Source organism: Triticum aestivum, chromosome 7B, assembly GCF_018294505.1.
Source record: "Triticum aestivum cultivar Chinese Spring chromosome 7B, IWGSC CS RefSeq v2.1, whole genome shotgun sequence".
NCBI lineage: Eukaryota > Viridiplantae > Streptophyta > Magnoliopsida > Poales > Poaceae > Triticum > Triticum aestivum.
The window spans coordinates 120,149,788-120,293,966 of NC_057813.1; positions in this window are offsets into that span (position 1 = coordinate 120,149,788).

Below are 144,179 nucleotides of genomic sequence, written 5' to 3' on the forward strand. Positions count from 1 at the left end.
TGGTGCCCCCTGAACCGCCTCTTCGCCCTATAAATTCCCAAATATTCCAAAACCCTTCGAGGTAGCCCTAGATCAGAACTTCCGCCGCCGCAAGGCCTCTGTATCCACGACATCCAATCTAGACCCTGTTCTGGCACCCTACCGGAGGGGGGAATCATCACCGGTGGCCATCTTCATCATCCCGATAGCCACCACGATGAGGAGGGAGTAGTCCACCCTCGGGGCTGAGGGTTTGTACCAGTAGCTATGTGTTTAATCTCTCTCTCTTGTGTTCTTGATATGTCATGATCTTGATGTATCACGGGCTTTGTTAATATAGTCGGATCATATGGTGTTTCCCCCTCTCTATCTTGTTGTGATGAATTGAATTTTTCCCTTTGAGATTTAGTTGTTATTGGATTGAATACTTTTATGGATTTGAGAACACTTGATATATGTCTTGCAGTTGAATACTCGTTGAGGGAGTCCTGAACTAGGGTGTGTCCGGATAGCCGAACTACCATCATCGGCCGGACTCCAAGACTATGAAGATACAAGATTGAAGACTTCGTCCCGTGTCCGGATGGGACTTTCCTTGGCGTGGAAGGAAAGCTTGGCGATGCGGATATGTAGATCTCCTACCATTGTAACCGACTCTGTGTAACCCTAGCCCTCTCCGGTGTCCATATAAACTGGGTGGCTTTAGTCCGTAGGACGAACAACAATCATACCATAGGCTAGCTTCTAGGGTTTAGCCTCCTTGATCTCGTGGTAGATCTACTCTTGTAACACACATCATAAATAGTAATCAAGCTGGACGTAGGGTTTTACCTCCATCAAGAGGGCCCGAACCTGGGTAAAACATCGTGTCCCTTGTCTCCTGTTACCATCTGCCTAGACGCACAGTTCGGGACCCCCTACCCGAGATCCGCCGGTTTTGACACCGACATTGGTGCTTTCATTGAGAGTTCCTCTGTGTCGTCACCGATAGGCTCGATGGCTTCTTCGATCATCATCAACGATGCAGTCCAGGGTGAGACCTTCCTCCCCGGACAGATCTTCGTATTCAGCGGCTTTGCACTGCTGGCCAATTCGCTTGGCCATCTGGAGCAGATCAAAAGCTACGCCCCTGGCCGTCAGGTCAGATTTGGAAGTTTGAACTTCACGGCTGACATCCGCAGGGACTTGATCTTCGATGGATTCGAGCCACAGCCAAGCGCGCCGCACTGTCACGACGGGCATGATTTAGCTATGCAGCCGGACAGTACCCTAGAGGCCGCACTCGAGCCCGCTCCGATTTTCAATTCGGAGCCGGCTGCGCAGATCGAGGATGGATGGCTAGACACCGCCTCGGGGGCTGCCACCTCCACGGTGATAGAGCCGAACACTGACCTTGTCCCTCATGAAGCTCGTGACTCCGAGGTGCCAGACTCCTTGCCGGACTCCGAACCTCCCGCGCCCCCTCCAATCGAATCCGATTGGGCGCCGGTCATGGAGTTCACCGCAGCGGACATCTTACAACACACACCTTTCGGCGACATCTTGAGTTTGCTAAAGTGTCTCTCGTTATCAGGAGAGCCCTGGCCGGACTGACGGTTGGGATGCGGATGACGAAGAAATTCAACGCCCACCCACCACCCACTTAGTAGCCACTATTGACGATCTAACCGACATGCTAGACTACGACTCCGAAGACATCGACGGTATGGACGACGATGCCGGAGACGACCAAGAACCAGCGCCTATCGGGCACTGGAAAGCCACCTCATCATATGACATATACATGGTGGATATCCCAAAGGATGGGAATGGCGAAGGAACAACGGAGGATGACCCCTCCAAGAAACAGCCCAAGCGCCGGCGTCAGCGGCGCCGCTCTAAATCCCGCCACAGCAAGAATGAAGACTCCGGCACCGGAGACAATAACACACCGAACAGTGCCGAAGACAACCCACTCCAGCAAGATTTAGCGCAGGAGGACGGAGACGCCAGCCCTCATGAGAGAGCGGCAGAAGAAGAGGTAGAGGATTATATGCCTCCCTCCGGAGATGAGGCAAGCCTCGACGATGACGAATTCGTCGTGCCTGAGGATCCCGTCGAACAAGAGCGTTTTAAATGCAGGCTTATGGCCATGGCAAACAGCCTCAAGAAAAAGTAGCAACAACTTAGAGCTGATCAAGATCTGCTAGCCGACAGATGGACTGAAGTCCTCGCGGCCGAAGAGCATGAGCTCGAACGCCCCTCCAAAAGCTACCCGAAACGCAAGCTGCTCCCCCGATTAGAGGAGGAGGCGTATGAACCTGCATCACCAGCAGACAATACGGCTGACCGACCACCCCGTGGTCGCGACAGAGAGGCCCCTAGGCCCTTCACTAGAGCCGTACCCCGGCATCGCTCGAAAAGCACAAGGCCACAGGGGAATGCTCCGGACTTGCGAGATATATTGGAGGATAAGGCAAGACAATCAAGATCGATCTATGGATCGCGTGGGCGCCCCATGATACGTGACGACAACCGTCGCGCCAGACACAGTAAGTCCGGCCGGGCCGAACAAAAGAGACAAAGCTCTTTTGAGCTCCATCGTGATATCGCCTAGTATAGAGGCGCCGCACACCCACTATGCTTCACAGATGAAGTAATGGATCATCAAATCCCCGAAGGGTTTAAACCCATGAATATTGAATCTTACGATGGCACAACAGACCCCGCGGTTTGGATCGAAGACTATCTCCTCCACATCTACATGGCCCGCGGTGACGATCTTCACGCCATCAAATATCTCCCACTCAAACTTAAAGGACCAGCCCGGCATTGGCTTAACAGCTTGCCAACAGAGTCAATCGGGAGTTGGGAAGACCTGGAAGCTGCATTCCTCGATAACTTCCAAGGCACATATGTGCGACCACCAGACGCCGATGACCTAAGCCACATAATTCAGCAGCCAGACGAATCGGCCAGACAATTCTGGACACGGTTCTTAACCAAGAAAAACCAAATCGTTGACTATCCGGATGCGGAGGCCCTCGCGGCCTTCAAGCATAACATCCGCGACGAGTGGCTTGCCCGGCACCTGGGACAGGAAAAGCCGAAATCCATGGCAGCCCTCACATCACTCATGACCCGCTTCTGCGCGGGTGAGGACAGCTGGCTAGCACGCAGCAACAACCTCAGCAAAAATTCTGGCAGTCCGGATATCAAGGACCGTAATGGCAGGTCGCGTCGCAACAAAAACAAACGCCGCATTAACGGAGATAATAGTGAAGATACGACAGTCAATGCTGGATTCAGAGGCTCTAAACCCGGTCAACGGAAAAAGCCATTCAAAAGAACTACTCCGGGTCCGTCCAATTTGGACCGAATACTTGACCGCTCATGCCAGATACACGGCACCCCCGAAAAGCCAGCCAACCACACCAACAGGGACTGTTGGGTATTCAAGCAGGAAGGCAAGTTAATTGCCGAAAACAATGACAAGGGGCTGCATAGCGATGACGAGGAAGAGACCCGACCATCGAACAATAGATGACAGAAGGGTTTCCCCCCACAAGTGCGGACGGTGAACATGATATACGCAACGCACATACCCAAAAGGGAGCGGAAGCGTGCACTCAGGGATGTATACGCGATGGAGCCAGTTGCCCCGAAGTTCAATCCATGGTCCTCCTGCCCGATCACTTTTGACCGAAGGGACCACCCCACCAGCATCCGCCACGGCGGATTCACCACATTGGTTTTAGACCCAATCGTCGATGGATTTCACCTCACCAGAGTCCTGATGGACGGTGGCAACAACCTGAATCTGCTTTATCAGGATACAGTGTACAAAATGGGCATAGACCCCTCAAGGATTAAACCTACCAAGACGACCTTTAAAGGCGTCATACCAGGTGTAGAAGCCAATTGTACAGGCTCAGTTACACTGGAAGTGGTCTTCGGATCCCCGGATAACTTCCGAAGCGAGGAGTTAATCTTCGACATAGTTCCGTTCCGCAGCGGCTATCATGCTTTGCTCGGACGTACCATGTTCGCAAAGTTCAACGCGGTGCCGCACTACGCATACCTCAAGATCAAGATGCCAGGCCCTCGAGGAGTCATCATGATCAACGGAAACACTGAATGCTCCCTCCGAACGGAGGAACATAAAGCGGCTCTCGCGGCAGAAGTACAGTGCAGCCTCTTAAGGCAACTCTCGAGTCCGGCCGTTAAGCGACCGGACATGGCTAAACGCGCCCGGAGTAACATACAACAAGACCACCTGGCACGTTCCGAGCATGCATAGCAGTGCGGCCCCAACCCCAGCCCCTGCAAAACGTCAAGACAGGTCCTTCGCGTACACCATTACGCTCTGAAGATACCATGGGCATGGGGAGAGGGGCACGACCACGATAGGCCCAGAATACGGCTCAACCACACCAGGGGCTCTCAAGTGTGTCGTTCTTTTTTTCTTTTTTCTTTTTGTTTTTACCCATAGGACTCCGTTCGTCAGAGGCCCTGTCCGGCAGCAGACCTGCCGAACTCACGATGCAACAGCCAGGGAAGGAGAAAGGCTACAATGAATATCCAGGTGGTCTCCATTACGAGCATTAAAAATGTTTTATACACCATTCTGCAGCCCACCCCCTGGAGGGGGACATGTTTAATAGTCCCACCCCTTGCTTATCGCACCATTTGTATCGTTCTACCTTTATAGCAGTTTTTCTTGAATAAGTAATGCAGCAACCTTTTGCTCCCAATTGCATTTCTTTCTTATACATATGTTCATTCATGACATGTTGCATCTGTACATTTTGGTATGGATAAATACACCAGGGGCTTATGTTTCCCGCATCATGGTGTGATAAGTCCGAACACTTTCACAAGTGCGGCACCCCGAACTTATAGCATTATATGCATCGGCTCCAAATCATGTCTTGGGTCAATAGTTGGGTTTGCCCGGCTCCCTTGTTTTGGTACCTTATGTTCCGTTGTATCGGCTAAGGTAGCACTGGGAGAACCACTGCGATTGCGCCCCAGTTGAGCTGGGCGAGCGCCTCAGTGGAGAAAGCTAAAACTGACCGTCATGATGAGGCGAGAGCTGGTCGCTGTTTGAGAGGTTTTTTGCGAGTCCCTAAAGACTTATGCCGCTTAGAGCGAGGAGCCGGCTTTTGTCCGGCCCAGGCGTGGATAGCGCCCCAAATTCGGCCTTCCGAAGACTAGGGGCTTCGCCGAAATTTAAAATTATAGAATTCTATGGCTAAGTGAGAGTGTTCAAGCATTATAAGTCCGGTTGCCTTGTTCGTTGTGTTGAGCGCCTCCCTAGATGGACCCAAAAATGGGAACAAGAGTGCTCAAGTTTATCCCGAACACCCCAGCACTCGTGGCATGGGGGCTGAAGCCGACGACTTGCCATCTCTCAGATTTGATAAACAGCCGCACAGAAGGTAATATTTTAAATTAACAAGCGTTGCTTAGCGCATATGAACTAAGTTTTCAGCGCACAGGATAACAAAATGCGAGTCTACTCAAATATTACATCTTTGGAGCACTCACCCGCAATAGTGCGGGCACCCTTCAGGACACTCTTATAATACATCTCGGGCGTGCGGTGCTCCTTGCCTTGCGGTGGCGGGTTCGTCACAAGCTTCTGGGCATCCATCTTGCCCTAGTGCACCTTTGCGCGGGCAAGGGCCCGACGGGCACCTTCAATACAGGCGGAGTGCTTGATGACTTCAACCCACGGGCGCGCATCCACCAGCCGCCGCACCAGGCCGAAGTAGCTCCCAGGCATGGCCTCCTTAGGCCACAGCCGAACTATGAGGCCCTTCATGGCCTGTTCAGCCGCCTTGTGGAGCTCGACCAGCTGCTTCAGCTGGTCGCTAAGGGGTACCGGATGTCCGGCCTCAGCATACTGAGACCAGAAGACCTTCTCTGTTGAGCTCCCCTCCTCGGCCCGGTAGAATGCGGCAGCATCGGACACGCTGCAAGGAAGATCTGCGAACACTCCTGGAGAGCTCTGAATTCGGGTAAGCGATAGGTAATTAACACTCACATGCTTACTTTGCATGAAAAATGCCTTACCCGCTGCTATTTTCTTCAACGCCTCGATTTCTTGGAGGGCTTTGTAGGCTTCGGCCTTAGTGGCTTTGGCACTCTCAAGAGCAGTTGCAAGATCAGACTCTCGAGTCTTCGAGTCACGCTCCAGGCTCTCATGTTTTTTCACGAGGTCCTGGAGCTCTTGCTGTACCTTTGCCACCCGCGCCTCCTGCTTCTCTCGCTCGGTGCGCTCCGCGGCCGGATTACGTTTGGCCGCGGCCACCGCCTCCTTCAGGGTCGCCACCTCGTTAGTGGCCCTTGCAATACCCACGTTATCCTTGTCATTCTTCTTGCAACCAAAATCCTTTTCTGTAAGGTACAATTTTAATAAGGTGTTACTCACCTTCCTTGTCCTTGAGCTGCTTCTTGGCACGGCCGAGCTCGTTCTCGGACCGCTCGAGGCTTTGCTTCAAAGCATTGACCTCCGCAATCAATGCGGCAGAGGTCAGCAGCGCAGCCTGCAATCCCATATTGACATATTTTTTATGACTCCTGCGTATATCTTTTTAGATCCTCAGTCCGGCTTTTCTTTCCGAACACCGAACCGAGCATCAGGGGCTACTGTCTATGCGGTACTATTTTACATAATCAAAATTCTTACCTCAAAGCCTGTTAGAAGGCTGCTGCAGGCTTCGGTCAGCCCGCTCTTGGCGAGCTGAACCTTCTGAATCACCGCACTCATGACAGTGCGGTGTTCCTCTTTGATGGAGGCGCCGTTGAGCGCCTCCAGCAAGCTATCCGGCGCCTCCGGTTGGACGGAGGCTGCCGGCGTCATGGTCTTGCCCTTCTTATGAAGGGGCCACCCGCCGGACTCCGGAGCCACTATGGGTTCCGGGGCCGAGTCCGGTGCAAAGTCCGGGAGGTTGTCCTGCGACACCTCCGGGGCCTCCTCCTCCTGGTGGGTCCCTTCCCGGGATCCCACCTCGGCATCGTCCGCGTCACGGGGGGTGGAGGCGGTCGGAAGAGAATCCATATCCAACGCACCTAAGGACCCGCTCGACAAAGCGGGAAGATCATCCTTGGGCGGACTGCAGGGTTGTATGCGGCGTTAGAAAGACATTGCGTGGCAAAAAAGAAAAACCATGAAGTTATCCAGGAGTCCGGATACTTACGATCTCGCCAGGGGCTTGGCCCTTGGAGGCCAGTCCTTGTCGTCATCACTGGTGTTGGCAGAGCAATCCGGGGAAAGAGTTTTTCCCTTCTTGGACCCTTCGGTCTCCCTCGTTGGGGAGGCCTTCCTTTTCCTCCCTCCCCCCGCTGGGGGAAAGGCTTTCTTCTCCTCCTCACCTTTGTGAGAGGAGTCGGCCTCGGAGTCGTCATCCGATAACACCTGAAAACGGGAACTCTTCCGAGGGCCCGTGGCCTTCTTCTTGGCCTTCTTCTCCGGCACCATGTGGGGTGCCGGAGCCAGCAGCCCTGTTAGACGGGCGTCCGCTGGATCCTCTGGTAATGGGGCCGGACAGATAGTCTGTTCGGCCTTCTTCAGCCACCCTTGTCAAAGGAAAGGGAGTTTAGATCCCGCATAGAGTCAAACTATGGAAAACAAACGTCCCGTAAAGGACAAAATCACTTACCTCGTCAGCCGGACGCTGCGAGCTGAATCCGTGATCTTCGGTAGCGGATGCGGGAGCCTCGGCGCCCTTGAACAGCACCTTCCAGACATCTTCATACGTAGTGTCGAAGAGCCCGCTCAAAGTCTGGTGCTGCGCCGGATCGAACTCCCACATGTTGAAGCCCCATCGTTGGCACGGGAGAATCTGGCAACGAGCATGACCTGGACTACGTTGACGAGCTTGAGCTTCTTGTCCACTAGCTTTTGGATACAGGCTTGGAGTCCGGTCAGCTCCTCCGAATCACCCCAAGTCCGACCGCTCTCTTTCCAGGAGGTGAGCCGTGTGGGGATGCCAGACCTAAATTCGGGGGCCGCTGCCCATTCAGGGTCACGCGGCTCGGTGATGTAGAACCACCCCGATTGCCACCCCTTGATGGTTTCCACGAAAGTGCCCTCAAGCCAAGTAACGTGGGACATCCTGCCCACCATGGTGCCTCCGCACTCTGCTTGGCTGCCCTTCACAACCTTCGGCTTGACACTGTAGGTCTTGAGCCACAAGCCGAAGTGGGGCTGGATGCAGAGGAAGGCCTCACACACGACGATAAACGCTGAGATGTTGAGGATGAAATTCGGGGCCAGATCATGGAAATCCAGGCCGTAGTAGAACATGAGCCCTCGGACAAAGGGATGGAGTGGGAAGCCCAGTCCGCAGAGGAAATGGGGAAGAAATACTACCCTCTCATGGGGCCTGGGGGTGGGGATGAGCTCTCCCTTGTCGGGGAGCCGGTGCGCGATGTTGCTGGACAAATATTCGGCGCTGCACAGCTTCTGGATCTGCCCCTCCGTGACGGAGGAGGCCATTCACTTGCCTCCCTCTATGGACATAGTTGGAGGAGGTTGAGGTAAGATGTGCGGACTTGGGTGCTGGAGCTCGAGTTCACGGAGATGGATAAGCCAAGGAGGAAGAAGGCGCAGGTAAAAGGGTTGGATCTTTATCCCCTTATATGGGCGGACACAAACATGCGTCCCCACCAACCTGATAAAACTCGCTTATCCCCCAAGCGCCGCAATCAATGGCGCGGTTGGGTTACCCACGTCCGTATTGATGGGAATCCCGGAATAAGGGGAACACGATCTCTGCTTGGACAAGACGTGCCAAGGAAACCGCTTCGCTAAAACGCTGAGGTGGTACAATAAAAACAATTCGAGTAAAGGCTTGGTAGTGGTGTGACGTCACGCCACGAAATACGTCAGCAGATTGAACTTGTGTAAATATTATTCTCTCTACGATGGTATGTGGAAATTATTTTGTAGAGCCGGATACTATCCTGGTGTTCACAATCTTCTATAAATTATTCGGAGGAGGAACCCGCCTTGCAATGCTGAAGACAATATGCGCGCCGGACTCGTCGTCATTGAAGCCTGGTTCAGGGGCTACTAAGGGTGTCCTGGACTAGGGGGTGTCCGGATAGCCGAACTACCATCATCGGCCGGACTCCAAGACTTTGAAGATACAAGATTGAAGACTTCGTCCCGTGTCCGGATGGGACTTTCCTTAGAGTGGAAGGCAAGCTTGGCGATGCGGATATGTAGATCTCCTACCATTGTAACCGACTCTGTGTAACCCTAGCCCTCTCCGGTGTCTATATAAACCGGATGGCTTTAGTCCGTAGGACGAACAACAATCATACCATAGGCTAGCTTCTAGGGTTTAGCCTCCTTGATCTCGTGGTAGATCTACTCTTGTAACACACATCATCAATATTAATCAAGCAGGACGTAGGGTTTTACCTCCATCAAGAGGGCCCAAACCTGGGTAAAACATCGTGTCCCTTGTCTCCTGTTACCATCCGCCTAGACGCACAGTTCGGGACCCCCTACCCGAGATCCGCCGGTTTTGACACCGACACTCGTGGTGACAATAGGGTATCATATTAATCCACTTGATATATGTTTTGGCACTCAACTCCCTGCTCCTACTGGGGTTGCAGAGCGACGCAACCCGCCGCTGGCTAAACCCCCAAATTCGGTGGCACGATGGGTGATCCCAGCGCATTAGTTTCTGGGCCACGGAGGCGCGTATCTTGAGGGGTGGTGAACAGCTGAGTGGGCTCAAGGTTGGGTGGAAGGCGACGATGTCTTTGCTTGTGGACTGCCTCTGAAGTGTTCCGGCGTTGCTCCAAGTGCCAAGCTTTGGTCCTAAGTCGTTCGGCCTCAGCCCGTATCTCAGACTGTAAACCCACCAGGATCTTGGTTATCTAATCGTGGAGTTTGGTTATCTCAGAGTTGCACTCAGCCTGGTTCTCGGGTGTTACTAGCGTGGCGAGGAGTGTGGTAAGCGTCGTAGCCAGCCCGGTCAGATCTTGAGCCGGCGATGATGCCGATGCAGGGTAAGAGGTTCTGTGCCAGCCGCCGCTGCCGGGTCAGTCGTGAGGTTCGTGCCAGCCATGTTGATGGCAGACCGAGCGGGTGGGTCGAAGGAATCTTGGGCTGGTCCACCCTCAAGGTCACCCCCAAGCATGCCGTCGTGAAGTGGGAAAATTGATTCTCCATCACTTGAGGAGAAATCGTCATTGGAGTGGATGACCGTGTCACCATTAGAGGATGAGCTGCCCGAGTAGTCGTCCCCTTGGGTGAAACCAATGAACATGTTCATCGGTCGGGCGAATCGCTCGTCCTGATCCGGCTTGATCATGTTGGTGAAGATATGCGGCTCAAGTTCAGATCCTCCAGCCTTGCGAGGCATGGTGGGTCTTGTGGCAGCTCTAACCAAGGAGGGTCGCATTTGCCAAGCCGATTCAATGACGTCAATGGGGGTGTCCAGCTTGGGTTTGGATCCATCAGTTTTGCCGATGAAGACGTGGATTCTGCCAAAGGGGACCCGGTACCCATACTCAATCGAGTTGGCCTTGGGGGCCCAAGCCAAATCGTTGATGTAGAGCTTGTCACGACAACTCTTGGTCATGCGGCTGATGATGTAACCTTCGAGTCCCGGAGGAGGACCCTTCGAATACTCAACACCACCATGCGACAGCCCCACGGTGGTTGCCAACTGTCGTGGTATTTTCACGGCAAATGTCCTCGTAGGACTTAGTCGCGAGGCCATCACGTCGAGTGGTAGATCGAAGGGGTTAAGTGGACACAAAAGACACAAGGGTTTACCCAGGTTTGGCCCCTCTCGATAGAGGTAAAGCTTACTTCCTGCTTGGATGTATTGATGATGATCTTGATTACAAAGGTGCACTTGGCAAGCCTAGTTCTCAAGAGATTGTCCGTTGTTTCTCTAACCCGGGGCTCCCCTTTATATATAGGCTGAGGCCCGAGGTGTACACTAGAGTCCAAGCCAGAATAAGTTCGTGCACAATTCTACATCTTGCCTCCTAGGAAAGGAAAGCTCATACATCGGTTTATGAGTTGGGCCAAGCCTGGTCCATCGTAAATCGGCCCACGGCAGCGGGCGACTTAATCTTCTGGCAAGCTACAGTCCACTGCTACGTCTCCAACGTATCTATAATTTATGAAGTACTCATGCTATTTTATTATCATTCTTGGATGTTTTACAATAATTTTATAGCAAGTTTATATCATTTTTGGGACTAACCTATTGATCCAGTGCCCAGTGCCAGTTTTTGTTTTTTGCTTGTTTTTACATCGCAGCAAATCAATATCAAACAGAGTCCGAATGCAACGAAACTCCCAGAGGATTTTTTGGGCCAGAAGAAAGCCAGTGAGCCAAGGAAGCACCTGGGGGCTGCTCGGGGGGAGCAGCACCCACCAGGGTGCGCCAGGAGGCCCAGGCGTGACCTACTGGGTACTTCCCACCTCGGGTGCCCCCTGAACCGCATCTTCGCCCTATAAATTCCCAAATATTACAAAACCCTTTGGGGTAGCTCTAGATCAGAAGTTGCGCCGCTGCAAGGCCTTTGTATCCACGAGATCCAATCTAGACACCATTCCGCCACCCTGCCGGAGGGGGGAATCATCACCGGTGGCCATCTTCATCATCCCGGCGGCCACCATGATGAGGAGGGAGTAGTCCACCCTCGGGGCTGAGGGTTTGTACCAGTAGCTATGTGTTTAGTCTCTCTCTCTTGTGTTCTTGAGATGTCACGATCTTGATGTATCGCGGGCTTTGTTAATATAGTCGGATCATATGGTGTTTTCCCCTTTCTATCTTGTTGTGATCAATTGAGTTTTTCCCTTTGAGATTTTGTTGTTGTCGGATTGAATACTTTTATGTATCTGAGAACACTTGATATATGTCTTGCAATTGAATACTCGTGGTGACAATGGGGTATCATATTGATTCACTTGATATATGTTTTGGCACTCAACTCACGGATTCCCGAGGTGACATTGGGGTAATCTATGCATAGGGGTTGATGCACATTCTTGTCTTTGTTTCTCCGGTAAAAATCTTGGGGCACTCTTTGAAGTTCTTTGTGTTGGATTGAATATTATAAATTTGAATTTGCTTTGGTGTTATTTTAGTACAAACTCTAGGATAGATCGAACGGAAAGAATAGCTTTGTGTTATTTTAGTACAGACTCTTGGATAGATCGAACGTAAAGAATAGGTTTGAGGTGGTTTCGTACGGTACACACAATTCCGTCTTATGTTCTCCGCTAGATAGGAACTTTGGAGTGATTCTTCATCGCACTTTGAAGGATGGTTATATGATCCAACTATGTTAGCATTGTTGAGAGATTGCACTAGTGAAAGTATGCACCCTAGGCCTCATTTTCCATTATTGCAATATCGTTTGTGCTCCATTTTATCATTTACTACCTTGCTATTTTTTATTGTTCGCACTAGAAAAACTCATATCTACTATCCGTACTACACTTTTATCACCATCTCTTCGCCGAACTAGTGCACCCATACAATTTGCTATTGTATTGGGTGTGTTGGGGACACAAGAGATTTCTTGTATTTGATTGTAGGGTTGCTTGAGAGATACTATCTTCATCCTATGCCTCCCACGGATTGATAAACCTTAGGTCATCCACTTGAGGGAAAATTGCTACTCTACAAAACTCTGCGCTTGGAGGCCCAACACGTGTCTACAAGAATAAAGTTGCGTAATAGACACCACCCACCTGGCCTGGTCCTTCGTAAGTCGCCATCACCACTGACCCGTCTCTAAATGGGCGGGTCATATCCTGGGGTTATATCCCCAACAATGGGCCTTTAGCAGGCCAAAATGCATGTTGGGCCTCAATTTTCAATAGTTGGCCATGAGCCTTTAGCAGGCTGAAATGTACACCGGACCATTATTGGCCCATTTATATGACGGGCCATTACAAGGCCGTAACATATCTCGAGCCTTGGTTGGACCACTAATATCATGGGCCTCTAAGAAGTCGAAAGCTTTGTAGAGGCATCAATGGGCCAAATTATACGATAGGCCATTAACAAGCCCAAAATCAGGTTGGGCTGAACTATTGCCACCGTGATCATGGGCCGTTAATGGGCCGAATGTCGCGTCGGACCATATATGGCCCATGGCAGCACAGTCCATTACCAGGCTGAAACATACACCTAGCTAAAATGGGCCCATGTCTACATCGGGCCTCCAATAGGCCGAAAACTCACTGGGCTGTAATTGGGCCCAAAGACTAAGTGAACAATTAACGGGCCAGATCTGGTGGTGGGCCATCAATGAGCCATGTTTAAGGAGGTCGTTAGTGGGAAAGCCCACTAGTAATTGAGTATTCATATAGGCCTTTGACTGGGTCGTCCTTTTTAACCTATATGGGCCTCTGCTAGGTTGGGCCACGTGTCAATGTATCATTGGCACGTCCCCTCCATTGGATGGATGACATCTGGCCCATCCCAGAGCCGACACATGTTTGTGCTTCCTCCGGCCAATGAGAATTTTACACGTGGAAAATTACCATTGGTCGTTGTTGTTAACGGCTTATCGGATCCAAAACCGGACCCGACAGCTTAACAACGACCAGTTACGGTGGATGCCACGTGTCGGTTACCCTTGAGGAAAGCACTTCCATGACGCGCCATTTATCATTATGGAAGTGGACACTTTCGTGATGATAATTTTAGTATTTTCATGGAACACTTCTACGATAACACAGGTATTACTATCTTGATTCTGTCATAAAATCATCATGGATGTACATGCATGACAGAAAAGGTGACCTACTGCGACAAACACGTATCATCATGGAATTGTTTTTTTGTATTGCATCGCTCTTGAATATTCATCACTTCGGGACCAAATTCATATCTTATGCAAATTACCATTACTATTATCAACTGTCAAAAATATATAAGTGATGCATGAGTGTCGGGGTACACAAACAGGGGTGTATGTTTTTCCCTGGCTTGTGCATGGATGATACGTCCATTTTGCATCATGTTTATCTACTATTATCTATGTTGTTTTAGTGCATAATAATGCCTTTTGGAGTAATTCTAATGCCATTTCTCTCATAATATGCAAGGTACACACAGGGGGGGGGGATGCCGGCAGCTGGAAATCTGGACCTGAAAAAGCTACGTCAGGCTACCTATTCTGCACAACTCCAAATGAGCTGCAACTTCATGAGGACTTTTTTTATGGAATAAATGAGAATTTTTGGAGCAAATAAGTACCATAGGGGGGCCACCAGGTGGGCATAACCCACCTGGGCACGCCAGGAAGCCCAGGCGTGCCCTAGTGGGTTATGCTCGCCTCGGCCCACCTCTGGTGCCCATCTTCTGGTACATAAGTCATTTTGACCTTGAAAAAGTAAGGAGAGGACTTTTAGGATGAAGCGCCGCCATCTTGAAACGGAACCTAGACAGGAGCACTTTTTCCCTCTGGTGGAGCGATTCCGTCGGGGGAACTTCTCTCCCAGAGGGGGAAATCATCGTCATCATCATCGCCAAAAACTCTCCCATCTTGGGGAGGGCTATCTCCATCAACATTTTTAGCAACACCATCTCCTCTCAAAACCTAGTTCATCTCTTGTGTTCAATCTTTGTACCGGAACTAAGGATTGGTGCTTGTGGGTGACTAGTAGCACTACAAAAAAAGACACATCCGTGACATTTTGGACCGAACGAAAAAAAATTCTGTCATACTTATGACACTTCTATGACGATAATTGTGACAAACCCGATATCATCATAGATGTGGTGGGCTCCTACTTCTATGACAAAAAATCATGACAGAAAATGGGCTTTTCGTCCTGGGCGGGCCGGAGATGCAGCTGCATGACATTCTTTGGGCCGTCCATGACGGAAAAAACCATGGTAGAAGCGAGGGCGAGGAAAATTTCGAGGAGTTCCCGATTACGGTGGGTGGTCGGGGGCCGAGTGATGCACGTTTCTCTTGTACTATATGCGCGTGGGTGCGAGGCATTGGGCCCTAACTGAACCCGAGGATTGCACTGCAGGCTACGCGTTACTGAACCCGAGCGATCGAGCGATTCCTTCGCTACTGCTGCTAACTGAAGCCAATCGATGCTGCTTCTGGATGAACAGTGAGCCTTGCTGGGGGGGGGGGTGGATGAACAGTTCCCGGTGGGGGTGGATGAACATGACCCCATGGTGTTGCCTCTAGATGAACAGGACCCCGATCGATCGAGCCGGTTGGGGCCGGATGAATAGGACCACGTGGAGGGCTGGATGAACAGGATGACCCCATGGAGGGCTGGTTGAATAGTAGACGATGGAGGGCTGGATGAACAGTTGCCCGTGGAGGGGTGGTTGAACAGGAGCCCGTGGAGAGGGCTGGTTGAATAGTAGCCGGTGGAGTAGCGCATGGTGGAGGCTGGATGAATGATACGTCTCCAACGTATCTATAATTTTTTATTGTTCCATGCTATTATATTACCCCTTTTGGATGTTCATGGGCTTTATTTTACACATTTATATCATTTTTGGGACTAACCTACTAACCGGAGGCCCAACCCGTATTGCTGTTTTTTTTGCCTATTTCAGTATTTCGAAGAAAAGGAATATCAAACGGAGTCCAAACGGAATGAAACCTTCGGGGGCGTGATTTTTGGAACGCCCCCATAGGGCGCGCCCCCTGTCTCGTGGGCTCCTCGGGCGGCCACCGACGTACTTCTTCCTCCTATATAAGCCTACGTACCCCAAAAACATCCAGGGAGCCAATGAAACACAATTTCCACCACCGTAACCTTCTGTATCCGCGAGATCCCATCTTGGAGCCTTCGCCGGCACTCTGCCGGAGGGGGAATCGACCACGGAGGGCTTCTACATCAACACCATAGCCCCTCCGATGAGTTGTGAGTAGTTTACCATAGACCTTCGGGTCCATAGTTATTAACTAGATGGCTTCTTCTCTCTTTTTGGATCTCAATACAATGTTCTCCCCCTCTCTTGTGGAGATCTATTCGATGTAAACTCTTTTTGTGGTGTGTTTGTCGAGATCCGATGAATTGTGGGTTTACGATCAAGTTTATCTATGAGAAATATTTGAATCTCCTCTGAATTCTTTTATGTATGATTGAGTTATCTTTGCAAGTCTCTTCGAATTATCAGTTTGGTTTGGCCTACTAGATTGATCTTTCTTGCCATGGGAGAAGTGCTTAGCTTTGGGTTCAATCTTGCGGTGTCCTTACCCAGTGACAACAGGGGTTGCAAGGCACGTATTGTATTGTTGCCATTGAGGATAAAAAGATGGGGTTTATATCATATTGCATGAGTAGATCCCTCTACATCATGTCATCTTGCTTAATGTGTTACTCTGTTCTTATGAACTTAATACTCTAGATGCAGGCAGGAGTCGGTCGATGTGTGGAGTAATAGTAGTAGATGCAGGCAGGAGTCGGTCTACTTGTTGCGGACGTGATGCCTATATACATGATCATGCCTAGATAATCTCATAATTATTCGCTTTTCTATCAATTGCTCGACAGTAATTTGTTCACCCACCGTAATACTTATGTTATCTTGAGAGAAGCCTCTAGTGAAACCTATGGCCCCCGGGTCTATCTCTTATCATATTTGCTTCCAACCTACTTTTATTTGCATGTTTACTTTTTGCATCTATATTATAAAATACCAAAAATATATTTATCTTATCATACTATCTCTATTAGATCTCACTTTCGCAAGTGGCCGTGAAGGGATTGACAACCCCTTTATTGCGTTGGTTGCGAGTTCTTTATTTGTTTGTGTAGGTGCGTGGGACTTTTGAGGAGCCTCCTACTGGATTGATACCTTGGTTCTCAAAAACTGAGGGAAATACTTACGCTACTATTGCTGCATCACCCTTTCGTCTTCAAGGAAAACCAACGCAAGCTCAAGACGTAGCAAGAAGGATTTCTGGCGCTGTTGCCGGGGAGGTCTTCTCTCAAGTCAAGACATACCAAGTACCCATCACAAACTCATCTCCCTCGCATTTACATTATTTGCCATTTGCCTCTCGTTTTCCTCTCCCCCACTTCACCCTTGCCGTTTTACTCGCCCTCTCTTTCCCAATCTCCTCCTCTCTTCCCTTTGCTTTCCCGTTGCTATGGCCGAATCAAAAAGAACTAAGGGCTCTTTCCTAGGTTCTGGAACCTTGGATAACCCCTCTATCCTCTCTAAGCTCATAAATAATGATGCTATGGAAAGACCCACCGGGGTCACCAATAAGAGCTTGAATAATTTTGATGAGGATGACTCTAGAATTTTTCGCTATTTACTTGATGAGTCTTTAAAAGATGCTTGGGATAGGTTATTAAGGATTCAGGCTAGCTATGTGCCACAATATCAAATTGAAGTTTACTTAAAAAGTTTCTATGTTGGCTTGCCTGCTTCTTTCAAACAAGTTTTAGATTCTATTTTTGAAGAAGGTTTTCTTGAAGGGGATGCTATAGATACTTATGAAAAAATGAAAACCATATTTGGGCACCCTATGAATGATAAGGTTGAATCAACTACTGTCTTGTGCTTTTATCAAAATGAAATTATAAAAGAAATGAAGTCTAGCCTAGATGCAAATTTCCGTAATGTGCTTAATCTTACTTCATCCATTAATGGCAATGTGCTTACCCTAAATAAAATAATGAATGCCATTGAAAGGAGATCCTCCTTTTCCTTTCCGCGTGCCAAAGATGGCACTACTTAGATCTATCTTCGCTTTTATGCCTAGCTAGGGGCGTTAAACGATAGCGCTAGTTGGGAGGTAACCCAATTTTCTTTGTGTTTTTTGTTTTTGTTCCTGTTTAGTAATAAATCTTGCATCTTCCTTCTGTTTAGATGTGTTTTTTATCTTTTAATTAGTGTTTGTGCCAAGTAGAACCTATAGGATAACCTATGATGATAGTTGATTTGATTCTGCTGAAAAATAGAAACTTTGCGCGCATGAATTTAGTTTTGTTAAATCACAGAAACGTGATTTTGCGTTGATTATTTTTTCTTCTGATCAATAGACAAATTGTACAGGTCTTTCTATTTTGGTAAGATTTTTAGAGTTCCATAAGTTTGCGTTAGTTACAGATTGCTACAGACTGTTCTGTTTTTGACAGATTCTGTTTTTCGTGTGTTATTTGCTTATTTTGATGCATCTATGGCTAGTAAAATAGTTTATAAACCATAGAGAAGTTGGAATACAGTAGGTTTAACACCAAAATAAATAAATAATGAGTTCATTACAGTACCTTATGTGGTGGTTTTGTTTTCTTTCACTAACGGAGCTTATAAGATTTCCTGTTGAGTTTTGTGTTGTGAAGTTTTCAAGTTTTGGGTAAAGCTTTAATGGATTATGGAATAAGGAGTGGCAAGAGCCTAAGCTTGGGGATGCCCATGGCACCCCAAGATATTCAAGTATAGCCAAAAGCCTAAGCTTGGGGATGCCCTGGGAAGGCATCCCCTCTTTCGTCTTCGTTCATTGGTAACTTTACTTGGAGCTATATTTTTATTCGCCACATGATATGTGTTTTGCTTGGAGCATCGTGTATTATATTAGTCTTTGGCTTTTAGTTTACCACAATCATCTTTACTGTACACACCTTTTGGGAGAAGCCTACTTGATTGAATTTGCTAGCCTCTCATGCTTCACTTATATCTTTTTGAGAGTCTTTTAGAACAGCATGGTATTTGCTTTGGTTATAAAATTGGTCCTAGAATGGTAGGCATCCAAGTTGGGTATAATAAAAACTATCATAGGAAGTGAATTGGATACTATGATCAATTTGATACTTGATAATTGTTTTGAGATAGGGAGGTAGTGATATTAAAGTCATGCTAGTTGGGTGATTATGAATTTAAAGAATGCTTGTGTTGAAGTTAGCAAGTCCCATAGCATGCACGTATGGTTAAAGTTGTGTAACAAATTTGAAACATGAAGTGTACCTGGCTTGTGCATCCTTATGATTGGCTGTCGGGGACGAGCGATGGTCTTTTCCTACCAATCTATCCCCCTAGGAGCATGCGCGTAGTGCTTGATTTTTGATGACTTCTAAATTTTTGCAATAAGTATGTGAGTTCTTTGGACTAATGTTGAGTCCATGGATTATACGCACTTTTACCTTTTCGCCATTGCTAGCCTCTTCGGTACCGTGCATCGCCCTTTCTCACCTTGAGAGTTGGTGCAAACTTCACCGGTGCATCCAACCCCATGATATGATACGCTCTATCACACATAAACCTCCTTATATCTTCCTCAAAACAGCCACCATACCTACCTATTATGGCATTTCCATAGCCATTCCGAGATATATTGCCATGCAACTTTCCACCGTTCGTTTATCATCATCATGACATACTTTACTTTTGTCATATTGCCATTGCATGATCATGTAGTTGACATCGTATTTGTGGCAAAGCCACCATGCATAATTTTTCATACATGTCACTCTTGATTCATTGCACCATCCCGGTACACCGCCGGAGGCATTCATATAGAGTCATATCTTGTTCTAGTTTCGAGTTGTAATTCATATGTTGTAATCAATAGAAGTGTGATGATCATCATTATTAGAGCATTGCCCAAAAAGAAAAAAAAAAGAAAGGCCAAAAGAAAAAAAGGGCCAAAGAAAAAAAAGAAAAAAAAAGAAAAAAGGGCAATGTTACTATCTCTTTTTCCACACTTGTGCTTCAAAGTAGCACCTTGTTCTTCATGTAGTGAGTCTCATATATTGTGCTTCAAAGTAGCACCATGTTTTTTATATAGTGAGTCTCATAAGTTGTCTTTTTCATACTACTGGGAATTTTTCATTATAGAACTTGGCTTGTATATTCCTACGATGGGCTTCCTCAAATGCCCTAGGTCTTCGTGAGCAAGCAAGTTGGATGCACACCCACTAGTTTTCTTTTGTTGAGCATTCATTTATAGCTCTAGTGCATCCGTTGCATGGCAATCCCTACTCCTCATGTTGACATCAATTGATGGTCATCTCCATAGCCCGTTGATTATCCTCGTCAATGTGAGACTTTCTCCTTTTTTCACTCCACACAATCCCCATCATCATATTCTATTCCACCCATAGTGCTATATCCATGGCTCACACTCATGTATTGCGTGAAGGTTGAAAAAGTTTGAGATTATTTAAGTATGAAACAATTGCTTGGCTTGTCATCGGGGGTATAGAAGTTGGGAACATCTTTGTGTGACGAAAATGAAGCATAGCCTAACTATATGATTTTGTAGGGATGAGCTTTCTTTTGCCATGTTATTTTGAGAAGACATGCTTACTTTGATTAGTATGCTTGAAGTGTTACTATTTCTTTTATCAATATGAACTTTTATTTTGAATCATTTGGATCTGAACATTCATGCCACAATAAAGAAAATTACATTGAGAATTATGCTAGGTAGCATTCCACATCAAAAATTTCTTTTTTATCATTTACCTACTTGAGGACGAGCAGGAATTAAGCTTGGGGATGCTTGATACGTATCCAATGTATCTATAATTTTTGATTGTTCCATGCTATTATATTACCCCCTTTGGATGTTTATGGGCTTTATTTTACACATTTATATCATTTTTGGGACTAACCTACTAACCGGAGGCCCAACCCGTATTGCTGTTTTTTTGCCTATTTCAGTATTTCGAAGAAAAGGAATATCAAACGGAGCCCAAACAGAATGAAACCTTCAGGAGCGTGATTTTTGGAACGAACGTGATCCAGAGGACTTGGAGTGCAAGTCAAGAAGCAGCCGAGGCGGCCACGAGAGGGTAGGGCGCGCCCCCTGTCTCGTAGGCCCCTCGGGCAGCCACCGACGTACTTCTTCCTCCTATATAAGCCTACGTACCCCAAAAACATCCAGGGAGCCAACGAAACACAATTTCCACCACCGTAACCTTCTGCATCCGCGAGGGGAATCGACCATGGAGGGCTTCTTCATCAACACCATAGCCCCTCCGATGAGTTGTGAGTAGTTTACCATAGACCTTCGGGTGCATAGTTATTAGCTAGATGGCTTCTTCTATCTTTTTGGATCTCAATACAATGTTCTCCCCCTCTCTTGTGTAGATCTATTCGATGTAAACTCTTTTTGCGATGTGTTTGTCGAGATCCGATGAATTGTGGGTTTATGATCAAGTTTATCTATGAGAAATATTTGAATCTCCTCTGAATTCTTTTATGTATGATTGAGTTATCTTTGCAAGTCTCTTCGAATTATCAGTTTGGTTTGGCCTACTAGATTGATCTTTCTTGCCATGGGAGAAGTGCTTAGCTTTGGGTTCAATCTTGCGGTGTCCTTACCCAGTGACAGCAGGGGTTGCAAGGCACGTATTGTATTGTTGCCATCGAGGATAAAAAGATGGGGTTTATATCATATTGCATGAGTTTATCCCTCTACATCATGCCATCATGCTTAATGTGTTACTCTGTTCTTATGAATTTAATACTCTAGATGCAGGCAGGAGTCGGTCGATGTGTGGAGTAATAGTAGTAGATGTAGGCAGGAGTCGGTCTAGTTGTTGCGGACGTGATGCCTATATAATCTCATAATTATTCGCTTTTCTATCAATTGCTCGACAATAATTTGTTCACCCACCGTAATACTTATGCTATCTTGAGAGAAGCCTCTAGTGAAACCTATGGCCCCCGGGTCAATCTCTTATCATATTTTCTTCCAATCTACTTTTATTTGCATCTTTACTTTTTGCATCTATATTATAAAATACCAAAAATATATATCTTATCATACTATCTCTATTAGATCTCACTTTCGCAAGTGGCCGTGAAGGGATTGACAACCCCTTTATTGCGTTGGTTGCGAGTTCTTTGTTTGTTTGTGTAGGTGCGTGGGACTTTTGAGGAGCCTCCTACTGGGTTGATACCTTGGTTCTCAAAAACCGAGGGAAATGCTTACGCTACTATTGCTGCATCACCCTTTCCTCTTCAAGGAAAACCAACGCAAGCTCAAGACGTAGCAATGAACATGAGCCCGTGGATGAACAATCGTAGGTGGAGGCTGGAGGAGGTCGACGGTGGATGAATAGTAGCCCGTGGAGGCTGGAGGAGGTCGACGGTGGAGATGAATTGTATCCCGTGGAGTCCCGTTTTGCGGTACGCCACACCCCTCCCGATGAACAGGACCCCGTTTCGACCGTAGCGCTCTAACACAAGTCCGTTTCCTCTGTTTTGTGGTACGCCACACCCCTCCCGATCAACAGGACCCGGTTTCAACCGTAGGAGGTCCAACAAAAGTCCTTTTCCTCCATTTTGCGGTACACAAGACCCCTCTCGATGAACAAGATCCTGTTTCGATTGTGGCCGGTCAAACACAAGGCCGTTTCCTCCATTTTGCGGTATGCCAGGCCTCGTTTCCACTAGTTGTTCCGTCCAAGCCCTCCTGATGAACACGATGACGCATCACATTCCGACCCAACCGATTGTCTCCCCATGAACACGACGACGACATGGTTTCTCCGTTCCGACCCAGCCATGTACATGAGCCCTGGCTGTACGTATGCGCGAGTAGGCGTTTGAGACCCCGCCCGTATGTACGTATGTGGCCATATTTACTTTCTTGCACCCTGGCCGTTGTACGTACGTGTACATGCTACATGCGCGCCTCTACTATGACACGTGCGCATCTACATTGACCAGTATGTACGTACATGTTCATGACCAGAATGACAACACTACATATGCTTCGACCAGGTGGGTCCCGACTGTCAGGCATTTCCTTGCGTGCGAAGATGTAGCTGGTGGGTCCCAACAGTAAGGGGGGCAAATCGGTTTTTTACTCGGACGCACTTCCTTGCGTGTGAAGATGTAGCTGGTGGGTCCCAGCAGTCAGGGGGGAAGCGTTTTTTTTTGCAAAATATAGTGGCCCGTCCGGTGGGTCCCTACTGTCAGGTGGAGGAATAATTATTTTGCACGTAATAAGAGGCTAATTCCTTGCGTCTGCCCTGGACCTAGCTGTCAGCCTATCAACGTACAATACTCTTCTGATGGAAGTCGTTCCTTGACCACGTTGACCACGCCGCACCGAGAGCAGCAGGGCGGTGGACGACGGAGAGGCCTAGGAAGGGGACGACACGGAGCCGGGGAAGAGGCGATAGTGGATGCCCACGCGTAGAGGAGTATGAGGTTCACTGGTTCGGCTGCGGTATGAGGCTAGCGTCGCCGCAGAATAATAGGGGGTGTGGGTGAGTAGAGGGATGGCCTGGCGAGCGGTGGGAGTAGTAGGGGGCGGTGAGGCCTCCGCGGCACCACAACCGGCCACGGGAGGCAGGAGCGGGCGGCACGACCGACGCTGGTTTGGGCGGCTGGAGCAAGAAGACCAGAGGTTGAAGAAGCACTACGGCCGTTGGATGGACATCGTACGGTCGCTGGAGTTAGAGTTGTTCATATTGACTAAGTTGACAAAGCCCTTCGTCCCCGTCAATTTAGTTGGCCCACAAGTCAGCCTCCCATCATGGTGGGTCGCAGCTAGCAGGGGGTATTCATTTTTTTGTGCGTAATAAGGAGGCACTTCCTTGTGTGCGAAGATATAGCTGGTGGGTCCGACCTGTCAGCAGGGGGGGGGGACGTTTTTTTTCACGAAATACAGAGGCCCTTCCTATGGGTCCCAGCTGTCAGGTGGAGGAATCATTATTTTGCGCGTAATAAGGAGGCATTTCCTTGCATGCGGCCATGGACCCAGCTATCAGCCTCTCCGCGCACAGTCTACTTCTGATGGTGTCGTTCATTGACCACATTGACCATGCCGCGCCGAACGCATCCAAGGTGGTGGACAACGGCGAGGCCCCGGACAACAACGAGCCGGAGATGGGAATACCTGGGAGTAGAGTCGCAGACAGAGAGGTGTACGAGGGTTAACTGGTTCTGGTGCGGTGTGGTTCGGCAGTTGGTTGAGAAGAACAGGAGGTGTGGAGGGGTGGAGGGATGGCCTATCCAGCGGTGGAGTAGTGCTTCACAGAGAAGCGTGCTAAGCAGAGCTGCTAGCAGCAGGAGGCGGGAGGTGGTCCCGGCGGCGCTGGAGGAAGAAGACGAGAGATTGAAGATGGATGCTAGTCGTTGGATGTAAATCCAACGACTAACAATGTCAGAATCATTTGTTGGCTAAGTTGACAACGACTTGCATTGGCTTCGACCTATTGGCCCACATTTCAGCCTCCAAAAATGTGGCACGCATTCAACACATTTTTTCAGAATTTACAGTCTTTTTTTGCGGGGTAGAATTTATAGTCAATTTGATCTTTTTTTGAATTACAGTCCATTAGCTGGACTGGGTGAACAAATAATGTCGTCTCCATGCGGCCCATTTATTTTTTTTCCTAAAAAATTATAGGCCATTTGCACTTTCTCGAAATACACGATTTTGATGTGCTGATTCTAATTATAATGTTGGGTTGGGCCAGCAATGTTATCAAAAAATAAACAGGAGCTGAGCATTTTGTTATAAATATATTTAAATAATAAGTGATTTATTATTACATTTGTCCTTAAATCATACCAAGCTTTTGTACACAATCACTAGGATTTTCGTGCCAAAAAAATCCATGATTTTATTGTTAAGAAATTATTTTTATAAGTTAATAAGATGTGGGATATTGTTTTCTTACACATGTAAGTATCTGTTAAATATATGATGACAATAAAAATAATATATAATAACATATAAAATAATTTAAATATATGTAATATAGTTAGAAGGAAAACATAAGTTGGACCAGGCGTTCCTATTCTTATATAGAAAAATAGAACAGACCTCTGCACTTTCTTCAAAAAAACAATATAAATTGGTTTGCCGATGTTTCAGGAAAAATAAAACCTCGGATGGGAGGTCCATAGGCCGGTCGATAGATGACGACCCTCAAGAAAGTACAAACCGGCATGTCGTGGGCTGCGCATGTTAAAAAAGAAAGCCTAGACGGGGCAGCCCAAATCCCAGCTGATACTTGCTGCCCCAGTGATAATAAATGATACCTGCCAGCTCCCCGGCTTCATTGTGAATTTATCTCCTATAGTAACTATTTTGAAGCACCTAAAAATGTAACTATGTTGATAAACCCGTGGACCCCAATGTCATTATAGCATTAGGAGGAAGTATTTTTTTCGATGAGGCACTTGCTTGCGTACGGCCATGGACCTGGTGGCTCCCGACTGTATGCCTCTCCACGTACAGTCCTCTCCAGATTCCTCTTGTTTGTTCAGCATGTTCACAACAGCAGACAACAGCGTCGCGGCAAGCACACAAAGGCACAGGAGGGGATCCGACCACCTGAGGAAGTGCCTTATTAGTAACGAAACTACTGAACTAGCCTAGTGGCCAAGTGACACTACCCGACAACTGTTCCGCCCGGGTTCGATTCCACCTGTGCAGGGAAAATATCTCCATTTTTTTGCCTCTGCCATTATTGACATGTGGGTCCCCATTGTCATCTACGCACACCACGTCCAACACTTGCCAAAACTTCGTCCCTCGTTTTCTCTATGTTTCACACACTCGGCATTGTGTGGGCATTTTGAAAATATCATATATTTTTGACTGTGCATCATATGAAGATGTGCTATGCATGAATATTGATCAACATGATGTTAACTAGCTGGTAGCTCCATTTTCGACCATGAATAAAACTTCCAACATGATGTTAACCCTATTTGAAAAGGCCGTGTTAATATAAATGCTCTGCCTCTGAAAGTTGCAGTTTCTTATCTGAAACTGAACTTGCAGTTTCTTATCTGGAACTGAAACTTGCAGTTTCTTCTCTGAGAATCACATTGTCTGCACTTTTATACTCCTATGAAACTACATTTTTTAAGTTCCAAAAATAGATCTCTAGGATTCATAAAATACTTCATATGCTCAATACTGCAAATCTGAAATTCAAAAGACATTCATATCTGAAAGTACTCTCAAAATACACAACACAAAACACAATTCACAACCTGCAAATACTGACAACCCTAAGCTCCTCCTGACAATTCACAACCTGCCCGACTATTGGGCTGGGGGGCAGTCCCCTCCTATTCCTCGGCAGCAGATAGCCGCCCCTTGAGACAATGTGAACGGCGAGGGAGAGGATGGCAGGGAAGCGTCATCGGGCCAACTGCTTTTCTCCTCTTGCAGTTGGGTTCGGTCGACGAAGACTCCACCAGCTCGCTCTGGCATGACACCCTCACAAATGGCACCCTGTAGATGCTCGATCCTTTAATCTCTGGTGGATGCTCCATCTGGGATCGATACTCCCACCACCGCTCCCTCACGATTGGATTCAGTGAGTCTGTTTGCTCCATGGCCCAGAGGAGCAGCTCTATGTACTCCCGCGTGACTCCCTCCAGGAGTATCGCGGCCTTTTCGCTCGGTTGCAGATATTTGTCCATGGATGTCGCCATCGCCGCTAGTTGGTCCTTGTTGTCAAACCAAGACTATATCTCCAACATCCTAGCTAGCTTCACAGGGTCGCCGCCTGCGATCCTCACGTACCGGTTGTACTCCTCCATCGATTTACTTCTCCACATCACCTTCACTCGCCGGTCGTGGTTTTTGAATGGAAGAGGAGAGGAGCAGCGGTGGTTTTGGATTAGAACGGGAGAGGAGCGACACTTGTTTGGATTGGAACAGGAGAGGAGGGGCGGTGGTTTTGAAGTGGAAGAGGAGAGGAGTGGCCCTGGATTTAGATTGGAACAGGAGAGGAGCGTCAGTGGTTTAAGAGGAGAAGAGTGGAAGAGCGGCGCTGGTCTTGGAAGTATTTTTTGTTTTGCGTATTTTGGGTCAAAGTTTGACCAGGTACTGTATTTGACAAGAAAAATGTGAATGCATGTCACCAAAAATTGTATCGTTTGGTTCGTATTTGAATGTACTTTCAAATTATATTATTTTTGCAACGTATAACATATATTTTATTTGCGAAAATCATGGTCAATTATGACCCAGAATCAAAGGGAGACTAGTTAATGTGGGGTCGCTTTCTTAATTGAAGGGTAAATTGATTTTGATTTTGATCCACTCACAACGCGCCGACCCTCTCATCCAATCCTAAATCGTTGCCGCACGCTCCTCTCCCTCTTCTCCATTGCAAAACCACCTCCTTTCCTCTCCATCATCTCCATTCAAAAACCACCGTCTCACCTCTTCCTCTTCTCCACTGCAATAGTACTAGAGAAGTGTTGCACTAAGTCTTCATGCATGTGCCCCGGAGGCGCAGTTGTCGTCATTTTGATCTGAAGCACCGGATTATAACACATAACACGAAAAATGCCACATGACAAGAAATCATAACCTCACTACCCAAAGGAGACAACATGAATCCCGACAGACAAACTAGACGAGGATCAAAGCTCAAATTAAAGATAAACTCGTAGAAAAGGGGTCCGTCGATAGATGTCCTAATTAACATAGCCGGCTTGACCTAGATGGCAGCCAAGTAGTCTTCGTGCATGTGCCCCCAATGACTAGCCCAACTCAGCTGTCGCTATTTAACCCTCACAGTGATCCGAAGCACATGACACCTAATTTTGCGAGATGACAAGAAACCTTTTTTTAGATTTCTCACCAGAACTATAACCCTGTACAACACAACCTGCACGATATGTAAACGATAGCCAATCCAGGCGTGTCTGCTGGAGTCTGGTCACATGCATGGACGAACTGATCTTCTGTGTCTTGCGGGGATCGTCCAGGCACCAACGTAGTACAACACTTCTCTAGTACTGTCGCTCGTCTCTCTCTTCTATTAAGTCACCCGACTTGCGAGGCCGGGGAGTGTGCCTATGGTTGGTTCTCAATTGCGGTCCCACATGTGCGTGCAAACACAATATGACGTGTGTTCCATTTGGAGAGCAGCATGCCAGACCGATCGACCGTCTGGGGTGCGACGCGAACGCGACGATCGTGTTGTATACTTCATACATGTGTACCGCTGTTTTCTTGAGGCTTTCTCCATGGCGCAATCCATGGATACATGTACTATTTAAAAGTTGAGGGTGGGGCTTTTCCTCCGCGGTAGGTGGGGCAGTTCCGCCTAGTCGGTTCGATAGAGACGCGAGAAGATGAGGGAGTAGGCTGTTGCAGACGTAGGGCTGTGTGATTTGACAGCGATTTACTACTGGACAGGTGGGGCCCCGTGATTTGACTTGCCATTATCATTTTAACTATGGCGCTACGACTGGCGTGAGTCTCCCGATTCCTGACCACCTCCATACAGGTGCCTCTCCCAATGCTCCACCATGTAGAGGCTGGCTCTTGCATGAGAGCCCACTTCTCCACTTTTTCCTTGCCTCTTTCCTCCAGATATGCAATAATGCCATGTAAAGCGGGCTTATAGCCCACTATTGTACTTACTTGCTCCTACATGTGCTAATCTTGCCACATAGGAATAAAGTCTGATGTGACAAGTTAATTAAGAAGAGAGAGACTAGTTTGGTGACCCAAGGAAGAAACGGTGCTAAGCGCGTGTACCTAGGTGAAAAGACAATTTTGAGTCTATAGCTAATTAAATGAAGCAAACTTAGCAACAAAAAACTAAGCACCTATGCATTGGGAACTTGATTGCGAAGCCATTTAATGCCCTTAGGACCTCATCTAAGCACCATTTCATTGGAAGACATCACTCCTTGGCAAATGCAATAAATACTACGAAGAAAGAGATAGAGAGACGTAAAAAATACACTTATAGCCAACCTTATAGCTAACCTTGTAGTATGAGTGACTAAGTGATGACTATGTATGACATGCCAACATAAGATAGCCTAACGCACCGTGTTAAATATCCAAGGGAGCGACCGCGCGAGCGACGCGACGGTCGTGGTAGGCGGGACCATGATACGGGCTGCTTGTAGCCCTTGGATCTAAGATTGAATGGTCTCATGCTAAGTTGCTGAAAATTTGCATAATAACCCTCCAGGATAGGATATTCACCCATAGGTCTAGAATCACACCATGCAACCGTTCGATCTCAGATCCAAGGGCTCTTGAAAGCCAGTATCATGGGAGAATGGAAAGCCACTACCCTGCCATTCGCATGCTGGCAGTTCGCTCCTACTCGTCCCCGCACGTCCTTTAATATTACGACAGTTTGCTCATAGTCGTCCCATCCTTTCACATTACGATAGTTCCACTAGTCCTAACCCTTCTCCGAAATCCATGGCGTCCCAAATCTCCATGATCGGCGGTGAGTACAAGGTTAGAACCATCACCGGTGATGAGTTCGATGTCATCTACGCCCATTCTTCTGCGACGGTGAAAGGATGCCTTGCTCGCTTCAGACGCATGTTCGAAAACTCAAATGATGAGTGGGTTGCTGGGCTAGATGTTGAGTACACCATAGTCCTGGGACGAGAGAAGGATCTAAAGGAGGAAGAGAGGAAGAAGCCTGCCGTGATCCAGGTTTGCGTGCATGACTTATGCTTGGTCTACCACATATGCCATGCCGACGTTGAATGCCAGGATTTTAAGAACTTCCTCAAGAGCGACCTAGTCAAATTCGTTACTGTAGACTTTACGAATGATGAAAGAGTCCTGGGTCGGATAGGCCTCATTGTAGGCAACCCCTTCGACCTCCATAAGAATCGGCTGCTGCCCTCCAGTGGTCAACCTTCAATGCTGACCCTGGCAGGAGCCATGGTTCATCCTTCGTATGGTAAACTGGAGAAACCTCCGTACACGTTTCATCGTCATGCATGGCAGTGGAATGTACTAGATATAGACCACATCCACTACACTGCAATGGATGGCTACCTTTGTTTCAATATCTACAAGGGTTGGATGAAGAGCAAGAGCCAAGTGTGCGGTTCAAGCAAAGAAGTATCGGCCAAGAGGAAGAGGGACAAGGACGAAGTCGAGGACGTGGACGAGGACTCCGAGTAAGGTGGCAGTGTCATTGCTCATGGTGGTTCTAATGCAGTGTCTACCTGATTAGTTGCATAGTTTAATTTCAGGTGTGCTTAGTTTAATTTGAGGGGTGTGTTGTGCTGAGCCCCCAGCAGAACTATGTTATGTTTCTTCTCGTTACTTTAAGTCTTTAGTACATACATACTAGTATCTCTTTAATAGAATTTAGCACCCCATTTAAGCACGTACTATATTTTTTAATAGTACCATATGCATAATTTGGCGACGAGCGCTCTCTATATACATTTTTTTAATTTCAAGTTTTGCTCCATGGCGCAATCCATAGATACTACTAATGTACAAAAGTATACATTTTTTAAAATGCTAGAGGGCGGGGCAGTCTAGCTTGGTCGGTTTCACGAGAGGCGAGGGACTTTGTGATTTGACGACTCATTACTGCTGGAAGGCGGGGCCTTGTGATTTGACTGCTCGTATAAATGTGCCGACGACCTGAGGAGGAGCAAAGAACCGTGCGGTATACTCAAGTTTTCCACTGGAGTAGTACTACGACGGAGGAGCACGAAACATGGCAGCCCAGTGCCATATGGCAATAAAAATGATCTAATTTGCTAGTCATCTCATTGTTAGCATTGTTCTATTCATGCCTCGCGAAGAACGTGACACGTGTGGCGAAACACCCGAAGCAAAAGATGAAACACAGGAGCAAAAGAAGAAGGAATATTATCACCCCAAATGATCTAATTTGCCATGGAGTCGTAACTACTTCTTCATCGCCTCCACGACCTCCATCTACTTGCGCGTCTCCTCCGCCATCTTCTTCATTTTGTCCATCAAGCGGGATTTCTCCACACGAGCCTTCATCATCTGTTCCACGATCGCATTACGTACCTTGACAGCAGCCGGGTGCTCGATGCGGAGCTTCGCCAACTCCTCCTTATGTTCCTTGACGAGGGCCTGCAGCATCTTCATCTAGGAACTCCTATTCTCATGTAGCTTCTTCCAGCCGGTGTTCTTCTCCTTCAACAGGTCGATCTCGTGGCAGAGCTTCGCCTTGTCCTCCTGAAGTTGCAGGATTTCACCGGTCGCCTTCTTCTTCGAGGCAATGCTCTTCTTCAGCAGCATCACCAAGCCGGCGGTCAACTCCCCCTGCTTATTGAGCTCAGCGGGCATGTTGTCGAGGCTCTCCTTCAGCAGCTCCACCAAGCCATGTATGAACTCCTTCTGCTTATTGAGGTGCTTATTGAGCTGATCGGGCATGACATCGAGGGATAACGACTCTAGCGCCGCCGACTCGGCATGTTCGCCTCCGCGGCTAGGACTCTCCTAGGAGCCATCGCCTGCCCGTGAGAGATCTTTCGAGGTCTCCGCGTGGCGGGGAGCCCTCTTTTTTCGCATCCTTGGTTGCCGCTCCCTTGTTACGAGTAGTTCTCGACCTAGAGCTTTGCTCACCGGCCATGGCAAGGACGGATGAAGAAGAAGCACTTATGAGGAGGAAAGGTAGAGTAATTTTTGGTTAGGTAGTTCCCCTCTTTATAACCTAAGTACTAGCACTAGTACTAATACCTGCATAGTGGGAAAACGTTCAGGTTTGGTACGTACTAGTAGGTGTGAGCAGACTTGCACTTAATTGTAGCACTAGTAGTACTTTCGAATGTGATGGGAACAAGGTAAAGATTAATTGATGGTTTTGGTTTCGAGGCCCGAAATGGCTCCCGATGAGTTTAGTGGAACATAAATTTCAAGTAGACTATACTGCTCAAATGCATAAATATTATGTTCCTGTCAAAAATTGGCACAAAATACGAAAGAGACCAATGGAAGTACTACTAGCAACCCATGATTTAACTACTCGCATGCGCGCAGTGGAGTAGTAATGTCTTTCTTCTGCCCTCACGTCCACTCAATTTGCATGCGCTGTATTAATTGACCATCAATGAACTGAACGACTTTACACGTGTCAAATTATCGCATGGGGTGGATCTTGGTACAAAATTGCGTCCGCCCGTGTACCCACGTGTGCGTGCGAGGGAATGAGTGTGTGCGTGGCATGCGTGCACATCTTCTGTTCGTGCATGTACCGTCAGTATGGCTCAGGGAGGACGAGTACATTCTTCTGGAACCAACAGCACGTCACTGTGATCAATCCACACAAGGAGGTCGCGACAACGCCTCCACATGTGCCACGTGGCTTCATGAACTGTAAGAGAGACACTGTGTAGTGTGCCATTGGAATTCTAATTTACGTGTTTTGCACATACTCGAAGTACTAGTAAGGTACACGTCCATTGCACACATCAGATTTTGCAACCAAATTATGAATAAATACCATACTATAGCATGTAAGCTATGAGTCATATATGCCTGATGTAGACCTTCGTTTAATTCTTATAGTTCATCTCATTCAAAATCAATTAGTTTTTATAAAAAAGTAAGGGCCTCTTGGATTCGTAGGATTTCCAAAACACGGGAATAGGAAAAACATGGGATTATAGTGGAATGTCATCTTGAATCCTACAGGATTGTACGAGTGTTTGATTGTGCATATAAAAAACACAGAATTCTTTCAAAGAGGTTTGAGTGGATGGGATGTTTCCTATGAAATCTAGTTCAAATGAATCATATGAAAAAATTCCTATGGTTTACAATCCTACGAATCAAACAACCTAGATAGGAAAAAACTCTAAGGATTGGAATCCTCCAAAATTCCTTTGAGAATCCTTTGAATCAAAGAAGCCCTTAATCTATTTTATGATTCTTGGAATTGTGCGTTGTAAAGCATAAAGTAAAAACAAATAATGGCAATTCAACTAGAAAAAAGTTTGGGCAGTTATGATACGGAAGATTCTAGAACAATGGAGAACCACCGTTATTTTGAGGTTTGTGCATTATGCTTAAGTTCAACCATGGAGTCCGCTAGATTGTACATGTGGCAAAATCCGGTGGGGGCTAGAAGATTGTGCGAGGGGCCGAGTGGAGGGAGACTATGAAGGAGTGCACAAGTGCGAGATTGATATTTAGAGAGAGGGGGCGGGAACGTGCGCTGTTGCGCGCAGTGGCGGAGCCATGAAAAATAAATGAGCTAGGGGGCCAAGCATTGCTAATCCTTTATGAGGAGGGCCAATTCATGAACTTAAACCATTTTTACCAGCAATTCTCTAATGATCACATTCATATTAGCCTCGATATATAGTGATGTTAGGGGGGCAGGGCCCTTGCTGCCCCCTGTCTTCGCCATTGTGCACGCGTCTGAGAGATAAAGCGGAAGGCATGGATGATGAGGGGGGGGCGTTGGATATATAATTAATGTGGGTGTATTAGCTATATATGTAGGGGTTGTTTGGTTCTGGGCCTAGGAGTGCCACACTTTGCCATATAATGTTGCCAGACTTGCCTAAGGTTAGTTCTTCAAAATGAGAGCCACAAGTTGGCAATCCTAAGGGAATCTTGCCATACTTGTTGTGTGTATGTGATGTGGGACCATAGTGTGGCTTGCCTAAGATGTGGCTTGAACCAAACACACACCTAAGTTGGTCAAATTTGCCTAACCTTAGGTGTGGCAAGCTTTGGCAAACTTAGTCTCAAACCAAACAACCCCGTAATCCTATATAGAGAGGTATAGATTGATCGATGTGGACGTGGGAAAGAGGGTGAGACCTCACTAGATATATAGATTGATCGGTTTGTGTGGAAAACTATGAAAGACCTAGCAATACACACACACATAGAGGAACATTGATCGTTGCGCATGCACGCGTGAGAGATAAAGAATGCCCGATATGATGGAGAGAGGGATGTGTGTGTGTGGGTGTGCCTTCATGGGAGACCGACCTGAAGAAAAAGATTGCATGTGTGCGATGGATAATGCTGACTCGTAGTGTGTGTTCATGCATGCATGAGAGAAAGTTAGTGCTACAATTATAAAGAGAAGACGACTGTGTGGGTGTAAAAGACTAGGTGAGGTCATAATCCATGTAAAGTTGAATTCAAATATTTGAATAAGAGATCATGATGTTTGAAACCCATGCATGCATGAATATAACGGAGATCTGCGCGGTGTGGTTTGGAAATGAGCATGTTGTAATGTATACACATTGAACAAGGTCAGACTGGTTTGAATTTGAGATACCGATGGTAGACATCGTTTGGCCACATTGCATCGGTGCATGGACACACTATTCTAATTGGAGATGATGGGTGGCTTTCGCATCACATATCTATATCTATACCCCTATATATATATATATATTATATTATATATTTTTTATATTGTGTGCGGGTAACTTTAACTTTGAAAGATGGTCGTTGGATGAGGCAAATCCGATGGTGCAGAGATGGCAAATTTGAGCACTACTGGTCGTTTGATATCATCTAGATTCCACCAGATTTTGCCATATGTACAATCTAGAAGACTCCATGGTTGAACTTAAGCATAATGCACAAACCTCAAAACACAAGCACTTCTTCTTTGTTCTAGAATCTTCCGTATCAGAATTGCCCAAATGTTTTCCTACATGATTTGCCATTATTTGTTTTTACTTTATGTCTTACAACGCACAATTCCATGAATCTTAAAACAAATTAGCTTTCTTATAAAAACTAGATGATTTTGAATGAAATGAACTATAAGAATTAAACGAACATCTACATCATGCATATCTGACTCAAAGCTTACATGCTATAATGTGGTATTTATTCATAATTTGGTTGGCAAATCTCATGCATGCAATGCACGTGTACCTTACTAGTCTAAGTGGTGTTTGTGTGTGTGTTGTGCGTGTTGAGGTGCGAATTGTCTTTTTTTCGTACACATTAAGCTTGTTCTCCCGAAATTTCAAGCTGCGCCTTGTTATGCCAAAATTTCAAGCTAGCGTCTCTGTCTATCGTGCTGCGAAACTCCCGCCTCTTCAACCCGCGCCTTGTTACCCCGAAATATTTAAGATATATCTTTGTCTCTTTGTGCTCTGACAACTCCCTCCATCTCAACCCGCGCCTTCTATTCCATAATTACAACACGCGCAAAAACTCCCACCTCCTATGAAATCCCGACACGCGAAATGCCCGTGGTACCCCTGAACCGGAAGAACCGCCTCAAACCGGTGGGGGTACTTTCGTAACTTACCCCACATTTTGGACAAGCGTGTCCCTAAGCCATGGTTCCCCACTCCCATCCCATCCGCCCACCCATTCATACACCGAGGCCGTGAAAACCCGTGAAGCCCCGCACCCTCCTCCGTCCGCCACCCAGCTGGAGCCTCTTCCCCGACGACATCATCCACAGCAACACCTCGACGTCCCACATCCACCGTACCGGATGAAAATCCTTCGTCGATCTCATCGTCCCGCCGGTTCAGCCACCCTGTCCTCCACCTCCAAGGAGCTGCCCCGATGTTCCCCTCGTCTTTCACGCCACCTCCATTCCCACACCGCCATCTTCACCTGCACCACCGAAAGAGCAACATCATCACCATTTCCTTGGATGAAGCTGCGGCCTAATCGGCGCCACCAAAGAGGTTGTACACTAATCGCCGCATTTTCTTCTTGATTCGATCTCACGGTGCTGCCGGCGCTCGGTCCCGAGCCGACACGGCGCAGTTGCATCCATGGCGGCGCCGCCGGCCACTTCCACCACGACGTCGCTCCCTCAGCGGTGACGTCCACATCAGTAGGAGTTGCTGCTACTTTAGCTCTCGCTCGTGTTGCTGCTCTACTCTTGCTCTCGGTCCCCTGCCTGGTCTGCTCTTGCTATTGCTCTTGCTCGCGCTGCTACTCTCACTCTTGCTCTTGCTTGCGATGCTGCTCCGATTTAGCTACACTTCAGTCGACTGAATCAACTTTTGGGTCAGTCGATTTTCAGGGGGTGGGGGGGCTTGCCGGAGTTAAGGAAGAACCAGCCGCAAGGGGGAGGGGGGTGAGGGAGTCCTGGATTAAGGGGTCCTCGACAGCCGGACTATATACTTTGGCCGGACTGTTGGACTACGAAGATACAAGATTGAAGACTTCGTCCCGTGTCCGGATGGGACTCTCCTTTGCATGGAAGGCAAGCTTGGCAATTTGGATATGTAGATTTCCTTCTCTGTAACCGACTATGTGTAACCCTAGCCCCCTCCGATGTCTATATAGGCTGGAGGGTTTAGTCCGTAGGACAACAACAATCATAATCATAGGCTAGCTTCTAGGGTTTGGCCTCTACGATCTTGTGGTAGATCAACTCTTGTAATACTCATATCATCAAGATCAATCAAGCAGGAAGTAGGGTATTACCTCCATCGAGAGGGCCTGAACCTGGGTAAAACATCGTGTCCCCTGCCTCATGTTACCATTAGCCTTAGACGCACAGTTTGGGACCCCCTACCCGAGATCCGCCAGTTCTGACACCGACATTGGTGCTTTCATTGAGAGTTCCACTGTGTCGTCACGATAAGGCTCGATGGCTCCTTCAATCATCTTCAACGACGCAGTCCATGTGGAGGTTTTCCTTCCCGAATAGATCTTCGTATTCAGTGGCTTCGTACTGCGGGCCAACTTGCTTGGCCACCTGGAGCAGATTGATAGCTACGCCCTTGGCCACCAGGTCAGGTTTGGAAGCTTGAACTATACTGCCGATATCCGCGGAGACTTGATCTTCGACGGATTCGAGCCCATGTCAGGTATGCCGAACAGTCACGACGAGCATGACTTAGATCTGCCATCAGACAGTGTTCGGGAGATCGCACCTGCGGCGGCCCTGGGAATCAATCCGGAGCAGATTGCGCCTTCCGGGGGTGGGTGGAGGGACCCCTCCATGGAGGCTGCACACTCATCGGTGTTGGAGCCGAACACTGATCCCACCTCCTGTAAGGATAGCGTCATCGGACCCTCGGACTCGTCTCCAGCCATAGGATCCGAACCACGTACGCCCGTGCCTATCGAATCTGATTGGGCACCGGTCATGGAGTTCACCTCCGCGGATATTTTTCCGCACTCGCCCTTGGGTGATGTGCTAAATTCATTAAGGTCTCTCTCCTTGTCTGGAGATCCCTGGCCGAACTATGTTCGGCTCGAGTGGGAAGCGGACGACGAAGAAATTCGTTCCCCACCCACCACCCACTTCATAGCCACTGTCGATGACTTAACCGACATGCTCGATTTCGACTTCGAAGACGTCGATGGTATTTACGACGATGCAGGAGAAGAACAGGAACCACCGCCCACTAGGCGCTGGACTACCACCTCGTCATATGACATATATATGGTGGACACACCAAAATAAGGAGATGGTGATGATGCAATGAAGGATAATCCCCTCGATAAGCCACCAAAGCGGCGCCGTAGGCGCCGCTCTAAATCTCGCCACAGTAAAAACAGCGACAACAGCGCAAGAAAGAATAATACCCCGGTCGACTCCAAAGAAACGGCGACCCCATGGACCCGGCGATGGAGCAGGATGAGCCAAGGGACGAACATAGTCTAGAGCCAACGTCAGAAGATGCCGAGGGTAAAATTCACCAACCTGTCTCCGGAGAGGAGAACAGTCCGGACGATGATGCACTCATCATCCCATAAAAACTCTTGGAACAAGAGAACCTCCACAGAAGGTTCATTGCCACCGGGAGGAGCCTAAAGAAGCAGAAGCAAAGGCTTAAAGCCGCACAGGATACGCTCAACCGCAGGTGGAACAAAGTTCTCGACACTGAAGATAAATACGATGCCGATCGCCACACAAAGAGCTATCCAAAGCGCAAGCTACTTCCCGAATTCGACGACGAGGCCATAGAGCCCATTCAGCCAAAAACGACCGACCAGCTGGACCGACCACCCCGGGGCCGCGACGGGACGGCTAATGATGCCGCACACAAGTCAGCACACGATTTACGTGAGCTCTTGGACAAAATGTCCGGTATGGCCAGGTCCATCTATGGATCTAGGAAGCGCGCTTCGGCACATGATCGAAGTTACCAAAACGATCACATTGATCGAATACCAGCTAGGAATCAGCACCGAACACAACAACCGTCGACAGCATGCCATGACACGTCCAAATACAGGGGTGCCGCACAGCCCCTGTGCTTCACCGATGAGGTGCTGGACCATGAATTTTCGGAAGGATTTAAACCCGTGAATATAGAGGCATACGACCGAACGACAGACCCTGGGGTCTGGATTGAGGACTTTATCCTTCATATCCACATGGCTCGCGGAGATGATCTCCACGCCATTAAATTCCTGCCCCTCAAGTTAAAAGGACCAGCTCGGCACTGGTTGAAAAGCCTTCCTGAAAACTCAATTGGAAGTTGGGAAGAACTTGAGGATGCTTTTAGGGCCAATTTTCAAGGGACCTATGTCCGACCTCCGGATGTAGACGACTTAAGTCACATAATTCAACAGCCCGGAGAGTCAGCCCGAAAACTCTGGAACTGATTTCTTACTAAGAAGAATCAAATCATCAATTGCTCGGACGCCGAAGCCTTAGCAGCCTTCAAACACAGTATCCGGGATGAATGGCTTGCCAGACACCTCGGCCAGGAAAAGCCGAGGACAATGGCAGCCTTAACAAGCCTTATGACCCGCTTTTGCGCGGGTGAGGACAACTAGCTGGCCCGTAGCGGCACCAGCGACCCAGGCACATCCGAAGTCAGGGATGGCAACGGGAAGCCGTGATGCAACAAAAACAAGCATTGAAACAATGATGACAGCCCAGAGAACACGACGGTCAACACCGGATTCAGGGGCTCTCGACCCGGTCAACAGAAGAAGCCATTTAAAGGCAGCAGAGATGGACCGTCCAGCCTAAACAAGATTCTAGACAAATTATGTCAGATTCACGGCACCCCCAAAAAACCTGCAAATCACACCCACAGAGAGTGTTGAGTTTTCAAGCAGGCCAGCAAGCTAAATGCCGAACACAAGGGGAGGGAGACGCCAAGTGAAGACGAGGATGAGCCTCGCCAGCCGAACATTGGAGGACAGAAAAAATGACCACCAGAAGTCAAAACAGTGAATATGATTTACGCAAATCACATTCCAAAGAGTAGGCGCAAACGCGCACTCCGAGATGTATGCGCTGTGGAGCCCGTCGCCCCCAAATTCAATCCCTGGTCGGCCTGCCCGATCACCTTTGATCGCAGGGATCATCCGACTAGTATCCAGCAAGGAGGATCGGCTGCCTTGGTGCTCGACCCAATAATTGATGGATACCATCTCACCCGAGTCCTTATGGACGGCGACAGTAGTCTAAACCTGATATATCAGGACATTGTCCGCAAAATGGAGATAGACCCGTCAAGAATCAGCTAAAGCAATACTGCCTTTAAAGGAGTGATACCAGGCGTCGAGGCCCACTGTACGGGCTCTCTAGTACTAGAGGATGTATTCGGTTCTCCCAACAACTTCAGAAGCGAGGAACTAACCTTCGACATCGCTCCATTTCGAAGCGGCTATCATGCACTACTCAGAAGAACAGCCTTTGCTCGTTTTAATGCAGTACCGCACTACACCTACCTTAAACTTAAGATGCCCGGTCCACATGGCGTCATCATAGTTAGCGAAAATACAGAGTGTTCCTTACGCGCGGAAGAATACGTGGCTGCTCTAGCAGCCGAACACTGAGCGGCCCCGCCAACCAGAATAAACGGTCGTCAAGATCATGAACACGGTTAGACGAGTCCGGCGCTCCACCAGATATAATAGCCCAGATAAACCTGAGCTGGGGATACCCCCATAAGTGGTGCTAGGGGCTGCTCGCAAAAAAAAGCCCTTAGTTTGGCTCGACCCTACTAATACAATAGCATATTGCATTTTCATGGTTCATTCAGACTAACCAACTCTTCGCATGAAGTCTTTCACCTGGGTTTTCCCCTTTTTACAGATGATCATCGTGCTAGACCCTTCCAGGGAACGGCACAACAGAGATAAAGGCGCAGACATGCAGCAGGGCCCCGCTCAAAGGTTTCTCTTTACATTAAGACCCTGCGTAAACCTTTTTTAATGTCTCTTGTTGCTTCTTCCCCTCCGGACACTTAACACAACCAGGAGGGATACTGGCGTTCTTGACACTTCGTCACGCCAGACTAATGGATGTACCTAGAAACACAGGGCTCATTATCGAGGGCGTTATTCAGCCCAGTATATGATGTAAAGTCTAAATACCTTAGGGAGTGTTCGGCGTTGCGAGTTTGGCCTTATATGCATCAGCTCCGAATGATGTCTTTGGTCAAATGTTGGGTTTGCCCGGCTCCCGTGTTTTGCTACCTTACGTTCCGCTCTATCGGCTAAGGCGGCACCGGGAGAACTACTGCGATTGTGCCCTGGTTCATCTGGACGAGCACCTCAGTAGAGAAAGCCGAAAACTGATTGTCATGATACAATGCGAGATTGGTCAACCACTCGACGACTCATCGGAATCTTCGCGATTCCTCTTCATTAACGAAGGACTGGTTTCCCGGTCATGTACGTACGCGCACCAAATTTGGATAAACGCGGAAGTACCAGGGGCTATATAGTAGCCCCACCGTAAAACTCCTATGGCTAAGTGAAAGTGTTAAAGCTATATAGTCCGATTGCCTGGTTTGCTGCGCTATCACCTCCTTAATGGACCAAGACGTTGGATCAAGTGTGACTACGCGTTTTCTCGAACACCCCCGCATTATATGCGTGGGGGCTTAAGCCGACGGCTGCAAACTTTCAGGTTATATACATACATAAACGGCCGCACAGGGGGCACTATAATACTTTCGGGCAAAAGTATAAACACAGCATTTATAATCAAAATAGCATTGTTTTTACAATGGAGATACATGTCACTCGAACATGGTATTCTTTGAGCACTGAGCCTCTATTAAATAGGTGCCTTCTAGGACTTCTTCAAAAAAGTGCTCGGCTGGGTCCTGGCCTCCCGACGGACCCCGGGTTGCAATAGCGGTGGTCTCCATCCCTGCCCAGTATGTTTTAACACGGGAAAGATCCATCCGCGCACCTTCTATGCACGCCGACCTCTTGACCACATCGATATGCGACACAACACCAAGGAATTGTTGCACTAATCCAAAGTAACTGTCTGACCTTGGTCCTCGCGGCCAAAGAGGATCCATGACAGACCTCATAGCAAGCCCGGACAACCTATGGAGCTCGGCCCATGTGGCCATCCTCTCATTCAACGGCAGCGGATGCGTCGGGGCACTGAACTGCAACCAAAATAACCTTTCCACCTTATGGTCTTTTTGATCTTTGTAAAATTCGGTCGCATCAGCAGCACTCTTTCCAGGTCCGCATATGCGTCTGCAGCGCTACACAACTGATCCAGAGGGGTATACTTTGGATCTCTGAACTTCATTCGCAACAAATAGGGACTCCCAGGCGTGATATCTCCGGCTTCATGAAGCTCCTCCCTTATCCCCCTCATTTTTGAGCAGGTTTCCTTGGCTGCCTCCAGGGCTTTATTCAGGTCAACCACTTTCGCTTGGTTTTCCTTTTCGAGGAGCTCATGGCGGTCGGCGGCATCCTTCAGCTCAACAGCCATCTGGGCTATCTTTTCTTCGCTCTGGTGATGAGCAGCATGTTCGGCTCTTAACTCTTTAACCGCCTTCAGAGCGGCCGCATCACTTATTCGGGCTTGCTCCTTGGCTCGGGCAAGCTCCGCCCGAAGGGTCTCTACGACGGCAGCTCCATCTGCAGTCACAACATATCATAGATACCAGCATCATGCTCCTCTTAAAACATTTGCTGACAAGTCGAACATACATACCCTGGGCCTCGTCAAGCCGCTTGTTAACAAGTGCGCTGTCAGCATCGGCCACGTCAAGCTGCCGCTTCAGTTCGGCAAAAACAGCAGTCCGGTCAGCCGCCGGACCCTCAGCCGCCTGCACATAAAGCAGCGCGATTATTACCAGAGATTATGATCCTCTATTCGCCACCTTCGGATGGCAACCAGAGTCTCAGGGGCTACTATCTATACAGAGCACACCTAGCATGTGCGGTACCGTCAAAAATACATGTATTATTTTTGGCGTACCTTAAAGCCTCTCAGCAGACTCGTAAAAGCTTCATTCAAACCGCTTTTTGCGGATTAAATCCTCTCAACCACCGTACCCATTAAGGCACGATGTGTCTCTGAGATGGCCGCTCGCTCTAGAAGACCCATCAGTGTGTCCGGCTGTGTGTCGGACAATCCCTGACTCCTCCTGAAGCTCTCCTTGGGAGCCGAACATTCCAGACTATGGGCAGCCGAAGTGTCAACTTCTGGCCTTGGCGGATCAGGAGAAATCCTCCGTGACGACACCTCGGAGTCGTCCGCCCCATGTGGCGGGGAGGCATGAGGAGGCATTTCACTCTCCATCATCTTCGGAGGAAGATCCCCCGAAGACGAACTCTGTGGAGAAGGGCTACGAGCCGGACTGCAACAAATATGTCTCGGTTATTATTCTCAGAGACAAAACAGGATATACTTACCAAAGTACCTTCTTCACTTATAGCTCGGTTGAGGGCTGGCCCCCTTGCAGGCGCTGTATGGTAAGGACGCCCTCTGGGGCAGGGCCCCCTGGCAAGGGTTTCTTCCCTCGCTTGGAAACATCCGTTTCCAAGTCTTCAGAGGCGGCCCTTTTCTTACCGTGGGGAGAGGGGATTTCAGATTCACCTCCCCGATTATCCTCCTTGGCGGAGGCACTTACTCCCCCGATTTGGATGTGCAAAGTGTGAAGCCCATCGGTGGCTTCTCTATTCCTCCCCTCATCTTCTCCTGATGGCACCTGATATGGTGCGTGCTCAAGCATCCTGGTCAATAGAGGATTTGGCGAGCCTTCGGGAAGAGGGGCCGAACACCTAATCCTCTCCGCCTTCATTATCTAGTCCTGGCAGAGAATAATTTTTTCAGAATGATGTTATAACAAACATAAAGGACGGTGTGTTCAGTAGTGGAATTACTTACTGGGGTATCCGGATGGTTGCAGTTGAGACCCACGTCCTCGGTGGTGTCCGGACACTTTATTCGTGATCCGAAGAACGACCCACACATCTCTTTAAGCGACATGCTGAAGAGTTGTTGAATGGTTCACGGTCCTTCCGGGTTGAACTCCCACATATGGAGAGGTCGACGTTGGCAGGGCAGGACCCGACGAACCAGCGTCACTTGCATTATCTTGACAAGGCTGATGTCCTTCTTAAGAAGGTCTCGGATGCGACTTTGCAGCGTCAACACGTCGTTAACTGGCCCCCAGTCCAGCCCCTTGTTGACCCATGATGCCAGTTGCGGCGGAGGGCCCGGGCGGAACGCTGGAGCGGCCGCCCGCTTTGTACCTCAGGGAGCTGTGATGTAAAACCACTCCCGTTGCCATAAGTCAGAAGTTTCTGTGAAGGAACCCTTTGGCCATGGGGCGTCAGCACCCTTGCTTATTATAGTACCTCCACACTCCACGTGACGCCCGTCAATCACCTTCGGCCTCACATTGAAGGTCTTGAGACATAGGCCGAAGTGGGGGGTGATGCGGAGGAAGGCTTCACACACTACGATAAACGACGAGATGTGAAGGATGGAATCCGGAGCTAGATCATGGAAATCTAGCCCGTAATAGAACATGAGCCCTCTCACGAAGGGATCAAGACTAAAACCAAGCCCCCAGAGGAAGTGGGAAATAAATACGACACTCTCGTTGGGTTCGGGAGTAGGGATGACCTGCCCTTGAGCAGGCAGCCTGTGCGGGATTTCGGTGGTGAGATACCTAGCCTCCCTGAGCTTCTTGATGTCCTCCTCTGTGACAGAGGAGGCCATCCACCAGCCTTGAAGGTTGGATCCGGACATGGTCGAGGGTCCGAAGTGCTTAAGGTTGAGCCTCGGGTGTTGGAACTCGAGGTACGGGAGGGGAAGGATCGAGCGTGGGAAGAAAAGGACAGGCCTTGGCCCCTTTATAAAGAGGACGAATATCAAGCGTCCCTCGTGTGACCGTTTGGAACTTGCCTAAAATGGAGGAGTCATATTAACAAGCGCAGTTGGGTTACCCACACCTGTATTGATGAGAATCCCGTGATAAGGGGAACACGATCTCTGCTTCGACAGGACGTGCCAATAAAACTACCTCACGACACATGCGGTGGCAAGTTGTGAAAAATGGTTCAAATAATGACCGGGCCGTGGCGTGATGTCACGCTATAAAAAAGTTGTCAGCAGATTAGGTTTGTGGAATGTTGTGCTCCCTACAGTGGTATGTGGAATTTGTTTTGCAGAGCCGGACACGATTCTTGTGTTCAAAATCTTTTATGGAGTATTCAGAGAAGGAACCCGCCTTGCAATGCCGAAGATAATCTGCGCGCCGGACTCATCGTCATTGAAGCCTGCTTCAGGGGCTACTGAGGGAGTCCTGGATTAAGGGGTCCTCGGACAGCCGGACTATATACTTTGGCTGTATTGTTGGACTACGAAGATACAAGATTGAAGACTTCGTCCCGTGTCCGGATGGGACTCTCCTTTGCGTGGAAGGCAAGGTTGGCAATTCAGATATGTAGATTTCCTTCTCTGTAACTGACTCTGTGTAACCCTAGCCGCCTCCGTGTCTATATAAGCCGGAGGATTTAGTCCGTAGGACAACAACAATCATAATCACAGGCTAGCTTCTAGGGTTTAGCCTCTATGATCTCGTGGTAGATCAGCTCTTGTAATACTCATATCATCAAGATCAATCAAGCAGGAAGTAGGGTATTACCTCCATCGAGAGGGCCCGAACCTGGGTAAAACATCGTGTCCCCTGCCTCCTGTTACCATTAGCCTTAGACGCACAGTTCGGGACCCCCTACCCGAGATCCACCGGTTTTGACACCAATAGGGGGCTCATCGGAGAGGTACCCCACTATCTATCTTAGGGTTCAGGGTGGGGGCGGTCGTCGCCCACGGTGGTGGGGCGGTGGCGTGGGGATCACCGAAGAAAAAGCTCGGCACGGGGGGGCCTAGAGGGATGGTCGGGGCGGCGGTGGGGAGTGTTTTCGGGGTGGGCGGGGCGGCGCACCGCCGGCAGCGGGCAGTGGGGGCGGCTGTTTGGCCGGTGGTGGCTGGCGGCTCAGGGGGGTGGAGGTTGAAGATGAACTGCAGGCCCTTGATTTCGTATCCAGCGGCTGCAAAATCGACTGAACGGAGATGAAAAAGTCAGTCGACTGACATGTAGCCTCACCTCTAGTGCGTTCAGTTTCGACAGTAAAATTCAGTTTCGACAACAAAATTCAGTTTCGATAGTTAAGTTCAGTTTCTACAGTTAAATTCAGTTTCGACAGTTAAGTTCAGAGATGGGCAGCTGATGTATTTTACATCTAGCACTTTGTGGTTATGTATTTTACGTCATCTATTGGAGATGCTATTAGAATTCCACTCAGGTTTACGTTGTCTCTCTTGTCTTGCTTCCGCCTTGGCGTCGTACAACTCACCGGAGCTGCTCCAACGACGAAACCCTCCATCACAGTGGAACAGTACCTCGGACTCCATCCCTAGATGCCTAAGATCTTCTTCCCCTCCTCCGACAGCCAAGTCAACCGAAGCATCCTCATCGGCCAACCCAATCACGCTGTGATCAACATGCCTTCGCCAAAGAGGTTGTACACTTGTTGCATCTCTTTTTTACTCTACATGTTATATATATTGTCCACTGAGCACACGTAGTAACGTGAAATACGATTATTTTATCCAACTATATGACAAGCAGTGAGGTACCAGGCAACTTAGCTATCCGTGATGGACTTTCTTAAATGCCATCATTATTTATCTCTGCACGTTTGAGCTGTGCATTTGTCGATGGGCCTGGGAGTTGAGCTAGTAGGGTAGTGGCCTGGGTCCAAAGTAATAGAAGTAGCACAAAAACATTTTTTTAGTGTAGGCTTTTCCTTGCTCAAGCCTGCCTACTAGAATTGCCAATGCTTGAAAGGAAAAGTGAATGAAAAACATAGGAATTCGAAAGTTTCCTATGGTACTACTTTTCGTGAATTTGGTGCAAAGGAATGGAGCGAAGGAAAATTGTAGGATTTGTTCCTTTAGTGTCTCCTTGAAATAAAAACTATAGGAATTCTAATTTCCACTTGTCCTCCTTTTCATATTCCTATTCATGAAGCACAAGACTAAGAGATAGTAGCATAATAGCATTATAACCGTATATTTTCTTGTGGTTTGACTTAATCTCGCCATGCTTCTTTGCATCATGTGATCTTCCAATTCTTCTGAATCAAACATCCAGATTGGCAGAAATCCTGTGTTTTTAAATTCTCTGTTTTTCACGTGCATTCCTATCCTATTCCTGTCTATTTCCTATCCCTGCATTGTTAGAATCCTCAAATTCAAACAAGCCCTTACACAATTACTTCTGTTATAGATATGTGTCAAAGAAAACCTTGTATGGTTTTTCTTGCTGTGTTCCACCCCAGCTTAGCTGCTCCAATGACGGAAGGATTCACCACAGCAGGGATCCTCTCTCCAGACTGTCTTTCGCCGCCTCAGATCTTCTTCCCCGCCGCCGGTAGCCAGGACAACTGCATTACCATCATCAACTGAGCAGATGACCTTGAGGACTACATGGGTCCGCAAGAGAGGTCGCACTCTTTCGTGTCTGCTTACGTTATGCATTGCTTAATATGATGACATGCTATATTATCATCGTGTTCACCTATTAGACTCCGAGTCTGGTCCAAACTAATGCTGAAACTTGAGTTTTCAAATGGTTGTGTTGTACATATTGGGGCAGCAATCAGTACTATATGTCTACTATCTGGTTAATCTCGGATGTCTACTATGAGTTTCATGTTGGGTGCAAACAATCATTAAAGGAGCCATTATCTGTATTTTTTAACTAAAGCTATTATCTGCCTGGTATCATTGGTTTTGGGTCTATCCACAATTTGCTACCATCAATCTGCATTTGTGCATGCACTCCTTACATAATCTCACTATGTTTTATTCCTATGCATGCCAGTTATTGTACACAATGGAACTGATCATGTAGAGCAAAGGAGACGAGCCTTGCGTGGCAATAAAATTTCATGCAGACGTCGCTCCATGGTGGGCGCAAAGGCAGCCCCCCTTCACCCATTTTGGATCGTAATCAAGAGGAAGATAACTGTTCTGAGGGGGATTCAGAAGGAGAAGACCACTCCTATTTACCCCATGAGGTCTTCGCTCTAACTTGGCATGCTGATGTTGGTAATATCATGCATATGGTGACTTGCATTGCTTACTATATACATCAAAGATGTCATCGGATTAGTTTAGACATGCTTTTGTGAATGCCATTTGTTTAGTTTCTTTATCTTATATGTGAATCATGCAATGCCATCTTGTTTAGCCAGGCATCATATATGTGAATTTTGCAATGCCACCCTGGTTAGCTAGTCATCTTATATGTGAATTATATCATGCCATCATTTTTTTATTACGTGTTAAATTTTTCAACAATTTTACTACATTCAATTACTCTTCCTGTGCATCAGCCATTTGGCACGGTCATGGAAAAATCTAGAGTGGAAACAAGGTCTTCAGAGCAGACAATGTTATCTGATGAAATGCATGTCTTGCTGGTTACAGATAGCTCCTCAGAGGAGGATTCAGAGAAAGATGAGCAGTCCTATTCCCCCCCCCCCGAGGTGCATGCTCTATTATGCAATGTTATCTTGTTGCAAGGCATTATATATGTGAATTATGCAATGCCATGCTGTTTAGCCAAGCGTCATATATGTGAATTATATCATGCCATCCTTTTTTGTATTTCTCATTGCTTTTGTTGACAATGTTTGTATATTCAACTGCTCTTCCTGTGCATCAGCCATTTGAATTGGTGAGGGAGAAATCTGAAATGAAAACAAGGTCTTCGGAGCAGACAATTCTACCTGCTGAAGTAGATATCTTGCTGGATACAGATAGCTCTTCAGAGGAGGATTCAGAGGCAGATGACCAGTCCGATTATCCCCCTGAGGTGTATGCTCAAACTTGGCAGGGTTATATTACTCATATCATGCATATGTTGTATTGCAATGCTTAGTTTTTACATCATATACACAATATTGAATGCCATCTCCTTAGTTGACACATCATATATTCGATTGCCCTCTGCTCACTTCCTTAGTATATAAATCATATATTTGAATTTTATCATGCCATGATGTTTACATAGACATCATGTATCTGAATTATGGCATGTCAACCCATTTTCTAAAGACATAATATAGTTATATCATCTCATCCTGTTTACATAGTCATCATATTTTAAATTATGTCATTCTATCCGTGAATTATATCATGCCATCATGTTTCCATCGACGGCATATTTGTGATTTATGGCATGCCAACCACTTTAATAGACACATCGTATAGTTATATCATGTCATCCTGTTTACATAGTCATCATATTTTGAAGTATGTCATTCCATCATGTTTAGTTAGCCATCATACATGTGAAATTGTGTCATGCTATCCTGTTTAATTAGCCATCATATATGTGAAATTATGTCCTGCTATTCTGGTTGGTTAGACAACATAAATGTGAATTATTTCATGCCCCGTTTTCTTCCCTACTTATCCATTGCACCTGTCTATCTTACAATGTCTGTACATTCAATTACTTTTCTTGTTTATCAACCATTTCAATTGGAGGGGGTGATGGCAGTATCTGTGGGAATAAAAACACGGTCTTCATAAAAGATCGTGCTACCTGTCGATGTAGATAGAACCATGGTTATACTTTCCCAAGAACCAGCCCCACCACACATAACCCAGACTCACGTAGATTGTACCCCTACCCAGTTGGATAGAGAACCAGCTACACCCCTTTTAACTCCAACCCCAGCAGATAGTAACCCAGTTCCTGTTGACACAGCACCGTCTCCACCACAGAGCACCCAAACACGAGCAGTTAGTAAGGCAACTACAGTGCCCAAAGCACGAGGACCACCACTCCGAACCCCAAGTCAACGCTTAAAGCAGAAGAAGAATTGTTCTCAGGTCAGGTTCCATAGCTATGGTTCATACTACTTTGCTCTTGTATCACTGTATTTACTCATACCAACTAATTTCAAATTTGAAGGATGCAACTGAAACTCCAATGGCGCAACAGGTATGTTTTAAACCTGTTTCTTTAACGTGTTTGCTGTTTTAACTTGCTCTATGTTGATTTCAGTTTCAATTGTATAAACACTTATGTTCTCATGCCATGCACATTACAAGTGTTGTTATTGTTGTGTAGTTTCCCACACTTATATTCTGTCTATGCTGCTTTGTTAAATAGATATGATTTGAACTATATCTATCTTGATTTGGCAACATAAACTAGAATGATATAGACCATACAGTGACCATACTACATAGATATATGTTTGTTTCATGCTGTTATCATGTCCACCTTACTACTGAACTGGTTTACCAAAATGAGTTTCATATACTACATTGTAAACCTGTGACGTGTTTGTTTGTTTCTCTTTTAGAACGCGGATAAAATATTGGAGAAGAGTACCCCCGTTATGCAATGGTAAATGAAGTAATGTAGATAAGGTTCAAGATAGTGAGACATCCCTGTTGGTCTCCAAGAAAGCTGATAAAAACTATATTGAAGACACCGAGACAACCCCAAAGTCCTGTCTTGATGTAGTGTTCGAGTTACTGGCTACCTACTGCCGGCACCAGCTCTTTGAACTCGTTGCCGGAATCAGCTCGGCTTCTTGAGTCTCAACTTCAAGTTGAAAGACATCGATCAGATGCTATGCGATAGGAAGCCAAAGGACTGAGGAAGTCCCTGCAGAATTCAGATGCATAATTTTTGGTGCAACAGCAAGTGCTGGAGGATTTAAGCGCCAAATAAGAGAAAGTTAATAAGCTTGCTAAGCATCTTGCCAGCATTATGGGTACCCAGGATATTATTTCTTGAGCTCTTCTGAAGTGGTTTCAGTTCTGGACTTGTTTTGCTGCGGCGTTTATATGCTGCTTTGTTCCCTATATTTGCACTGGTGGCGAACTTTGATGCCCAGTGGATGTAATATGTGTAATAGCCGTGATAGCCTAGCGCAAGTTGCTTGCTTATTTATTTCCTTATTGTCTTGTTTATTTCTTTGCTTGTAGTCAGTGCAGTTCTTTTTCTACGGTTTGCTAGTGGCCGCAATAACCTATTTTCTAAAACTAGGCCACAATAACCATGGGCTACATATTTACTGTAGTTACCATGGCCCTCCTACGGGCCATAGAAACAATGGGCCTTCTACGGGTCGTAGAAACAATGCGCCTTATACGGGTCATAGACACAATGGGCCTTCTACGGGTCGTATCATCAATGGGCCTTCTATGGGCCGTATGATCGGTTGGCCAAACATGCGCCAATAACAGACCGCATTATGGCCGTAAACGGGCTAGAGTTGGAATCATCCGTTCATGGGCCGACCATAACTGGCCGTTGTTAATCGGCCGTATTTGATGACTCTATGAAAACGACCCAATGTATTAACGGGCCATAAACGGGCCGACTATAACCTCGGGCTGAATTTGGCCCACAAGCAGAAAATGACAGTAACGGGCCGTACGTAAAGGAATGCTGAAAATGAGCCCAAGAATAAATGGGCCCTGACAAGGCTGAAAGATAACATGGGCTGGAAACGGCCCAACGGAATAACGGTCCGTTAATGGGTATAAAGTGATGCACTGTTCATTACGGGCCAGTTTCACCACAGGCCGTTAATGGGCCAAGAGTTACAAAGGGCCTCATATGGGTCGAAAGACGTCATGGGCCATACATGGGCCAGAAGTTAAAATAGGCTGGAATCATATTGGACGGCCCAGATGATGCTATTGGGCCTAATTAGGATAGGTCGTAACGGGCCTTGGGTTAGCGGGCTGTAAATGGGCTATATGCGAACACGCCGTTAACAGTCTTTCCATGGGCCGGCCCGCCACCTTTTGACCAAGTCAAACGGGTCGGTCTTTTCATAGGAATGGGCCTTTATTGGGTCGTGCCACGTGTCGACATATCATAGGCGCCTTCTGTCCAATGAGTGGATGACATCTGTCCCAACGGTGAGCCGACACGTGTTTCCTCCAGCCAATGCCGATTTTACACATGGAAAATCCCCATTGGTCGGGGCTGTTAACGGGTTGTCGGATGCAAAACCGGACCCGATAGCTTAACAACGTTCCGTTACAGTGGATGCCACGTGTCGGTCACCCTTGACGAAACCACTTCTGTGACGCGCGATTTATCGTCATGGAAGTGGACACTTCCGTGATGATAATTTTGGTAATGTCATGGAACACTTCTACGACAACACATGTATGACTATCTTGATTCTGTCATAAAATTGTCATGGATGTACATGCATGATAGAAAGCGTGACCTACTGTGACAAACACGTATCATCACGGAAGCGTATTTTTTTGTAGTGTAGTGTTGATTACATCTTGTAGTTGATTACTATATGGTTTATTTGGTGGAAGATTATATGTTCAGATGCACTATGCTATTTAATACCCCTCTGATCTTGATCATGATTATCATTTGTGAGTAGTTACTTTTGTTCTGGAGGTCACGGAATAAATCATGTTGCAAGTAATCATGTGAACTTGATATGTGTTCGATATTTTGCTGATATGTATGTTGTGATTCCCTTAGTGGTGTCATGTGAACGTCGACTACATGACACTTCGCCATATTTGGGTGTAAGAGAATGCATTGTGGAGTAGTTATTAGATGATGGGTTGCGAGAGTGACAGAAGCTTAAACCCTAGTTTATGCACTATTCCGTAAAGGACCGATTGGATCCAAAAGTTTAATGCTATGGTTAGAATTTATTCTTAATACTTTTCTCGTAGTTGTGGATGTGTAACGCCCCGGATTCGATGCGCCAGGTGTCTGCCAGTTATTCGCCGTCGTTGCCATGTCATTTGCTTGCGTGTTGCATTTTATCATGTCATCATGTGCATTGCATTGCATACGTGTTCGTCTCATGCATCCGAGCATTTTCCCCGTTGTCCGTTTTGCAATCCGGCACTCCTATGCCCTCCGGCGTTCCCCTTTCGTATCTCATTGTGAGCGGGTATTAAATTTTCTCGGAATTGACCGAGCCTTGCCAAGCGGCCTTGGTATAGCACCGGTAGACCGCCTGTCAAGTTTCGTGCCATTTGGAGGTCGTTTGGTACTCCAACGGTTAACCGGGTAACCGTAAAGCCCCCTCTCTCTTTGCAGCCCAACACCCTTCCAAAGTGGCCCAAAACCCATCTAACTCCCCTCCATGCTCTCGGTCGTTCGATCACGATCGTGTGGGCGAAAACCGCTCCTCATTTGGACTCTCCTAGCTCCCTCTACCTATATAAAGGCCCTCCCCTTCCAAATTCGCGGACGAAATCCTACCCTAACCCTAGCTTCTTCCTCCTCCAGCCGCCGGACATGTCCGCGCCCCACCGGACATGTCCGCCTCCGCCGCCCGCAGCCAACCCGTGCTCGCCACGTTGCCTCCCGCGCCAGACCCCGCCGCCGGGCCCGCTCGGCCCACCCGCGGCCCGCCCCGCGGCCCGACCGGGCCGCCGCCGCCCGATGCGCGCCCGCAGCCGCCCCGCGGGCCGCGCGCTGCCGAAGCCCGCGCCTCCCGTCGGCGCCGACCGCCGCCAGGTCCCGCCTCCTCGTCGCCGTCCTTCTCCGCACCCGTGCGCCCGCCGCCCCGCGCCTCCTCCGTCGTTCGCCGCCGCCCTAGCCGGCCAGAGCCGAGCTCCGCGCCTCCCCGCTCGCCGCCGAGCGCCGCCGCCGAGCGCCTCCGGCGACCCCCGCCATGGCCGCCCGAGCTCGGGGCCGACCCCCTCCGCCTCCCCGGGCCGGGATCCGGCCAGATCCGGCGAGATCCGGCCCGGATCCGCCATCTCCGGCCACCCCGGCGTCTTCCCCGTCGTCTCCGGCGAGTTTTCCGGCCGCCTCGAAGTCCATGCAAAACTGGAGGTTGACTCCGAAATCCCTAAGTCCCCGTTTCTGTGTAATAATCATGCCATGTTTGACCTGTTGTATCTCTGCATCCGTAGCTCCGCTTTGGGCGTGTAATATGTCAAATTGTTCGTATCGACGAGTACATAATTTCATTCCATTGCAACATATTAATTTGAGCTCATCTTCATGCCTGAATCATCGTTGTAAGAGTGCTTCATGACGTTTTCTGCTGTCTGTTATCAGAACGAGCTCATTTGTCATTTATGCCATGATTGATGTGTGCATCCTATGAGGTTGATGTCTTCATGTGTTTTGATCTATGCTATGTCTTCTTTACAGCGGTGCTTACCATGTATTTTTGTGATCAATGTGGTGACTAGCACAAGCATGCAAACATTGCATCGTGATGTTACTGATTTTAGTCCCTGTTCTGCTGTTATTTTCATGCCATGTAAACTTGATGCTACAGAGAGATCCATGCATATTTTGAGATACTTCAGTAAGGGTGTTTTGAACAATAGGTTATTGTCAATCCAGTCATGCCCTTTGTTGCAATTATGGAGTAGTCTAGCATGTCATTTTCGTGCTCTACTTTTGCTTCAAAATGTTTCCTGGCAGATTGTTTACATGCTATTCAATTTGGCCAAGGTTGCTATAGTGGATCCTTGCATGCTATGGACTTGTTCTTGCCTTGGATTGTTACATAAACATGTCTTCTTGATGATGCTATGCTTATCTTGTCATGCAATGACTTGTGGTGAGTGATTCAAGCTTGTTAAGTAGGGTACATGATGTTGCTGTTTTGCTAGGCTGAATCTGTTATTTCGTGAGGCCATGTGAACCTGCTTCTACTAATCATTCTATGCATAATCTGGAGATGTTCTATAAATATGTTTTGATATACATGTCATCCTATGACCATACATGCCCCTGGTTGCATTTATAGGTTGCTGTAGATTGTTCATATCTTGCTCCAAAGTTGCTTCATAATGTTGCTGTCAGCCTGTTAACATTAAGTTCAGTTGTTACCATGTGTTTTGCTAGTGATCCACGCACCCTATGAACTTTCTATTGCCATGCTTCGCTTCACAAACATGTCTTATTACTGTTGGTTGCCTTGCCATGCCATGTTTTGCTCTGTAGTGAGTTGCACAAGCTCATCTACATGTCTTCATAATTCTGTTTCTGCCATGTTTGAATCTGTATAATAACTTGCTATGTTTACATGGGTGCCATCCTATTTTTTGATCCTTTTTGGCTTATGGTCAGTAAAGGACTCTTGATCTATGCAATTAGTAGATTCATGCCATGCCTTTGTTTGACATGATAAGTTCCTGTAACATGTCGTTTGATAGCTCTAAACATTGCATCGTGATGTTATTTTCTGCAAAGTCTGAAATTGTTATAAATTGCAATCTTACCATGTGTGTTTGAGCATGTTCTAGTGATTTCTGGAGATAGCTCAGTGTTCATGTTTTGTTGTGCTTTACCTGTACATCATGCCCATGCCTTTTGTTTTCATGTTGAGATGCTGTAGCTTATTGTTTTGATGCTTGCAATATGCCTAGTTGCTGTTTTGGACAGCTTGTCCTTTAAACTTGTTTCATGTGTGTGTGTTGAACCGTTGCTCCGTTTTGAGCGTTCTCTATATGAAACTTGCTTAGAATTGCATGTAGCTTCATATTATCATGTTGCATCCTTGTTTTGAGGTGTTTGCTTCATGTTTGGGTGCATTTTGCATCAATGCCATGTTGATCTTGTTTTGCTCATATCTTCTAGGTCGTAGCTCCGAACTAAATGAACTTTATATGTAACTTGACTAGAATCTCGTGTAGATCATCTTTGTGCATCTTAACTTGCTGTTTAACAACTTGAACAAAAGGTTTATTCAGATCTGGACCAATTTCGAAATATGCATATGAGGACTTACCGGAATTGTTATATGTTGTTCCCGGCCTCATTTAAACTTGTCTTGACGTGTTGCTCTTGTTTGCATCATCTCTTGCCATGAGTAGCTTCATGTAGTATTGTCATGCATCATGCTCGTGTGTGCATCATGCCTTGTTCATGTGTGGTGTGTTTACTATGTTGTGTGTTTCTTATCGATAGTTCCTGTTTCGTTGCGATCGTGAGGATTCGTTCATCTACGCTTGGTTCGTCTTCGTGGCTTCATCCGTTCATCTTCTTCATGGACTCGTTCTTCTTGTGGGATTTCAGGCAAGATGACCGCTACCCTGGATCTCACTACTATCATTGCTATGCTAGTTGCTTCGTTCTATTGCTATGCTGCGTTACCTATCACCTGTTTATCAAGCCATCCCAAATTGCCATGAACCTCTAACCTTTGACACCCTTCCTATGCAAACCGTTGCTTGGCTATGTTACCGCTTTTGCTCAGCCCCTCTTATAGCGTTGCTAGTTGCAGGTGAAGTTGAAGATTGCTCCATGGTGGACAGGATTTTGGTTGGGATATCACAATATCTCTTATATTATTAATGCATCCATATACTTGGTAAAGGGTGGAAGACTCGGCCTTTTGCCTAGTGTTTTGTTCCACTCTTGCCGCCCTAGTTTCCGTCATACCGGTGTTATGTTCCCGGATTTTGCGTTCCTTACGCGGTCGGGTGATTTATGGGACCCCCTCGACAGTTCATTTTGAATAAAACTCCTCCAGCAAGGCCCAACCTTGGTTTTACCATTTGCCTCACCCAGCCCTTTTTCCCTTGGGAGTCGCGCTCTCGAGGGTCATCTTTATTTTAGCCCCCCCGGGCCAGTGCTTGTCTAAGTGTTGGTCCAAACTAGAGCACCGTGTGGGACCATCCCTTGGCAACTTGGGTTACGTCGGTACCTGTACGCTTAGCTTATCCGGTGTTGCCCTGAGAACGAGATATGTGCATCTCCTATCGGGATTGTCGGCGCATCGGGCGGTCTTGCTGGTCTTGTTTTACCATTGTCGAAATGTCTTGTAAACCGGGATTCCGAGTCTGATCGGGTCTTCCTGGGAGAAGGTCTATTCCTTCGTTGATCACGAGAGCTTGTCATGGGCTAAGTTGGGACACCCCTGCAGGGTATAATCTTTCAAAAGCCGTGCCTGCGGTTATAGGGAGATGGGAATTTGTTAATGTCCGGTTGTAGATAACTTGACATCAGATCCGATTTAAAATGCATCAACCGCGTGTGTAGCCGTGATGGTCTCTTTTCGGCGGAGTCTGAAAAGTGAACACGGTCTTTGGGTTATGTTTGACGTAAGTAGGAGTTCAGGATCACTTCTTGATCATTGCTAGCTTCACGACCGTTATGCTTGCTCTCTTCTCGCTCTTATTTGCATATGTTAGCCACCATATATGCTTAGTCGCTGCTGCAGCCTCACCACTTTACCCCTTCCATTCCTATTAAGCTTTGCTAGTCTTGATACCCATGGTAATGGGATTGCTGAGTCATCGTGGCTCATAGATTACTACAACAATAGTTGCAGGTACAGGTTATGCGATGATCGTGACGCGAGAGCGATTCTTGCTTGCGTTGAGTTCTTCTTCTGCTTCTTTGATCAGGGGATAGGTTCCAGGTTGGCAGCCTGGGCTAGCAGGGTGGATGTCATTTGAGTTTCTGTTTGTGTTTCATCCGTAGTCAGATGTAGCTCTGATGTATTGTGATGTTGTATTCGAGCGGCATTGTATGCCTTATGTATGTATCCCCATCTATTATGAAACGTTGATGTAATGATATCCACCTTGCAAAAGCGTTTCAATATGCGGGTCTATCCTTGGTGGGACCTTCGAGTTCCTTTTGGATAGGGTCGCATATTGGGCGTGACAAGTTGGTATCAGAGCCTCGACCGACCCTAGGAGCCTCCTTGATTGATCGTGTAGTTTGGCCATTGTTGAGTCTAGAAGAAAACTGTTTTTCGGAGTCTAGTTATATCGGAGAGTAGGACTTCTTTTTACTCCTCAGCCCCTTCGTCGCTCTGGTCAGGAATCTTGACCTAGGTGTTTTGAATTACTCCTCTTCCCTTTCAAATTTTCTTTAGGATCACGCAGTTGGTTTTCCGGTAGTTGTTCCTCAGCTCTTTTCATCCGGTGCATTTCTCGTCAAGTTGACTCGACCCTCCTCATCTTTGCAAGTTCAATCCTCAGTTTGCTCTCAACGAAGTTATTTCTCTATCCTCAGTTGTTTTCTTTCCCACCCGCCCTCCCTTTTTCATCTTAGAACCGGAGTCCGTAATCGAGTATCCATCCTACTCGTGTGAAGTTTTTGCTCTCTCTCCTCAATGATTTAAACCAGTGTTTTCTCTTCAAGATATTCGTCGTTTCCCCTTCCATGTTGCCTTTGTTTTCCCGCCCTCCCACCCTCTTCTTCCCGGAGTCTGAGTCTCTATCTCGACCACCTATTTCATTCGTGTGGAACCTCTTCAGTCTTTCATAATTTATTTCAACCGGTGAATTCTTGTCTCGGTGGACATTCTTCATCTCTTATTCTTCTTCGGTGGACTTAATTCAAGTTTTTTGGTAGTGATTATATTCTTTCCTCAGCTCAAATGTTTTCCCTGCTCGTTTGCCTCTCGCCAGTTTGTCATTCCGGAGTGTTCAAGACATCTCAGGAGATTCGTCTGTGTTTGAATTGATTTGAGGTTGTCACCTCATTCAAATATTTCAATTGTTCCGGTGCATCATCTATCTCTTCAACAATCCTTTTCAATGGTGTTTTCTCTTCAGTGGGCCCTAACCCATAGGTCTTTTCCTAGGATCTTACCTGACTCTTCTAATTATTCCCGGAGCTATTCCCAAATCCTTTCCGAAGTCTGACGTAAGTATGAATTTCATCAGTCACATGTCTTCTCCAAGATCGATTTCAAATCATTTTCATTGTTGGCTCAACCTCTTTGCTTTTCATTCTCCCGGAGTATCTCAGTAATTTTGGTGGTGTTTCTCGTCGTCTTTTCAAGACCGAAGAAGAGTTTTTCCTCTAAATCTTGCCCGTTCTCTCGAAGTTTCGTGGCTCTAGCTTCATATTATCCTCTCAAATTATTCCGTTTGACAGAAGTTCTTTTCATCCATCCGGAGTATGTCAGGAGTTGTTTTCCCGTTTCTTTTCACCGGAGGCCATCGTTCTAGAAGAATTCTTCGTCCTCAGACTTCAGCTACCGTTACCCAATTATCCCGGTGCTTCATTCAAGTAATCAGCTCGTTATCTCTTCATTCTTGTGCATCTAAATCCCCTCTTGCATATTTGTTCTTCTAATTCTTCCCGGTGATTCATTCTCTTTCGTCAGTCATTTCTGAATTCTTACGGTGGTTCGTTCAAGATTCTTTTTCCTTGATTATCATATTAATCCATTCGTTCTTCCAATCCTACCGGTGGTTCGTGAAGACCTTCTCAATTCTTTTTCAACAAGAATAAGTTATATGCAAATCCATTGTTTGTCATCAATTTAATTTGATGAAGGATAAGCATACAATAAATCTTATTCTTATTTCATCCAAGTGAGTAATCCCTTCATTCGGAGTTTATTCTTGAGGAATAAATTTTAGTTCCAAGTGTTCTCCATCTTTTCTTTTCCGGCGTTCAAATTTCCTAGGCCATTTCGTCGAAACCTCCATCTAAATCATCGGAAGGCTCATCTTATTCTTTCATCCTTCATTCTATCTCATCATCCTTTTGCTACCGGAGTTCTTCATGGTGGTTCTTCATGATTTATTTCTTTCTTCAAGAGTTCATCAAGATTCTTGAAGGTGGAGTTCAAGTATCTTTTCTTCTCGCGTCTCAAAGTGCAAATAATTCTTCATTTTCTTCTGAAGTGAAGTTTTGCCTTTCTTCGTTCTTCCCAGATATTCAAATTCGTTCAACCTTCCTTCAAAGTTCTTTTCATTCCATTCTTTCAATTCTTCCGGAGGCTTTGCGTTGTTCAGTTCGTCAAGCGCCATCCCATCTGGTGAAGTTCATGTTCTATCCTTTCCATGTTTCAGCCGGAGTGTTGCTTAAATCCTTTCAGTCTTATTCGTTTCTTATCTCGTTCTAACTGGAGTTGTTTCATAGTCTATCTGACTCTGCGAGCTTTCGATTCTCGCCATTCTCGCAGTTCCTCTCTTCTTCTCGAGTGCTCTCGATTCTTTGCTTCTTCTCTTGAGTTCTTGTTTCACCTCATCCCTTTTTTCCTTCCGTCTTGGTCCTAAGATCTCAGGACGAGATCTCTTGTTAGTGGAGGAGTGTTGTAACGCCCCGGATCCGATGCGCTAGGTGTCTGCCAGTTATTCGCCGTCATTGCCATGTCATTTGCTTGCGTGTTGCATTTTATCATGTCATGATGTGCATTGCATTGCATACGTGTTCGTCTCATGCATCCGAGCATTTTCCCCGTTGTCCGTTTTGCAATCCGGCACTCCTATGCCCTCTGGCGTTCCCCTTTCGTCTCTTGTTGTGAGCGGGTATTAAACGTTCTCGGAATGGACCGAGCCTTGCCAAGCAGCCTTGGTATAGCACCGGTAGACCGCCTGTCAAGTTTCGTGCCATTTGGAGGTCGTTTGGTACTCCAACGGTTAACCGGGTAACCGTAAAGCCCCCTCTCTCTTTGCAGCCCAACACCCTTCCAAAGTGGCCCAAAACCCATCTAACTCACCTCCATGCTCTCGGTCATTCGATCACAATCGTGTGGGCAAAAACCGCTCCTCATTTGGATTCTCCTAGCTCCCTCTACCTATATAAAGGCCCTCCCCTTCCAAATTCGCGGACGAAATCCTACCCTAACCCTAGCTTCTTCCTCCTCCAGCCGCCAGACATGTCCGTGCCCCACCGGACATGTCCGCCTCCGCCGCCCGCAGCCAACCCGTGCTCACCACATCGCCTCCCGCGCCAGACCCCGCCGCCGGGCCCGCTCGACCCACCCGCGGCCCGCCCCGGGGCTCTACCGGGCCGCCGCCGCCCGATGCGCGCCCGCAGCCGCCCAGCGGCCCGCGCGCCGCCGCGCGCCCCGCCGCCGCCGAAGCCCGCGCCTCCCGCCGGCGCCGACCGCCGCCAGGTCCCGCCTCCTCGTCGCCTTCCTTCTCCGCGCCCGTGCGCCCGCCGCACCGCGCCTCCTCCGTCGTCTGCCGCCGCCCTAGCCGGCCGGAGCCGAGCTCCGCGCCGCCCCGCTCGCCGCCGATCGCCGCCGCCGAGCGCCTCCGGCGACCCCCGCCATGGCCGCCCGAGCTCGGGGCCGACCCCCTCCGCCTCCCTGCGCCGGGATCCGGCCGGATCTGGCGAGATCCGGCCCCGATCCGCCATCTCCGGCCACCCCAGCGTCTTCCCCGTCGTCTCCGGCGAGTTTTCCGGCCGCCTCGAAGTCCATGCAAAACTGGAGGTTGACCCCGAAATCCCTAAGTCCCCGTTTCTGTCAGGACCCCGACTCAATGCCACATCGATCTAGCATGTAACACCTCATATCACTTTGCGGCCTCACGCACGGTATTCCCACGGGTGTCGCCTTACCTTTGCCCGGGACCGTTTGCGCCTTTTGGCACACGTATATGACAGTGTCGCTAGCATCCATATGATAAGGAGCCCGGGCTGACATGGCTAGTCGTAAACCCAAAGCGGCACAGACTTACAGGGACAGGCATCCATGACCCAGCATCGAACGTGTCGGTCATCAGCGAGTGAATCCAGGCTGTAGCACTGGGCTAGCAGGACTCCGGTGAACCGGGCTGTAGCGGGCTAACAGGACTCCGGTATTCACCGCGTGACATTTCCCCGAAGGGACAGACACAGGAACGAAGAAGGACACATGCCGGCCAGCCTAAGCGTTCCGGAGCAGTAGCAAGCTACCATTTGAAACACTAGGAGACATTTCCCGATAAGAGAGGCTACTAAAGATAAACAACTAGATGGTCAGATCCCACACATACCAAGCATTTCAATAACATACACACAATATGCTCGATATGTGCAATACAACATGGCATCACAAAATGACTCTACGACTCAAGTAGTTTATTCAATAGGCTCCGAGGAGCGAGATATTACAAACATGGGTCTCATGACCCAACACTCAGAGCATACAAGTCAAAGCACAAGCGGAAGCTATCATGTCTGAGTACAGACAACTATAAATGAAAAAGGCTGAGAAGCCTGACTATCTATCAGATCCTGCCGAGGGCACAAGATCGTAGCTGAGGTATCAAGCTAAACGTCGAAGTCCACGTGAAACTACTAGCGAGACCGAAGTCTCTCTGCAAAAACATAAAATAGGCAAACGTGAGTACAAATGTACCCAGCAAGACTTACATCAGATCTATCTACATATGCCTCATTATCAACAAAGGGGATGGTGGAGTTTGACTGCAGCAAGCCAGCTTTGACTCAGTGGCTAACCTGAACTACGACTGCAAATAACTTTTGAGGTGGCGCACACGAGTCCACATATTCACCATATCAATACACCACTATGGATCCGCTCCCGTCTCCCTACGAGAACGCCATCCATAGCACTCACGCTTATCTTGCGTATTTTAGAGTATCCACTTTCACTTGTCTATGAACTGATATAAGCAACCCAGAGGTCCTTTTCCGTGGACACGGCTATTCGAATAGATTAGGTTAACCCTGCAGGGGTGTACTTCTTCACACACGCTCTCACCACTTACCGCCGTTTACACGACATGTACTCGGCAACCTTCAAGCGGAAGCCCAACGTGGGTGTCGGCCACGGCCTGCCCAAACACTCAAGTCTCTAGTCCAGGTTTATCGCCTATTCGGGTTCCATCCATGAGGAGATCCGGCCGGAGTTTCGCTCACAGCCCCAAACGATGTGAACAGGGTTCCCGAGACACCAAACGGGCGCCGGTACACCGTGCCACGTGCCTACCGCATCACAGCCCACCCCTACGGTCAGCGCTGCCCACGGCCTCCAGCATACTACAAACACCAGAAACTACTTGCAACTCCTGGACAGAGGACAAGGGTGATTAAGAAGCCGAGAGGGTCCATTGGTTTCGGGCCCAATGCGTGGTAGTAGCTGAATCATGGATCACAAACACAGAACTCAGTTCCTGAGGACGGCTGCAATGAGACAACCCACCATGTACTCCTACATGGCCTCTCACCGCTACCTTTACCAAAACGTGTTCACACACTTAGCTCACACACAGTAGGACATGTTCACACACCTCTGATTCATCCCCGATGAATCAGACCTGACTCAACTCTAAGCAATAGCAGGCATGACAAACAAACATGAATGAGTAGGCACATCAGGGCTCAAACAACTCCTACTCATGCTAGTGGGTTTCATCTATTTACTGTGGAATGACAGGTCATGCAAAGGATAAAGGGGTTCAGCTACCGCAGCAAGTAACAGATGAATCGATGTTGTCCTAATGCAGTAAAAGAGAGCAGGAGCGAGAGAGTGGGATTTTATCGGAATGAACAAGGGGGTTTTGCTTGCCTGGCACTTCTGAAGATAACATTGAGTCTTCATCAGTGTCAACGATCACATCATCGGTATCACGTCTATCGAGAGGGGATAAATACCGGCAACACAGAAGGGAACACAATCAATGCAATGTACAATATGATGCATGATCATGACATGGCAAAATGAATGTGTTTTGGGCTAATGCAACTAGCAACGGATTAAATGAAGTTGGTTTGAATACAAGATTCAAATTCAAACTCCATATGTGATTATTCAAATGCCATTCACTTCATTTGCCCTAAACAGTAGTGATAAGTTGTTCTAACATGCATGAAAATGGTACAGATGGATCCCTTGAATTTTTCTGATAATTTTTCATATATAATTTATTTAATTTGGAGTTACGGTTAATTTTCTATGATTTATTGAAGTTTATACAATTTTCTGGAATTATAAATCATTTCCTAATTTATTTAATTCCAGAAATACTTTACTGCGTCAGCATGACGTCGGCATGACGTCAGCAAGTCAACAGGGGCTGGTCAGGGTCAAACCTGACGTGTGGGGTCCACACGTCAGTGACACAGGGGCTAATCCCGCGTTGACTCGGGCTTTGACCCGCTACGGGGCCCACTGTCAGTGTCTGTTAGTCTAACTAATTTTAGTTAACACTAATCCTAACCTATTTAAACAGGCCGGCCCCACCTGTCATGGACACAGGGGAGGGTCCCGTCGGGGTCAAGTGGTCAACCCCACCGGCGGCTTGACGCCGGCGAGGCCAGCCGCGGTGGCGAGCCTCGGGTTTTGCCCACAGGGCTCGGTTTGGCGCGCGGAGCACAGCTTCGGGATGCGGACGCTCGTCCGCATCCAACTGTGGTGGTGGCGCGGCCGGGAAGTGGCCGGAGTGGTGCCGGCGACGAGCTCGGCGGCGGCCGAAGCTCGGGTGCAAGTGGGGATGGGGCTGCGGTGCGCAAACAAGCGCGGCAAAGTGCTACGGAGGCTCTGCGCGATGCGGGGAGCGCGTTGGGCGCATGCCCGGGACCAAATGGTCACCGGAGCATCACCGGCGACGGGTGCGGCGGCGGCGAAGGTTCGGCCATGGCGGGGCTACAGCGTAGAGAGCGGGCGCGACCAGGGGAGAAGGGGGAGACGATGCGGGTGCTCACAGCGCGTCCGATGGCGTCGTCGGCGAGGTCGGGGGCGGTCGGGTTGCCGCGAATCGACGACGACGGCTGTCGGTGCAGAGGACGAAGGCAACAACGATGACGGCGCTGCGGGGCGCTCCGGCGTCGTTTGTCTCAGCAAAGATGAAGGGCAGGTCATGGCGGAGCTCCTGGACCGCTCGAGAGGACGAGGGGGAGGCGATAGCCGCGGTGGTGCTCGTCGGTAGCGTCGGCGCGGTCCGGTGAGGTGGGGAACAGCGAGGGAGAGAGAGCCAGGGAAGGGGAAAGAGCTCCAGGGAAGAGAGGAAGGGCTGGACGGCTCCGGGCGGCTGCGTGGCGTCTTCAGAGGAGTCGGGGCAGCTGCCACGGCGAAGCAGGAGGTGGCCAGAGCTCTTCGGCGCGCGCCACGCCTCGCCTCTGCCTACTGGCAGAGGAAGAAGAGGACAAGGGGGGGAGGAGGTGGGCTGGGCCAGCGGGAGGAGCTGGGCCGGCTACAGGTAAGTGGCCCAGGTGGGCTGCAGGTAAAGTTTCCCTCCCTCTCTCTGTTTTTCCTATTTTACTTCTGTTTTCTATTTTTCTGACATTTGTTTGATTTAATAAATATATTAAATCATTTAATTTTATTATGCCAATTTTTGTAGGGGCTAATGGTATTATTCCAGAGCTCTTTTATAATTGGCATAATTTTTGGACCATATTTCATATATATAGAAATATCTTTCCAATGCAAATATTTATCGAATTAATCCAAATGGCCAAAATAAATGTCCATGAGCTCCTAAAAATATTGTTTTGATTTTTATCTCTGTCCAATATTTTCAGAGGGCAACATGAGCATTTTCTTGGACCCTTTTGGGGAATTTTTTTATTTGGGTCATTTTCAAAATGATTCTGAGGGTTCCACCAATCCTCATTTCAAATTTAAATGAAATTTAAACATGATGCACACATGAAGCTAGCCTAGAGCATTACCAGAAGCTAGGGATGTGACAGTTTGTGTGTAATATCATGCCATGTTTGACCTGTTGTATCTCTGCATCCGTAGCTCCGTTTTGGGCGTGTAATATGTCAAGTTGTTCGTCTCGACGAGTACATCATTTATTTCCATCATATTCATTTGAGCTCATCTTGATGCCTGAATCATCGTTGTAACAGTGCTTCATGATGTTTTCTGTTGTCGGTTATCAGAACGAGCTCATTTGTCATTTTTGCCATGATTGATGTGTGCATCCTATGAGGTTGATGTCTTCATGTGTTTTGATCTATGCTATGTCTTCTTTACAGAGGTGCTTACCATGTATTTTTGTGATCAATGTGGTGACTAGCACAAGCATGCAAACATTGCATCGTGATGTTGCTGATTTGTCCCTGTTCTGCTGTTATTTTCATGCCATGTAAACTTGATGCTACAGAGAGATCCATGCATATTTTGAGATACTTCAGTAAGGGTGTTTTGAACAATAGGTTATTGTCAATCCAGTCATGCCCTTTGTTGCAATTATGGAGTAGTCTAGCATGTCATTTTCGTGCTCTACTTTTGCTTCAAAATGTTTCCTGGCAGATTGTTTACATGTTATTCAATTTGGCCAAGGTTGCTATAGTGGATCCTTGCATGCTATGGACTTGTTCTTGCCTTGGATTGTTACATAAACATGTCTTCTTGATGATGCTATGCTTATCTTGTCATGCAATGACTTGTGGTGAGTGATTCAAGCTTGTTAAGTAGGGTACATGATGTTGCTGTTTTGCTAGGCTGAATCTGTTATTTCGTGAGGCCATGTAAACCTGCTTCTACTAATCATTCTATGCATAATCTGGAGATGTTCTATAAATATGTTTTGATATACATGTCATCCTATGACCATACATGCCCCTGGTTGCATTTATAGGTTGCTGTAGATTATTCATATCTTGCTCCAAAGTTGCTTCATAATGTTGCTGTCAGCCTGTTAACATTAAGTTCAGTTATTACCATGTGTTTTGCTAGTGATCCATGCACCCTATGAACTTGCTATTGCCATGCTTAGCTTCACAAACATGTCTTCTTACTGTTGGTTGCCTTGCCTTGCCATGTTTTGCTATGTAGTGAGTTGCACAAGCTCATCTACATGCCTTCATAATTCTGTTTCTGCCATGTTTGAATCTGTATAATAACTTGCTATGTTTACGTGGGTGCCATCCTATTTTCTGATCCTTTTTGGCTTATGGTCAGTAAGGGACTCTTGATCTATGCAATTAGTAGATTCATGCCATGCCTTTGTTTGCCATGATATGTTCCTGTAACATGTCGTTTGATAGCTCTAAACATTGCATCGTGATGTTATTTTCTGCAAAGTCTGAAATTGTTATAACTTGCAATCTTACCATGTGTGTTTGAGCATGTTCTAGTGATTTCTGGAGATAGCTCATTGTTCATGTTTTGTTGTGCTTTACCTGCACATCATGCCCATGCCTTTTGTTTTCATGTTGAGATGCTGTAGCTTATTGTTTTGATGCTTGCAATATGCCTAGTTGCTGTTTTGGACAGCTTGTCCTTTAAACTTGTTTCATGTGTGTGTGTTGAACCGTTGCTCCGTTTTGAGCGTTCTCTATATGAAACTTGCTTAGAATTGCATGTAGCTTCATATTATCATGTTGCATCCTTGTTTTGAGGTGTTTGCTTGATGTTTTGGTGCATTTTGCATCAATGCCATGTTGATCTTGTTTTGCTCATATCTTCTAGGCCATAGCTCCGAACTAAATGAACTTTATATGTAACTTGACTAGAATCTCGTGTAGATCATCTTTGTGCATCTTAACTTGCTGTTTAACAACTTGAACAAAAGGTTTATTCAGATCTGGACCAATTTCGAAATATGCATATGAGGACTTACCGGAATTGTTATATGTTGTTCCCGGCCTCATTTAAACTTGTCTTGACGTGTTGCTCTTGTTTGCATCATCTCTTGCCATGAGTAGCTTCATGTAGTCTTGTCATGCATCATGCTCGTGTGTGCATCATGCCTTGTTCATGTGTGGTGTGTTTACTATGTTGTGTGTTTCTTATCGATAGTTCCTGTTTCGTTGCGATCGTGAGGATTCGTTCGTCTACGCTTGGTTCGTCTTCGTGGCTTCATCTGTTCATCTTCTTCATGGACTCGTTCTTCTTCCTTGCGGGATTTCAAGCAAGATGACCGCTACCCTAGATCTCACTACTATCATTGCTATGCTAGTTGCTTCGTTCTATCGCTATGTTGCGTTACCTATCACCTGTTTATCAAGCCATCCCAAATTGCCATGAACCTCTAACCTTTGACACCCTTCCTATGCAAACCGTTGCTTGGCTATGTTACCGCTTTTGCTCAGCCCCTCTTATAGCGTTGCTAGTTGCAGGTGAAGTTGAAGATTGCTCCATGGTGGACAGGATTTTGGTTGGGATATCACAATATCTCTTATATTATTAATGCATCTATATACTTGGTATAGGGTGGAAGACTCTGCCTTTTGCCTAGTGTTTTGTTCCACTCTTGCCGTCCTAGTTTCCGTCATACCGGTGTTATGTTCCCGGATTTTGCGTTCCTTACGTGGTCGGGTGATTTATGGGACCCCCTCGACAGTTCACTTTGAATAAAACTCCTCCAGCAAGGCCCAACCTTGGTTTTACCATTTGCCTCACCTAGCCCTTTTTCCCTTGGGAGTCGCGCTCTCGAGGATCATCTTTATTTTAGCCCCCCCGGGCCAGTGCTTGTCTAAGTGTTGGTCCAAACTAGAGCACCGTGCGGGACCATCCCTTGGCAACTTGGGTTACGTCGGTACCAGTACGCTTAGCTTATCCGGTGTTGCCCTGAGAATGAGATATGTGCAGCTCCTATCGGGATTGTCGGTGCATCGGGCGGTCTTGCTGGTCTTGTTTTACCATTGTCGAAATGTCTTGTAAACCGGGATTCCGAGTCTGATCGGGTCTTCCTGGGAGAAGGTCTATTCCTTCGTTGATCGCGAGAGCTTGTCATGGGCTAAGTTGGGACACCCCTGCAGGGTATAATCTTTCAAAAGCCGTGCATCCGGTTATAGGCAGATGGGAATTTGTTAATGTCCGGTTGTAGATAACTTGACACCAGATCCAATTTAAAACACATCAACCGCGTGTGTAGCCGTGATGGTCTCTTTTCGGCAGAGTCCGGAAAGTGAACACGGTCTTTGGGTTATGTTTGGCGTAAGTAGGAGTTCGGGATCACTTCTTGATCATTGCTAGCTTCACGACCGTTCTGCTTGCTCTCTTCTCGCTCTTATTTCCGTATGTTAGCCACCATATATGCTTAGTCGCTGCTGCAGCCTCACCACTTTACCCCTTCCGTTCCTATTAAGCTTTGCTAGTCTTGATACCCATGGTAATGGGATTGCTGAGTCCTCGTGGCTCACAGATTACTACAACAACAATTCCAGGTACAGGTTATGCGATGATCATGACGCGAGAGCGATGCTTGCTTGCGTTGAGTTCTTCTTCTGCTTCTTCGATCAGGGGATAGGTTCCAGGTCGGCAGCCTAGGCTAGCAGGGTGGATGTCGTTTGAGTTTTTGTTTGTGTTTCGTCCATAGTCGGATGTAGCTCTGATGTATTGTGATGTTGTATTCGAGTGGCATTGTATGCCTTATGTATGTATCCCCATCTATTATGTAATGTTGATGTAATGATATCCACCTTGCAAAAGCGTTTCAATATGCGGGTCTATCCTTGGTGGGACCTTCGAGTTCCTTTTGGATAGGGTCGCATATTGGGCGTGACAGGATGCTTGCGAGGGGGTTAATCATAACTAGGAGGTTTGTTCAAGTAAGAACAACACCTAAGCACCGGTCCACCCACATACCAAATTATCAAAGTAGCGAACACGAATCGAACCAACATGGTGAAAGTGACTAGATGAAATTCCCGTGAACCCTCAAGAACACTTTGCTTATCATAAGAGACCATTTTGGCATGTCCTTTGCCTCAAAAGGATTGGGCTACCTTGCTGCACTTTTGTTAATATTACCGTTACTTATTTGTTACAAATTATCTTGCAATCAAACTACTATGTTACTTACAATTTCAGCACTTGCAGACATTACCTTGCTGAAAACCACTTGTCATTTCCTTCTGCTCCTCGTTGGGTTCGACACGCTTACTTATCGAAAAGGGTACAATTGATCCCATATATGCTAACCTTTCAGAACATGAAGAAGAAAGATCATTGAAAGTTCTAAGGAAGCACCGAGCTGCTATTGGATATACACTTGATGATCTTAAGGGCATTAGTCCCACTATATGCCAGCACAAGATTAATATGGAACCTGATGCTAAACCCGTTGTTGATCACCAACGTCGATTAAATCCGAAGGTGAAAGAATTGGTAAGAACGGAAATGTTGAAACTTCTAGAAGTAGGTATAATCTATCCTATAGCTGATAGTAGATGGGTAAGTCCTGTTCATTGTGTTCTTAAGAAGGGAGGTATAACTGTTGTCCCTAATGATAAGAATGAACTTATTCCACAAAGAATTGTCACAGGCTATAGAATGGTAATTGATTTTTAGAAAATTAAACAAAGCAACGAGAAAATATCATTACCCTATGCATTTTATTGATCAAATGCTAGAAACATTATCTGAGCACACACGTTTTTGCTTCCTTGATGGATATTCTGGTTTTTCACAAATACCTATTTCTCAACCCGATCAAGAAAAGACCACTTCCACTTGTCCTTTTGGAACTTATGCTTATAGACGTATGCCTTTTGGTATATGTAATGCACCTGCTACCTTTCAAAGATGTATGATGATACGTCTCCAACGTATCTATAATTTATGAAGCATTCATGCTATTTTATTATGTGTTTTGAATGTTTACGGGCTTTATTATACACTTTTATATTACTTTTGGGACTAACCTACTAACCGGAGGCCTAGCCCATATTGCTGTTTTATTGCCTGTTTCAGTATTTCGAAGAAAAGGAATATCAAACGAAGTCCAAACGGAATGAAACCTTCGGCAGCGTGATTTTTGGGAAGATTATGACCCAGGAGACTTGGAGTGCAAGCCAGGGGATCATCGAGGGGGGAACGAGACAGGGGGCGTGCCCACCCACTGGGCGCGCCCTACCCTCTCGTGGGCCCCTCGAGGCTCCCCCGACCAACTTCTTTCGCCTATATAAGCCTACGTACCCTAAAAACATCAATACAGAAGATAGATCGGGAGTTCCGCCGCCGCAAGGCTTTGTAACCACCAATAACCTCTCGAGAGCCCGTTCTGGCACCCTTCCGGAGGGGGAACCCATCACCGGTGGCCATCTTCATCATCCCGGCACTATCCATGACGAGGAGGGAGTAGTTCACCCTCGGGGCTGAGGGTATGTACTAGTAGCTATGTGTTTGATCTCTCTCTCTCTCTCTCGTGTTCTCTCTATGGCACGATCTTGATGTATCGTGAGCTTTGCTATTATAGTTGGATCTTATGATGTTTCTCCCCCCTCTACTCTCTTGTGATGAATTGAGTTTTCCCTTTGAAGTTATCTTGTCGGATTGAATCTTTAAGGATTTTAGAACACTTTATGTATGTCTTGCCGTGCTTATCTGTGGTGACAATGGGATATCACGTGCCACTTGATGTATGTTTTGGTGATCAACTTGCGGGTTCCGCCCATGAACCTATGCATAGGGGTTGGCACACGTTTTCATCTTGACTCTCCGGTAGAAACGCTGGGGCACTCTTTGAAGTACTTTGTGTTGGTTGGATGAATCTGAGATTGTGTGATGCATATCGTATAATCATACCCACGGATACTTGAGGTGATAATGGAGTATCTAGGTGACATTAGGGTTTTGGTTGATTTATATCTTAAGGTGTTATTATAGTACGAACTCTTGAATAGATTGATCCGAAAGAATAACTTTGAGGTGGTTTCGTACCCTACCATAATCTCTTTGTTTGTTCTCTGCTATTAGTGGCTTTGGAGTGACTCTTTGTTGCATATTGAGGGATTGTTATATGATCTATCTATGTTATTATTGTTGAGAGAACTTGCATAGTGAAAATATGAACCCTGTGCCTTGTTTCCTATCATTGCAATACCGTTTACGCTCACTTTTATCATTAGTTACCTTGCTGTTTTTATATTTTTAGATTACAAATACTTATATCTACTATCCATATTGCACTTGTATCACCATCTCTTCGCCGAACTAGTGCACCTATACAATTTGCCATTGTATTGGGTGTGTTGGGGACATAAGAGACTCTTTGTTATTTGGTTGCAGGGTTACTTGAGAGAGACCATCTTCATCCTACGCCTCCTACGGATTGATAAACCTTTGGTCATCCACTTGAGGGAAATTTGCTACTGTCCTACAAACCTGTGCACTTTCAGGCCCTACAACGTCTACGAGAAGAAGGTTAGTAGACATCATATGACTCCTATATTCTCTGATTTTTGTGAAAAGATTGTTGAGGTTTTCATGGATGACTTTTCTGTTTAAGAGAAGTCTTTTGATGATTGTTTAAGCAATCTTGATCGAGTTTTGCATAGATGTGAGCAAACAAATCTTGTCTTTAATTGGCAGAAGTGCCACTTTATAGTTAACTAAGGTAGTGTTTTGGGCCATAAAATTTCTAAAAGAGGTATTGAAGTCGATAAAGCCAAGGTTGATGCAATTGAGAAAATGCCATGTCCTAAATACATCAAAGGTATTCGTAGTTTCCTTGGTCATGCTGGTTTCTATAGGAGGTTTATCAAAGACTTCTCTAAAACTAGCACGGTGGCCCGCTCAATGCGCGAGATAGAATTTTATAAAGTTTTATAATGAAATTTGTGTGAAATATATGTTGTCTAACTTTCATGACCATGAAAGAAAGTTGAGGATCTAGAAGTCATTATGCACAATATCTTTTAGGAGCTTAATGAGCATACAAACTATATCATTTTTCATGATCTTATCCATATGCATCCATCTATTAGTAGTTACCATCCAAAACAACCGATCACCTCCTTTCAACACATGCATTTTACATGTATATGGAGCTTCTTGTATATCAAATACAACTGTTGTCACCGAGCAATAACATTATTTTCCTCACATAGATCATTCTTTGAACCTTATGTGCATGCTGCTTTACCACATCTCTCTCTATGTACAAATTAGTCGTGCATGGGTCATATTGAACTATATATAGAATGCGAGAGAGGATCTATAGACATAATACTACTACTTTATTTCATTTGTATGTATTGCAGTTCGAATAAAATAGCAAACATCCCAAAAAATAATTTTAATAGCCAAGCATTTACTTTATGCTAGATTAAAATAATATAGGTATAAGACTAAAGCACACATACTGGGTGACATGAAGAAAAACTACAATAATGGTTTATATGCATCCACGATGCATGCGCTGAGGGTAATAAAGCTTACAATATGTGAAAATTCATATGAAAATGTGCTAGTTCAAACTGATATTATGATATTGTAGGGAGTATTTCCCAAATAAGTTAACTTACAAATTAGGAGTGCGTGTACCGAATCCCTCCGGTACCTAGCTAAATTTGGCTTGAATTTTCAGAGTAAAATTGGGAAATCCATGGAATGAATGGTTTTGTAAAAACACCTGAGGCTACAACGATCCACTGATTCCTCTACTCAGACACCTTCGTTCCTATGCTTTGTAGCAGTAGCATTCTTTGTTCTGCCAGTGGTTTGTATCTAGAAAAAAAACTTGTTGTGGCGATGGGACCAAAGTAGGCACCAGAGGCATGGTGCCAGATGGACCTTAAGAAAAAAATAGGGATATTGTCACTTGTATCCAAGATAAAAAAAGTACTAAAGACTCACACTTAATGTGTGATTGAAAAAAAAACTAAATGATACTAAACATTGGTTCTAGTGGAAATAAAAAAACCATAGACATACTTTGCAGTTAATTGTCATTTATCGAATAATTAAGCTTCTGTAGGAAAGACCATAAGATATTGACCTATTTGTAGTATTCAAATCTCACAAAATTAGATGATCATGCAAAATATGACAAAATTATCACTTGGATCCAAAATAAACCAAAGTACTGAAGACCATGAATTTAACCTAAGATACTTAAGGTTGGGAAAAATGATTAACACTAAAAATCGCTCAAGTGAAATTTAAAATACCATAGAGGTAACATGCTTAGAATTGTTAGTTCTTGATTAATGAAACTTTAACAAAATTAGACGAGTATGGCAAAATATGGCGAAAGGAATAACATGGACTGTTATGAAACATAAGTTGTTTACATACATAGGGAATCTTGGTTGACCATCACATCATGATTGTTTTTCTATTGAAGTAGTATAAATAATTAGAAATAAAAACTAAATCCAATTTACTCACACAGTAAATTCAAATGCAAAACATTCAATTGGCCTCATGGAGTTGTGCATCTAATATCCACCGTATACAATGATATTACAACGAACTGTGTGAGTACAAATTATCACCATTTGACCAAAAAATTGGGGTACCAAGTAAACAATCGGATATAGATATACCATTAAAACTTATATCCTATCTCTCTGAGCCGAAGGGTCAGACAAATGACATGCATGCTAGTATAAGCATGGTATATGGTGGGGCGATAAACTATTTTGGCCAAACTAAGGCTAGGATTAGCCATTGTCAAGCAAGTAAACACACAGATGTTCGAAATGGTATAGAGCAGGTAGTATTAGTCATGAAAACACATAGCAACTTCCATTGTCAAGGATATTGTGAGCAAGTGCACCAGAGCTTTAGGAAGGCAACTACGTACCTTTGGACAACACATCGTTGCATGCATCATACCGGCGACGCTGTAAGATCGGGCCTGCGCCTTATGAGAAAAAACTACTCCAGCAAACGATTTTCACATATGTTTGTGGCCTCTCAATAAAGATAAGTGGAGAGTTGAGTTGAGGAGAACAGGATCTGTAATGAAGTGTAGATCTGCATATAGACGGCCAGGGACACTCGTGTGGCTGACAGTCTAGTAACAGGCCTCCTCATAATAGTTATATACGTTTAGAGGGATTATGTATAGGAAAACTTTAGCATCTTACCGATTAGAACTTACAACTGAATTTCATCAGATTCATAAGAACGCAAATTGAACAATACATTGAACAATTACTATGTAGTGGACCAAAAAGATAGATAATTCATGCAAATTAGATTTGCATGTAAGAAGCAACATAGCATAACAACGATGTATTATCCTATATACCAATAAAATTAAACTATTAATTAAGGACATGCAAATCTAGAGATTGTATGCTGTACTACAGAAATACGGTGCGGGGGGGGGGATCAAAAGATGTTCTACCCGTCACACGGAGGATGCAAGGAACTAATTGCTTTCATGGACAGCTGTAAATTTACCAAAAATCTTGTGAGACCATAGATGCAAAGAAGCTGCATAGATAATGCTACGTCTTGAGCTTGCGTTGGTTTTCCTCGAAGAGGGGAGGGTGATGCAGCAAGTGTAGCGTAAGTACTTCCCTCAGTTTTGAGAACCAAGGTATCAATCCAGTAGGAGGCTCCTCAAAAGTCCCACGCACCTACACAAACAAACTGAGAACTCGCAACCAACGCAATAAAGGGGTTGTCAATCCCTTCACGGCCACTTGCGAAAGTGAGATCTAATAAAGATAGTATGATAAGATAAATATATTTTTGGTGTTTTATAATATAGATGCAAAAAGTAAAGATGCAAATAAAAGTAGATTGAAAGCAAATATGATAAGAGATAGACCCGGGGGCCATAGGTTTCAGTAGTGGCTTCTCTCAAGATAGCATAAGTATTACGGTGGGTGAACAAATTACTGTCGAGAAATTGATAGAAAAGTGCATAGTTATGAGATTATCTAGGCATGATCATGTATATAGGCATCACGTCCATAACAAGTAGACCGACTCCTGCCTGCATCTACTACTATTACTCCACACATCGACTGACTCCTGCCTGCATCTAGAGTATTAAGTTCATAAGAACAGAGTAACGCATTAAGCAAGATGACATGATGTAGAGGGATAAACTCAAGAAATATGATATAAATCCATCTTGTTATCCTCGATGGCAACAATACAATACGTGCCTTGCAACCCTTTCTGTCACTGGGTAAGGACACCGCAAGATTGAACCCAAAGCTAAGCACTTCTCCCATGGCAAGAAAGATCAATCTAGTAGGCCAAACAAACTGTTAATTCGAAGAGACTTGCAAAGATAACTCAATCATACATAAAAGAATTCAGAGAAGATTCAAATATTATTCATAGATAAACTTGATCATAAACCCATAATTCATCGGATCTCGACAAACACACCGCCAAAAGAGTTTACATCGAATAGATCTCCACAACAGAGGGGGAGAACATTGTATTGAGATCCAAAAAGAGAGAAGAAGCCATCTAGCTAATAACTATGGACCCGTAGGTCTGTGGTAAACTACTCACAACTCATCGGAGGGGCAAGGATGTTGATGTAGAGGCCCTCCGTGGTTGATTTCCCCTCCGGCAGAGTGCCGGCGAAGGCTCCAGGATGGGATCTCGCGGATACAGAAGGTTCCGGTGGTGGAAATTGTGTTTCGTGGTGCCCTTGGATGTATTCGGGGTACATAGGTATATATAGGAGGAATAAGTACGTCGGTGTCCGCCCGAGGGCCCCACGAGACAGGGGGCGCGCCCTACAGGGGGGGCGCGGCCTCCTATCTCGTGGAGCCCTCGGCTGCTTCTTGACTTGCACTCCAAGCTCTCCGGATCACGTTCGTTCCAAAAATCACGCTCCCGAAGGTTTCATTCCGTTTGGACTCCGTTTGATATTCCTTTTCTTCGAAATACCGAAATAGGCAAAAAAACAGCAATATGGGCTGGGCCTCTGGTTAGTAGGTTAGTCCCAAAAATGATATAAATGTGTAAAATAAAGCCCATAAACATCCAAAAGGGGTAATATAATAGCATGGAACAATCAAAAATTATAGATACGTTGGAGACGTATCAAGCATCCCCAAGCTTAATTCCTGCTCGTCCTCAAGTAGATAAATGATAAAAAGAGAATTTTTGATGTGGAATGCTACCTAGCATAATTCATAATGTAATTTTCTTTATTGTGGCATGAATGTTCAGATCCAAATGATACAAAATAAACATTCATATTGACATAAGAAATAGTAATACCTCAAGCATACTAATCAAAGTAATCATGTCTTCTCAAAATAACATGGCCAAAGAAAGTTATCCCTACAAAATCATATAGTATGGCTGTTGCTCTATCTTCATCACACAAAGTATTTAATCATGCACAACCCCGATGACAAGCCAAGCAATTGTTTCATACTTTAATAATCTCAAACTTTTTCAACTTTCACGCAATACATGAGCGTGAGACATGGACATAGCACTATATGTGGAATAGAATGGTGGTTGTGGAGAAGACAAAAAAGGAGAAGATAGTCTCACATCAACTAGGCGTATCAACGGGCTATGGAGATACCCATTAATGGATATCAATGTGAGTGAGTAGGGATTTCCATGCAACGGATGCACTAGAGCTATAAATATATGAAAGATCAACAAAAAAAACTAAGTGAGTGTGCATCCAACTTGCTTGCTCACGAAGACCTAGGGCACTTTGAGGAAGCCCATCATTGGAATATACAAGCCAAGTTCTATAATGAAAAATTCCCACTAGTTATATGAAAGTGACAACATATGAGACTCTCTATCATGAAGATCATGGTGCTACTTTGAAGCACAAGTGTGGTAAAAGAGATAGTAGCATTGTCCCTTCTCTCTTTTTCTTTCATTTTATTTTTCTTTTTCTCTTTTTTTCTTTTTTTTGCTTTGGCCTTCCTTTTTTCTTTTTGGCCTTTTTATTTTTTTCCTTTCTTTTTTCCCTTTTCTTTTTGTAAAGTCCGATGTCTCATCCCGACTTGTGGGGGAATCATAGTCCTCATCATCCTTTCCTCACTAGGACAATGCTCTAATAATGAAGATCATCACACTTTTATGGATTTACAACTCAAAAATTACAACTCAAGGCTAGAACAAGATATGCCTCTATATGAATGCCTCCGGCGGTGTACCGGGATATGCAATGATTCAAGAGTGACATGTATGAAAATTATGAAGGTGGCCTTGCCACAAATACAATGTCAACTACATGATCATGCAAAGAGCAATATGACAAAAGTAATGCGTGTCATATGAACGGAATGGTGGAAAGTTGCATGGCAATATATCTCGGAATGGCTATGGAAATGCCATAATAGGTAGGTATGGTGGCTGTTTTGAGGAAGGAGTATGGTGGGTGTATGGTACCGGCGAAAGTTGCACGGTACAAGAGAGGCTAGCAATGGTGGAAGGGTGAAAGGGTGCGTATAATCCATGGACTCAACATTAATCAAAAGAACTCATGCACTTATTGCAAAAATTTAGAAGTCATCAGAAACCAAAGCACTATGCGCATGCTCCTAGGGGGATAGATTGGTAGGAAAAGACCATCGCTCGTCCCCGACCGCCACTCATAAGGAAGACAATCAATAAATAAAATTGTGCTCCAACTTCATCACAAAGCGGTTCACCATACGTGCATGTTACGGGAATCACAAACTTCAACACAAGCATTCTTTAAATTCATAATCACCCAACTAGCATAACTTTAATATTACTACCTCCATATCTCAAAACAATTATCAAGCATCAAATTGATCATAGCATCCAATTCTTTTTTTCTATGATAGTTTTTATTATACCCAACTTGGATGCTCATCATTCTAGGACCAACTTTATGATCATAGCAAATACCATGCTGTTCTAAAATACTCTCAAAATAGTATAAGTGAAGCATGAGAGACTAGCAATTTCTTCAAAATTAAGACACCACCGTGCACTAAAAGATATAAGTGAAGCACTAGAGCAAAAACTATCAAGCTCAAAAGATATAAGTGAAGCACATAGAGTATTCTAGCAAATTCTAATCAAATAGGCTTCTCCCAAAAGGTGTGTACAACAAGTATGATTGTGGTAAACAAAAAAGCAAATACTAATATAATACACGACGCTCCAAGCAAAACACATATCATGTGGCGAATAAAAATATAGCCCCAAGTAAAGTTACCAATGGACGAAGACGAAAGAGGGGATGCCTTCCCGGGGCATCCCCAAGCTTAGGCTTTTTGCTATTCTTGAATATCTTGGGGTGCCTTGGGCATCCCCAAGCTTAGGCTCTTGTCACTCCTTATTCCATAGTCCATAAAAGCTTTACCCAAAAATTGAAAACTTCACAACACAAAACTCAACAGGAAATCTTATAAGCTCTGTTAGTGAAAGAAAACAAAACCACCACATAAGGTACTGCAATGAACTAATTATTTATTTATTTTGGTGTTAAACCTACCGTATTCCAACTTCCTTATGGTTTATAAACTAATTTACTAGCCATAGATGCATTGAAATAAGCAAACAACACACGAAAAACAGAATCTGTCAAAAACAGAACAGTCTGTAGCAATCTGTAACTAACACAAACTTCCGGAACTCTAAAAATCCTACCAAAATAGGAAATCCTGGAAAATTTCTTTATTGAACAGAAGCAAAAAGAATCAACACAAAAGCACGTTCCTGTGATTTAACGAAATTATATTCGTGCGCGCAAAGTTTCTGTTTTTCAGCAGAATCAAATCAACTATCATCGTAGGTTATCCTATAGGTTCTACTTGGCACAAACACTAATTAAAAGATAAAAACACATCTAAACATAAGGTATATGCAAGATTTATTACTAAACATGATTTAAAACAAAAAACATAAAGAAAATTGGGTTGCCTCCCAACTAGCGCTATCGTTTAACGCCCCTAGCTAGGCATAAAAAGCAAAGATAGATCTAACGAGTGCCATCTTTGGCACTAAATTCATAAGTAGCACGCATGATAGATTCATAAGGTAATTTGACTTTCTTTCTTGGAAAGTGCTCCATGCCTTTCTTTAAGGGAAATTGGAATCTAATACTCCCTTCCTTCATATCAATAATCGCACCAATCGTTCTAAGGAAAGGTCTACCAAGAATAATAGGGCGAGAAAGATTGCAATCTATATCAAGAACGATAAAATCTACGGGCACCAAATTTCTATTTGCAACAATGAGAACATCATTGATCCTTCCCATTTTCTTTTTAATGGTGGAATCCGCAAGGTGCAAATTTAAAGAGCAATCATCAAGATCATGGAAACCTAGAATATCACATAAAGTTTTCGAAATCGTGGAAACACTAGCACCCAAATCACACAAAGCAAAACACTCATAATCTTTAATTCTAATCTTTATAGTAGGTTCCCACTCATCATTAAGTTTTCTAGGTATAGAAACTTCCAAATTAAGTTTTTCATCATAAGATTGCATCAAGGCATCAACAATATGTTTGGTAAAAGCTTTATTTTGACTATAAGCATGAGGAGAATTAACAACGGATTGCAACAAGGAAATACAACTTTTTAAAGAGCAATTATCATAATCAAATTCCTTGAAATCCGAGATAGTGGGTTCAATGTTATTAGAAGTTGAGGATTCTCCAATCTCACTTTTACCAAATTTAGCATCAAGATCTAAAGACTCCGAATTTTTGGGACGCCTTCTAGGCAAAGTTGATTCATCATCAGTCCCATAATCATCAAAATTCATATTGCAAAACATAGATCTAATAGGAGGCGCATCAATAACTTTAAGATCCTCATCATTATTTTCATGTAATTTTTCTAGTTTAGCGGCCATCTTATTAACTAAGGTGGCTTGCTTGTCAGAATTTTGGCTATAGCATTTTCAAGCCGGGTAATTTGAGCGTTAACACCATAAAATTCTTTATTCATATCATCAAGCTCTTTGTTCATAAGCCCAAAAAAACTTTTTTGTTCCTTAAGTTCTTTTCTAAAGAAATTATTATGCTCAAATTGCAAATTCATAAAGCCTCTGATATTTGATTCAATCTCATCCATCCTTCTGAGAAGGTGGTCAGGACCCTTAGGCGAAGCCATAAGGTCAAACAAGCACACAAGCACACAAAAGAAGGCAAGCAAAAAGAGAGGAGGAGATTGGGAAAGAGAGGGCGAATAAAACAGCAAGGGTGAAGTGGGGGAGAGGAAAACGAGAGGCAAATGGAAAATAAAGTAAATGCGAGGGAGATGGGTTTGTGATGGGTACTTGGTATGTCTTGACTTGAGCGAAGACCTCCCCGGCAACGGCGCCAGAAATTCTTCTTGCTACGTCTTGAGCTTGCGTTGGTTTTCCTCGAAGAGGAGAGGGTGATGCAACAAATGTAGCGTAAGTATTTCCCTCAGTTTTGAGAACCAAGGTATCAATCCAGTAGGAGGCTCCTCAAAAGTCGCACGCACCTACACAAAAAAACTGAGAACTCGCAACCAACGCAATAAAGGGGTTGTCAATCCCTTCATGGCCACTTGCAAAAGTGAGATCTAATAAAGATAATATAATAAGATAAATACATTTTTGGTATTTTATAATATAGATGCAAAAAGTAAAGATGCAAATAAAGGTAGATTGAAAGCAAATATGATAAGAGATAGACCCGGGGGCTATAGGTTTCACTAGTAGCTTCTCTCAAGATAGAATAAGTATTACGGTGGGTGAAAAAATTACTGTCGAGCAATTGATAGAAAAGCGCATAGTTATGAGATTATCTAGGCATGATCATGTATATAGGCATCACGTCCATAACAAGTAGACCGACTCCTGCTTGCATCTACTACTATTACTCCACACATCGACCGACTCCTGCCTGCACCTAGAGTATTAAGTTCATAAGAACAGAGTAACGCATTAAGCAAGATGACATCATGTAGAGGGATAAACTCAAGCAATATGATATAAATCCCATCTTGTTATCCTCGATGGCAACAATACAATCCGTGCCTTGCAACCCTTTCTGTCACTGGGTAAGGACACCGCAAGATTCAACCCAAAGCTAAGCACTTCTCGCATGGCAAGAAAGATCAATCTAGTAGGCCAAACCAAACTAATAATTCGAAGAGACTTGCAAAGATAACTCAATCATACATAAAAGAATTTATAGAAGATTCAAATATTATTCATAGATAAACTTGATCATAAACCCACAATTCATCGGATCTCGACAAACACACCGCAAAAAGAGTTTACATCGAATAGATCTCCACAAGAGAGGGGGAGAACATTGTATTGAGATCCAAAAAGAGAGAAGAAGCCATCTAGCTAATAACTATGGACCCGTAGGTCTGTGGTAAACTACTCACAACTCATTGGAGGGGCAAGGATGTTCATGTAGAGGCCCTCCATGGTTGATTCCCCCTCCGACAGTGTGCCGGCGAAGGCTCCAAGATGGGATCTAGCGGATACAGAAGGTTCCAGTGGTGGAAATTGTGTTTCGTGGTGCCCCTGGATGTTTTCGGGGTACGTAGGTATATATAGGAGGAAGAAGTACGTCGGTGGCCGCCCAAGGGGCCCACGAGACAGGGGGCGCGCCCTATAGGGGGGGGGGGGCTCCTATCTCGTGGAGCCCTCGGCTGCTTCTTGACTTGCACTCCAAGCTCTCCGGATCACGTTCGTTCCAAAAATCACGCTCCCGAAGGTTTCATTCCGTTTGAACTCCGTTTGATATTCCTTTTCTTCGAAATACTGAAATAGGCAAAAAAAAACAGCAATATGGGCTGGGCCTCCGGTTAGTAGGTTAGTCCCAAAAATGATATAAATGTGTAAAATAAAGCCCATAAACATCCAAAAGGGGTAATATAATAGCATGGAACAATAAAAAATTATAGATACGTTGGAGACGTATCAGATAACCATATATATAAATCGTCAGACTAGAAATTGATTATGCTTTCAATGGATATAAGTAAACTAACAAATGAATGTAATACATATATAAAGTTTCAGTTATATTTTTTTGCTTATGGAAGAAAATAATTAAGAATACGTAGCCCAAGGTGATCAGTAAAACAGAATGATGGTAATCACGTGTATCCCAACCGAATCTACATACCTAGTGTGCTAACAGAAAGGCTTCAAAGCTGATTTCCACTCATGGATTATTGTTGACCAACGTTTTTCTATAGCAGCAACATGCATGTACCCAACACCTCCTGATTGATCCTTGCAAATATAACTAATATGACTAAGCATGCAGGTAGAGATATATCAAATCTTGGTGCCAAAAAAAACAGGAATTAATATGACTCAACATGCAGGTAGTGATAGATCAAATCTTGGTGAAAAAAAGACAGATCAAATCTCATATATGTCCCGATCTAGCGGTTGTTTGCCCCGTTTGTTGCAGCTGCACTTTACTTCACTCCTCGCCGATGCAGCAATGGGTATTCCGTTGATTGGATCTCGTGCTGATTGTATACTTCCATTGTAGATCAGCCGACCCGTGTTGATCCGCGGCACTTCCTCGTATAGTCCAAGCCAGCATTGATTGGTTATAGAGATAGCTCCACTGTCATCACTGATCCGAAATTCCTAAAAGTGATCGTAGGTTGGATGTTTCTAATTTTTGTGGGATTTTCCAGTAATTTCTTTTTTTTGGTTAACCAATGAATCACTTTTTATATATAAATAGATGATGTGCACCTTTAAAAAATGAAGCACTTGATCACAGAATGTAAGGGGACAATGCTGCGAAGTTTAATACACGTCTTGACACAAATATCTGTAGAAAGATATGCATGGCCAGCTTGGTTCTAGTTCCAGCCCATACATATATACCAACTGACACCTGAAATTTTTTCCATTGTCAATTTCACATCGGTAGTTATATGATGTTACGTCATGTTTAATTTATACATATATGTTATTCAATATTTAATACATATTCCTCTTATTGCTGACAAGAATGAAGATTCATCATGTTACAGTGACCACCCGAATAGATGTGCCCACCAATATTGCCTATAAAATAGAATTAAAAGTGTGTGGGAAAATTCAACATATCAAATTAAATAGCATCAAGATGAGATGGACACTGCGAATATGTCACACCCCAGCTAGTCCATGCTTTAGAGTGTTGCATCATGTCTACCTTCCATCAGAAACTTGAGGAATTTTCAAAAGCCTCAGAAAACCTCTAAAAATAACCAACATTTAAATCTTCTCAAATGAGTCCAAGAAAATGTTCCTATTATTCTTTAGAAATATTGGTAAGAGGTAAAATTCAAACCAATATTTTTCGAGTCACAGAAATATTTATTTTGGCCATTTGAATTAATCCAATAACTATTTGCTTTGGATTTATATTTAATATATATTAAATATGACTCCAATAATTCTGGAAGTTTGTGAGTGGCTTTGTATATATTTTAGCAAGCCATATAATAACCTGCAAAATTTATTAAAATGATTTAGTTGCTAAACTAAATCAAAACAGAGGAAGAAAAATAGATAACAGAAACAAATATAAATAGAAGAAGAAGCAGAAACTTACCTGGCGCCCACCAACCGGCCCAGCTCCTGTGCTGGCCCAACACTGTACAGCCCAGCCCACCACGCGCCCCGGCCACCTCCTCCCTCCTAGCCTGCCTGGCTCCCCCTCGTCGCGCCTAGACGACGCCAGCGCGACGCCTGGACGCCCTGGACCCTTCCTCTCTTCCTCAAACGCTCTCCCCCTCTTCTGTTTCTCACACCCGAGCGGAGATCGCCGTCGCCGACGCCGTTTGCCACGGCCACCATGCTCCCCTCGCCTCCCCACGCTGTCCACGATCTCCACCACCGTCCGCCGCTTCGCCCCACCCTGGCCCCGAGCGCTGGGACGGCCTGCATCGACGGCTGCCTCATCTTCTTCCTCCTCGGTCGCCAGAAGCCGCACGCGCCGATTCGCCGCCGTCTCCGCCTCCCCGAGCTCGTCGTCTACCTCATTCGACCCACCGTGAGCTCCCGCACGCTTTGCCCCTAACCCCATGGCTTGCCGCTCTCCGTAGTCGTCGATTCGTAGCTGGCCGTAGCACGCCGTCGCTTGAGCTCGTCGTCGGCGTAGCTCCGGTGACAATTTGGTCACCCTGGCGTGCCTAACTTGCTCCCCGCATCACGTAGCGCTCCGCTAGCTCTTCACCTCGCTCATTTGCACACCGTAGCACTAACCCTCACCAACCCCGAACTCCGGTAGCCACCGCGGGCTCCACTCCGGCGAACTCCGGCCACCCCAGCTCCAGCCGCTGCCACGAGTGGATGCGGGCGAGTTCCAGCTCCACGTAGATGCCCTTAGCACGCCCAGCCGCGGCCTGTAGCGCCGCCCCGACCAACTCCGGCGAGTTCTGCCGTCGCTGTGGTTGCCGGCGTCACCTGCTGACGTGGCGCTGGTTAATTAGCGCTAATGACCCAGCCAACCACCCATAGAGCCACTGCCATGTGGGCCCCAGTGCCTAAACTAGTTAGTTTAATTTCTCTGTTAGATTAGCACTAATCACAGTGGGCCCCGCCTGTCAACTTTGACTTGGCCACGTCACCTTTGACCGGGTCCCACATGTCAGCCTCTGTAGCTGATTCTATGTCACTGACCAGTGGACCCCACTGGTCAGGTTTGACCTGGTCAGCCGTAGTTGACCGCTGACATCACAGTGACGTCATGCTGATGCAGTAAGTCATTTTCTGGATTTAAGTTAATTCAGGAAATTCCAGAAAATAGTGCTAACTTCTAAAAATCATAGAAATTCAACCGTAACTCCAAATCAAACAAATTATATATGAAAATTGATCAGAAAAATCCAATCTATCCATCTGTACCATTTTCATGCATGTTAGAACAACTTATACCTGCTGATCAGGTCAAATCAATTAAATGGCATTTAAACTCTCACATATGGAGTTTGAATTTGAACCTAGTATTCAAACCAACCCCATTTAACTTGTTGCTAGATGCATTAGGCCAATCAACAGCATATTGCCATGTCATCTTCATGCATCATATTGTTGCATGGCATTGATTGTGTTTCACCTTTGTTTGTCGGTGTTTGTCCCCTCTCAGTAGACGACGTACTGACGATGAGTTCGATGACACCGATGAAGGACTATATTATCTTCAGAAGTGCCAGGCAAGCAAAACCCCCTTGTTCATTCCGATACAATCCTACTCTCCCGCTCCTGCTCTCTTCTACTGCATTAGGACAACAGCGAGTCATTGGTTACTTGCTGCGGTAGCTGAACCCCTTTATCCTCTGCATGACCTGTCATTGCCACAGTAAATAGATGAAACCCACTAGCATGAGTAGGAGTTGTTTGAGCCCTGTTGTGCCTACTCATTCATGCTTGTTTGTCATGCCTGCTACTGCTTAGAGTTGAGTCAGGTCTGATTCATCGGGGATGAATCAGAGGTGTGTGAACATGTCCTACTATATGTGAGCTAAGTGTGTGAACACGATTTGGTAAAGGTAGCGGTGAGAGGCCATGTAGGAGTACATGGTGGGTTGTCTCATTGAAGCCGTCCTTAGGAACTGAGTTCTGTGTTTGTGATCCATGATTCAGCTACTACCATGCATTGGGCCCTGAAATATGACCCCGCTCGACTTCTTAATCACCCTTGTCCTCTGTCCAGGAGTTGCAAGTAGTTTCTGGTGTTTGTAGTATGCTGGAGGCCGTGCGCAGCGCTGACCGGAGGGGTGGGCTGTGATGCGGTAGGCATGTGGCATGGTGTACCGAGCGCCCGTTTGGTGTCTCGGGAACCCTGCACACATCGTTTGGGGCTGTGAGCAAAACTCCGGCCGGATCTCCTCGCGGATGGAACCCGAATAGGCGATAAACCTGGGCTAGAGACTTGAGTGTTTAGGTAGGTCGTGGTCTACACCCACGTCGGCTTTCGCTTGAAGTCTGCCGAGCACATGTCGTGTGCAGATGCTAAGTGGTGGAAACATGTATGAAGAAGTACACCCCTGCAAGGTTAACATCATCTATTCGAATAGCCTTGTCCGCGGTAAAGGACTTCTGGGTTGCGTGTACAGTTCATAGACAAGTGAAAGTGGATACTCTAAAACACGCAAGATAAGCGTGAGTGCTATGGTTGGCGTTCTCGTAGGGAGACGGGAGCGGATCCATAGTGGTGTATTGATAAGGTGAATATGTGGACTCGTGTGCGCCACCTCAAAAGAGTTACTTGCAATCGTAGTTTAGGATAGCCACTGAGTCAAAGCTGGCTTGCTGCAGTTAAACCCCACCATCCCCTTTGTTGATAATGATGCATATGTAGTTAGTTCTGATGTAAGTCTTGCTGGGTACATTTGTACTCACGTTTGCATATTTTACGATTTTGCAGAGACTTCCGTCTCACTAGTAGTTCCGTGTGGACTTCGACGTTTAGCTTGTTACCTCAGCTACGATCTTGTGCCTCGACAAGATCTGGTAGACAGTCGGGCTTCTCAGCCTTTTTCATTTGTAGTTGTCTGTACTCAGACATGTTAAGCTTCCGCATGTATTTGATTTGTATGCTCTGAATGTTGGGTCGTGAGACCCATGTTTGTAATATCTCGCTCCTCGGAGCCTATTGAATAAATACTTGAGTTGTAGAGTCATGTTGTGATGCCATGTTGTATTTGCACATATCGAGCATATTGTGTGTATGTTATTGAAATGCTTGGTATGTGTGGGATCTGACTATCTAGTTGTTTATCCTTGGTAGCCTCTCTTACCGGGAAATGTCTCCTAGTGGTTCCACTGAGCCTTGGTAGCTTGCTACTGCTCCGGATCACTTAGGCTGGCCGGCATGTGTCCTTCTTCGTTCCTGTGTCTGTCCCTTCGGGAAAATGTCACGCGGTGTCTACCGGAGTCCTGTTAGCCTGCTACAGCCCGGTTTACCGGAGTCCTGCTAGCCCAGTTACTACAGCCCGGATTCACTCGCTGATGACCGACACGTTCCATGCTGGGTCATGGATGCCTGTCCGTGTAAGTCTGTGCCACTTTGGGTTTATGACTAGCCATGTCAGCCCGGGCTCCTTATCATATGGATGCTAGCGACACTATCATATACGTGTGCCAAAAGGCGCAAACGGTCCCGGGCAAAGGTAAGGCGACACCCGTGGGAATACCGTGCGTGAGGCCGTAAAGTGATATGAGGTGTTACATGCTAGATCGATGTGGTATTGAGTCAGGGTCCTGACAGAATATCTTCTTTTGGTGACTCAGATAGCTTTGATGGTCTGATACTAACCAATGGGTATATGAACCCCTCGTGCACCTGAGAAGCATAATGCTATTACAACCCCTTTGACATGCAAAAAATCAACCAAAAAAATCCACATCAAAAGTATACATTCTGTACAATTATAGCTACAGCCCAACTATACTTCACCTTGTCTGCTCAATCAAGGGGAAAGTTCAGAACTATACTACATGTTGAGGAGATGTCCATGCCCTACGGTGCGCAGCAGGCGCTTACGTGCCGGGCATCACGACAAGCTTGATGTTGAACACAGCCCCGCCGCCAGTCTTGACAGGCCATCACTGATTGAAGATAAATAATATATTATTCTCAGTGTGATTATCAAAGGTATCTTTTTCACATGAATCGCCATGTAGCTTGCTGGACGTAACCAACAATGTCTGTATAGTTGAAAATCAGTGTACTGTACGCACGATCAAGACAAGCTCTTTTCTTATTAGGTCTCCTGTGCCATGAAAACAATCATAAAGAAAGAATGATGCATGAACCAAAGATATAAATCAAGAATACATATGTGATGTGCCTCAGCAAATAAAAAAAGGAAAAATAAAACAAAGAGATGCATACGCCTTACATCTTAAGATGATCTTGCCTCACGCTGCATATGAGCACCCAACACTGGATCACATCCACATATTTGACGTGATCTGTTGTTAACTACTGTCTATGGCGATGAGTTTGATTTGGGATCTGGCGTCAACTGCTGCTAATGAGTTGGATTTGGGCAACGGCTGCGCACCAAGTCTCGCGGAAGAGAGATGTACTACTGATTGACGACGTGATCTGCCATGAACTGTCGCTGATGAGTTGAATGAGTTGTATTTGGGCGATGGCTGCACATCAAGTTGCATGGAAGAGATCTGTATGGGCATGGAGAGAAGAAGCGTACATCTCTAGAAGAGAAGAAGCGTTCATGCATCAGATTGATAACTTTAGGGTTAAGATGATCTACCTTTGGCCAGAAGTTTTTTACTTTTGAGGGAGAATATAATACAATGGATATTTGAGGAAATATTTTTTTGTAATGGCAACGATGGGTAATTTTGAGAGGATGGCACGGTGGGTAATTTATTTGCCTTTACAGTGGATCTAACGGTTGTTTTTTTATTAATATATTGAATTAATGGTTAGATTCTATTTTTTGTGGGATTTTCTTGCATATTCTCTATTTTCTGGTTAACTCATCAGATACTTTATATATATAATAGATTTCTAGGCCTTTTGCAAATCTTTTGCAAAAGGATATTCCTTTTGTTTTTTATAATGATTGTTTGTAAGCCTTCAAAACATTTAAGAAAGCCTTAATTTCTACACCTGTTGTTCAACCTTCTGATTGAAACTTGCCTTTTAAAATTATGTGTGATGCTAGTGATTATGCTGTTGGTGTTGTTCTAGGACAACGAGTTGATAAGAAACTAAATATTATCCACTATCCTAGTAAAACTCTGGACAGTGCTCAACGAAATTATGCTACTACTGAAAAAGAATTCTTAGCAGTGGTGTTTGCTTGTGATAAATATAGATCCTACATTGTTGATTCCAAAGTGGCCGTTCACACCAATCATGTTGCTATGAAATATCTTATGGAAAAAAAGATGCTAAACCTAGACTCATTAGGTGGGTTCTTCTACTACAAGAATTTGATTTGCACATCATTGATAGAAGTCTAGGCTTGAAAATATTCTTGATGACCCACAACCTATTAATGATAGCTTTCCTGATGAACAGTTAGCTGCAATAAATGTTTATTATAGTACTCCTTGATATGCTGATTATGCTAATTATATTGTTGCTAAATACATACCACCTAGCTTCACTTACCAAGAAAATAAAAAATTCTTCTATGATTTAAGACATTACTTTTGGGATGACCCACATCTTTATAAAGAAGGAGCATATGGTATTATCAGACGTTATGTACCTAACAGGAACAAATCCTACGGAAATGTCACTCCGAAGCTTATGGAGGACATCACGCGGGAGACAGAACTGCTCATAATGTATTGCATTATGGGTTTTATTGGCCTACTCTTTTCAAGGATGCCTGTAAGTTCATCTTATCTTGTGATGAATGTCAAAGAATAGGTAAATACCGGTAAGCGTCAAGAAATGCCTATGAATTATTCACTTGCTGTTGAACCATTTGATGTTTGGGGATTCGATTTCATGGGACCTTTTCCTTCCTCTAATGGGTATACTCATATTTTGGTTGATGTTGATTATGTTACTAAGTGGGTAGAAGCTATTCCAACTAGCAGTGCTGGTCACAACACCTCAATTAAAATGCTTAAGGAAGTTAAATGCTTAAGGAAGTTATTTTCCCAAGATTTGGAGTCCCTAGATATTTAATGACTGAAGGTGGTTCACACTTTATTCATGGTGCTTTCCGTAAAATGCTTGCTAAGTATGATGTTAACCATAGAATTGCATCACCCTATCATCCTCAGTCTAGTGATCAAGTTGAAATTAGCAATAGAGAAATAAAACAAATTTTACAAAAGACTGTCAATAGGTGATACGTCTCCAACGTATCTATAATTTATGAAGTATTCATGCTAATATATTATCATTCTTGGATGTTTTACAATCATTTTATAGCAACTTTATATCATTTTTGGGGACTAAGCTATTGACCGAGTGCCCAGTGCCAGTTGCTGTTTTTTGCTTGTTTTTTACATCGCAGGAAATCAATATCAAACGGAGTCCAAACACCGCGTAACTTTTTGGAGATTTTTTATGGACCAGCGGGAACCCAATGGGCATGAGCTGCACCTGGGGGGTACCCCGAGGGGGGCACAACCCACCAGGGCGCGCCAAGCCCCCCTAGCGCGCCCAGGTGGGTTGTGCCCACCTCGGTGGCCTCCCGCACCCCCTCTTTGCACTATAAATTCCCAAATATTCCGAAACCCATTGGGGGTAGCCCTAGATCAAAAGTTCTGTCGCTGCCAGGCCTCTGTATCCATGAGATCCAATCTAGACCCCATTTCGGCACCCTGTCGGAGGGAGGAATCATCCCCGGTGGCCATCTTCATCATCCCGGCGGCCACCACGATGAGGAGGGAGTAGTCCACCCTCGGGGCTGAGGGTTAGTACCAGTAGCTATGTGTTTGATCTCTCTCTCTCTCTCATGATCTATATCATGGGCTTTGTTAATATGGTCGGATCATATAACATTCTCACCTCTATACTCTTGTTATGATGAATTGAATCTTTACCCTTCAAAGTTTTGTCTTGTCGGATTGAATATTCGGAGATGAGAACACATGCTATATGTCTTGCAATAAGAATACTTGAGGTGACAATGAGGTATCTTATTGATTCACTTGATATGTGTTATGGCATTCAACTCGTGGATTCCCGCGGTGATATTGGGGTAATCTATGCATAGGGATTGATGCACATTTTTCTTCGACGGAAACTTTGGGGTCTCTTTATAGTTATTTGTGTGGATTGAGTATTATGAATATGAATTTGTTTGGTGTTATTCTAGTACGAACTCTAGGATAGATCGAATGGAAAAAAGAGCTTTGTGTTATTTTAGTACGAACTCTTGAATAGATCGAACGGAAAGAATAGCTTTGAGGTGGTTTCGTGACCTACAAACACTTCCTATCTTTTGTTCTCCGCTAATAGGAACCTTGGGAGTGATTATTTATTGCACTTTCAGGGATAATCATATGATCCAACTATGTTAGCATTGTTGAGAGGTTGCACTAGCGAAAGTACGGACCCTAGGCCTCATTTTTAAGCATTGCAACACCATTTTTGTGCCCGTTTACTATTTGCTACCTTGTTGTTTTTATTTATTCAGATTATAAAAATATATTTCTACCATCCATATTACACTTTTATCACCATCTCTTCGCCGAACTAGTGCACCTATACAATTTGCCATTGTATTGGGTGTGTTCGGGACACAAGAGATTTCTTGTATTTGGTTGCAGGATCGTTTGAGAGAGACCATCTTCATCATACACCTCTCACAGATTGATAAACCTTAGGTCATCCACTTGAGGGAAAATTTCTACTGTCCTACAAAACTCTGCGCCTGGAGGGCCAACACGTGTCTATAAGAATAAAGTTGCATAGTAGACATCAAGCTCTTTTCTGGCGCCGTTGCAGGGGAGGTTAGGAAACCGGCACTCACACTCCGGCAGCGAAGCTCTTTTCTGGCGCTGTTGCCGGGGAGGTGAGTGCTTGAAGGTATATCTTTAGATCTTGCAATTGAATCTTTTAGTTTCTTGTTTTATCACTACTTTGGTTCGTAAAATAAAACTACAAAAAAATATGGAATTGAGGTTGCATCATATTATTGATCATCTTTATAATATCTTTCTTGAAAATGATGGTTCGGAAAATTGTGCTCAATTGTTAGAAAAAGAACTCAATAAAATGTTTGGCACAAAATATTTGAATGATGAGCATGATTGCAATTTTGTTAGTATTAATTCTTTGAATATCCATGATGCTAATGATATGCAAAGCTACAAGCTTGGGGATGCTATGTTTGATGAAGATGATATTTTTAGTCCCCCAAGTTTTGATGAGAAAATTTATTATGATGAAAGCATGCCTCCTATTTATGATGATTATGGTGATGACATGTATGCTATAAAGAATAATGATAACCATGAAACTTGTCATCATGATTTTAATTTTCAATCACATGATAGTTATTTTGTTGAATTTGCTCTCACTATTATTCATGTGAATAAATTTGCCTATGTGGAGAGTACTAAAATTTCTATGCTCGTGCATCATGAAAAGAGTGATTTATGTGATAGTTATATTGTTGAATTAATTCACGATGCTACTGAAAATTATTATGGGAGAGGAACATGTGCTTCTACATATTGCAATAATATCAAGTTTCCTCTCTTTATGTTGAAAGTTTTGAAGTTGTGCTTGTTTTGCCTTCCTATGCTAGTTGATTCTTGCTCTCATGATTTGTTTGATCACAAATCTCTATGCATAGTAAGTGGGTTAGACTTAAATGTGCTAGTCATGTGATTCATGATGCTCTTGTTATGTTTCAATTTTTATCTTTTATGCGAGCATCATTGAAATCATCATGCGTAGCTAAAAGGCATTAAAGAAAAGTGCTTGTTGGGAGATTAGGATATTGTTGTAATCATGTTTTATTGTATTTGTTTCAATAAAGTGCCAATTAAAGCCATTGGGATGATATTGGGTGATAGTTGATTTGATGTTGCTGAAAAATAGAAACTCTTGCGCTCACGAAAATAGCTCTCATTTTTAACAGAAGGGTGATTTTGAGTTGATTATTTTTGCAGAAGATTAATATACAAATATCTCACGTGTTCCAATTTTTATCATAATTTTTGGAGTATCAGAAGTATGGTTTGAGTACAGATTACTACAGACTGTTCTGTTTTTGACAGATTCTGTTTTCAATGCATAGTTTGCTTGTTTCCTTGTTTCTGTGGCTTATATTGCTCAATATAAAATGTGAAAATTATATACTACAGTAGGAATTGTGTTTAAATAATTATGAATCTTGTATTTTATAGTACCAAAAGTTAAATGATTTGGTCTTTATCATACTAACCTATCTTACAAGGTTCCATTGAGTTTTGTGTGATTGAAGTTTTCAAGTTTTGGGTGAAATGTCGATATGAGGAGAATAAGGAGTGACAAAACACTAACCTTGGGGATTCCCAAGGCACCCCTAAGGTAATATTCAAGGAAGATCCAAGCAACTAAGCTTGAGGATGCCCCGGAAGGCATCCTCTCTTTCGTCTCCAACATTATTGGTAACCTCAGTTGGAGCTTTGTTTTCATTCGTCACATGATATGTGTTTTGCTTGGAGTGTCAATTTATTTTGCTAGGATTTGCTTGTTGTTATTTAGAATAATGTTTTTCATCTTTTATTTCATTAAAAGTGGCAATGATAGCCTTTGCCATGCTTATTTTGCAAGTATACTTGTTGCTGTTTGAAAACAGAAAGTTTATCGATGTTGCAAAAATTCCCTAGAAAAGTCAGAATATGATAAATTGTTGAAACTTTTTTAAAAATAAGCCCTGATAAATTTTCTACAGTTTACTATTTTTCTCATAATTTTTGGAGTTAGGGAAGTATGATGAATCTTGCATTCTTTATAGACTATACTATTTTGGCAGATTGCTGTTATGTTTGCATTGTTTGCATATATTTGCTTGTTTAATGATTCTATTTGAAGATAGGAGTATTAAATATGCAGAGGCATTTAGTATGCAATGTTAAATAATAATTTTAGTGATTTTCTACAGTAGAGAACGGTAAGGTTTTGCACTGATTTATATTAACTTATCTCATGAGTTCTTGTTGAGTTTTGTGTGGATGAAGTTTTTGAGATTTAGGGAAACTGTGATATAAGAGGAATTAAGGAGACACAAAAGCTCAAGGCCTCCCAAGCTAATATTTCAATAAGTCTCAAGCATCTAAGCTTGGGGATGCCCTGGTAGGCATCCCACCTTTCTGTCGGATTAAGGGATCCGCAGACCCTTGAGAGGTTCGAACTCTAGGGTGCATGCGGAGATGTCAACCTACCCAGCCAGCCTACTCGCGATCCTCTGAAGCCTAGCGTGTCAAGCTCAAAGAGACACAGAGACACAGAAGTTTATCCTGGTTCAGGCCACCTTGTGCTGTAATACCCTACTCCAGCGTTTTTAGTGGATTGCCTCGAAGGGCTGAGGATGAACTAGTACAGTGGATGAACTGGCCTCGAGAGGTGAGGTGTTCTTGAGCTAGTGTGGTGTGTTCTAATTCTGCTTGCCTTGTCTCGTTCCCTTTCTATGGTGGTGGATAGTCCTATTTATAGTGGCCTTGGTCCTCTTCTCAAATGTTGGCGGGAAGGGATCCCATAACAGCTGGATTTGAAAGGGGACAAGTAGTACAACTTATCCTGACAAAAGTAGTCTTCGCCTGCGAAAAGCCTCTGGTCGAGATGCTGCAGTGGGCTCGTTGATGACCTCCGTCCTGCCATCCTGACGGTCTTGGTCTCGTTGCACCAAAATGGAAACCTTTGGCCGATTCTTCGGGACTCCGCACCTGTGGCTTGCCTCCTTTGCACCGAAGAGGAAACCTACGCTCTGCGCCCATCTGGCGCCCACCTAGCCTTGGTCGTCATGGCTCACGTTAGCTGAGCCTCATGAGGTAACCTTGCATAGAACTCTCCGCCCCTCAGGAGCCAGCCTGAGGAGGCCGATCCCCTCGGGGGTCTTGGCGTTGCCCGCCTCGCGAGGGTCTTGTGGTGTTGATTGTTGAAGCTGGGCCGTACCAGGCCATCGATGGAGCCACGTGGTGGGCCCCAGGCAGGCATGGCTGGATACCCCCAAATCCAGGATGCTGACAGTAGCCCCTGGGTCCAAGGCGCGCTCAGACTTGGCTTCCAGGCGAAGCCAAAGGGCAAGTGCGGAGCGCCGTGGGAACTAACCGTCTGCGGCCTTGATGACGCGTGGCGATTGATGGGACGTGGGCGACTCCACTTCCCCACGCTGCCTTAGCAACTGTTTCCATCTGACAAAAGGGTTGCCACCTGCCGCCAGGATTTCATTGCCTCTTCCTTGTCTGGCTCTAGATCCACTTCTCCCAACGGTGGAAGAACTCACCAGGTCTGCCGATCCCCCCCCCCAATCTCCTACTCAATGGCCGCCGAGAAAACCACGGCTTCTGCCTTTGCTGCCGGCTCCGCCTGGTATGAGCCGGTGCTGCTTGCGCTCTGCATGGCCGGGGAGAAGCTCCAGACCGCGCTGATGAAGCCATGTACCTAGGGTAGGGTCATGGACCTGTCCAAGGTACCCTTCCCAAGGACATCTCTAGAAGAAACTACCTTTCAGTCGACCTCGAAGGATTCCACTCGACGGACTCGAAGACACTTGACCATGAAGCCATTCACTCGACCACCGGGAGATCCAGAGTCACTCTGCACACAAACGGTCTGTCATTAAGTAGTCTTTATGGTCATGATAGCACTTTATGTATGGCGTTACCAGCAACGCCAGGCCTTAATGTACTTTAAACCCTACATAACTGAGGGCCGGAGGGGTCTGGCGGACTCTATATCAGCCACCCCCCTCCTCAGTGTAAAGGGTTCGCAACCCTGTAACTCATACACATATAATCCAGTCGACCGCTGTAGGACCTTGAAGTATGTCTAGAGGGGGGGTGATTAGACTACTTAACCAATAAAAACTTAACCTTTCCCCAATTTTAGAGTTTGGCAGATTTTAGCTACTTTAGGACAAGTCAAGCAATCATCACACTATTCAAGCAAGCATGCAAAGAGTATATAGGCAGCGGAAATTAAAGCATGCAACTTGCAAGAAAGTAAAGGGAAGGGTTTGGAGGATTCAAATGCAATTGGAGACACGGATGTTTTTGGCGTGGTTCCGATAGGTGGTGCTATCGTACATCCATGTTGATGGAGACTTCAACCCACGAAGGGTAACGGCTGCGCGAGTCCATGGAGGGCTCCACCCACAAGGGGTCCACGAAGAAGCAACCTTGTCTATCCCACCATGGCCGTCGCCCACGAAGGACTTGCCTCACTAGCGGTAGATCTTCACGAGTAGACGATCTCCTTGCCCTTACAAACTCCTTGGTTCAACTCCACAATCTTGTCGGAGGCTCCCAAGTGACACCTAGCCAATCTAGGAGACACCACTCTCCAAGAAGTAACAAATGGTGCGTTGATGATGAACTCCTTGCTCTTGTGCTTCAAATGATAGTCTCCCCAACACTCAACTCTCTCTCATAGGTTTTGGATCTGGTGGAAAGAGGGTTTGAGTGAAAAGCAACTTGGGAAAGTCTAGAGATCAAGATTCATATGGTAGGAATGGAGTATCTTGGCCTCAACACATGAGTAGGTGGTTCTCTCTCAGAAATGGTAAGTTGGAAGTGTAGGTTCGTTCTGATGGCTCTCTCCACGAATGAAGAGGAGGTGGAGGGGTATATATATGTAGGATTTAGGGTTCCGACAGACCCTTGAGGTTCGAACACTGGGGTGCGCACGGAGATTTCACCTTCTACCTACCTGTTCCTCACCGAATCTCTAGGATCTAAACTACGAAAAGAACAACACAAGAGACATAGGGTTTATACTGGTTCAGGCCACCATTGTGGTGTAATACCCTACTCCAGTGTGTGGTGTGGTGGATTGCCTCTTGGGCTGATGATGAACAATACAAGGAAGAACAGCCTCGCGAGGGTCTGTTCTTGGCTGGTGCGATGAACTGCTAGCAGGAGTTCAGTCGCCCTATCTCTCTCTCTTTCTATTCTAGATGTATGCCAGATACCAGATGTATGTCCCATTCCCGATGCCTCTACCCCTGGGGTGGCTAGTCCTATTTATAGGCAAAGGCCCTGGGCCTCTTCCCAAATATTGAGCGGGAAGGGCGCCAACAATTGGCCATTTTGAAGGGGAACAACGGGTACACTTATCCTGACTAAAGTTGGTCCGTGCCTGTCAAAGGCTCTGGTGGTGACGCCTGCTTGGGCTCCACAATGACTTCCTCCCTGCCGTTGGGCTGGTCTTGGTCTTGTTGCACCGAAATGGATGCCTTTGCTTGATGCTCTCGCCTGCGCTTGCTCCCTTTGCACCAAAGAGGAAAGGAGGACACTGCGCGGGTTGGCGCCCGACTAGCGCCCTTGGTCATCATGGCTTGCGTCATGGGCACCTTGCAAGGTACCCTGCCTTGAACTCTCCGCCTCCTCGTGAGCCAGCATGATGAGGCCGTGCCTGAGGAAGCTCCTTGTCGTCCGCCCCGCGAGGCTTGGCCCCTCACGAGGGTCTTGAGCTTTTGTTGATGAAGATGGGCCGTGCTGGGCCCCCTTTGAGCCATGCCACAGGCCGCAGGCTGGCAAGTCTGGGGACCCCCGTTCCCAGAACGCCGACAGTAGCCCACAGGCCCAAGGCGCGCCCGGACTTGGCCGAGCAGAGAGGCGAAAGGGCAAGTGCGAAGCGTCGCGGGCCCTAACAGCCTGCGGCCTTGGGCGCTGTGTGGCGGTTGATTGGACGTGGGCGGCACTGCTTCCCCATGATGCCTCGGCAACTGCACGGATTCGACAAGTCCCTGCATGCAAAGAGGGTTATGATTACCTGCGATCGTGGCGGTCGACGGTTGGCCTTCGCCGGTTATAAGTATGGAACGGCGCGTGCCCTTCCAGTCTATCTCTCCTCGCCTCTCCTTCTTCCTGATCCTTGCTCCGTCTTGCTGCAATGGCTCCGATCCGCCAGTTCTCCGCAGCAGAGAAAGGAAAGGCTCCCCAAGAGGATCCCGACCCGCTTCCACCGAAGAAACGGCTTGCCCTCTGCCATCGGGGTGAAGGCGCCCGCCAGGAAGTGCCGAGGCCCTGGTGTGAGCGGCCACCACCAGGGTTCCCACATCCCTTGTTCGCCCATATCGAGGGCTCTGAAGGAGTCGACGCCGAACGCCACGGGCGGTGCTGCCGTCGGCGCCGGCGGGTCACAAAGGTGTGCGTCTTTCCCCCTGGAGTCCACGCCGAAGGCTCCTCCCGAGAGTTCGTGCTTCACGCCGCCATGCCTCCTAAGTCTTGGATTCGCCTTCCCCCTTTCTTCGCCTCCGTCATCCCGCAGGGGGAACCCCTGGGGCTTTGGCTGCAGCACGCCGGCTGCAGCACCCTCGCGACCGGGGCAGAGGTCGCAGTCGTTGCCCCGGGCGAGGTCTTCATGACTTGAGGCTGGGGCGAGGTCACCCGGGTCTGCAGGACAAGGGGCGCCCTCGCGATCCATCTGGAGTACGAAGGTGCTTCGGTGATGTCCTTCAAGGTCTTCGATGCGGAGGGTCACCGGCTGGAGTGTTGCCCCGGGAGAGGCGGTCGGGACCCTGCTGCAGCGAGACAAAGGCCGGCCAACCGCTCCCTTGGCAGTTCCTTAGGCGATAAAGGTGCTGGAGGATCCAGCGATTCTGCCGAGCTCTTCGCGACTCCGGAGACGAGCGACGACAGCTACGAGCCCCCGAGCCTGCGCCGCTCTCGGAGCAGGGCGGGCTCGTCAGGCCGTTGCCGCCCCTGATTTGGATGGGGTTGGCGCTGGTGCTGGACGGCCCACTGTTGATGATGGCATCTGCCGTGATGGTCCCTGTAGTCAGGACTCCTTAGGATTCGCGTCTTTTGTCCCTGCGAGGAACCAAGAATTTACCCCGTGGTGGCTTGTAAGATGTTTGTAGCTCCGTTCGTCAATATGATCCTCATTGTGAAGCAGTGCGAGATGCTTATTCCGTCTTAGCTTAGTTTCTTCCTTTCAGACCTCGTGAGGGCTTGATGCTCTGCGCCGACAGGTCCCAGTCCCAAGGCGGCTTCAGCCGTCACTGGTATGCCAGGTCGCGATGCCGTGGTCAAGGCCAGGAGGTGAGCGGCCCGAGGCCCCGTAAGAGCCCATGAGTCACGATGCTCAGGAGGTCCCCCTTGGCGCTCAAGCAGCCATCATTCGGTGAGAAAGGAGAGCGGCGTTGCTAAGACGGGATTGCATTAGGTGCGGGGATGGTGCTGCGATAGCTAGTGTTCCCGGAGAGTGACTTATCTCGAGGGTCAGGAAACGCTACCTGGTGCGGCGCTAGGTCCGTGCCTTGGCCGGCGAGGGGTTGCTTGGCGAGGTCCTCGCATGCTTCTCTCCTCTTGCCTTCGCTCCCCTTTCTGCTCTACGTCCTCGGGTCCCGGCCCTCGAGCGAGTCTCAGCTGTCGCTGGTATGCCAGGTCACGATGCCGTGGACAAGGCCATAGGGTGAGGGCTGGAGAGCCAGTAGGAGCCCTGAGTTGTGATGCTCAGGTACCCCCCCTTTAACGTGCAAGCGGTTTGCGTGGACGAGAGTGAAGAAGACACCGTGAGGGCCTCGCATGACGATGCTCCTTGGAGGGACCCTGCAGGCTCATCACGGAAGGAACGAGAGTTCGTTGCGGCAATCGACAGTTAGCCGTTAGTTGCTTTGGAGAGGCGACGAGGCATGAAAGGCCTGGTGAGGTGTATCGGTTCACCCGCGAGCCAGCGCGGGACTCACGGGGCCCTACCCCAAGGCGGGTTGCGCCTGACACTGGGCCTTATCTTGGAGTGTGTTCCTGGAAATTTGGCTAGATGCCGGTGCTCTACGTCCTCGGGTCCCGGCTCTCGAGCTGGTCTCAGCCGTCGCTGGTATGCCAGGGTGTGATGCCATGGAAAAGACCAGAGGGTGAGGGCCGGAGAGCCGGTAGGAGCCCTGAGTCGCGATGCTCAGGAACCCCCCTTTAACGCGCAAGTTGGGTTAGATGTCGAAACTCTATGTCCTCGGGTCCCGACTCTCGAGCTGGTCTCATCCGTTGCTGGTATGCCAGGGCGCGATGCCGTGGACAAGACAAGAGGGTGAGGGCCGGAGAGCCGGTGGGATCCCTGAGTCGCGATGCTCAGGCACCCCCCTTTAACGCGCAAGCTTGCTACATCCAAGAAGAAAAGGTACCATGAACAGGCACCAAATAACAAGCATGATGGGTCGAAAGCATGGCCCTAAGATAAATGCAAGAGGGGTACACGCCACTGGGACTGACCCGAGCGGCTTGGGGGTAATGCAGCCCAAGGGGCGCCCCAGCAGAGTAAGCTAAGAACATGAAATAAAAGGGATACATGCCGCAAGGACGGACCCACGCGGCCTGGGAATAATGCGGCCCTGAGGGCGCTCCCAGCTGGAAATGAAATTTGAAAGATGTCACCTGATGATGCTGAAGACGAAGGGGTGTTGATGTAGCAGACTCGGTGGGCTGCGGGAGCCGATCCTCACGAGCCCCCTGGCCCTGGGGCCTCGGGAGGCTCCGGAGGCGCTGGTGGCTCCTCGCGGACCATCTCCATCTCCACCAGGGCTGCGGAACGCCTGACCTCTTGAGCCTCCAGGATGGCCCTCATGAGGCACTGGTACACGGCAGCCGCGTTCGGCAAGCCATAAGGCATGCGAACATAGCTGTGGGGCGGACCCTCGCAGCGTCCCACTCGCGAAGGCCAGAGGCGCTCCTGAGACGCGGCTCGGTTGAGCCCTGGTATGTCGATGTAGATGCGCAACCCACCATCCTCGCCTGGATTGGGGGCCACAGCGGGTAAGCGGCGGCTGCCTCTCATGACTCTTGACTCCTGTAGCTCCTGAATGGCCTTGCTGACGAACTCCTGAGGGTTTGGCCCTCCTTGCCTTGCTCCTTCTTGATGGAAACATGCTTCGAAACACGCCTCCACGTGGTGCCCAAGCGCCTCCCTCGTGACCTTGGCGAGGCCGGCGGCCCTCCAGGGGAGAGCCCCCGAGCCCTGCCTGAGGAGGGCACTGGGCGCGCTTCCCTATGTGATGGAAGGAGGTTCCCCCTGAGCAGGCGCGGGCCCTGAGGGACCTGCCTCCTGAGGGGCCGGACCGGACGATGTCTTCTTCTTCTTGGGGGCGGCCTCGGGAGGCCTCCTGCTTCCGCGATCCGGGTCTTCCAGTGCTGCGGCCTGAAAGGCTCGCTCCAGGGAGCACACTGCGTCTCTCTCTTCGCAGGGCACCGTGATGACTCCGCCACTTCCTGGCATCTTCAAGACATTGTAGCCATGGTGGGTTACGGCCATGAACTTGGCCAGCGCCGGGTACCTGAGGATGGCGTTGTACGGCAGGCGAATGTGGGCGACATCGAAATCGATGAGCTCGGTGCGGTAGTTGTCGCGTGCCCCGAAGGTGACAGGAAGGCGGACCTGCCCAATCGGGACCGTGGAGCCGTTGGTGACTCCGGAGAAAGGCTTGGTTGGCTGAAGCTGATTGTAGGGCACTTGGAGATTGTTGAACATTTTCACGGACAGGACATTGAGCCCTACCCCGCCATCGATGAGGGTCCTGGTGACTAGCACGTTGCTGATGATTGGGGAACAAAGCATCGGGAGAACTCCGGCTGTGGCCGCGCACTTGAGCTGATCCGCGGAGCTGAACGTGATGGCGCACGCCGACCACCTGAGAGGGCGCGTGGCCTCGAGCTTGGGGAGGACTACATTCACTTCGCGGGCGAACTGCTTGAAGATGCGCTGAGAGGCTGGGGCTTGAACTCCGCCCAGGATGCAGGCGATCGCACGTGGTTCCTGGAAGCCCCCAACCCCCTCATCCTGATGACGGTCCTCATTTCTCCTTGGCTATGGCGGCAGCGGAGGGAGGCCTACGTTACCTTGCGGGCGATCCTCACGAGGCTAATCCCTCCAGCCTCCCTCGCGAGGCGGGTCCTGCCAGTGATCCTCGCGAGGTTGGTCGCGCCACCCTTGACGTGGGCCGCGGTCTTCCCAGCGTCCTGCGTTCCTTCCTCCTCCTCGTCCGTAGCCCCAGTCGCTGCGGTCGGGACGTCGGCCGACCCTTCCTTCACGCACGGCCCGGAGCTCTTGGCATTCATTGGTGTTATGGGTGTGGAGGTCGTGGTACACGCAGTACCGACTGCCCTTGGAGGATTCGGGCTGATCTCTGCCCCGCTTGGTGTCTGGTTCTGTCGCGAGCACGGCAGCCTCCTTGCGCTTCATGTCCTTGGCCTTGGGCTTCTTCTCTTTTGGGTCTGCGGCAGGCAGCTCGAGGAGGGAGAGACGCCCTTCCTCAGCCCTGGCGCACTTGGTCACCAGGTTGAACAGCTCCAAGGAAGTGCATAGATCTTCATGCATTGTGAGCTCCTCCTTCATTTTGACGTCGCGCACGCCGTCAGAGAAGGCTGAGATTATGGCCTCCTCGGTCACCTTGGGAATCTTGAGGTGCGCGTTGTTGAAGCGCTAGATGTACTTCTGTAGGGTTTCCCCTGGTTGCTGCTTGATGCGGCGCATGTCGCTCACGGCGGGTGGCCGGTCGGGAGTACCCTGGAAGTTGGCGATGAAGCGGGTGTGCATCTCGTCCCAGGAGGAGATCGTGCCTGGGGCCAGGTTCAAGAGCCAGGTGCGGGCCCCGTCCTTGAGCGCCAGGGGAAACCAGTTCGCCATGACCTTCTCGTCTCTGTTGGCAGCCTTGATGCCCAGCTCGTAGAGCTGGAGGAACTCTGCAGGTTCAGCCGTGCCGTCGTAGCGAGGAGGCAGGTCTGGCTTGAACTTGCCGGGCCATGCGACGGTGCGCAGCTTGGTGGTGAAGGTGCGGCAGCCCGCTATGGCCACGGGAGGCCTTGGGTGACGAAGAGCTTGGTCCTGCGGGTCCCCATGCGCTGCAGCTGGGAGCAGCGCGGGGTATTGACGTGCTGGAGCAGGAGTGTGGTCGGGACGAGCCGGAGCAGGGAGCGCTCGGGCAGCTTCTCGAGGGCGAGGGACTTCTTGGCAGCTCTGCTCTTTCCGCGCTGGCGCCTAACGGAGCGGGTTCCGCCCAGGGGTCGCGCGCCTTGGGGCCAGGGTGCCTTCTTGAGGGGGAGGCGACTGTGGTGCCCCAGGAGCTTCATTGCCCGCGCAGGGCGGGGCATGGTGCAGCGAGAAGGACGGCGCAGGGGAGCCCCCAGCGGCGCGGACGAGTTCGGCGACTCGATCGAGCCACTCTTCGTAGACGTCGTCGATTGGGCGGTAGCGCAGGAGCTCGTTTGCCGCGATGAGCACAGCTCAAGCCTCCATGGCTGCGCGGGGCGCGCGGGACGAAGAACCAGCAGGGATGAGCGAGGGTGTGGCGGTGCGGCCGTCTTGCCTCATGGACGGGTGCTGGGACGATGCTTGCTGCTCGTTCCCAGCCGGGCCGGTGGCGGCGTTGACGGCAGGTGACGGGGAATGACGTGGGCGCCCGCCGACGGGAGCCGTCTGGGCGACGCGGGAAGCAAGGGCGGCTCGGTGCTCGGTGCGAGCCCGACGTGTGTCAGACATGGATACGACGGTCGAAGAAGAACAGGGCAACGGAAGACGAATTCCGGAGCACCCATACCTGGCGCGCCAAATGTCGAATTTAGGGTTCCGGCAGACCCTTGAGGTTCGAACACTGGGGTGCGCACGCAGATTTCGCCTTCTACCTACCTGTTCCTCACTGAATCACTAGGATCTAAACTACAAAAAGAACAACACAAGAGACACAGGGTTTATACTGGTTCAGGCCACCATTGTGGTGTAATACCCTACTCCAGTGTGTGGTGTGGTGGATTGCCTCTTGGGCTGATGATGAACAATACAAGGAAGAACAGCCTCGCGAGGGTCTGTTCTTGGCTGGTGCGATGAACTGCTAGCAGGAGTTCAGTCGCCCTATCTCTCTCTCTTTCTATTCTAGATGTATGCCACATACCAGATGTATGTCCCATTCCCGATGCCTCTACCCCTGGGGTGGCTAGTCCTATTTATAGGCAAAGGCCCTGGGCCTCTTCCCAAATATTGAGCGGGAAGGGCGCCAACAATTGGCCATCTTGAAGGGGAACAACGGGTACACTTATCCTGACTAAAGTTGGTCCGCGCCTGTCAAAGGCTTTGGTGGTGACGCCTGCTTGGGCTCCACAATGACTTCCTCCCTGCCGTTGGGCTGGTCTTGGTCTTGTTGCACCGAAATGGATGCCTTTGCTTGATGCTCTCGCCTGCGCTTGCTCCCTTTGCACCAAAGAGGAAAGGAAGACACTACGCGGGCTGGCGCCCGACTGGCGCCCTTGGTCGTCATGGCTTGCGTCATGGGCATGTCGCGAGGTACCCCGCCTTGAACTCTCCGCCTCCTCGTGAGCCAGCATGATGAGGCCGTGCCTGAGGAAGCTCCTTGTCGTCCGCCCCACGAGGCTTGGCCCCTCGCGAGGGTCTTGAGCTTGTGTTGATGAATATGGGCCGTGCTGGGCCCCCTTTGAGCCACGCCGCAGGCCGCAAGCAGGCAAGTCTGGGGACCCCCGTTCCCAGAACGCCGACAATATAGCCTCCACACAAAATCTAACCATTACACACAATTTACCAAACTCGGTGGGACCAATTCAACAGACTCGGTCGGACCGATTTAGTAAACCTAGTGACCGTTAGTGATTTTCGGTGGGACTGACATGCATCTCGGTGAGACCGATTCGGTTAGGGTTAGGGCATAACGTAATCTCGGTAAGACCGATTACACAAACTCGGTGAGACCGATTTGGTAATAAGCTTTCCAGAGAGTTGGTCAGGTAAACTCGGTGGGACCGATTTGCTCTTTTCGGTGAGACCGAAATGTTACAAAAAGGAAACAGAGAGTTTACATTGCAATCTCGGTGGGACCGATCGCTCACTTCGGTTAGACCGAAACGTTACGAAGGGAAACAGAGAGATTACAATCCCATCTCGGTGAGACCGAGATCCCTATCGATAAGACCGATTTGCTTAGGGTTTGTGGCAGTGGCTATGACTTTTGGAATCTGTGGCGCCGGATAGGAAGAATCGATGTGACCGATTTTGGCTTTGGGTTTAGGTCATTTGTGGATGTGGGAAAGTAGTTGAGGGTTTTGGAGCATATCACAAAGCACATGAAGCAAGAGGCTCATTAAGCAACACCTCATCCCTCCTTGATAGTATTGGCTTTTCCTATAGACTCAATGTGATCTTGGATCACTAAAATATAAAATGAAGAGTCTTGAGCTTTTGAGCTAGAGCCTATCCTTTGTCCTTAGTATTTTGAGGGATCCACTTTCATCATCCATGCCATGCCATTCATTGAGCTTTCCTGAAATAATAGTCTTGGAATAGCATTAGCTCAATGAGCTCTATGTTGTTATGAATTACCAAAACCACCTAGGGATAGTTGCACTTTCAATCTCCCCCTTTTTGGTAATTGATGAAAACATATAGATCAAAGCTTCGACAAATGATAATAAGATTTAAAAAACATCATCGCTTTGAGAAGTATGTGATAAGCAAGAGCCCCCCCTAAATTTGTGCATAGTTTAAGATTTGCTTTGGACTGCAAATGCACAATGAGTTAGTGTCAGGACCCCGACTCAATGCCACATCGATCTAGCAGGTAACACCTCATATCACTTTGCGGCCTCACGCACGGTATTCCCACGGGTGTCGCCTTACCTTTGCCCGGGACCGTTTGCGCCTTTTGGCACACATATATGATAATGTCGCTAGCATCCATATGATAAGGAGCCCGGGCTGACATGGCTAGTCGTAAACCCAAAGTGGCACAAACTTACAGGGACAGGCATCCATGACCTAGCATCAAACATGTCGGTCATCAGCGAGTGGATCCAGGCTGTAGCACTGGGCTAGCAGGACTCCGGTGAACCGGGCTGTAGCGGGCTAACAGGACTCCGGTATTCATCGCGTGACATTTCCCCGAAGGGACAGACACAGGAACGAAGAAGGACACATGCCGGCCAGCCTAAGTGTTCCGGAGCAGTAGGAAGCTACCATGGCTCAGTGGAAGCACTAGGAGACATTTCCCGGTAAGAGAGGCTACTAAGGATACACAACTAGATAGTCAGATCCCACACATACCTAGCATTTCAATAACATACACACAATATGCTCGATATGTGTAAATATAACATGGCATCGCAACATGACTCTACAACTCAAGTATTTTATTCAATAGGCTCCGAGGAGCGAGATATTACAAACAAGGGTCTCATGACCCAACAATCAGAGCATACAAGTCGAAGCACATGCGGAAGCTTAACATGTCTGAGTACAGACATCTAGAAATGAAAAAGGCTGAAAAGCCTGACTATCTACCAGATCCTGCCGAGGGCACAACATCGTAGCTGAGGTAACAAGCTAAACGTCAAAGTCCACGCGAAATTACTAGTGAGACGGAAGTCTCTCTGCAAAAACATAAAATAGGAAAACGTGAGTACAAATGTACCCAACAAGACTTACATCAGAACTATCTACATATGCATCATTATCAACAAAGGGGATGGTGGAGTTTAACTGCAGCAAGCCAGCTTTGACTCAGTGGCTATCCTGAACTACAACTGCAAGTAACTCTTTTGAGGTGGCACACATGAGTCCACATATTCACCATATCAATAAACCACTATGGATCCGCTCCCGTATCCCTATGAGAACGCCATCCATAGCACTCACGCTTATCTTGCGTATTTTAGAGTATCCACTTTCACTTGTCTATGAATTGTACAGGCAACCCAGAAGTCCTTTACCGCGGACACGGCTATTCGAATAGATAATGTTAACCCTGCAGGGGTGTACTTCTTCACACACGCTCTCGCCACTTACCGCCATGTACACCTTGTGTATCTTGGCAACCTTCAAGCGGAAGCCTGGCGAGGGAGTCGGCCATGACCTGACTAAACACACAAGTCTCTCGTCCAGGTTTATCGCCTATTCGGGTTCCATCCGCAAGGAGATCCGGCCGGGGTGTCGCTCACGGCCCCAAACGATGTGAGCAGGGTTCCCAAGCCCACCTCGACGGGTGGATCTACGCTTGGTACACAGTGCCATGGTGCCTAGTCTATCCCAAGCCCACCTGTACCGGGTGCCAGTTGGTAGACTACTAACACTACCTACAAACACCAGAAACTAGTTGCAACTCCTGGACAGAGATCGAGTTGATTAATAAGTCGAGAGGGGCACTTAAGCATTCCAATGTGTGGTAGTAGCTGTTCATGGATCACAAACACAGAACTCAGTTCCTGAGGACGGCTTCAATGAGACAACCCACCATGTACTCCTACATGGCCTCTCACCGCTACCTTTACCAAATCGTGCTCACATAGTTAGCTCACACACAGTAGGACATGTTCACACACCTCCAATTCATCCCTGATGAATCAGACCTGACACAACTCTAAGCAATAGCAGGCATGACAAACAAGCATGAATGAGTAGGCACATCAGGGCTCAAACAACTCCTACTCATGCTAGTGGGTTTCATCTATTTACTATGGCAATGACAGGTTATGCAGAGGAAAGGGGTTCAACTACCGCAACATGTAACAGTTGCATCGTTGTTGTCCTAATGCAGTAAAAGAGAGAAGGAGCAAGAGAGTGGGATTGTATCAGAATGAACAAGGGGGTTTTGCTTGCCTGGCACTTCTGAAGATAGTCTAGTTCTTCATTGGTGTCATCGAACTCATCGTCGAAACATCGTCTACTGAGAGGGGACAAATACCGGTAACACAGAAGGAAACACAATCAATGCAATGCAACAATATGATGCATGAATGTGACATGGCAATATGCTGTGGTTTGTCCTAATGCAACTAGCAGCAAGTTAAATGGACTTGCTTTGAACCCTAGGTTCAAATTCAAACTCCATATGTTATTATTCAAATGCCTTTATTTGTTTTGCCCAATTCAGCAACTATAAGTTGTTCTAACATGCATGAAACCAGTACAGATGGATAGATTGGATTTTTCTGATCATTTTTCATATATAATTTATCTCATTTGGAGTTACGGTTGAATTTCTATGAATTTTAGAAGTTTTGACTATTTTCTGAAATTTCCTGAATAAGAATAAATCCAGTAAATGATTTATTGTGTAAGCACTACGTCACTGTGATGTCAGCAGGTCAACAGGCGCTGCTGTAGGTCAAACCTGACTAGTGGGGTCCACTGGTCAGTGACCCAGTGCTGGTTAGTGTCGCTGACAGGTGGGGCCGGGTCAACAGCCACGTCAGCAAGTCAGCACTGACGTGTGGGGCTGGTCAACAGGTGACGTGGCCAGGTCAAACCGACCTGTGGGGCCCGTGGGGTTAGTTTAGTCTAAACAGGAGCTAAGCAGGGTTAATTTGGGTCGTGGGGCCCAGTAGTCAGTGAAAGAGGTGGGTGGTTAGCCCCGTAATTAGTGTTAATGACGGTGCCACGTCGGCTTCGCCGGAGTCTTGCCGGCGGCGACCAAAACGACGGCGGCTCGGCTCGGATTTGAGCTACGGGTGGTGGTTTGGCGAGCTGAGGGCACCAGGGAATAGCTCTTGCTCGTCCGCATCCAAAGGATCGGACGGGAGGCCGCGGGGTGGCCGGGTGCAGCGCCGGCGGCGAGCAAGGCGGCGGCTGGAGTTCGGGCGCTGATGAAAATGATGACACCGTGCACGGAGGATCTACAGTTAGCACCTACGCGTTCTATGAGAGCTCACGAACCTAACAGAGGCACACACGAGACCAAATGGCCACCGGAGCCTCGTCGGCGACGAGCTCGTGCGGCGGCGTGCTGTCGGGTGAGAGAGGCGTGGCGGCTACGGCACGCTAGAGAGAAAACAGAGAGGGGGAGGATGATAAGGAGCTCACGTGGAGTGTGGTGGTGGCCTCGGCGTGCTCGGGGAAGCTCGGACGGCGGCAAGTCGGAGATGGAGACCCGCGGCGGCCGACGATGAAGAGGTGGTCGGGGACGGCGCGTTGGAGCTCTTCCGGCCATGTGAGCTGACGGAGAGGACGAGGGTGGCACATCGGAGCTCGGGGGCTGGTCCATGGGTCTGGTGCTGGCCGGTGGCCGCGGTGGTGACGAACGGCGGCGACGAACCCGTTCGGGTGAGTGAGAGAGAGAGAGAGAGATCCAGGGAAGAGGGTGAGGACGGGGGAGAGTGAGAGGATTCCGGGTGGGCGAGGGGAGTGCGTGGCACTCGGGGCTGGCTCCAGAAGCGGCGGAAGCATGAGTTGGCTCGGGCGCGTGCCGGCGCGCGGTGGCCACACGCCCGCGTGCCCACTGGCACGAGGTTGAGGATGACTGGCGCATGGGCCTGGTGGGCTGGCTTCTCTGCTGGGCCAGGTAAGTAACTGGTACTCCCTCCTCCTCTGTTTCAATTTTAATTGTTGTTTTCTATTTATTTCAATCTGTTTTGATTTAGTTCAAGCACTAAACCATTTTTGTTTCTTCCAATAATTTGTGCAGGGACTGAAAGGAATATTCTAGAGCCCCTCACAAAATATCAGAATTATTGAAGCATTAAAAATATATATAACATATATTTTCTCCAACTCAAATACAATATGTGTTAATTCAAAAATCCGGAATGGCCTAGAAATATGTGCACCATTTTTGGGAGAGGTTCTAGACCAATTCAAAAATGATGAACTTTTGTGAAGGGCATTCTGGGTTCATTGAGAATATTTTTATTTGAACCTAGTTGATTTGATCTGGTGCTAGGGTTTGAGCAATCCCCATTTCAACTTAAATAGAATTTAAACATGATGCACACATGAAGGGCTAGTCTAGTGCATACCAGAACTAGGGATGTGACAGTTAGGCTCATGGGTTACTCTTCCTTGTCACATACATCTTGGTGGAGCGCTCAAAATAATAAACATTGAATACATGCACTCATCACCAAGCATAGTGAATGATCACATAAGATAGATAGGATAATATCATCAAACATGCATAAGTGTAGCTTATGATCAAACACATGATCATCAATGTCTCACAAGCATAGTAACTCAAACAACCAAAAGCAAACAAGTTTAAAAACCACCAAATAAAGCAAGAGAGAACAAAAGCAACACACTCTCTCTCGAAGCCTATGATCTATACATTTTTCTCCCCCTTTAGCAACAAGTTACCAAAAAGTTCATAGAAAATGCATAGTGCTAGAACGACTCTCAGGCTTGATCTTCTGGTGGTGGTGTCCTGATAACTCCATGGACGAAGGCTTCAGTTGAAGTAGAGGGTGCTGGAGTGGATGCTGGAGCAGGTTGCACTGGAACTGAAGGGGCAGTAGCTGGTGCTGAAGTTGTTGCTCTAGTGTCTGTCACTGGCACTGCAACTGACCTTTGGGCTCTGGGTACTCTGGCAAACACATTTGTGGTAGTCTTGCCCTGCTTCTCCTGCATGTCCTCCTGCAGTTGCTCCACAACTGACTGAATCTCAATTACTTTGACATCAAGGTCATGGAATTAGAGTTCCATGATTCTCTCAAGTCTCTCCTGATTCTGAGTGAGGGTGGCCAGTCCCTTCTCAATCCTCGGTGTTGATGCTATCAAGTAACCAAGCTGCTCCTGTTTGGTCTTCAGGAAATATTCAGATGCCTCCTCTTGAGTTGGCATCTTGGAAGCCTTCTCCTTCTTTGCCTTCTCCTTCTTCTCCTGAGCTTGAACTGATGTTGGATCATTCGCATTCATGACAACCTCATTGTCCTCCAAGTCTGGATAAAGTGGAAAATGTTCCTTATCCAACTGATATTTTCCTGTGCCCATCTTTGAGTTGATCAACTCTTGAATCTGAGGGGCATATCCACAACTCCTCTTCTGATCTGCTGCAGTCCTCTTAATGGTTTCAATTATTAGGCTCATGACTTTGAACTTTTGTGGCACATCAAACACATGCAACATGTTGATGGCATGCCCTCTGATCATGTTATGGTCACCAGACTTGGGCAACAAAGTATGCCTCAGAATCCAATTGATTGTTGGCAGCCCTGACAACAGAAAGTGGACTGATCCAAACTTGTGAGTCTCTACTGCCTTGTCTGGGATTTCCTTGTACATGTGAGCCATGGAATTGTGACCCAACTTCTTCTTCAGCAACATTTGGCACTGGGGCCTTGTTTTTTTCAGTAGCTGGAATACTCCCAGCATTCCTCTTTGGTACTTGCTTGGCCTTGGAGGCAGCTTTGGGTGCTTCCTTGGGCTTAGATGTTGCAGCCCCTGATCTGATTGCATCTCCCATAAGCTTGGGTGCCTTAGGTGCTGGTGCATCAACCTCTTCCTCTTCTTCAGAATCTCTTCTCATAGAGGGTTTTCCGAGGACCTTGGCAGTTGTGGTTCTTGCTCTCTTCTTCTTCTTGTCCTGAGCACCTTCTTCCTCTGATTCTATGGTGAGCTTCATAGTCTCTCCAGTGGGAACTTTCTGAGATTGGAAAGAAGTGACTTTCTTCTCAGGTGCCTCTTTGGGTTCTGTCTGAGCTGGCACTTGAGTGGACTTTCTTGCCTTTGGCATTGGTGTCCTCTTGGCAGGCACTTTCCTCCTCAGACCTGGCTTAGTGCTATGTGCAGAGCCATATTCCTTCTTGAGCACTACTTTCTTGGAAGTAGCCTCATCCTCTTCTGCTTTATAGTCTTCATCCTCTGAGTCTGAAGTTCTCTTCCTCCTTTGCCTAGTAGCAGCCTTAGGCAAATTGCTAGGAGTGCTTCTGCTCCCTTCATCTGAGGTTGAGGGACTAGTGCCCTCACTCAAGCCCATCTGTGCTTCTGACCTGTTCTGGCTGTCACTCTGGTCTGATATGCTGCAAAAGGCTGACTGCTGACCCTGTGAAAAGTTACAGATGAGATAGATTGGATGAGCATCACAAAATGCAGAGATTTTTGCAAAAGAATGATTCAAAAAAATTCAGTTTTAGTTTTCCACAGAAAGCATTTCGGATCAACCGATTTCCAAACTCGGTGATACTGAAGCAGTTTTGGAACCTGAACTGTTGATCTTGGTTGGACCAAGTCACAGTTCGGTGGCACCGAGACTACTAGGGTTTCACAGAATCCTCAAATCGGTCGCACCGATTAGTAATCCTCAGTCAGACCAAGAGTCACTAGTGCAATGACATATGCCAAATCCGTGAGACTGAGTTTTTCAACTCGGTGGGTCCGAGATGGTTTTGGCGGAAACCTAACCCTAAAAATTTGAATCTCATCTAATCTACGGACTACTCTGGCTGGATAGGAGTATCTCAATCGTGGCAAGATTCAATAAGAATACAATGTGCTAGGAATCAGACATGGATAGCACGAAGATCGAGTCCATACCCTAACTTGGCGGTGGACTCGCTGCGGCGACAACGGCGGGGATGAAATCCGTTGACGGCGGCGGAGACTAGCGACAGGAGGCTGCTGGCGACGAGGAGACGATCTGGAGACCTCCGATGGCAGAGCGAGCTATTGCGCGGGCGAAGGGTTTCGGAGAAATTTCCAAAATTTTACCCGTGACTATATATAGCCCGACCCTGTCGGTGCGACCGAGTGGAACAACTCGGTGGCACCGAGATGCATAACTGTGTTCAGTTACAGCAAATCAGTGTGACCGAAAAGTTCAAATCGGTTGCACCGAGATTGAAAACTCTGATCAACTTAATGATCTCGGTAGGACCGAAATGGAGGAATCGGTCAGACCGAGAATCACAAAGAGGTTTTGGAAGTTTAAGTCTATGATGAATCGGGGACTCCGAGTGCTCCTCACACAGAGTGGTTCGAATCTGACTTGATCAAATTTTGTGATGTAGCATGAATAGAATTTGAGACAAAAAAGCATAGATAGCTAAAGATGGTTCTTAGGCATTCTTGTCCATCCACTTGGCAAAAAGAAAAGAAACCAAACAATCAAAGCAACAAGTGGATTTCCTTGAATGAGTAAAATATGCACCAACATGCTCACACAATAAGATGGCAAATGAAATATGTGACAAAGCATGCATAACCAATTCTAACATCTATCAAAAAATTGGCGATGACTAGGTCATCTATATATGAGTATATTGACTTAGGAGTCAAATGAGAACATTTGATTATAGGTCATACTCATCATTTAAGCTCAAGTGGGGTTACCACTTTTAGATAATGCATTGATGTGTTCACATCATTAGAGTTGCTTTGACTCAATTCTTAGAGTTAAGCTCCCCCTAGATGTGAGATCCCCCCTTAGAGGGATGAACTAACCTTGGGTTTTGTCGATGATGAATTCATGTAGGTGTTGAAGATGTGGATGCTCAATGTTGATGTAGATCATTTGGAGCAATCCTTTGGAGTGAGTTGCACTTTCAACTTACCTTGTCCCTTGCCTTACCAACATGAGGGTTTGTGACTCCTTGAACTAGTGCAAGACGTGGAAGTTGATTGCACTTGTTCTTGCCATAATGATATGAGTGCAGAATGTTGGCGGAGTCACCCTCAGGAACTCTCTAGTTCTTCTTCTTCAGGATCCACATCATCTTGATGGGAATCCTTGGAGTTGTAGTTGTACTTGATGAAGTAGAACTCGATGTAGTCTTGGGTACCCACTTGAACGAGGCGTTAGGTGCTTCTTCAAATGCATCAATCTCTTCTTGAAGCTTGTCCTTGCCTTTGTTCTTGTGGTCTTGTGGTGGAAGATCATCTTGAGCTTGTGTTCCCTTGAAGGAAGTAGGATCATACTTCTCTTGTTGAGGAACAAACTTCGTCTTGGGGTATTTATCTTCTTCCCACTCAACTCCATTAGCATTGAACTTTCGTTCAAAACCAACACCTTGATTCTTCCGGTGCCTTCCTTGCTTGCGTACAATTTCCTCGAATTGCTTACTCCCGGCAAGGCTCTTGTAAACACCTTTCTCTATAATTCCCTTCTATAAGCTATTTTCTTGCTCAAGTGTAACTTGGCTAAGAGAATCATTAGTGGAATCAAGAGAACTACTAGAAGCAACAATATTGGATTTGACATTATCATTGTTACTACTAGAGGAAGTATCTTTCTTGTACTTGTTACTAGACTTGACTTGAGGCATGTAAGTGGATAAGAGTAAACGCTTGGCAATGTAAGAAGAACTTTTCTTGCGGAGATCATCATTGATTGCCTTTAAGAACTCATGCTCTTGCTCAAGATTGAGCTTTTCAAAGCGTAACTTCTCATGAGCCCTTAAAAGTTCTCGATGATCTTCGAAGATAGTTTCATGAGCCAACTTAAGAGTGTTTAGTTCTTTAGTTAGAAGCTCAATCTTCTCCTTATCATTGTCATTTGTTTTATCTTGATTAGCATGATTAATTGACGTTTCATCATAGTATTCATCACTAGAGTTGTCAACAAGTAAATCATCATCCACAAGCAAGTCATCTTCATCACTATTGAAATCAACATACTCAGGATGTGTTACCTTTGGACCTTTGGCCATGAAGCATCTTCCAACACCTTCATTTGGTGAATCAAATATGTCGTAGGAGTTGGTTGACACAAGTGCTAGACCGGCAACACCTTCATCTTGAGTATATTCGGAGTCGGAGTGATAGCTTCTCTCGGAGTGATTGTCGGAGTCAGATACCCATTCACCAACATGAGCTTGGTGTCTTCGTTTTGTGTAGCTCCTTGATGACTTGTCCTTCCTTTACGAATCCTTGCTTCTCCGTGAGGGTCCTCGTTCATAACGATCATCTCTACTCCTCCTCTCTCTTGGTGGTGATTCTTCTCTTTTGCTCCTTCTTCTTGGAGAATCTTCTCTTCTTTTGTAGGGTGCCATACACTCATTGGAGTAGTGTCCGGGTCTCCCACAATTGTAGCAATTGTGCTCTCGACTAGAAGATCTTTTGTCATTGTAAGACCTTGACTTGGAGCTTCTTTCTTTGGTTCTACTCTTGTAGAATTTGTTGAAGTTCTTCACCATTAAGCTCAATTCTTCATTCAAGGTTTGTTTCTCACTTGATGATGTGGGGGCTTCACTTGAGGCTTTGTAAGCACCACTTGACTTGTTGTGAAGTTCCTCCTTATCCTTGAGTGATATCTCATGAGCAACAATTCTTCCAATGACTTCCGTTGGCTTGAGATCTTTGTAGTTTGGCATCATTTGGATCAACGTGCACACGGTATCATACTTTCCATCCAATGCTCTTAGGATCTTCTTGATGATGAATTTGTCGGTCATCTCTTCACTCCCTAAGCCGGCAATCTCATTTCTGATAAGAGCAAGCCTAGAGTACATTTCAGTGACACCTTCACCATCCTTCATTTTGAACTTGTCAAGCTGACTTTGGAGCACATCCAACTTGGATTCCTTGACGGACTCGGTACCTTCATGCATATCAATCAAAGTATCCCAAATTTCCTTTGCATTCTCAAGACGGCTGATTTTGTTGAATTCTTCAGGGCACAATCCGTTGAAGATGATATCACAAGCTTGAGCGTTGTATTGCAGCATCTTCAATTCTTCCGCATTAGCTTCACGGTTCGGTTCTCTCCCATCAAAGAATTCACCTTGCAATCCAATACCAATAATTGCCCATACGGCGGGGTTATGTCCAAGAATATGCATTTTCATCTTATGCTTCCAACTAGCAAAATTAGTACCATCAAAGTAAGGACCTCTACGGTGATAATTTCCCTCACTAGACGCCATACTCTCCTAGGTTGTGAAACCAAGGCTATGACCACCAAAAGCTATGGAAATCAAAGCAAATGGAGACCAAAGCTCTGATACCACTTGTAGGACCTTGAAGTATGTCTAGAGGGGGGTGATTAGACTACTTGACCAATAAAAACTTAACCTTTTCCCAATTTTAGAGTTTGGCAGATTTTAGCTACTTTCGGACAAGTCAAGCAATCATCACATTATTCAAGCAAGCATGCAAAGAGTATATAGGCAGCGGAAATTAAAGCATGCAACTTGCAAGAAAGTAAAGGGAAGGGTTTGGAGGATTCAAACGCAATTGGAGACACGGATGTTTTTGGCGTGGTTCCGATAGGTGGTGCTATCGTACATCCACGTTGATGGAGACTTCAACCCACGAAGGGTAACAGCTGCGCGAGTCCATGGAGGGCTCCACCCACAAGGGGTCCACTAAGAAGCAACCTTGTCTATCCCACCATGGCCGTCGCCCACGAAGGACTTGCCTCACTAGCGGTAGATCTTCACGAAGTAGGCGATCTCCTTGCCCTTACAAACTCCTTGGTTCAACTCCACAATCTTGTCGGAGGCTCCCAATTGACACCTAGCCAATCTAGGAGACACCACTCTCCAAGAAGTAACAAATGGTGCGTTGATGATGAACTCCTTGCTCTTGTGCTTCAAATGATAGTCTCCCCAACACTCAACTCTCTCTCATAGGTTTTGGATCTGGTGGAAAGAGGGTTTGAGTGGAAAGCAACTTGGGAAAGGCTAGAGATCAAGATTCATATGGTAGGAATGGAATATCTTGGCCTCAACCCATGAGTAGGTGGTTCTCTCTCAGAAATGGTAAGTTGGAAGTGTAGGTTCGTTCTGATGGCTCTCTCCACGAATGAAGAGGAGGTGGAGGGGTATATATAGCCTCCACACAAAATCTAACCGTTACACACAATTTACCAAACTCGGTGGGACCGATTCAACAGACTCGGTTGGAACGATTTAGTAAACCTAGTGACCGTTAGTGATTTTCGGTGGGACTGACATGCATCTTGGTGAGACCGATTCGGTTAGGGTTAGGGCATAACGTAATCTCGGTAAGACCGATTACACAAACTCGGTGAGACCGATTTGGTAATAAGCTTTCCAGAGAGTTGGTCAGGTAAACTCGGTGGGACCGATTTTCTCTTTTCGGTGAGACCAAAATGTTACAAAAAGGAAACAGAGAGTTTACATTGCAATCTCGGTGGAACCGATCGCTCACTTCGGTTAGACTGAAACGTTACGAAGGGAAACAGAGAGATTACAATCCCATCTCGGTGAGACCGAGATCCCTATCGGTAAGACCGATTTGCTTAGGGTTTGTGGCAGTGGCTATGACTTTTGGAATCGGTGGCGCCGGATAGGCAGAATCGGTGTGACCGATTTTGGCTTTGGGTTTAGCTCATTTGTGGATGTGGGAAAGTAGTTGAGGGTTTTGGAGCATATCACAAAGCACATGAAGCAAGAGGCTCATTAAGCAACACCTCATCCCTCCTTGATAGTATTGGCTTTTCCTATAGACTCAATGTGATCTTGGATCACTAAAATATAAAATGAAGAGTCTTGAGCTTTTGAGCTAGAGCCAATCCTTTGTCCTTAGTATTTTGAGGGATCCACTTTCATCATCCATGCCATGCCATTCATTGAGCTTTCCTGAAATAATAGTCTTGGAATAGCATTAGCTCAATGAGTTATATGTTGGAAATATGCCCTAGAGGCAATAATAAATTAGTTATTATTATTATATTTCCTTGTTCATGATAATCGTTTATTATCCATGCTATAATTGTATTGATAGGAAACTCAGATACATGTGTGGGTACATAGACAACACCATGTCCCTAGTAAGCCTCTAGTTGACTAGCTCGTTGATCAATAGATGGTTACAGTTTCCTGACCATGGACATTGGATGTCATTGATAACGGGATCACATCATTCTAATGATGTGATGGAGAAGACCCAATCCTAAGCCTAGCACAAAGATCGTAGTTCGTATGCTAAAGCTTTTCTAATGTCAAGTATCATTTCCTTAGACCATGAGATTGTGCAACTCCCGGATACCATAGGAATGCTTTGGGTGTACCAAACGTCACAATGTAATTGGGTGGCTATAAAGGTGCACTACAGGTATCTCTGAAAGTGTCTGTTGGGTTGGCACGAATCGAGAATGGGATTTGTGACTCCGTGTAAACGGAGAGGTATCTCTGGGCCCACTCGGTAGGACATCATCATAATGTGCACAATGTGACCAAGGGGTTGATCACGGGATTATGTGTTACGAAATGAGTAAAGAGACTTGCCGGTAACGAGATTGAACAAGGTATCGGTATACCGACGATCGAATCTCGGGCAAGTACAATACCGCTAGACAAAGGGAATTGTATACGGGATTGATTGAGTCCTTGACATCGTGGTTCATCCGATGAGATTATCGTGGAACATGTGGGAGCCAACATGGGTATCCAGATCCCGCTGTTGGTTATTGACCGGAGAACGTCTCGGTCATGTCTGCATGGTTCCCGAACCCGTAGGGTCTACACACTTAAGGTTCGATGACGCTAGGGTTATAAAGGAAGTTTGTATGTGGTTACCGAATGTTGTTCAGAGTCCCGGATGAGATCCCGGACATCAGGAGGAGTTCCGAAATGGTACGGAGGTAAAGATTTATATATGGGAAGTCTTGTTTTGGTCGCCAGAAAAGATTCACGCATTATCGGTATTGTACCGGGAGTGCCGAAAGGGGTCCGGGGGTCCACCAAGGGTCCACCTGCCCCGGGGGGGGCACATGGGCTGTAGGGGTGTGCGCCTTGGCCTATATGGGCCAAGGGCACCAGCCCCAAGAGGCCCATGCGCCAAGAGATAAGGGAAAGGGAGAATCCTAAAGGGGGAAGGCACCTCCTAGGTGCCTTGGGGAGGATGGACTCCTCCCTAGCCGCACCCTTCCTTGGAGGAAGGGCCAAGGCTGCGCCCCCCCTCTCCCTTGCCCCTATATATAGTGGAGGGGAGGGAGGGCAGCCGCACCTGAAGCCCTGGCGCCTCCCTCCCTCCCGTGACACCTCCTCCTCTTCCGCAGGTGCTTGGCGAAGCCCTGCAGGATTGCCACGCTCCTCCATCACCACCACGCCATTGTTCTACTGCTGGATGGAGTCTTCCTCAACCTCTCCCTCTCTCCTTTCTGGATCAAGGCATGGGAGACGTCACCGGGCTGTACGTGTGTTGAACACGGAGGTGTCGTCCGTTCGGCACTAGGATCTCCGGTGATTTGGATCACGACGAGTACGACTCCTTCAACCCCGTTCTCTTGAACGCTTCCTCTTAGCGATCTACAAGGGTATGTAGATGCACTCTCCTTCCCCTTGTTGCTGGTTTCTCCATAGATAGATCTTGGTGACAAGTAGGAAAATTTTGAATTTCTGCTACGTTCCCCAACAGTGGTATCAGAGCTAGGTCTATTGCGTAGATTCTTTGCACGAGTAGAACACAAAGTAGTTGTGGGCGTTGATTTTGTTCAATATGCTTACCGTTACTAGTCCAATCTTGTTTCGACGGTATTGTGGGATGAAGCGGCCCGAACCGACCTTACACGTACTCTTACGTGAGACAGGTTCCACCGACTGACATGCATTTGGTGCATAAGGTGGCCAGTGGGTGCCAGTCTCTCCCACTTTAGTCGGAACAGATTCGATAAAAAGGGTCCTTATGAAGGGTAAATAGCAATTGGCATATCACGTTGTGGTCTTGCGTAGGTAAGAAACGTTCTTGCTAGAAACCCATAGCAGCCACGTAAAACATGCAAACAACAATTAGAGGACGTCTAACTTGTTTTTGCAGGGTATGCTATGTGATGTGATATGGCCAAGAAGAATGTGATGAATGATATGTGATGTATGAGATTGATCATGTTCTTGTAATAGGAATCATGACTTGCATGTCGATGAGTATGACAACCGGCAAGAGCCATAGGAGTTGTCTTTATTTATTGTATGACCTGCGTGTCATTGAACAACGCCATGTAATTACTTCACTTTATTGCTAACCGGTAGCCATAGTAGTAGAAGTAATAAGTTGGTGAGACAACTTCATGGAGACACGATGATGGAGACCATGATGATGGAGATCATGGTGTCATGCCGGTGACGATGATGATCATGGAGCCCCGAAGATGGAGATCAAAAGGAGCAAAATGATATTGGCCATATCATGTCACTTTTTGATTGCATGTGATGTTTATCATGTTTATGCATCTTATTTGCTTAGAACGACGGTAGTAAATAAGATGATCCCTCATTAAAATTTCAAGAAAGTGTTCCCCCTAACTGTGCACCGTTGCGAAAGTTCGTTGTTTCGAAGCACCACGTGATGATCGGGTGTGATAGATTCTTACGTTCACATACAACGGGTGTAAGCCAGATTTACACACGCGAAACACTTAGGTTGACTTGACGAGCCTAGCATGTACAGACATGGCCTCGGAACACAAGAGACTGAAAGGTCGAGCATGAGTCGTATGGTAGATACGATCAACATGAAGATGTTCACCGATGATGACTAGCCGTCTCACGTGATGATCGGACACGGCCTAGTTGACTCGGATCATGTAATCACTTAGATGACTAGAGGGATGTCTATCTGAGTGGGAGTTCATGAGATGAACTTAATTATCCTGAACATAGTCAAAAGATCTTTGCAAATTATGTCGTAAGCTCGCGCTTTAGTTCCACTGTTTAGATATGTTCCTAGAGAAAATATAGTTGAAAGTTGACAGTAGCAATTATGTAGACAGTAGAAAGCTTATGTACTTAATGCACCGCTCAGTGTGCAGAACCCCAAATGTCGTTTGTGGATGTTGTGAACATTAGACATACACGTTTTGATAACTACGTGATAGTTCGGTTAAACGGTTTAGAGTTGACTCACCAAAGACGTTTTCGAAACATCGCGGAACATATGAGATGTTTCGAGGGCTGAAATTGGGATTTCAGGCTCGTGCCCACGTCAAGAGGTATAAGACCTCCGACGATTTTCTTAGCCTGCAAACTAAGGGAGAAAAGCTCAATCATTGAGCTTGTGCTCAGATTGTTTGAGTGCAACAATCACTTGAATCGAGTGGGAGTTGATCTTCCAGATGAGATAGTGATGGTTCTCCAAAGTCATTGGCACCAAGCTGCTAGAGCTTCGTGATGAACTATAACATATCAGGGATAGATATGATGATCCTTGAGGTATTCATGATGTTTGACACCGCGAAAGTAGAAATCAAGAAGGAGCATCAATTGTTGATGGTTGATGAAACCACTAGTTTCAAGAAGGGCAAGGGCAAGAAGGGATACTTCATGAAACGGCAAATCAGCTACTGCTCTAGTGAAGAAACCCAAGGTTGAACCCAAACCCGAGACTAAGTGCTTCTGTAATAAGGGGAACAACCACTGGAGCAGAACTACCCTAGCTACTTGGTAGATGAGAAGGCTGGCAAGGTCGATAGAAGTATATTGGATATACGTTATGTTAATGTGTACTTTACTAGTACTCCTAGTAGCACCAGGGTAATAAGATACCGGTTCGGTTGCTAAGTGTTAGTAACTCGAAATAAAAGAGCTACGGAATAAATGGAGACTAGCTAAAGGTGAGCTGATGATATGTGTTGGAAGTGTTTCCAAGTTTGATGTGATCAAACATCGCACGCTCCCTCTACCATCAAGATTAGTATTAAACCTGAATAATTGTCATTTGGTGTTTGCGTTGAGCATAGACATGATTAGATTATGTCTATCGCAATTGTCACACCCTAGCTAGTTCATGCATTAGAGTGTTGCATCATGTCTATTCTTTCATCAGAAACCTGAAATGGGGATGACAGAACCCCCAGCCCCCTCTGAAACCAACTAGGGTTTACTAAAAACTTTTTCAATGAACCTAAAATGCCCTTCTAAAATGCCCATCATTTTTGTTTTGGTTCAGAACCTCTGCCAAAAGTGATGCACATTTTCCTAGGTCATCTTAGGGTCTTTTAATTAAATCATAAATATTTGAATTTGGGCATTTAAAATTATATAAAATATTTTAATGCTCAAATATCTCCAAACTAAAATGTTTCATGTTGGAAATAATCCAACTATGGACCAGGAGTAGTTTGGTGATTTTAGGAGTTGCCTAAGTATTTTTAATAATTCAACAAAGTTGCAGAGGAATTAAAAAAACATAAAACAGGGAAATAGCAAAAAACTTACCTGGCGCCCAGCACCCGGCCCACCTGCCGGCCCAGCCCAGCGCCGCTCCAGCGAGCTGCTTGCGGGCCAGGCAGGCAGGCAGGTGCCCGACGGCGACCGCAGTGCGCGCCACGCACCTGCTCGCCACCTCGCCGCTCCCCTCGCCCGGTGACATCGTGGATCGGCCTCCCTCGCTCCCCCGAACCCCCCAGACACCCCCTCTCCTCTCCAAGCTCCTCCCCCTCGCGCTCCCCCGCCATGACTGACGCCAACCACCGCGTGCCTTCGTTGTAACCGTGCTCCCCGCCGCCCGTGCGTCCTCTCATCGTGTCCAGGAGCTCCGCCGCTGTCCACTCCATCGAGCAAGCCGAGCCCCGAGCGCTCGCAACGCCCGAGTCCACCGCAACGACCTCGCCTGAACCGCCGTCGCCGGAGATCCCCTTCAACGCTGTCGTCGCTCCAGTCCATCCCCGCCGCACCAAGGGCTTCGTCGCACTCACTGTGAGCTTGGCCATCTTCCCCCCTTTCTTTTCTTGCTCCCGAGCCGTGTAGCACCTCCCGGAGCTCAACCGCACCCACCGCCGTGGAGCTCGTCGCCGACGTGCTCCCGGTCACCCTCCGGCCACCAACTGGTGTCCATCATGCTCACCGCGTCACGTAGCACCTAACTAGCTACTCCCCGCACCTCACCGACCCCTCTAGCGATCAAGTTCGCCTTCGGCCGAACTCCGGTGGCCGCCAAAGTCGTCGCCGGCGCCAACTCCGGCCACCCCGACCCCAACGGACTCCACCAAGAGCTGCGGCTCGTCCTCAGCTCCACTCCGGTGGCCTCCGCGACCCATTTGGTGGCCGGAACGGCCAAAACCACTTCCGCCGCCGCGTCGGGCTCGCCGGCGGCTAAACGCCGGTGCAGCCGACCGTGGTTTGACCACGGGTGGGCCCTGGTTGACTCCCCTGAGTCAATGACAGGTGGGGCCCAGCCCTGTTAATTAAACAGGTTTAGTTTTAATTAAACTTTAAACTAATCTAATCACACTGACACCGCGGGACCCACAGTCAGGTTTGACCTGGACGTCTCCGTTGACCCTGACGTCATCCTGACGCATGGCTGACGCAATAAATTAATTTCTGGATTTATTCTAATATAGAAATTCCAGAATATAGTTTAAACTTCAAAAATTCATAACTTTTAATCTGTAACTCCAAATCAGACAAGTTATATATGAAAAATGATCAGAAAAATCCAATATATCCATCTGTACTATTTTCATGCATGATTAAACAAGTTAACTTGATGTTTAATGCAGAACAAGATAAAACACTTTAAAGGGCCATGTATGAGTTTGAAATTTGAATCTTTGGTTCAAATTGGTTCAAACCCTTCTGGTCTTAGTTGCATTAGCCCAACACACTCATATTGCCATGTTTCATGCATGCATCATATTGTCGCACATTGTTTGGTGATGGTTGTGTATCGGTGTTCTTTGCGGCAGGTTCTGCCTCCGAGGAGTACCGTGATTACCCTAGCGAAGAGCCATATCAGTGCATCGAACCATCAGGCAAGCAACCAACCATTTGATCATATCGATACAATCCCATGTTCTCGCTCCTGCTCTCTTTTACTGCATTAAGACAACGCGTTTCTAACTGCTATGTGTTATGATAGTTGAACCCATTTCCTCTGCATGACCTGTCATTGCCACAGTAACTAGATGAAACCCACTAGCATGTGTAGGAGTTGTTTGAGCCATATGTATGTGTTGTTCCTACCTTGCTATGCCTGCTATGCTTAGAGTCGTGTCAGGTCTGGTTCATCTGGGTGATGGACTAGAGTGAAATGATTATGTCGGTAATGAGAGTGGTGTGGTGAACACGATTTGGTAAAGGTATCGATGAGAGGCCATGTAGGAGTACATGGTGGGTTGTTTCATTGAAGCCGACCTTAAGCACTGAGATCTGTATGTGTGATTTAAGAATCAGCTACTACCATGCATTGGGCCCGAAACCAATGGACCCTCTCGGCTTCTTATTCACCCTAGTTCTCTGTCCAGGAGTTGCAAGTAGTTTCTGGTGTTTGTAGCCTACTGGAGGCCGTGGACAGCGCTGACCGTAGGGGTGGGCTGTGATGCGGTAGGTACGTGGCACGGTGTACCGAATACCCGTTAGGTATCTCGGGAACCCTGTACACATCGTTCGGGGCCTATGGGAAACCTCGGCCGGACTCCCTGCGGATGGAACCTGGATAGGCGATAAACCTGGATTAGAGACTTAGGTGATTAGGTAGGTCGTGGCCGACACCCACGTTGGGCTTCCGCTTGAAGGTTGCCGAGTACATGTCGTGTAAACGACGGTAAGTGGTGAGAGCGTGTATGAAGAAGTACACCCCTGCAGGGTTATCATGATCTATTCGAATAGCCGCGTCCGCGGTAAAGGACTACTTGGTTGCCTATACAGTTCATAGACAAGTAAATGGAAACTACTAAAAGCCTCAAGATAAGTGTGAGTGCCGAGGATGGCTCTTCCGTAGGAAGACGGAGGTGGATCCTCGGTAGTGTATTGAAGTGGTGAGTAGTGGACTCGTGTGCGCAAAACCATTTCAAGTTGGAGTCTCGTAGGATAGCCTAGCCAAGAGTCAAAGCTGGCTTGCTGCAATAACTCCACCAACCCTTCTTGATAATGTGCATGTATGTAGGATCTGATGTAAGTCTTGTTGAGTACCTTTGTACTCATGTTGCTATAATTTACATTCTTACAGAAGACGCTGCAACCCCTTCTGATGGGTTCTTCGTAGACGTTGACATCAATGAGTAGGCTAAGGCCCAGGTGGTGATCCTGAGCTTGTGAAGGACCACGTAGTATAGCTAGGCTTTCCAAGCCTCTTTTATTTTACTAGTTGTCTGTACTCAGACAAGTTACTTCCGCTTCTGGTTTGTATGACTGTATGACTTGAATGCTGGGTCGTGTGACCCGTACTTATGTGTATGTTATGTATGGCTCCTTGAGCCTTAAATAAAGTACTTGTGTCGTAGAGTCATGTTGTGATGCCTTGTTGTATTTGCACATATCGAGCATATTGTGTGTATGATTGAAATGCTTGGTATGTGTGGGATCTGACTATCTAGTTGTTTATCTTTAGTAGCCTCTCTTACCGAGAAATGTCTCCTAGTGTCTCCACTGAGCCATGGTAGCTTGCTACTGCTCCGGAACACTTAGGCTGGCCGGCATGTGTCCTTCTTCGTTCCTGTGTCTGTCCCTTCGGGGAAATGTCACGCATTGAGTACCGGAGGCCTGTTAGCCCGCTACAGCCCGATTTATCGGAGTCTTGCTAGCCCAGTGCTACAGCCCGGACCCACTTACTGATGACCGACACGTTCGATGCTGTGTCATGGATGCCTGTCCCTGTAAGTCTGTGCCACTTTGGGTTTACGACTAGCCATGTCAGCCCGGGCTCCTTATCATATGGATGCTAGCGACACTATCATATACGTGTGCCAAAAGGCGCAAACGGTCCCGGGCAAAGGTAAGACGACACCCGTGGGAATACCGTGCGTGAGGCCGCAAAGTGATATGAGGTGTTACATGCTAGATCTATGTGGCATCGAGTCGGGGTCCTGACAGCGTTGGTATCAGAGCCGGACTGCCTGTAGGTTCTCCAAGCCAAACTGGTCGATGTTGAGTCTAGAAATTCTTTAGTTATATGTAGGGGAATTGTTTGTGGGTTGGAACGTAAGGCTCTTTTTACTCCTTTATCTTATGACATTCTGATCTGAGTCAGTCTATTCTTCCACCGGGGGTTAAGGAATTAGGATCTTTCTCTCTATCAGGTTCACGTGTTACTAATCAGTAGTACCTTATAGGTTTGATGGATACAAGCCTAGTTCAGTTCTACTACCACATTATGTTGCTAGGATGGACTCAGAACTTTGATATGATGATGTTGAGTGTGTATGAAATCCTTTGTCAAATGTCTCAAAATCTCTTTTGAGCATTTACAGCCGTTATGCTGTCGAAATTTTGCTAGAAATTCTAATGCCTTTGCATTATGGTTGTGCTTTCAGATGGCCACTCGCGAACTCAATCAAGTGGTTCGCCTGACTCGATGCCTAGATGTACCCGGCCATACTGCCATGTTGGTCAGGGTAATGACTGAGGCTGGATACCGTTGGTATCCTGAGTATACGGTCGAAGAGCAATTTCGAGACTTTAATCAAAGCCAGTATCTCTGCACTGTCAGGATATTTCCATCTTATCCTGGATCCACCGAGCCCCTTCACTGCTCCTATGGACTCGGGGTTACTATTGAGATGGCTGTGCAGGATGCCGCCTACTCTATGATGACCATCATGCGAGTCAGGACTGGCCTATTTCGGGACTCTGATTTTTGGTATATGCCAGCATCACTTCCGGGAGCACAAGGGTATCTCCAGGCTATCTATGCTGACCCCACTCAGGAGGATTCACGGACTCGCACCACTGCTGAGATGCTCGAGGATAAGGACCGTGAAAATCGGGCCTTGAGGCTAGAGCTTTTCAATACCCGTGCTGACCATTGGGCCACTTTGACTCGGTTTGCACCGGCTGTGCAAGCTGGATATTCGGATATGCGCGATCTCTATCCTGTGAGATCTGCTCTGCCAGACGTGATGGGTTGGCGTGATGTAGGAGGCATCACCCCACCTCGCGGTCCCCGCAGGCCACCGTCTGTTGGTCCAAGACCTCATCCTAGCCCCTATGGTCCACAAGCTCCGCGAGATCGTCTGTTTCCGGATGATCATGTTGAGCTTCCAGGCTATGGAGGTGACTTCTACGAGGACTACTACGGATCGGTCTGAGTTAGTGGTAGTATCACTAGTTCGTACTAGCTGTGTCGTCTATCGTCCTGCGTGACTCGTGGGATATGACCTAGTTTGTACCGCCTTCCGGAGGTGTAGAAAAATAATGTATAGGAGCTTGGGATGCCTCCGATGAGATGTAATCCTCTTTTCACCGTAATAGTACCTTGTTTGGTCTTGTACTAAACCTTGTATGGTGTGTATGACGATGGAATAAAAGAAGCAGTTTCTGTATCTACCATGTCATACGGATGATCATCTTGCATTCCGAGTTATTCCTTACATTCTGTATCCTATGTCGGAATCTTATCATTCTGACTAAATCATTGTCTTGTTTACCTAGGATGGTCAACACGCGCAATAACCCTGCTCCTCAAGAGCAGGCCGAAGGCAGTGAAGTCAGGAATGCAAATCTGCCTCATCCTCCTTCCCTAGCCGAGGTTATGCTGGAAGCCGAGAGAAACAAGCGGGAGACCAACCGTTTGTTGGAGCGTATTGAACAGAACACAGCACACCATCAGAGAAATAACTTGGTGTCACTCAGTGATTTCATCAAGTTACATCCACCCACGTTCCACCACTCCGTCGAGCCTCTCGACGCTGATGACTGGCTTCGCAGTATTTCTCACAAACTGCGTTCCGCGCTAGTAGCTGAGGCTGACAAGGTCACCTTTGCTGCATATCATCTTGAAGGCCCCGCCAGTCTATGGTGGGAGAATTATGGAGCTATGCGCCCAGCGGGCCATGTCACTACTTGGGCTGAATTCAGCGAGGCTTTCCGTGAACATCACATTCCGGAGGGTCTCATGGACCGTAAACGTGAGGAATTTTGCAGTTTCACTCAAGGCCGACTCTCTGTGGATGCTTACAGCAGGGAGTTCGGTAACCTCGCACGATATGCAACTGAGGAAGTTTCTACTGATGCCAAGAAGCAAGCAAGGTTCCGTAAGGGACTTAGTCCTGAGCTTCGCCGCGACCTCCGTCTGCATGAGTGCACATCTTTTCAGAAGCTTGTTAACAAGGCCATCAGTGCTGAGACTGGTCAGACTGATTATGACGCAACACGCAAGCATGGCCGTGACGTGGGTTCCTCATCCGGTGCTGGTCCTCAGAAGCGCCGCGTGTGGGTGCCTAACACTGCCCTGCCACCCAGGTTCACACCGAGGCCATCCTTCCAGGCGCCTCGCCCCGTTCAACAGTTTGCACCAGCCAAGCCCTATGGTGGTCCAACCAACAATGCTCCTCCACGCACCAGTTCCGTGACTTGCTTTAAGTGTGGGGAATCTGGCCACTATATGCGCGAGTGTCCCCAGACCAACCCCAACCAATCTGCTAAAGCTGTTGGCCGTGGCAAGCCGACAGGGAAAGTGTTCCACGCCAAGCCGGCCACCGCTGCACGTGGCCATGTCAACTGTATCTCTGCCGAAGAAGCTCAAGAGGATCCCAACGTCGTTCTCGGTACGCTCCTTGTTAATTGCCACCCGGCATCTGTTCTTTTCGATACAGGAGCATCTCATTCATTTATATCCGAGAGCTATGCTCGTCTGCATAACACCACATTCTGTGAGATGCCCACCTCTATGGTAATTCAAACTCCGGGATCCAAATGGCAAACCTCCAGGGTAAGTCATGGAAATGAAATCCAAGTCGACAGACTTGTTTTCCTTGCATCTTTGATAGCTCTCAAATCTTCAGATATTAATATCATCTTGGGTATGGACTGGATGTCAGCCCATCATGCCAAAATTGATTGCTTCTCTAGGACTGTTCAACTCACCCATCCTTCGGGGAAGATAGTCAATGTCTTGACCCGAATAGCCAAGCGACAGTTATATTCTCTTAACGCCAGCCCTTTGCCAGACCTTGAGGACGTTCCGGTAGTCCGTGACTTCCCGGATGTCTTCCCAGAGGAATTGCCAGGTGTTCCACCTGACAGGGATGTTGAGTTCGTAATAGACCTCATTCCAGGAACCGTCCCGATTGCTAGAAGACCCTATAAGATGGCACCACTAGAACTAGCCGAGCTTAAGAAACAACTCGATGAGTCCTTGAAAAAGGGTTTCATCCGACCTAGTTCATCTCCGTGGGCTTGCCCCGTCCTCTTCGTCAAGAAGAAGGATGGTACGGACCGGATGGTTGTAGATTATCGACCTGTCAATTTGGTCACAATCAAGAACAAATATCCGCTCCCCAGGATCAACGACCTGTATGATCAGCTCGCTGGATCCTCAGTCTTCTCCAAAATGGATTTGAGGTTGGGCTACCATCAAATCAAAATCAGGAACGGGGACATTCCTAAAACGGCCTTTGTTACTCGTTATGGCCAATACGAGTACACCGTCATGTCCTTCGGTTTAACCAACGCTCCAGCCACCTTTTCTCGGTTAATGAACTCAATCTTCATGGAGTATTTGGATAAATTCGTCGTGGTTTACCTCGATGATATACTCATCTACTCCAAGAACGAGGAAGAACATGCCGAACATCTAAGGCTAGTGTTGAAGAAACTTCGAGAGCATCGTCTTTATGCCAAATTTTCTAAATGTGAATTTTGGTTGTCAGAAGTGACCTATCTGGGTCATGTAATATCTGGTAAAGGTATTGCTGTTAACCCTGAGCGAGTTCAAGCCGTCCTTAATTGGACTCCACCTGAATCGGTCAAGCAAGTTCGGAGTTTTCTGGGCTTAGCGAGCTATTGCCGTCGCTTTGTCGAAAATTTCTCCAAAGTTGCGAAACCTCTAACCGAACTCCTCAAGAAAGATAAAAAGTTCGAGTGGACTCCACAATGTGAGCACAGCTTTCAGGAACTGAAAAGACGCCTGACTTCTGCTCCCGTACTGGTACCGCCAGACTTCTCTAAGGACTTTGTTATCTACTGCGACGCCTCGCGACAAGGACTAGGTTGCATTCTCATGCAAGATCGACATGTAATTGCTTACGCTTCACGGCAATTGCACCCACATGAGGAGAATTATCCTACTCATGATCTAGAGCTTGCAGCTGTAGTCTATGCACTTAAAACCTGGCGACATTACCTCCTCGGTAATCGTTGCGAAATATTCACTGATCACCAAAGTCTGAAGTACATCTTCACCCAACCGGATTTGAATCTCAGGCAAAGACGATGGGTCGAGTTGATCACAGATTTCGACTTAGGAATAACTTACACCCCAGGGAAAGCCAACGTCATGGCTGATGCGCTAAGTCGTAAATCTTATTGTAACAACCTGATGTTACAACAAAGTCAACCACTTCTCCATGAGGAATTTCGGAAACTTAATCTCCACATTGTTCCTCAAGGATTCCTTTCCACCATGGTGGCGAAACCTACCCTTACGGATCAGATCATCAAAGCACAGAAGGTAGATCCGGGAATTTCCCGCATCAAGAGAAACATCAAGAAAGGAGTTGCGAATTGTTTCTCCATTGATGATCAAGGGGTCGTATACTTCGGGAATCGACTAGTGGTTCCCAAGGTGCGAAACCTGAGGCGATTGATCCTTAAGGAAGCTCATGAATCTCCTCTCACTATTCATCCCGGTAGCACTAAGATGTATCAGGACCTACGCCAGAGGTTCTGGTGGACTAGGATGAAGAGAGAAATTGCTCAGTATATTGCTAATTGCAACGTCTGCCGTCGTGTAAAAGCAGAGCATCAACGGCCTGCTGGCACCCTTCAACCCCTAGCTATTCCTGAATGGAAATGGGATAAAATTGGTATGGACTTCATTACCGGTTTTCCCAGAACCAAGAGAGGGAATAATGCTATCTTCGTCGTTGTCGATCGTCTTTCCAAAGTAGCCCATTTCTTACCTGTTCGTGAGAGTATAACCGCTAGTCAATTGGCAGACTTATACATCTCCCGAATAGTGTCTCTCCATGGTGTTCCTTTGGAAATTAACTCGGATCGAGGAAGTCTTTTCACCTCTCGATTTTGGGAAAGTTTCCAAAATGCTATGGGAACCCGCCTTTCTTTTAGCACCGCTTTCCACCCTCAATCAAGTGGTCAAGTGGAACGCGTCAACCAGATTCTAGAAGACATGCTTCGAGCCTCTGTTATCTCATTCGGAATGGATTGGGAGAAGTGCCTTCCATTTGCCGAATTCGCTTATAACAACAGCTATCAATCTAGCTTGGGTAAAGCCCCTTTTGAAGTTCTCTATGGACGACGGTGTCGAACACCCCTTAATTGGTCAGAAACCGGGGAAAGACAATTCTTTGGCCCGGATATGATCCAGGAAGCAGAAGAGCAAGTTCGCATCGTTCGTGAAAAGTTGAAAACAGCCCAATCTCGTCAAAAGAGTCAATATGACCGAAAACATAAGGCTATGACTTTCGAGGTTGACGAGAAGGCTTACCTTCGGGTTACTCCTCTGAAGGGAACCCATCATTTCGGTATCAAAGGCAAATTGGCTCCCCGTTACATTGGACCTTTTCGTATTCTCGCTAAACGAGGAGAAGTTGCCTACCAGTTGGAACTACCTCCGCATCTCTCCAGAGTCCACGATGTCTTCCACGTTTCTCAACTCAGGCGTTGCTTCTCGGATCCTATCCGTGGAGTGGACCACGAAACGCTTGATCTCCAAGATAATCTCACGTATCGAGAGTACTCCATCCATATCATCCATATCCTCGATCAGCCCGAGCGTACCACTCGACGTCACAATATCAAGTTTCTCAAAGTTCAATGGTCGCACCATTCTGAGGATGAAGCAACTTGGGAAAGGGAGGATCGTCTTCGACTCGAGTATCCCGCCTTCTTTCCGGAGGAACCCAAATCTCGGGACGAGATTCTTTTGAGTGGGGGTGAGTTGTCACACCCTAGCTAGTTCATGCATTAGAGTGTTGCATCATGTCTATTCTTTCATCAGAAACCTGAAATGGGGATGATAGAACCCCCAGCCCCCTCTGAAACCAACTAGGGTTTACTAAAAACTTTTTCAATGAACCTGAAATGCCCATCATTTTTGTCTTGGTTCAGAACCTCTGCCAAAAGTGATGCACATTTTCCTAGGTCATCTTAGGGTCTTTGAATTAAATCATAAATATTTGAATTTGGGCATTTAAAATTATATAAAATATTTTAATGCTCAAATATCTCCAAACTAAAATGTTTCATGTTGGAAATAATCCAACTATGGACCAGGAGTAGTTTGGTGATTTTAGGAGTTGCCTAAGTATTTTTAATAATTCAACAAAGTGAACCGTGAACTCCACGTCGAGCCGTGAACCCCCAGGACACCTCCATTCTCCCCCAACTCCTCTCTCTCGCGTTCCCCCGCCATGGCCGCCGCCATCGCGCCCCACCCCCTCGCCGTAGCCACGCCCTCCGTCAACCCCACGCCGTGCCGCCGTGGTCCAGGAGCTCCGCCACCCTCCTCTCCTTCGAGCAAGCCGAGCCCCGAGCGCTCGCAAGGCCCGAGTCCACCGCATAGACCTCAACCGAACCGCCATTGCCGGAGATCCCCTTCAACGCCGTCGTCGCTCCGGCCCGTCCCCGGCCGCACCAAGTGTTTCGTCGAACTCCCCGTGAGCTTAACCATCTTCCCCTCCCTTCTTTTCTTGCTCCCGAGCTGTGTAATGACCTCCCGGAGCTCAACCGCACCCACAGCCGCGGAGCTCGTCGCCGACGTGCTCCGGTCACCCTCCGGCCACAAACTTGTGTCCATCATGCTCACCACGTCACGTAGCACCTAACCAGCTACTCCCCGCACCTCACCGACCCCTCTAGCATCAAGTTCGCCTTCGGCCGAACTCCGGTGGCCGCCAAAGTCGCCGCCGGCGCCAACTCCGGCCACCCCGACCCCAACGGACTCCACCAAGAGCTGCGGCACGTCCTCAGCTCCACTCCGATGGCTCGCGACTCGTTTGTTGCCGGAAGGCAAAACCATTTCCGCCGCCGCGTCGGGCTCGCCGGCGGCTAAACGCCGGTGTAGCCGACGTTGACTTCGACCACGGTGGGCCCTGGTTGACTCCGATGAGTCAATGACAGGTGGGGCCCAGCCCTGTTAACTAAATAGGTTTAGTTTTAATTAAACTTTAAACTAAGCTAATTACCCTGACACCCTGGACCCATAGTCAGGTTTGACCTGGACGTCTCCGTTGACCCTGACATCATTCTGACGCATGGCTGACGCAATAAAATAATTTCTGGATTTATTCTAATATAGAAAATTCCAGAATATAGTTTAAACTTCAAAAATTCATAACTTTTAATCTGTAACTCCAAATCAGACAAGTTATATATGAAACATGATCAGAAAAATCCAATCTATCCATCTGTACTATTTTCATGCATGATTAAACAAGTTAACTTGATGTTTAATGCAGAACAAGATAAAACACTTTAAAGGGCCATGTATGAGTTTGAAATTTGAATCTTTGGTTCAAATTGGTTCAAACCCTTTTGGTCTTAGTTGCATTAGCCCAACACACTCATATTGCCATGTTTCATGCATGCATCATATTGTCGCCCATTGTTTGGTGATGGTTGTGTATCGGTGTTCTTTGCAGCAGGTTCTGCCTCCGAGGAGTACCGTGATTACCCTAGCGAAGAGCCATATCAGTGCATCGAACCATCAGGCAAGCAACCAACCATTTGATCATATCGATACAATCCCATGTTCTCGCTCCTGCTCTCTTTTACTGCATTAAGACAACGCGTTTCAAACTGCTGTGTGTTACGATAGTTGAACCCATTTCCTCTGCATGACCTGTCATTGCCACAGTAACTAGATGAAACCCACTAGCATGTGTAGGAGTTGTTTGAGCCATATGTATGTGTTGTTCCTACCTTGCTATGCCTGCTATGCTTAGAGTCATGTCAGGTCTGGTTCATCTGGGTGATGGGCTAGAGTGAAATGATTATGTCGGTAATGAGAGTGGTGTGGTGAACACGATTTGGTAAAGGTATCGATGAGAGGCCATGTAGGAGTACATGGTGGGTTGTTTCATTGAAGCCGACCTTAAGCACTGAGATCTGTATGTGTGATTTAAGAATCTGCTACTACCATACATTGGGCCCGAAACCAATGGACCCTCTCGGCTTCTTATTCACTCTAGTTCTCTGTCTAGGAGTTGCAAGTAGTTTCTAGTGTTTGTAGCCTACTGGAGGCCGTGGACAGCGCTGACCGTAGGGGTGGGCTGTGATGCGGTAGGTACGTGGCACGGTGTACCGAATACCCGTTAGGTATCTCGGGAACCCTGTACACATCGTTCGGGGCCATATGGGAAACCTCGGCCGGACTCCCTGCGGATGGAACCTGGATAGGCGATAAACCTGGATTAGAGACTTAGGTGATTAGGTAGGTCGTGGCCGACACCCATGTTGGGCTTCCGCTTGAAGGTTGCCGAGTACATGTCATGTAAACGACGGTAAGTGGTGAGAGCGTGTATGAAGAAGTACACCCCTGCAGGGTTATCATGATCTATTCGAATAGCCACGTCTGCGGTAAAGGACTACTTGGTTGCCTATACAGTTCATAGACAAGTAAATGGAAACTACTAAAAGCCTCAAGATAAGTGTGAGTGCCGAGGATGGCTCTTCCGTGGGAAGACGGAGGTGGATCCTCGGTAGTGTATTGAAGTGGTGAGTAGTGGACTCGTGTGCGCAAAACCATTTCAAGTTGGAGTCTCGTAGGATAGCCTAGCCAAGAGTCAAAGCTGGCTTGCTGCAATAACTCAACCAACCCTTCTTGATAATGTGCATGTATGTAGGATCTGATGTAAGTCTTGCTGAGTACCTTTGTACTCATGTTGCTATAATTTACATTTTTACAGAAGACGCTGCAACCCCTTCTGATGGGTTCTTCGTAGACGTTGACATCAATGAGTAGGCTAAGGCCCAGGTGGTGATCCTGAGCTTGTGAAGGACCACGTAGTATAGCTAGGCTTTCCAAGCCTCTTTTATTTTACTAATTGTCTGTACTCAGACAAGTTACTTCTGTTGCTGGTTTGTATGACTGTATGACTTGAATGCTGGGTCGTGTGACCCGTACTTATGTGTATGTTATGTATGGCTCCTTGAGCCTTAAATAAAGTACTTGTGTCGTAGAGTCATGTTGTGATGCCTTGTTGTATTTGCACATATCGAGCATATTGTGTGTATGATTGAATGCTTGGTATGTGTGGGATCTGACTATCTAGTTGTTTATCTTTAGTAGCCTCTCTTACTGGGAAATGTCTCCTAGTGTCTCCACTGAGCCATGGTAGCTTGCTACTGCTCCGGAACACTTAGGCTGGCCGGCATGTGTCCTTCTTCATTCCTGTGTCTGTCCCTTCGTGGAAATGTCACGCATTGAGTACCGGAGGCCTGTTAGCCCGCTACAGCCCGGTTTACCGGAGTCCTGCTAGCCCAGTGCTACAGCCCGGACCCACTTGCTAATGACCGACACGTTCGATGGTGGGTCATGGATGCCTGTCCCTGTAAGTCTGTGCCACTTTGGGTTTACGACTAGCCATGTCAGCCCAGGCTCCTTATCATATGGATGCTAGCGACACTATCATATACGTGTGCCAAAAGGCGCAAATGGTCCCGGGCAAAAGTAAGACGACACCCGTGGGAATACCGTGCGTGAGGCCGCAAAGTGATATGAGGTGTTACATGCTAGATCTATGTGGCATCGAGTCGGGGTCCTGACAGTAATACGGTTATTCATTTAAGGAGAATAATGGTTACTCTATTTATTTGAATAATACATGCACTTAAAGGAGTGGTTTATTGAATCTCGATCGTAGTGATACACATTTTCATGCCAAAAGATATAAGATAGTAATGATAGTACCACTTACTTGTGGCACTGCCATGTAAGTCATATTGGTATAAATCGCATGAAGAAGCTCCATGTTGATGGATCTTTGGACTCACTTGTTTTGAAAAGTTTGATACATGCAAACCATGTCTGTTGGTGTATACGCATGAAGAAACTCCATGCAGATGGATCGTTTGGACTCACTTGATTTTGAATCACTTGAGATATGCAAATCATACCACATGGGCAAGATGACTGAAAGCCTCGTTTTCAGTAAGATGAAACAAGATAGCAACTTGTTGGAAGTAACACATTTTGATGTGTGCAGTCCAATGAGTGCTGAGGCACGCAGTGGATATCGTTATGTTCTTACTTCACGGATGATTTGAGTAGATACTGAGTATATTTACTTGATGAAACACAAGTCTGAATTATTGAATGGTTCAAGTAATTTTAGAGTGAAGTTGAAGATCATCGTGACAAGAGGATAAAATGTCCATGATATGATCATAGAGATGAGTATCTGAGTTATGAGCTTTCGCACACAATTAAGACATTGTGGAAATTGTTTCACAATTAATACCGCCTGGAACACCATAGTGTGATGGTGTGTCCGAACATCATAGTTGCACCCTATTGGATATGGTGCGTACCATGATGTCTCTTATCAAATTACCAATATCATTCATGGGTTAGGCATTAGAGACAACTGCACTCACTTTAATAGGGCACCACATAATTCCGTTGAGATGGCATCGTTTATATTATGGTTTGGAGAAACCTAAGTTGTCGTTTCTTAAAAGTTTGGGGCTGCGACACTTATGTGAAAAAGTTTCAGGTTGATAAGCTCGAACCCAAAGCGGATAAAATGCATCTTCATAGGACACCCAAAATAGTTGGGTATACCTCCTAATTCAGATCCGAAAGCAATAGGGATTGTTTCTTGAATCGGGTCCTTTCTGGAGGAAAGGTTTCTCTCGAAAGAATTGAGTGGGAGGATGGTGGAGACTTGATGAGGTTATTGAACTGTCACTTCAACAAGTGTGTAGCAGGGCACAGGAAGTTGTTCCTGCGGAACCTACACCAATTGAAGTGGAAGCTTATGATAGTGATCATGAAGCTTCGGATCAATTCACTACCGAACCTCGTAGGACGACAAGGACGCGTACTGCTTCGGAGTGGTACAGTGATCCTGTCTTGAAGGTCATGTTGCTAGACAACAATGAACCTACGAGCTATGGAGAAGCGATGGTGGGCCCATATTCCGACAAATGGTTTGAAGCCATGAAATCCGAGATAGGATCCATGTATCATAACAAAGCATGGACTTTGGTGGACTTGCCCGATGATCGGCAAGCCATTGAGATAAATGGATCTTTAAGAAGAAGACGGACGTGGACGGTAATGTCACCGTCTATGAAGCTTGACTTGTGGCGAAGAGTTTTTCACAAGTTCAAGGAGTTGACTACGATGAGGTTTTCTCATCCGTAGCGATGCTTAAGTCCGTCAAAATCATGTTAGCATTAGCTGCATTTATGAAATCTGGCAGATGGATGTCAAAACGAGTTTCCTTACCAGTTTTCGTAAGGAAAGGTTATATGTGATACAATCAGAAAGGTTTTGTCGATCCTAAGGATGCTAAAAGGTATGCTAGCTCCAGCGATCCTTCCATGGACTGGAGTAAGCATCTTGGAGTTGGAATATGCACTTTGATAAGATGATCAAAGATTTTGGGTTTATACAAAGTTTATGAGAAACTTGTATTTCCAAAGAAGTGAGTGGGAGCACTATAGAATTTCTGATGTGTATATGATCAGAAATGATGTAGAATTTCTGGAATGCATATAGGGTTATTTGAAAAGTGTTTTTCAAGTGAAAACCTAGATTAAGCTACTTGAACATTGAGCATCAAGATCTATAGGGATAGATCAAAAAATGCTTAATGATACTTTCAAATGAGCATATACCTTGACATGATCTTGAAGGTGTTCATGATGGATCAGTCAAAGAAGGAGTTCTTGCCTGAGATGTAAGGTATGAAGTTAAGACTTAAAGCTCGACCACGGCAGAAAAGAGAGAAAGGACGAAGGTTGTCCCCTATGCTTTAGACGTAGGCTCTACAGTATGCTATGTTGTGTACCGCACCTGATGTGTGCCTTGCTACATATCTGGCAAGAGGGTACAAAGGTGATCAAGGAGTGGATCACCAGATAGCGGTCAAAAATTATCCTTAGAGGAATAAGGATATGTTTCTCGATTATGGAGGTGATAAAGAGTTCGACGTAAAGCGTTACGTTGATGCAAGCTTTAACACCTATCCGAATGACTCTGAGTAGCAAACAGGATATGTATAGTGGAGCAACCATTTGGAATAGCTTCAAGTGGAGTGTGGAAGCAGCATTTACAATATGACCTAGAATTTGCAAAGTACATACGGATCTGAATGTTGCAGACCCGTTGACTAAAACCTCTCTTACAAGCAAAACATGATCAAACCCCAGAACTCATTGAGTCTTAATCACATTATGATGTGAACTAGTTTAGTGACACTAGTAAACTCTTTGGATGTTGGTCACATGGTGATGTGACATGTGAGTGTTAATCACATGGCGATGTGAACTAGATTATTGACTCTAGTGCAAGTGGGAGACTGTTGGAAATATGCCCTAGAGGCAATAATAAATTAGTTATTATTATTATATTTCCTTGTTCATGATAATCGTTTATTATCCATGCTATAATTGTATTGATAGGAAACTCAGATACATGTGTGGGTACATAGAAAACACCATGTCCCTAGTAAGCCTCTAGTTGACTAGCTCGTTGATCAACAGATGGTTACGGTTTCCTGACCATGGACATTGGATGTCGTTGATAACGGGATCACATCATTCTAATGATGTGATGGACAAGACCCAATCCTAAGCCTAGCACAAAGATCGTAGTTCGTATGCTAAAGCTTTTCTAATGTCAAGTATCATTTCCTTAGACCATGAGATTGTGCAACTCCCGGATACCGTAGGAATGCTTTGGGTGTACCAAATGTCACAACGTAACTGGGTGCCTATAAAGGTGCACTACAGGTATCTCCGAAAGTGTCTGTTGGGTTGGCACGAATCGAGACTGGGATTTGTCACTCCGTGTAAACGGAGAGGTATCTCTGGGCCCACTCGGTAGGACATCATCATAATGTGCACAATGTGACCAAGGGGTTGATCACGGGATGATGTGTTACGGAACGAGTAAAGAGACTTGCCAGTAACGATATTGAACAAGGTATCGGTATATCGAAGATCGAATCTCGGGCAAGTACAATACCGCTAGACAAAGGGAATTGTATACGGGATTGATTGAGTCCTTGACATCGTGGTTCATCCGATGAGATCATCGTGGAACATGTGGGAGCCAAGATGGGTATCCAGATCCCGCTGTTGGTTATTGACCGGAGAACGTCTCGGTCATGTCTGCATGGTTCCCGAACCCGTAGGGTCTACACACTTAAGGTTCGATGACGCTAGGGTTATAAAGGAAGTTTGTATGTGGTTATCGAATGTTGTTCGGAGTCCCAAATGAGATCCCGGACGTCACGAGGAGTTCCGGAATGGTCCGGAGGTAAAGATTTATATATGGGAAGTCTTGTTTTGGTCGCCGGAAAAGTTTCGCGCATTATCGGTATTGTACCGGGAGTGCCGAAAGGGGTCCGGGGGTCCACCTGCCCCGGGGGGGCCACATGGGCTGTAGGGGTGTGCGCCTTGGCCTATATGGGCCAAGGGAACCAGCCCCAAGAGGCCCATGCTCCAAGAGATAAGGGAAAGGGAGAATCCTAAAGGGGGAAGGCACCTCCTAGGTGCCTTGGGGAGGATGGACTCCTCCCTAGCCGCACCCTTCCTTGGAGGAAGGGCCAAGGCTGCGCCCCCCCCCTCTCCCTTTCCCCTATATATAGTGGAGGGGAGGGAGGGCAGCTGCACCTGAAGCCCTGGCGCCTCCCTCCCTCCCATGACACCTCCTCCTCTTCCGCAGGTGCTTGGCGAAGCCCTGCAGGATTGCCACGCTCCTCCATCACCACCACTCCATTGTGCTGCTGCTGGATGGAGTCTTCCTCAATCTCTCCCTCTCTCCTTTCTAGATCAAGGCATGGGAGACGTCACCGGGTTGTACGTGTGTTGAACGCGGAGGTGCCGTCCGTTCGGCACTAGGATCTCCGGTGATTTCGATCACGACGAGTACGACTCCTTCAACCCCGTTCTCTTGAACGCTTCCGCTTAGTGATCTACAAGGGTATGTAGATGCACTCTCCTTCCCCTTGTTGCTGGTTTCTCCATAGATAGATCTTGGTGACACGTAGGAAAATTTTGCATTTCTGCTACGTTCCCCAACACTATATGTTGTTATGAATTACGAAAACCACCTAGGGATAGTTGCAGTTTCAACCGCCTCCGCGCTCCGAGACGTAGGGCTGTTACTTCCTCCGAGAAGGGCCTGAACTCGTAAATCTCTTGCGTATACAACTACATAGCTAGGATCTTGCCTGTCCATACCTACCCCCCTATTCTACTGTCAGGCTTAGAACCACGACAGTTGGCGCCCACCGTGGGGCAGGTGTCTTAGCGACTTATTGGAGAAGTTGCGATTGTTCCGATCACCTTCATCATGGTTTCTAACGGAGTTTTGGTCGAGGGCCGCGAGATCCGTCTCGGCGCGTTCACGTTCATCGCTGACGACTCCGCTTGGCTTCAGGAGGCTCCACTCGACATCGACGCGCTCCCAGTTTGCGGGGCGACACACTTTCATGTGTGTGTCTGCGGCGTCCTCCTGCGGCAACTGTCGGCCCCGTATCGATCGACCCCTGTCTCGTCCTCCCTCCCTGTCTCCCGCCAGCACAAGCGCTCTGGTCGGTCGAGGCTTCAGCGGTGGGTGAGGCACGTGGTGGCCCGCTAGTCGGCCACCCCCCAAGTCGCGGCGATCGAGCCCGACGAATCTCTCTACGGCATGTTCGACCTGTCGACTGGCTCCGTAGAGACTGCATCCAAGTGTGACAGTAGTGATCTAGCGGTGAAGGTCCTGATGGTCAATGGACCGCGCAGTCCTCCCGGCTTCCCTCGCGCCGACGGAGGCAACCGCGGAGGCGACCCAGCGCAGGTCCACGAAGAGTATCAACCCGAGCCACTCACTTCCCTGCAAAGGGAAGATCTTCGCCGCCGGAACATGGATGCGCTGCATACTCCTATCGTTGGAGAAACCCCCGAGGCTCGTGCCTTGGAGGACGCGCATTTGGCCAACTTGGCTGAGCACACTCGACTGGCGAACCTCCAGCGAGCACTCGACGAGCGCTCGCGGCAACAAGTTCCAGACTCCAGTCGACGTCAACTCTTTCCACAACCGACTCAGGTATATCGAACTCCGATTCAGAATCTCGCAGCTGCAGCCCATATAGCAGAGTCAATTCAGCCCTCCCAGTCGGAGGCTGGCAGAGGCCTGTTACAGATCATAGATTTGCTCCGGGCAGCAGGAGATCAGAATTCAGCTGTATCGCAGTCGCGAAACAGGATTCACAGCAGATCCGTCGCTGCGAATACAGTCCAGTCGGCCCATAGCCCGAGATCGCCCCCGAGGCGTGAGGGACGTGGAGGTCGGCGTGATCAGTATGATGACCGATTTGATCGCGATGATCGACGTCGAGTGCCCACTCATCCCCCAAGGGGTGGGTCGTACGCTCCTCGACAGCAAGATGACAGACGTCAGCACAGTGTTGGGCGAAGGGTTCTAGTCGACCCCAGAGAACCAGGCTTTGACACAAGATCCATTATCGTGCAAGGTTTGGTCGACCGGAACAGAGCTCACCGAGAAGGCCATGACAGAGATGTGCCCACCAGCAGCAGAGTTCACGTCTCAGGACCAGAGTGTTTTAGAAGAGCCATCAGGGCCGCGGTGATTCCTCCCAACTTCAGGTTGGCGACTAGAGTCAGCAAGTTCACCGGCGAGTCCAAGCCCGATACTTGGCTTGAAGACTACCGAGTGGCTGTTCAGATTGGTGGCGGCAATGATGAGGTGGCCATGAAACACCTACCTCTTATGTTGGAGGGCTCGGCCAGAGCATGGCTGAATCAGTTGGCACCTAGCAGCATTTACACTTGGGAAGATCTTGCCCGAGTGTTTGTCAGAACATTTGAAGGAACTTGCAAGCGACTAGCAGGGTTAACAGAGCTGCAGGTTTGTGTGCAAAAGTCGAATGAGACTCTGAGGGATTACATCCAGAGGTGGATCACATTGCATCACACGGTGGAGAATGTATCTAATCACCAGGCAGTTTGTGCCTTCAAGGAAGGCGTTAAGAACAGAGAGCTAAGTTTGAAATTCGGTCAGACCGGAGACATGACTCTGAGTCGAATGATGGAGATTGCCACCAAATATGCCAATGGTGAAGAAGAGGATCGGCTCCGGAGTGGCAAGTACAAGCCGACCGCTCATGAAACCGGGGGAGGAAACTCCAGTCGGAAGCAGAAACGAAAAGCCGAGCCAGCTGCTCCTGGAGAAGCCTTGGCCGTGACTCAAGGAAAGTTCAAAGGAAAGCCTAAAGGGTCTTGGAACCCTAAGAAGGTGAAGGACAAGGAAGGAAATGACGTGATGGATTTGCCGTGCCACATCCACACGAAGAAAGATGAGGAGGGTAACTTCATTTACCCGAAACATACCACTCGGCAGTGTCGGCTCTTGATCCAACAATTTTAGGGGAAACAGCCCAAAGATAAGGAAAAGGAGTCGGACAAAGTTGAGGACAAAGAGGACAGTGATGAAGGATACCCCCATGTCAATCCCACTCTGATGATTTTTGCTGATGTTGAAAGCAAAAGTTGATTGAAAGTTATCAACTGTGAGGTGAATATGATTGCTCCGGTGACACCCAGTTATCTGAAATGGTCTCAGACCGCCATCACATTTGACCAGTCTGATCATCTGACACACATAGCCACCCCTGGGAGGCAAGCTTTAGTGGTCGACCCAGTCGTCGAAGGCACTCGACTGACTAAATTTCTGATGGATGGTGGCAGCGGCCTGAATATACTGTATGCGGAGACACTAAAAGGGATGGGCATTCCGATGCCCAGACTCGGTACCAGCAACATGAGTTTCCATGGAGTCATTCCTGGGGAAAAGGCTGAGTCACTCGGCCAGATTGCTCTTGATGTGGTTTTCGGCGATTCAAAGCATTTCCGCAAAAAAAGTTGACATTTGAAGTTGTGGATTTCCAGAGTGCTTATCACGCCATTTTAGGCAGGCCAGCTTATGCACGATTCATGGCTCGACCATGTTACGTGTACCTCAAATTGAAGTTGCCTGGTCCCAAGGGTGTGATCACCATTACTGGCAATCAGAAAAAGGCAGAAGAGTGCTTTCAGAAGGGCTCAAAGATCGTCGATGCTCAGATAACAGTGGTGGAGCTGCAGGAATACCAGAAAACTGTAGATCCGAGTGATTTATTGCGGGCCAAGAAGCCCGCCACAGAGTCAGCGTTCGAGTCGTCCGGTGAGGCGAAGCCCATTCACATTCACCCGACCGACCCCAGTGCTACTCCTACTCATATCTCCACAACACTCGACTCTAAATAGGAAGAAGCGCTCATCCAGTTCCTCTGTGAGAACTGGAACATCTTTGCATGGAAGCCTGCTGACATGCCGGGTGTTCCCATGGGGCTGGCTGAGCATCATCTACGAGTCGACTCAAAAGTGAAACCTGTCAAAGAACATCTTCGATGGTCCGCCGTCCAGAAGAGAAAGGACATTGGCGAGGAGGTGGCTCGGCTCCTGGCAGCAGAGTTTATCCGAGAGATTTGCCACTCCGAGTGGCTCCCCAATGTTGTCATGGTCCCCAAGAAGGACACGTCACTTCGCATGTGCATTGATTTCAAACATATCAATCGGGCCTGCCCGAAAGATCATTTTCCTCACCCCCACATCGACCAAATAGTTGACTCGACTGCGGGATGTGAGCGCCTATCTTTTTAGACGCCTATTTCGGTTACCATCAGATCCGTCTGTATGGACCCGGTGAGATCAAAACAGCTGTCATCACTCCATTCGGGTGCTTCTGCTATGTCACCATGCCATTCGGCCTCAATAATGCCGGAGCCACGTTCCTAAGGATGATTCAGAAGTGTTTACTCACTCAAATCAGTCGGAATGTGGAAGCATACATGGATGATATTGTGGTCAAATCACGGAAGGGTTCCGACCTGTTGACTGACCTCGCTGAAACATTTGCCAATCTCAGGAGGTATGATATCAAGCTTAATCCATCAAAGTGCACATTCGGAGTTCCTGGCGGAAAATTACTCGGTTTTCTCGTTTCCGAACAAGGAATCGACGCCAACCCAGAAAAAGTTGGCACTATACTCCGAATGAAATGCCCTGTGCGTGTGCACGATGTCCAGAAGCTTACTGGATGCTTGGCTGCTTTAAGTCGATTCATCTCTTGTCTCGGTGAAAAGGCATTGCCTCTTTACCGACTGATGAGGAAGTCAGACAAGTTCGAGTGGACTCCAGAAGCTGATGCAGCGTTTGCAGAGCTAAAAGCGCTGCTCTCCACCCAGCCGGTGCTTGCTGCCCCAATCAGCAAAGAGCCTTTGCTTCTTTACATTGTAGCCACAGGACAAGTCGTCAGTATAGTACTTACGGTCGAGTGGGAAGAAGAAGGGAAAGCCTTCAAAGTTCAGCGCCCACTATATTATCTTTCCGAAGTGTTGACCCCATCGAAGCAAAGATACCCTCATTATCAGAAGCTTGTATATGGGATTTATATGACCACGAAGAAGGTTGCTCATTATTTCTCTTATCATTCCATTACAGTCGTCAGCGACGCCCCATTATCAGAGATTTTGCACAACAGAGATGCAACTGGTCGAGTGGCAAAATGGGCGATTGAACTCCTTCCCCTTGATATCAAGTTTGAGGCAAATAAAGCCATCAAGTCCCAAGCTGTAGCAGATTTCATCGCCGAGTGGATTGAATAGCAGCTACCGACTCAAGTTCACTCGGAGCACTGGACCATGTTCTTTGATGGTTCTAAGATGCTGAATGGTTCCGGTGCTGGGGTAGTGTTGGTTTCCCCCCGAGGAGATAAGCTCAGATATGTGCTCCAGATCCACTTTGATTCCTCCAACAATGAAGCAGAATACGAAGCACTTTTGTATGGGTTGTGTATGGCCATTTCACTCGGCGTCCGTCGCCTTATGGTTTATGGCGACTCAGATTTGGTGGTCAATCAGGTGATGAAGGAGTGGGACGTCAGAAGCCCAGCCATGACTGGTTACTGCAATGCAGTGAAAGCTTGAGAAGAAATTTGAAGGGTTAGAGCTCCATCATATACCCCGACTGAAAAATCAAGCGGCTGATGATTTGGCAAAGATAGGTTCCAAGAGAGAAGCCATTCCCAGTAATGTGTTTTTGGAACACATCCATACTCCATCAGTTCAAGAGGATCCTTTCACCGAAGAAGCTCCACAGCCAAAAACTGTCACAGATCTGACTGAAGTTGAAGTTCCAGCGGTGGCCGACCTGATCATGGAAGCTTTGGTCGTCACTCCCGATTGGACAGAGCCGGACATCGCGTATATCCTAAGGAAAGAGCTCCCAGAGAATGAAGAAGAGGCTCAATAGATCGTCCGTCGATCCAAAGCCTTTACCGTGATAAAGGGACAGTTGTACAGAGAAAGCGCGACTGGAGTCGGTCAAAAATGTATAATGCCAGAAGAAGGTCAGATAATCCTTGACGATATCCACTCGGGGACCTGTGGTCATCATGCATCCTCTCGGACCATTATGGCTAAAGCATACCGAGCAGGATTTTACTGGCCAAGAGCAAATGAAACGGCAAAGGAAATAGACGACAAGGGTGAAGGATGTCAATTTTATTCCAATATGTCACACAAGCCCGCCTCAGCCTTGAAGACCATTCCACTCGTCTGGCCCTTCACTGTGTGGGGATTGGATATGGTTAGACCACTGAGAACAGGCAGGAGCGGCT